The sequence below is a fragment of the Eulemur rufifrons genome, chromosome 30, assembly GCF_041146395.1.
Source record: "Eulemur rufifrons isolate Redbay chromosome 30, OSU_ERuf_1, whole genome shotgun sequence".
Classification (NCBI taxonomy): domain Eukaryota; kingdom Metazoa; phylum Chordata; class Mammalia; order Primates; family Lemuridae; genus Eulemur; species Eulemur rufifrons.
In genome coordinates this window covers 89,028,418-89,172,596 of record NC_091012.1, presented here as the reverse complement: position 1 = coordinate 89,172,596, position 144,179 = coordinate 89,028,418, and the positions used below count along the sequence as shown (strand labels likewise).

The 144,179-nt window shown below is 37.3% G+C and overlaps 1 protein-coding gene and 1 pseudogene across 3 annotated transcripts; one reads left to right on the top strand and one right to left on the bottom strand.

The window, feature by feature from the left end:
• Positions 1 to 27,125: 27,125 nt before the first annotated feature.
• CHIC1 (cysteine rich hydrophobic domain 1) lies at positions 27,126 to 119,774 on the top strand. 3 transcript variants are annotated; one of them, XM_069464475.1, is made up of 7 exons: positions 27,147 to 27,208; positions 27,344 to 27,409; positions 44,689 to 44,743; positions 51,616 to 51,771; positions 117,450 to 117,506; positions 117,772 to 117,831; positions 119,724 to 119,774. In XM_069464475.1, exons 1-7 carry the CDS (start codon positions 27,147 to 27,149, stop codon positions 119,772 to 119,774), a joined length of 507 nt encoding a protein of 168 aa, XP_069320576.1. The 3 variants fall into 3 exon arrangements, with proteins under 3 accessions (XP_069320574.1, XP_069320575.1, XP_069320576.1); XM_069464473.1 differs by having other exon boundaries at positions 27,126 to 27,409; XM_069464474.1 differs by lacking the exon at positions 117,772 to 117,831 and having other exon boundaries at positions 27,126 to 27,409.
• On the bottom strand, positions 77,475 to 78,220 carry LOC138378488 (large ribosomal subunit protein uL30 pseudogene; annotated as a pseudogene).
• Positions 119,775 to 144,179: the final 24,405 nt, after the last annotated feature.

Sequence of the window (144,179 nt, the reverse complement as noted above, 5' to 3'; positions counted from 1 at the left end):
GAAATCTGTAAAATTTTGCTGAAATAAATTAAAAATCTAAATACATGGAAAGACATCCTGTGTTTATGCATTAGAAGACAATATCATTAAGATGGCAATACTACACAAAGCAACTCAGAGGTTAAATGCAATCCCTATCACAATTCCAGTGGCCATTTTTGCAGAAATGGAAAAGCCTAACCTCAAATACACGTAAGAGTTCCCAAAGAGCCAAGACAATACTGAAAAAGAATGAAGTTGGAGGACTCACACTTTCTGATTTCAAAATTTACTACAAAGTTATGGTAATCAAAACAGTGTGGTTGTGAAATAAGGATAGACAGCTAGATCAATGAAATATAATTGAGAATCCAGAAATAATCCCATACATCTATGGCCAATTTGTTTTTGACAACAGTGCAAGACCACTCAATAGGTGAAGAATAGTCTCTTCAACAAATCGTGGTGAGCCAATTGGATATCACAGGCAACAGAATGAAATTGGATCACTGCCTCACACCATATACAAAAATTAACTAAAAATGTATCAAAGACCCAAATGTAGGAGCAAAAAATTTTAAATTCTGAAAAGAAAATGTAGGGGTAAATATTCATGACCTTGGATTTGGTAATGGATTCTTAGATATGACACTGAATCCACAAGCAATAGAAGAAATAATTAGATAAATTGGACTTTATCATAATTAAAACTTTTGTGCATCAAAAGACATTATCAAGAAAGTGAAAAGACAATCTATGGAATGTGAAAAGATATTTCAGAATCCTATATCTGTTAAGAGTCTAATATCCAGACAATATAAGGAAGTCTTACAACTCAACAACAAAAAGAACCCAGTTAAAATTTGGGCAAAGGACTGGATTAGACATTTCTCAAATGACATTACACACGGTGGATAACAGACTTAAACCTTAGGTCAGAAACTATTAGAATTCTAGAATAAAATGTGGGAAAGACTCTTAAAAACATTGGCCTAGGCAAAGAATTTATGAAGAAGACCCCAAAGGCAATCACAGCAACAACAAAAATAAATCAATGGGACCTGATTAAATTAAAAAGCTTCTGCACAGCCAAAGAAACTGTCATGAGAGTAAATAGACAACCTACAGAATGGGAAAAAATTTTTGCATGCTACACATCCGATAAAGGACTGATAACTAGAATCTATTTAGAACTCAGGAAAATCATCAAGAAAAAAATCAAATAACCCTATCAAAAAGTGGGCAAAGGACATGAACAGAAATTTTTCAAAAGAAGACAGAAGAATGGCCAACAAACATATGAAAAAATGCTCAACATCTCTAATCATCAGGGAAATGCAAATCAAAATCACAATGAGATATCACTTAACTCCAGTGAGAATGGCCTTTATCAAAAAGTCCCACAACAACAAATGCTGGCGTGGATGCGAAGAGACAGGAACACTCATACACTGCTGGTGGGACTGCAAACTAGTGCAACCTCTGTGGAAAGCAATATGGAGATACCTTAAACAGATACAAGTAGACCTACCATTTGACCCAGCAATCCCATTATTGGGCATCTACCCAAAAGAACAAAAGACATTTTATAACAAAGACACCTGCACCCGAATGTTTATAGCAGCACAATTCACAATTGCGAAGACGTGGAAACAACCCAAGTGCCCATCCATACATGAGTGGATTAATAAAATGTGCTATATGTATACCATGGAGTACTACTCAGCTATAAGAAACAATGGTGATATAGCACCTCTTGTATTTTCCTGGATAGAGTTGGAACCCATTCTACTAAGTGAAGTATCCCAAGAATGGAAAAATAAGCACCACATGTACTCACCATCAAATTGGTTTCACTGAACATCACCTAAGAGCACATTTTGGAATAACATTGATCAGGTGTTGGGCAGATGTCGGTGGAGGGGGATGGGTGTATACATACATAATGAGTGCAATGCGCACTGTCTCGGGGATGGACACATTTGAAGCTCTGACTTGGGGGGTGGGGGGACAAGGGCAATATTTGTAACCTAAACTTTTGTACCCTCACAATATGCTGAAATAAGAATTTTAAAAAATGACATTATACAAATGTCAAAAAACCACACAAAAAGATGCTCAACATATTAGACATTAAGAAAAATGCAAATCAAAACCAAACTGAGGTACCATTTCACACCCACTACGATGGAAAATATCGAGTCTTGGCAAGAATGTGGAGAAACTAGAACCCTGGTACATTGCTGGTGGGAATGTAAAATGATTCAGCCACTGTAGAAAACAGAAAAAGTTAAACAGAATTATTATATTATCCAGCAATTCTACTCCTAGGTATATACCCAAAAGTATTGAAAACAGGAACTCAAATACTTATACATGCATGTTCACATAACATCACTATTGACAATAGCCAAAAGGAGGAAACAACCCAAATGTCTACCAATGAATGAATAGATAAAATTGTGGCATATACATATAATAGAATATTATTCAGCCATAGAAAGAAATGAAGTAGTGATACATGCTTCAGAGTAGATAAACCTCAAAGAAAATGCTAAGTAAAATAAGCCAGATAAAAATCACATATGATTATATTAATATAAAATATCCAGAATTGGTAAATCTATACAGATTGAATGTAGATCAGTGTTTACCAGAGGTAGGGGTACTGGAAAATGGGGAGCAACTGATTAATGCATATGGGGTTTCCTTTTTGAGGTGATAAAAATATTTGGGAACTAGATAGAGGTGATAGTTGCACATTATCAATGCACTAAATGCCACTAAATTGTGCATTTTAGAGTTGTTTATGTTGTATGAAATTCACTTTAATATTTGTTAAAGTAAAGGATCACTCTTGAATCTGCTATTCCTCACATTCTTTACGTAGTAAGTAAACTGACATTATTTATTTCTTTTTGCCATTAAAACTGACATTTAGAATGAAGAAAAAAGTATTAATATATGATCATTTCAATTGATGCAGAAAAACCAATTGACAAAAATCCAATACACTTTTAATATTATAAATACACTCAAACTAGGAATAGAAGGTTATACATTAAGATATTAATTGAAAGAAATTGGCTTATGCAATTGTGTGAGCTGGTTAGGCAAGTATGAAATCCCAAGTATGGGAACTCTTGAGCAGGAGTTAAAGTTGTAGTCCACAGGCTGAATTTCTCCCTTGTCAGGGAAACTTCAGATTTGCTTTTCAGGCCTTTCATCTGACTGGATCAGGCATACTCAGATTATCAAAGAAAATGTTTTTAAAATCAATGGATTGTAGATGTTAATCAAATCTACAAAATACCTTCAATGCAACACCAAGATAGCATTTGATTGAATAATTGGGTACTACTGCATAGACAAATTGACACATAAATCCAGCCATCATAGTCTACCCCTTGTCAAATGGGCACCAATACTCATCTTCTTAAACCATATTTACTTTCCAAATAAAGATAAGAAAACACTTCCACCTAACAAGATACAACAATTATACAAACAACCCCAAACACACTAGCCTTTCTCCCAGAAGAGGATACAAATCTCTCGAGTGATGTTCACTCTTCCTCCAATATTCTGTAATTTAAATACTGTGATATGCAGTTAACTATTATTAATATATATTTTGTTAAATGATGAGGGTATAGTGGAAGAAAAAACTACATATATATAAATATGTACACATATGCATATATATACAAGAATATTCATAACAAAATAAGGATAAAATACTTATAACTATTACACTCCACCTCTCTGCAGTTGGTCACATGGTTATAGCTGCTTTTTTAATGTTATAGATTTTTTATTTTTAATTTTAATTTTTTAATAGGAGGTAGAGAGAGATTGGGGTAGAAAGTTTATTCAAACAAATAAAAACATAGAACTTTACAAACCTAAAGAAAGATATTAATATTCAGGCATGAGTAGGTCACAGAACACCAAGCAGATTTAATCCAAATGAGACTACCTCAAGGCATTTAATAGTGAAGCTTCCAAAGGTCATGGATAAAGAAAATTTCCTAAGGGAAGCAAAAATTTTAAAAAAAAAATTATAAAAAGAGAGCTTTAGTATGTCTGGCAGCAGACTTCTCAGCAGAAACCTTACAGGCCAGGAAAGAATGATATGATATTTAGTATGTTCAAAGGGTTGAAGGAAAAACCTTAAGTCTAGAATATTATATCCTATAAAAATATCCTTCATACATGAAGGAGAAATAAAGACATTCCCAGACAAACTAAAGATGAGGGATTTCATCAACACCAGACCTATGCTACAAAAATGCTAAAAAGAGTTCCTCAATCTGGATGAAAAGGAAGTTAATATACAATAAGAAATCATCTGATGATATATAACATACTGGGACCAGTAAGTACACAAATACAGAATACTCTATTGCAGTAACTGTAGTCCATAAACCACTTATATCTTGTGTAAAAAGCCTAAAAGAGAAATCTATCAAAAATAACCAAAACAACTTTTTGAAAGATAGATAGATAAAAAGTTATGGATGGAAACTACAAAAAGATAAAAAGTAGAGATGGGCATAGAGTTAAAAGGTAGAATTTCTGTTAGATTTCTCCTTGCTTGTTTATTTGTTTGTATGTAAGCAGAGTTGCCATACATTTAAGATAATTGGTTTAAAAATGTTTTTTGCAAGCCTCATGGTAACCTCAAATTTAAAAATCTACAATGGATATACAAAAAATAAAAAGTAAGAGATGAAACACACTACCTGATCAAATGACTTTTAATAAAGAAAGACAAGAAGGAAGTAAGAAAGAGAGGACCACAAAACAACCAGAAATCATATAATAACATGGCAGTAGTAAGTTCTTACCTGTCAACAATAACATTGAATGTAAATAGACAAAACTCTCTAATCAAAAGTCATAGAGTATCTGAATAGATAAGTAAACAAGAGCCAACCATATGTTGTATGCAAAAGACATATTTCACCTATAAAGACACACACAGACTGAAAATAAAGAGATAGAAGATGTTCCATGAAAATGGAAACCAAAAAAGGCAGAAGTAGCTATACTTCTACCAGATAAAATGGATTTCATGGAAAAAACTGTAAAAAGAAACAAAAAAGGTAGTTATATAATGATAAAGGGGTCAATTCAGCAAGAGGCTATAACAATTCTAAATATATATGTACCGAACACTGGAGTACCCAGATATATAAAGCAAATATTATCAGAGATAAAGTGAGAGATACATTCCAATACAATAATTGTCGAGGACCTCAATACTCCACCTTCAGGATTGAACAAATCATCCAGACAGAAAATCAACAAAGAAACATTGAACTTAATCTGTATTATAGACCAAATGAACCTAATAGATATTTACAGAATGTTTTATCCAATAGCTACAGAATACATATTCTTCTCCTCAGCTCACGGATTACTCTCAAGGATAGACCATATGTTAGGCCACAAAAGGAGTATTAAAAAATTCAAAAAATTGAAATCATATCAAATATTTTCTCTGATCACAATGGAATAAAACTAGAAATGAATAACAAAGGAACATTGGAAATTATACAAACACACAGAAATTAAACAATATGCTCCTGAATGACCAGTGGGTCAAAGAAGAGATTAAGAAGAAAATTAAAAAATTTCTTGAAACAAATGAAAATAAAAACACAATATATCAAAACCTATAAAATATAGCAAAAGCAGCACTAAGAGGAATGTTTACAGCAATGAGTACCTACATCAAAAAAGTAAAATATCTTCCAATAAACAACCTAATGGTACATATCAAAAAACTAAAAAAACAAGAGCCAAGAAAAACCAAAATTAGAAGACAAAAAATAATAAAGAACAGAAATAAATAATTGAAACAAAAAAATACAAAGATCGATGAAACAAAATATTGGTTTTTTTCAAAAAGGTAAACAAAATTGACACACAATTAGGCAGACTAACTGAAAAAGATAAAGAATACCCAAATAAATAAAATGAAAGACAAAAGGAGGCATTACAATTGATACTGCAGAAATTCAAAGGATGTTTAGAGACTACTATAAGCAACTCTGTGCCAATGAATTGGAAAACATAAAAAATTGGATAAATTCCTGGACACATACGACCTACCAAGATTGAACCAGAAAGAAATCTAAAACCTAAATAAACCAATAACAAGTAAGGGAATAGAAAGAGTAATAACAAGTCTCTCATCAAAGAGAAGCCCAGGATTTGATGGCTTCACTGCTCGATTCTACAGAGCATTCAAAGAAGAACTAATACCAATCCTACTTAAATTATTCAAACAAATTAAGGAAGAGAGAATGCTCCCAAACTCATTATATGAGGCCTGTATCATCCTGATACCAAAACTAAACAAAGACATAACAAATGAAGAAAACTATAGGCCAATATCTCCAATGAACATAGATGCAAAAACACTCAACAAAATACTAGCAAACTGAATTCAACAACACAGTAAAAAGATTATTCATCATGAGCAAGTGGGATTCATCCTAGGGATGTAAGGATGGTTCAACATATGCAAATCAATCAATATGATACATCATATTCACAGAATGAAAGACAAACACCATATGATCATTTCAATTGATTCTGATAAAACATTCAATAAAAATATTCAACAACCATTTATGATAAAAACACTCAAAAAACTGGGTATAGAAGGACTACAGTCAACACAGTATTGGGAGTTCTAGCCAGAGTAATCAGACAAGAAAAGAAATAAAGGACATCCAAATTGGAAAGGAAGAAGGCAAATAATGCTTGTTTGCAGATGATATGATTTGATATTTAGAGAAACCTAAAAAACATTTAAAAAATTATTAGAATTAAAGAACCATTTCAGTAGTTACAGGATGCAAAATCAACATATAAAAATTGGTAGCATTTCTATACACCAACAGTTAAACAATGAGAAAAAGAAACCAAGAAAGTAATCACATTTACTATAGCTACAAATAAAACAAAATACTTAGCAATAAACTGAACCAAAGAAGTGAAAGATCTCTATAAGGAAAACTATAAAACAGTGATGAAAGAAATTAAAGAGGACACACAAAAAATGGAAAGATATTCCATTTTCATGGATTAGAAGAATCATTATTGTTAAAATGTCCATCATACCCAAAGCAATATACAGATTCAATGCAATCACCATCAAAATACCAATAACATTCTTCAAAGAAATAGAAAAATAACGCAAAAAATTATACAGAACTACAAAAGACCCAGAAAGACTGAGAAAAAAATAAAACAAAACAAAAAAATCAGAGGAATCACATTACCTGACGTCAACTTAAACTACAGAGCTGAGTAACAAAAAACAGCATAGTATTGGCATAAAAACAGACACATAGACCAATGGAATAGAATAGAGAACCCCAAAATAAATTTGCACGGCTATAGTGAACTTATCTTTGACAATGTTACCATGAACATATAGTGGGGAAGCGACAGTCTCTTCAATAAATGGTGCTGGTCTCTCCAGGTGGTATGATCCTGGATAGAGCTGGAACCCATTCTACTAAGTGAAGTATCCGAAGAATGGAAAAACAAGCACCACATGTACTCACCATCAAATTGGTATTAACTGATCAACACTTAAGTGCATATATAGTAATAATATTCATCAGCTGTCGGGCAGATGGGAGGGGGAAGGAGGGGATGGGTATGTACACATGTGATGGGTGCAGTGTGCACCATCTGGGGGATAGACATGCTTGAAGCTCCGACTCGGGTGGGGCAAGGGCAATATCGTAACCTAAACATTTGTACCCCCATAATATGCTGAAATAAAATAAATAAATAAATAAGTAAACAGTGCTGGGAAAACTGGATATCCATATGCAGAAGAATGAAACTAGACCATCATCTCTCACCATATATAAAATCAAATCAAAATGGATTAAAGCCTTAAATTTAAGGCCTGAAACTAAAATCTACTAAAAGGAAAAATTGGGGAAATTCTTTAGGCCATTGGACTGGGCAAGGACTTTTTCCCAAAGCACACATAACCAAAGCAAAATTGGACAAATGGGATCACATCAAGCTAAAAAGCTTCTGCACAGCAAAGGAAATAATCAAGAAAGTAGAGAGATAACCCACAAAATGGGAGAAAATATTTGCAAGCTACTCATCTGACAAGGAATTAATAACTAGAATATATAACAAGCTCCAACAACTCAACAGAAAAAAATTAAATAATCCAAGTAAAAAATGGGCATAGGATCTCAATAGACATTTCTCAAAAAAAAACATACAAGTGGCCAACAGGTATGTGAAAAAATGTCCAACATCATTAGTCATCAGAGAGATGCAAATCAAAAATACAATTTTATATCATATCAGCCCAGTTAAAATGGCTTTTATCAAAAGACAGGCAATAACGAATGCTGGCAAGGATGTGGAAAATAGGGAACCCTCATACACTACTGGTGGGAATGTAAATTAGTACAACCACTATGGAGGACAGTATATGACCCAGCAGTACCATTGCTAGGCATATATCCAAAAAAAGGGAATTCAGCATATCAGAAATATATCTGCATTCTCATGCTTATTGCAACACTATTAGTAATAGCCAACATTGGAATCAACCTAAGTATCCATCAACGGATGAATGGATAAAAAAATCATGGTAAGTATACACAATGGAGTATTTTATGGCCATAAAAAAATGAAACACCACCATTTGCAACAACATGGGTGGAAGTGGATAATATTATGTTCAGTAAAATAAGCACAGAAAGACAAATCTTACATGTTCTCATTTGTGGGAGCTAAATATTAAAATCAATTGATCTCATTGAGACAGACAGTAGAATGATGGTTACCAGAGGCTGGGAAAGGCAGTGGGATGGGAGGGATAAATTGGGAATGGTTAGATGGATAGAATGAACAATATTTGATAGCACAACAAAGTGACTATAATCAATAATAAGTTAGGGTATACTTTAAAATAACTAAAAGAGTGAAATTAGAATGTTCCTAACACAAGGAAATGATAAATGCCTGAGGTGATGGACAACCCAATAAGTCTGATTTGATTAATTCACACTGTATGCCTTTATCAGATATCACATGTACCCTATAAACATATGAAACTATTATGTGCCCATAATAATTAAAAAGAAAAAAATTAATTGACCAAATATGTGTGGGTTTATTTATGGGTTTTATTTTGTTCCATTGGTTTATGTGTTTGTTTTTATGCCAGTATTCTACTCTTTTGATTACTATAGCTTTGTAATATAGTTTGAAATCAGAAAGAACAAAGCCTTCAACTTTGTTCTCTTTGCTCGAGATTGCTTTGGCTATTCAGGGTGTTTTGTGGTTCTATACAAATTTTAGCATTCATTTTTTCTATTTCTGTGAATAAATGTCATTGGAATTTTGATAGAGATTGTATGAAATCTGTAGATTGCTTTGGATATTTTGGACATTTTAACATTATTAATTCTTCCAACACATGGGCATGAGATATTTTCCATTTATTTGTGTCTTCTTCAATTTTTCATCAATGTTTCATAGTTTTCAGTATACAAAACCACATTGAATTTATTTTTAAGTATTTTAATTTTTTAATGATATTGTAAATGGGGTTCTTTTCTTGATTTTCATTTTGTATAGTTCATCACAGTTGATATTTATAGCCACGGTGAATTCTAGGGAGGGGCAAGATGGTGGACAAGAAAAACCTCCACCCAGAATGTCTCTGCAAGAAAGACAGATTTTAGAAGAAAGTGAAAAAAATATAAACAGGCAGACAAACATAGATCAGAGGACGTTCGGTAGGAAGGGTGCCAGAAACTACAGGAGACTCCATGGGTAGAAGTTGCTGAGGAAAACTGGAAAGAGAAAGGCCCCTACAAGGCTTGGAGACCAGTGACAAGGGTAGGTGGAGTGGTTCAATTTCCCCTCCCTTGCATCTCGGACTGCTGGTGGGCTCCTGAGCGGTTGGAGAGACCTGCTAATGCCAGCCCAGAGATGGCTGCCACCAGTGAGCAGTGACCCTCTTGCGGACAGGGCACCAGGCCCTCAGCTCCCTCGGGGCAGTTCCCACCTCGCAGACCAGAGCCAATCAGCAGGCGCCACATTGCTTTATTCTCCCCTTCCCTTTCCCTACATGCAGCTTCCCAGAGAGACAATTTAGCCACCACCCAGAAGCATCTGCAGGGAATGGGATTTTTCCTTTTGGGGCCCTACAGCGGACTGAGGGGTACTCAGACTGTGACCTCCCTACCTGCCAGCCCTCCCAGGTGCTGCTTGCCTGGTGACTCCAGGAGAGCGGGGAAAAATCCCAAGGTGGAAAGACATTGGTGACTTAAGACCAGCACTACTCTCCCTGGCAGGGTTAGAGATTGATCTCCTAGGCTTAAGGGACAGGCCTGCAGGCCAGATCCCATACACCCAGGTTTCGATTGCATTTCCCTGGGGGCACAGAAGGGATATTTGTGAACTAGCCTACTGAGCTGTGTGTGCCTTCAGGGGCAGATCAGCGTGCTTGAGGGGCAACCCTCCTCCCACAGGAGGGGCGTGCTCCCAGCTTAGGCTGCAATCCTGGGCAGGTAACTTCCCGGCCTGCATCACACCAGGGGAGATCTGCTGCCTTGAGGTTCTGCCTGCTGAGAGAGACCCAGGATAAACTACGGAACAGACGAGGGTGGAAAGGAGTGAGGCCTGTTCCAGACTGTAGGTCTCAGACAGCCCCACCCCAACACACAGATTTTTCAGCTTAGTGGGGCCATTTCAGCCCCTCCCTGGCAGCTTTGCCCAGGAGCAGAAAACAGACCTTTGACCCCTGCTAACAGCATTCCTGGAGCCTGAGGGAAGGCTCACCCAATCTAGATCTGCCCAACCTTACTCCCCCACCTACCCCCACTGAGGTGGAGAATAAGGGCACACCTGGAAGTCCCACAGCCCCACCCATCACCCCAAACACCAAACAAGGCACTAGAGTGCCTCTCCATAGGAACAAGAGCTAGTTACAGGACCCAAAAACAACACTTCAGCCCACTCCTCCTAGAAAGCACCACCTACTGACAGGGAGGTCATTCTGCACACCCTTATACTGTACCTAGTGACTCATCATATAGGGTGTGGTCAAATCTTACCCACAAATACCACCTACTGGCTCAGAGACTAAACAGGGCATATCACTATCCAAACAAAAATCTAAAGGTAAGAAGCAACAGCTGATCCAGATGGGAAGTAATCAGGGAAAGAACTCTGGAAGTATGAAGAATCAAACAGAAAGCACACCACCAAAAGGGGACATGAGCTCTCTAGTAATGGATATCAACCAAATTCAGAACACTAAAATGACAGAAGAAATATTTTGAACATGGATTATAAGCAAATTCAATGATATGCAAGAGATAATGGATAACCAACACAAAGAAACCACAAAAAAAAAATCCAGGACTTGGAAGAAAAATTCACTAAAGAAATCGAAATATTAAAGGAAAATCAAACAGAACTTCTGGAAATGAAGAATTTATTCAAGGAATTACAAAACACAGTGGAAAGCCTCAAGAACAGGGTAGATAAAACAGAAGAAAGAATCTCTGGGATTGAAGATAACACCTTTCAATTAAATAAGTCAGTCACAGCGACAGAGCAGAGAAATAAGAGAAAAGAGTATAGCCTACAAGAAATGTGGGATTATGTGAAGAGGCCTAACATGAGAATCATAGGCATCCCTGAGGGTGAAGAATAAAATACACAAGGGCTGGATAAGCTATTTGAGGATATAATAGAGGAAAATTTCCCAGGCCTTGCTAAAAATCTAGATATCCAGGTACAAGAAGCTCAAAGGACTCCTGGGAAATTCATCACAAACAGGAGGACACCAGGACACACAGTCATCAGACTGAACAAAATAACCACCAAAGAGGCCCTCCTACGAGCCATAAGGCAAAAGAAGCAGGTAACCTACAATGGAAAACCCATCAGAATAACAGCAGTTTTCTCACCTGAGATCTTATAAGTCAGAAGAGACTGGGGCCCCATTCTGGAATGGATGCAGAGAGATAGAAACACTCATACACTGCTGGTGGGACTGCAAACTAGTACAACCTCTGTGGAAAGTTATATGGAGATACCTAAAAGAGATACAAGTAGAACTACCATTTGATCCAGCTATCCCATTACTGGGCATCTACCCAAAAGAACAAAAGACATTCTATAAAAAAGACATCTGCACTCGATTGTTTACAGCAGCACAATTCACAATTGCAAAGATGTGGAAACAACTTAAGTGCCCATCAATACATGAGTGGATTAATAAAATGTGGTATATGTATACCATGGAGTACTACTCAGCTATAAGAAACAATGGTTTCAGTTGGTGATTCCTAGGGAAAAAAAAAAAAAGAAACAGTGGTGATATAGCACCTCTTGTATTTTCCTGGATAGAGCTGGAACCCATTCTACTAAGTGAAGTATCCCAAGAATGGAAAAATAAGCACCACATGTACTCATCATCAAATTAAGAGCACATATAGAAATAACATTAATTGGGTGTCAGGCAGATGGGGGGAGGGGATGGGTGTATACATTCATAATAAGTGCAATGCGCACCATCTGGGGGATGGACATGCTTGAAGCTCTGACTTGGGGTGGGGGGCGGGTAGGGGCAAGGCCAATATATGTAACCTAAACTTTTGTAGCCCCATAATATGCTGAAATAAAAAAAAAACAATGGTGATATAGCACCTCTTGTATTATCCGGAAATAGAGCTGGAACCCATTCTACTAAGTATCTCAAGAATGGAAAAACAAGCACCACATGTACTCACCATCAAATTGGTTTTAACTGATCAACACTTAAGTGCACATATAGTAATAACATTCATTGGGTGTTAGGCAGATAGGAGGGGCAGGAGGGGATCAGTATATTCACACCTAGTGGGTGCAGTGCACACCATCTGGGGGATGTACATCCTTGAATCTCTGACTCAGGTGGGGCAAAGGCAATATATGTAATCTAAACTTTTGTACCCCTGTAATATGCTGAAATAAAAATAAATAAATAATAAAGTAAAATTATACAAAGTATCTTTTCCAATCACAGTAGAATAAAGTCAGAAATCAACAGCAGAAGAAAATTAGAAAATTCTTAAATATGTGGAAATTAAACAGCACACTTTTAAACACTAGGCCAAAGAAGAAGTCACATGAAAAATCAGAAAATATCTTGAAACAAATGAAAACAATAACAGAACATATCAAAACTTATTAGATGCAGTAAAGGAAGTGCTAAGAAGGAAATTTATAGCTGTAAACACATTAAAAAGAAGTAATATTTCCAACCAACAACCTAATTTTATACCATAAGAAACTAGAAAAAGGAAAACTAAACTCAAAGCTCTTGAAAGGAAAGAAATATTTAAAATTAGTGTGTAGATAAATAAAATAGAGAATACTAAAAACAAAAGAGAAAATCAACAAAACCAAAATTTGGTTCTTTAAGATGATCAATGAAAAAAAAAGAAATACCTAGAGACCAGATATAAATGAAATAGGCATAAATAATTAGAATTCAGTTTTAAAAGTCAGCAACATTGACTAGTGCATTTTTATAAACTGAGAAAAAATATGCACACCCTAACACTTGTTTTGCTACCTTGCAACTCAGTAATGTATACATACTAAAGAAGTTTTTCTACTTCTGTGATTTACTTGAAAAACCTATTAAATATATATTTAAGAAAAAAAAGATGATCAATGAATTTAGTAAACTTTTAGCTTGATTGCCTAAAAAAAGCAAAGACTTTTACTAAAATCAGCAATGAAAGTGGAAACATAAATATCAATTTTGCAAAAATAGAAAGGACTGTAAAATGTACTATGAACAATTGTACAACATCAAATTTTGTAACATAGATGATAAGGTCAAATTTCTAAAAACCTTCCAAGACTGAATTTCACCAAAGACAGCCAAACATTACAAGAAAAGAAAAACATTGAGCTATATCTCCTTTGAATATTGATGCAAAAATCCTCACCAAAATACTAGCAAACCTAATTCAGTAGCACAGTAACATGAGTATACACAATAACCAAGTGGGATTTATTCCTGGAACGTAAACTTGGTTAAACATATGAAAATCTATCAATTTTCATTTTTTTTAGAAACAGTATCCTGCTCTGTAGTTCAGGCTGGAGTGCAGTGGGACAATTTAAAAATCTATCAATTTTATACACCACATTAAAATAATAAAGGGAAAAATCATATGATTACCTCAACTGCTGTTGAAAAAGCATTACATAAAATTGAACACTATTTCATTAAAAAACACTTAAACTAGGAATAAAGAGAAACTTTACTCAATATAATAATGCCCATTTATATTAAACACATAGCTAACATCATACTTAATGATAAAAATTTGGAAGCTTTTCCTCTATGACCAGGAACAAGACAAGGATTCTCACTTTTGCAATGTCTGTTCAACATACTATTGGAAGTTCTAGCCAGAGCAATGAGCAAGAACAAGAAATAAAATCATCCAGTGGGAACAAAGGAAATTAAATTAACAATGTATGAAATGACATTATCTTATATAGAAGACTGTAAAAATTCTACACATGCACACACACACGCAAACACACAAATAGAACTAAAAAATGAATTCAGCAAATTTACAAGATACAAAATCAATACACAAAAATTGGTTACATTTCTATCAATCAACAATGCCCAACCTGAAAAGAAAATTTAAAAAATTTAATTTATATTAACATGAAAAAAAGAATAAAATATGAATAAAATTAGAATAAAAATATACTTAATGAAGGAGATAAAAGACTTGAATAGTGAAAACTAGAAAATGTTGCTGAAAGAAATTAATGAATACATAAACAAATGTGACTACATTCCCACATTCATGGATTGGATACTTAATATTGTTAAAATATCAATACTAGACAAAATGAACTACAGATTCAAAACAATCTTTATCAAAATCCCAATGAAGTATTTTATTTTATAGAAGTAGAAAAACCCATTCTAAAACTTATATGGATCCTCAAGTTAGACTGACTAGCCAAAATAATCTTGATAAAGAATAAATTTGGAGGACTCACACTTTGTGATTTCAAAAATTACTATGAAGCTACAATATTGAAGAGTGTGGTACTGTCATAAAGAAAGATAAAATTAAAAATATTCTTGCTGCAAATGATATAAAAAAATGAAAAGAATATTCCTAGGAGGAGAGAAAATATTTGCAATCATATATCTAATAAATGAGTTGTATCCAGAAAATATATATAAAATACAACTCAATAATAAAAGATAAATATCTCACTTAAAAATTAGACAAAGGATTTGAATAGATGTCAAATCAATAATCTAAGCTTCCACCTCAAGAATCTAGAGAAAGAAGAGAAATGTAAACCCACAGCACACAGGAAAAATTAAACAATAATGATAAGAGCAGACATCAGTGAAATTTAACCCAGAAAAATAGTAAATTAATAAATAAAATAAAACAAAAGGCTTACTCTTTGAAGGGTCAAAAAAACTGGCAAACCTCTAAAATGATTGGAAAAAAGAACACACAAGTTACCAGTATCAGAAAAAAAGAGGACTATCACTACAGGCCCTGCAGACATCAAAAGGATAAGGATGTAATACAAATAATTGTGCACACATGAATCTAAAAACTTAGGTGAAGTATATCAATTCCTTGAAAAACACAAAGTATAACAATTATCTCAATATCAAATACATTATTTGAATACCGCTATGGCTGTTAATATAATTGAATTTATAATTTATAATTTGAAACTCCCCCCAAAAAGTCTTCCAGCCCAGAAGGTTTCACTCTATCAAAGGTCTAAAGAATTAAAACCAATTCTACACAATCCTTTCCAGAAAATAGAAGAGGAAAGAACATTTTTCAACTCATTTTACACAGATAGAATCTTGATACTAAGATCAGACAAAAATAGAAAACTACACAACAATATCCCTACAGATGCAAAAATCTGTAGCAAACTATTAGCAAATAGAAATCAGCAATACATAAAAAGAATTATATACTATAACCCACTTGGGTTTACTCCAGGGATTCAAGGCTGGTTCAATATTCAATTAATGTAATCCATTATACAAAAGAAGAAAAACTACATGATCGTATCAATTGATACATACAAAGAATGACAAAATTAAATGCCCATTGATAATTAAAACTCTCAAAAAACTAAAAATGTAGTGGAGTTTTCTCAGCTTGATTAAGAATAAATACCAAAAAATCAACAACTAAATGTATCCTTAATGCTGAAAGACTGAATGCTTTCTCCCTAAGCTCTAGAACAAGGCAAGGATATCTGTGTTCATCAATATTATTCAACAGAGTCCTGGAAGTTCTAACCAGTGTAACAAGGCATTAAGAGGAAATAAAAGTCATAAATATGAGAAAGTAAGAAATAAAATTTTCCACATTAGCAGATTATATATAATTATATAATTGTCTATGTAGAATGCCCAAAAGAGTCTACGAAAAAATTTTAAAAATTTAGAGATATTGAGTTCAGCCAAGTTGCAGCATATAAGATCAAAACACAATAATTTATATTGCATTTTCTTAGATAAAAAATTAAAATATGAAAACCAAAATTTAAAAAGACAATACTATTTACAATTGCTCAATAAAAGAAATACTTTGCTGTAAATCTAAAATATACATACAGGATCTGCATCTCAAAACCTTCAAAATGTTGATGAAAGAAACTAAAAAAGATTGAAGTAAATGTAGAGACATACAGTGTTCATGGTTTGGAGGACAAGATAATTAATTCTCTCCAAATTTTCAAGTTTAGTGCAAATGCCACAAGATTTTAGTGCAAAGTCACAAGATTTTTTTGTACTTATACACAGGATTATTCTAAAATGTATATGAAGAGGCAAAAAAGCTAGAATAGCTAAAACAAGTTTGACAAACAAGAATAGACTGGGAGGCATTAGTGTGCCCAATTTCAAGACTTATTATATAGCTACAGCAATCAAGACTGAATGGTATAGATGAAGATATAGATGCATAAACATTGGAACAGAACAGATAACCCAGAAATAGACACAAAAAGATATGCCCCAACAACATTTACAAAGTTGCAAAAGCAGAGGAGAGCCAAGATGGCCAACTAGAGACATGGCTTCTTGGATCATCTGGCGTAAGAATAGAATGTCTGACTCAGGGGAGCAGAGAACAATTACTGCACAGATGTGGACCACTGGGAGAGACAGCAGAGGAGTCTGGGGACCCTACCAAGAGGAGCTGTGAAGCAAAGAGAGAGGAGGAGAGAAAAGAAAAATTGGCAGCGTGAACCAAATCCAGAGAGTCCTGGAGCTCAGTGAAAGGGCAGGGGTCTCTCCTCCCCCAACCTGGGTGCCTCGGGCCAGCAACAGGACACAGGGCTCTTACCCTGCAAGGGAGTGCTAGGAGGGACCAGAGAACTGACATCTCTGCATCTGGATCCCTCCTCCTCTGCAGCACGGCTGGCATCTCAGAAGGTAATTCTGATTGAGGCCGGCCTGTACCCATGGCCCCACCCTCCCCATAGTAGCTGCGAAAGTGCTTTTCACTGAGAGGCTTTGCTCCCTGCAACAGGAGCACATTCCCAGCCAGACATGCCTTGGAGAGAGTGTAGCCACAGTAGTGGCAGATCCAACACTAGAGCCGTGAGGGAGACCATGTCCCCGCCCCCCACCACAGTAGCCCGTAGAATACTCTGTGCTGAGTGACCTGCTCTTCAGTACTGAAGGTGTATTCCCACCAATCCAGTGGGACAGCCGCAGTTTGCCATATTCTTGCCCAGAGGCATTTGGTGTGTTCACCTACTGAAGACTCAGACAGCAGGATGGGGAGGGATTGCAGTTCCCTGCTTGGGTGGCAAGAGAGAGCCCTTGTGAACATATCCAACGAGAGGGTGTGGAAGAGCACAGAGGAGCAGGGGGCTGTGAGCACACCCCAACCCCCAATACCTGCTGGAGAACAGCCATACTGGAGTAGGCTGCAGCACTAGGACTGAATTTGCATAGCCCCTGGTTCCCATGGCAACTGAATGCTTCTGAGCTCAGGCTGAACTGGAGAAGTGGTGCCCCACGTCACTCACTTCAATAGGGAGTGCACCTTGATCCAAGAGTCTCTTGAGCTACAACTACTCCCCTGATGGGAATGTACCCCCAGCAGAGACCTCTGTGGATAGAGAGACCTACCTGACTTGCCTTGGGGTCTAGTAGTGGGAAAGGGGTGCACAACTGAAGCTTCCCCTATCTGCCAGCATCACATGTAGACACATGGAAGCATGCCAGACACACAAACTGTGGGTTACCTGGAGAGCCAGTGTTTCGTGGAGAGGGAATGCACATAGGCTGATCAGAGGGGAAAATACTATGAAATCACAGAGAACAAGTGGGGAGGGTGCATGCCCCACTCCACAGAAAAAAACAGGCTAGTGGACAGGGATGGAAAGAGCCTGGCTAGGGGCCTCAGCAATCTCATGATTAGGCTCCTCCCAACAGGGGCTGCTCCCCAGGTTTGGAGAGGTAGCCTTAAACTCCATATCAGCAGCTCCCCCTAACAGCTGGATAAGCAAACTCTGAGCACCATAGAGGCTCAGCAAAGCCCCACACCCAGGCTCTTCCACCCCAGCCGTGATCTATCTTGCTCCTACCCCCACGACAGGGGGACCAGGGTCCAAGCAACCCTTGGAAACCACAAGGCCCCTCCCAAAGCTAAGGGCATTCATATACCCGACCTGGGGCACCAAAGCTTACCACAGGCACAACAGAATATCTCCACAACTGGCTCCTCCATGCAAACTGTTAATATAATCAATGACAGTGGGAACAAGCCCATAGCTAAACATACTGCCTTCCATCTCAAGCTATTAGGGAATAATGGATTGGTACCCACAAGTACAATCCACCAGCTCAGATATTAAGATGGGATACCAAACTCACTAGACATTGGAAAGAGGTGAAGACAACAGGTCAGAAATCCAAGAGGTTCATCAAATCTGCTAAAACACCCCAAAGGCAACTCAGGACTAGCACTCCTCTCCCCAGCACGGTCAGGGATCGATCTTTGGGGACGCACAGACAGGGCCATGAACCAGTCCTAGCACCCCCAGTTCTCAACCCAGAGGCCAAATGAGAAGGAATCAGCAAAAGAACTCCAGAAACATGAAAACTCAGAGCAAAAAGATGCCACCAAATAAATCAATAACTTCTTACCTATGGATACCAACCTAAACAAAATGCTTAAAATGACAGATGAAGAATTTTGAATGTGGATTGTAAGAAAGCTCAATGAAATACAAGAGAAAATAGAAACCCAACACAAAGAAGCAACAAAAACAACGCAGGAAATGAATGAAAAAATCTCTAAGGAAATTGAAGTATTAAAGAAAAACCAAACAAATTCTGGAAATGAAAAATTCATCCCAGGAATTACAAAACACAGTAGAAAGCCTTAAGAATAGGCTAGATCACACAGAAGAAAGATTCTCAGAGCTTGAAGATAATATCTATGAGATAAACAAATCAGTCAAAGAGAAAAAGCAGAAAAACAAAAGGAATGAACAAAGCCTACAAGAAATGTGGGATTATATAAAGAGGCCAAACATAAGAATCCTAGGCATCCCTGAGGGCAAAGAAGAAAATACACAAGGGTTGGATAATTTACATGAGGAAATAATTGAGGAAAATTCCCCTGGCCTAGCTAGGAGTCTAGATATACAGATACAAGAAGTACACAGGACTCCTGGGAGATTCATCCTGAACAGGCAATCACCACACCACATAGTCATTAGGCTGGCCAAAGTAAATATGAGAGAGGCACTCCCATGAGTATTAAGGTGAAAACAGCAGCTAACATACAAAGGAAAATCTGTTAGACTAATTGCAGATTTCTCAACTGAAACCTTACAAGCCAGAAGGGACTGGAGATGCATCCTCAGTCTTCTAAAATAGAATAATGGCGAGCCTAGAATTTTGTACCCTGCAAAACTAAGCTTCTTATATTACAGAGAAATAAAGACTTTCCCAAACAAGCAATCACTGAGGGAATTTGTAAACACCAGACCTGCCCTGCAGGAAGGACTCAGACCTGCATTATATACTGATCAGCAAAATGGACACCCACCAGTGTAAAATTGCCAAAAAGCTTAAGTCCAGAACCCAGATGCCACCACGGCTTGAAAGGTAAAACAAAGCAATAAGGATCTACACAATAGGATGAACAGAAATCCACCCCAAATATCAATCCTCTCAATAAATGTGAATGGTTTGAACTGCCCACTGAAGAGACATAGGCTGGCTGACTGACTGGATAAAAAAAATACAAGCCAAGTATCTTCTGTCTCCAGGAAACACATCTAACCCACAAGGACTCGTTCAGATTCAATGTGAAGGAATATAAAACAATATTCCATACAAATAGAAACCAAAAGAGAGCTGGTGTAGCCATTTTCATATCAGATAACATAGACTTTAAATCAAAAAAAATAAAGAAAGCCAAAAATGGTCACTATAGAATGGTGAAGGGAACAATTCAACAAGAAGACTTAACAATCCCAAATATTTATACACCTAACACAGGAGAGCCCAGCTACATGAAGCAAATCCTACTAGATCTAAACAAAATGATAAACAGCAATGCCATAATAGCGAGAGACTTTAAAACCCCACTGACAGAACTGGAAAGGTCCTCCAAACAGAAAATAAGCAAAGAAACAATGGACTTACATAGAACTCTAGAACAAATGGACATTACAGACATCTACAGAACATTCCAACCAAAAAAACACTGAATATATGTACTTCTCTTCAGCGCATAGGACTTTCTCCAAAATTGATCACATCCTAGGCCACAAAACAGATATCGACACATTTACAAAATAGAAATTATATCATGCAACTTCTCAGACCACAGTGGAATAAAATTATAAATCAATTCCAACAGAAACACTCATCTCCACACAAAGTTGTGGAAATTAAACAACCTATTGCAGAATGATTATTAGATCAAGGAGGAGATAAAGATGAAAATCAAAAGATTCTTTGAACTAAATGATAATGGAGACACAAGTTATCAAAATCTGTGGGATACAGCAAAAGCAGTCCTGAGAGGAAAACTCATCACCTTAAAGGCTCACATCTAAAAGACAGAAAGATCACAAATCAAAAACCTAATTAATCATCTCAAGGAACTGGAAAAGGAAGAGCAAAAAAATCCTAAACCCAAGAAAAGAAAATAAATAACCAAGATAAAAGCAGAACTAAATGAAATCAATAACAAAAGATCTATATGGAAGACTAATGAAATAAAAAGTTGGTTCTTTCAAAAAATAAACAAAATTGACAGGCCTCTTGCTAGATTGCCCAGAAGCAGAAAGAAAAGGACTCTAATAAGCTCAATGAAAATGAAAAAGGAGAAGTCACTACTGATATCACAGAAATACAAAACATCATCTTTGAATACTATAAAAATCTCTATGCCCATAAATTTAAAACATGGAGGAAATGGACAAATTCTTAGAAACACACAACCTCCCTAGGGTCAATCAGGAAGAAATAGGAATCCTGAACAGACCAATATCAAGAACTAAAATTGAAGAAGCAATAAAAAATCTTCCAACAAAAAAAAGTCCCAGATCAGACAGTTTCTCACCCAAATTTTACCAAACCTACAAGGAAGAACTGGTACATATACTGCAGAAACTATTCCATAACACTGAGAAGGAAGGAATCCTCTCCAACACATTTTACAAAGCCAATATCACCTTGATACCAAGCCAGGAAGGGACACAACTGAAAAAAGAAAACTACAGACCAATATCCCTTACGAATATAGATGTAAAAATTCTCAATCAAATCTTAGCAAACCAAATTCAACTACACATCAAAAAAATAATTCACCATGACCAAGTGGGCTTCATCCCAGACATGCAAGCATGGTTCAGCATACACAAATCTATAAATGTAATTTACCATATAAACAGAAGCAAAAACAAAGACCATATGATCCTCTCAATAGATACAGAAAAAGCATTTGACAAAATTCAGCACCCCTTTATGATAAGAACTCTTAACAAAATAGGCATAGACGGGACATCCTCAAAATAATAAAAGCCATATACAACAAACCCACAGCCCACATCATACCAAACAGAGAAAAATTAAAAGCATTCCCGCTTAAAACTGGAACTAGAAAAGGCTGCCCACTATCACCACTTCTATTCAACATAGTCCTGGAAGGCCCTGCCAGAGCAATCAGACAAGAGAAGGAAATCAAGGGTATCCAAATGGGGAAAGAAGAGGTCCAACTGTCACTCTTTGCTGACAGTATGATCTTATATCTAGAAAATCCCAAAGATTTAACCAAGGGACTCCTGGAATTGTTTAATGAATTCAGCAAAGTCTCTGGCTACAAAATCAATGCACAGAAATCAGAAAACAATGCACAGAAATCAATGCACAGAAAACCTTCATATATGCCAATAACAGTCAAGTTGAGAATCAGATCAAAGGCTCAATATCTTTCACAATAGCAACAAAGAAAATCAAATACCTAGGAATATATTTAACTAAGGAGGTGAGAGACCTCTATAAGGAGAACTTCAAAACACTGAGGAAAGAAATTGCAGAGGATCGCAACAGATGGAAAAACATATCATGGCCATGGATCAGCAGAATCAACATCATAAAAATGTCTATACTACTCAAAGTGATTTACAGATTCCATGCAGTCCTTATTAAAATACTAATGTCATTTTTTGTAGACCTCAAAAAAATAGTTCTACACTTCATGTGGAATCAGAAAAGACACCGAGTAGCTAATGCAATCCTACATAATAAGAATAAATCAGGAAGCATCACTTTACCAGACTTCAAGCTATACTACAGGGTATAGTAACCAAAACAGCATGGTACTGGTACAAAAACAGAGACACAGATCTATCAATCAGAACAGAGGACACAGATCTGAATCCATCCTCATATTGCCATCTGATCTTTGACAAAGCCTATAAAACATACACTGAGGTAAAGAATCCCTATTCACACGCCTGGAGCTCTGACTTGGGGGGAAAGGCGGTACAGGAGCAACGTATGTAACCTGCAATTCTGTATCCCCCATAACAAGATGAAACAAAAAAAAAAAAAAAGAATTTTATGTTTTTTTACATTGCTGTAAATTCAAGTTTTAAAATTTAGTTATCCAATTGTTTGCCATTAATGTATAAAATACAATTAATTTTTGTATGTTGAAGTTGTAAAAAAAAAAAAGAATCCCTATTCAATAAATGGTGCTGGGAAAATTGGATAGCCACATGCAGATGGCTAAAACAGCATCCGCATCTCTCACCTCTCACAAAAATTAATTCATGCTAGATAACAGACTTAAACCTAAGTCATGAAACTATAAGAATTCTAGAAGAAAATGTTGGAAAAACTCTTATAGACATGGGCTTAGGCAAAGAATTTAAGAAGACCTCAAGAGCATTCACAACAACAACAACAACAAAAAACAAATAAATGGGACCTGATCAAATTAAATAGCTTCTGCATAGCCAAGGACACAATCAATAGAGCAAATATACAACCTACAGAATGGGAGAAAACATTTGGATGCTATATATTCAATAAAGGGCTGATAAGGAGAATCTACAAAGAACTGCAGCAAATTAGCGAGAAAAAAAACAAGCAATACCATTAAAAAGAGGGCAAAAGACATGAACAGAAACTTTTCAAAAGAAGATAAATGGTCAGCAAACACATGAAAAAATGCTCAACATCTCTAATCATCAAGGTAATGCAAATCAAAACCACAGTGAGATATCACCTAACTCCAGTGAGAATTGCTTTTATACAAAAGTCCCAAAACAACAGATGATGGTGAGGATGCAGAGAGAAATGTATACTTATACACTGTTGGTGGGACTGCAAACTACAGCAACCTCTATGGAAAGTAGTATGGAGATACCACAACAACTAAAAGTAGATGTACCATTTGATCCAGCAATCCCACTACTAGGTATTTACCCAAAGGAAAAAAGATATTTTATTAAAAAGACACTTGCAATCGAATGTTTATAGCAGCACAATTCACGATCGCAAAGATGTGGAATTGACCCAAATGCCCATCAATACTTCAGTGCATTAATAAATTGTGGTATATGTATACTATGGAGCACTACTCAGTCATAAACACAAAAAGATATGGAGACCTGGATGGAACTGGAGGCCATTCTTCTTAGTGAAGCATAGCAAGAATGGAAAAACAAACACCACATGTACTCAGTACTAACTTGAATTAATTGACCAACACTTTTGTGCACATATGGTAGTAAAATTCAAGGGAAATCAAGCGGGTGGGACGGGAAAGGAGGGGAAGGGTAAATTCATACCTAACAGGTATAATGCACAATAACTGGCTGAAGGGCACACTTATAACTTCGACTCAAACTGTACAAAAGCAAATTATGCAACCAAAATGTATGTACCCAGGTAATATTCTAAATAAATAAATAATAAATAAATAAATAAATGTTACAGCTGTTTTAAACTTGAGTCCCTCTCAGATCATAAAGCCTGTGACCTCATGCTTCAGGTCCCCATCCATTAGATGAGAGAATTAATCAAATGCTCTGCTTAGCACATGGGGCAGAATGTTATGTGGCCTGCTTTCTTTTCCATCCACTCTTTGATTTACTATTCTCAATGCTAAAGTATCATTTAGAAGTCACGGTGCTTCTCGTGTTTATTGACAATATATAAACAAAATATGTTTTTCTCAGCTTGCTCAATCCCAAATTCTCCTACAGTTCAGTAAAATAAATTACCTTTGGAATCACACATACCTTTTAAGCACAATGTATATACAAGAAAAGGGATGAGCAGTTTTGACTATACTTGTACATTTAGTCAAGTCTAGCACTTCCCTGAACTGCTTTGTCCTTTTGACATCTGACTAAATGTCAGGGGCCTCTTCCCATTTGGGGAGAATTTCCTCCTCCCTTTTCTTTCCTCCCATTCCCCACAGCCATCATTTCTTCACTTTTACGATAGTTCCAATACCTTATTTGCACTTGTCGCAAAGTCCACCCCTTGCTCCCTTCCCTTTCTCTCCTTCAAATATCCCTTCCTAACCTAATCTTGAGTGGTGAAAACAAGAAACTACCATTTAAGCAGTAATCAGCACAATGCTTTTCCCTCTAGATATTAACTTAGTGGACCACTGTAGATAATATATTTGGAAAAATTTTAGTCTCATCTATGACTTTTTTTTGCTTCTTGAAAGAGATTTGGTGCAGAATATGAAATTGATCTTAAGTCTAAGGCATTTCACTCCCATAGTTGATATATGACACATTTATTAACATCCAAGAAAAGCAAAGATATATGTGTTGCCAGAAGGCTATTACGAAATATTTTAAGGTTCCAGTTCTTATAATTTCTGGCTAATAGATGAAGTTCTCTATACTACAAAAAGCTATATTTTGTTGCTTATTGATAGTGCTACAACTTACTTTTAAAGTTCCTAAAAGATCAAACTTTTGAACGAAAAATTTTTCACTTTAATAACACAAACTCCTTGATGGTAATGATTTGATTTGTTACTCTTATAGAACTAATTTCTTCCTCCTTCATACACCCTATGTACTTTGTTTATACTGCTATACTGTTACACTGTTACTATACTGCTCATCCTGAATTAGTGTTGGCTGTCCCTCTCCAGAGTCTCACCATTTGATTGGCATGAGGCTGTACTGTAGCAGAAAGAGCAGGGAAGCTGGTATTAGAACACCTGGATTACAATATTTGTTGTGTTACTTAGCTGTGTGCCTTCATGTCTTCATGATACGGAATTTTGTGCTGCTGCCAAATACGAACTAGTTTGGTACATTGTTTGTAAACTCAAAATATATGATCTCTACAACATTTTAGTGGGTGTGGAGAAGACAGACTATTTAAAATGGAATATTTTGGACAAAACATCATCATAGACCTCAATAAATTACTTCAGATTTCTTGAGACTCGGTTTTGGCATCAAAATATATATATGATGCCTACTTTGCAGGATTGTTTAAAGGTTAACTGAAGTGTTATGTGAAAGAGCCTAGCCCAGTGTCTGGAAAATGGATGATGTTAATCCATGTTTTATTAGGTTGGCAGGCTTCCCCTCCCCCCCCAAAAAAAATCTCCAAAATTCAATATGCATATTCTGATTCGTCTTTTAAGAAAAAGCTCAAAAGGCACCACTGTACAAAACCTTTCCAAACAACTTCAGGCAGTATAGCTCTTTGGTAGGAGTAGTGGGCTTTTGGAATGAGAAGAGACCTCCAAATGTAAAACCAGGTCTACCATTTAGTAGATCCCTGACCTTGGACAAGTTAATCTCTCTGCATCTAGATTTCCTATCTGCAAAATGAGATCATCGTGGTACATACCTCATAGGATTGTAGAGGATTAAATGAGACATGTATATAGAGCATTTATTACAGTCCCTGACATTTACAAAATCCTCCATAAGTACTACATAGAAGTAGTAATAGAGTTTCCTCTTGAGTAAAATGTTAATTAAAAATGCTTACCCTGTCTTTCAGTGTTGTGGCAAAGTTCTGACGCAAAAGTCTTTTAAAGTGTAATCCTTAAACGTAAGAGATTGGTATATACCGTATATTTTGGGCAAAGAGCTAACTTTACTTTTATAGAATATGCTTTCCCTCGCCCGCCTACACTGGCGGTAATACCCAGCCTTAATTAATAGGAAATTAAATCAGAAGCTACGTCCCCCAGATAGAAGCAGCGGGCGCGGTATTAAGATCAGAACCCGCAGACCAGACCTTGGTAATTCCCCGGAGTTCACCTCTAACAGCCCCCTCCCCTCCGAGTTGCGCAAGCGTACACTGAATTTGCTCCTCTCTCTCATACCCCCGCCTCCAACAACCGTCCCCCCCGCTCCCCCCCCCACGTCTGCCCAACACGCAGGCGCGTTTCCTCAAATCCTGTCCCTACCCCTGCTCCTCTTTCTCTTCATTTCGTTCCCCCTCCTCTTCCAGCACCTCAGCAGGTTCAAACTCTTCTCCGTGAGAGTGGCGGCGATCGCTAGGTCACGTGATGAGCATCCTGCTGCCCAACATGGCGGAGTTCGACACCATCTCGGAACTGGAGGAGGAGGAGGAAGAAGCAGCAGCAACGACGTCGTCGTCGCCGTCGTCGTCGTCGGTATCTGGGCCCGACGATGACGATGATGATGAGGAGGAGGAGGAGGAAGAGGAGGGGGAAGAGGAGGAGGAGGAAGAGGAGGAGGCGCCGCCCCCGCCTCGGGTAGTGAGCGAGGAGCATCTGCGGAGATATGCCCCCGACCCTGTGTTGGTGCGGGGCGCCGGCCACATCACTGTGTAAGCGAGAAGGGGCCATGGGGTTTGAAAAGGCTGAGATTTGGCAACAGTGAAATGAGAAGGATCCAAGGGCCTGTGGAGTGGGGGAGGGCTAACTGAGGCATACAGTTAGTAAAGGACACCTGGTCTAAATTGAGAAACTGAGGGTGGATAGGTGTAAAGGAAGTGGGGAGAGTGTAAGTGTGATGCAACAACGCCAGGTAAAGAATGAGTATAGGACAGGGAAATTAGGGGGTTGGGAGCCAGAGGGATTGGAGTAGGGGCGAACCTCCTTTCTTGTATGTATGCGGGCAAGTGAATAGTCTCCTAAACTGCAAGATGTACTAGAAGATTCTTTGCTGCCCAGATTGGTATCTAGTGGAAAACAGCGACTGCTGTGACATGTGACAAGAACTAGGCTTGGCTTGTTCAAAACAGAAACATAATATATTTTGTGAATAATATTATGGAATGTCCATTCACCCACATATTCATCTGTCCATTCTTTCTGTCTAATCTTTCCTTAAATATCACACCATTGGAGGTTCAGGTTGAGAAGTAGCTATGGAAAGTAGAAAGAGCAATAGATTGAGAGGGCTCTTAGATGCTGGTCCCAGTTTTGCTTCTTATTGGCCCTGTGACCTTGCTCAGGTTGCTTCCCATTTCTGGGCCTTGATTTCTTCATCTGTAAAATAAAGAGTTTGGAGTAGTAGATGGTTTCTAAAGCTTTTCACCTGTGAGATAATTTAAGATGCTTCCAGGGGATTTTGTATGCCCAAATATTAAATATACGAACATTAAATATATATGGAAATTAGTCCTCCAGGAGCTGAGGATGATTTCTTGAAAATTTATCCAGGGTGGCCTTTTAAAATATTGAACTCTCGGATTATATTTGAGAAAATAAAATGGGGAGGGACTTCATAACATAGTAGTTGCAATGCAAAAGAAAAAATGATGGTTCTCTGGGCTTTAAAGAGTGCTTTTTCATTTTTATTTGCTTGGACTGTAAATACTTGGAAGTTTGAGTATTGTGTTCATCTTCTTAACTATGCAATCATTTACTGCATTTTCAAAATGGGCCTGTTCTTTGCTATCATGTCATACTGCCTCTGATTTTGATGATGGCTCACCTAGCCCCTTTGACTTTCAATTGAGTTCATATTGTATTATCAATCATATATTAGAATATGTACTACCTCTCCCATCATGTTAGCTTCAATTTTTAGCATGCTGAGTATTATGATTGTAATATACTTTTGTAATCTTTGCATGAAATGTATTAACAGAGATTTTGAAATTGTGGAAGGGCTTGGGGAGGGTTTTAGACCTCTTTTTGATTAGGCAATTTTAAGATAATTTTTCCTAGTCCAAGAATTCTGCAGATAGCTTACAGTGTTCAGATGCCAACTTACTGCGCTGTTTTACTTCCTTTCATTACTGGGGAGACAATTTATTACTCTAAGTATTATTCTGGCACCAAAGGTTACTTTCATGCTGATTATTTCACATGACTCTATTCCAATCCCTAATTTCATACTCCAATACTGTACCCCCACGTTATTTTCTAAAATTCTGACAATGGAGAAGGAGCAAGGAAACAGAATTTAATTTTCCTGAAACTTATTTGTAGTTCCTTTCTATCCTCCATGCAACCATGGTGAAGTACTTATCAACCTGTTTTCTTCATGAAAAGCAGAGCACTGACATTTGCCATGCCCAGGCCCTTATGATTGGTGTAATGTCCCTCCTAGCTTAAAATTTCTGGAATTAGGAGTGTTAATTAGTAGTGCTGGTAGTAACTGTTGGTATTAATTGACTGAAGCAAAACCTGAAAAGCAGCACACCAGTACTTGAATCACTAACCAATGTATAGTTTGGAAACTTTAGTTTTATTGCATGCATTCTCTCATCTAGAAATCGTATTTGATGTTAACTGTCTGGGATTTGAATAAAGATTACATGTTTAGTAGAAAGTTTTACTGGATCTGAGAAACGGGTCTTTCTATGGTAGTAAAGCCTTACTTATATCAGGTAAAGTAAAAAACTTACAAAATAGTTAATCTTATTTTGAGACATCTAAAATACCAACTTCTGTTTAATTTTTTTTCTGGCATAGGAATGTTAGAGTTGCCCTAAATTATATGCCCTATCGGAATGAAATATTTCTTATTCTCTCCCAACCTTGAATTTTTCCCATTCTTTGTGCAGTCTTCTATTGTGTAGAGGACTTCATTTCCTCTCAGAGTTTAAAATTCGAATTATCACCTCAGACTCTGTATATATTAAGCCCAACATTTCCCCCCCCCCACATTGGCTGTGCTTTCCATTTGCCCCATTTCTGACCCTGATACTACCAGTTTATCTCCCAGTATAACACTTAAAATCTTTGAGATATTTTGACTCTTCCTTCTCCTTGAATTGCCCTATGCTAGTCTGTCCCCAGAATTATGTCATGAGACCTTTTGAAATGTCTCTTAGATTTTTCATTTTCTCCATTCCTATTTGGCACTACTCTAGTTTAAGTTGCCATCATCTCCTGCTTGAATTATTGCCATAGTCTGCTGCCTCTCCCCACTCCAATCCATCGTGCATGCTTATGCCAAGCTAATTTTCTTAAAACACAATTTAATCATGTCACTTCCTGCTGCAAACCTGCACTGGATCTTAATTAGGTCTGAGTTCCTTTGCCTTCTTCCTCCAACCTTAGAGTTCAAGGAGTCCCTCCACTTGTCCAGCTCTCAGCCCTCCATTTGTACCTTCCATACCTTTCTCTTCCAACCTTCTTCCAGATCTTGCTCCATCAGGCAGCCTCCATCTCTCCAGAGGTTGCCTAGCACAGTGCCTGACATGAAGTGAGTTGAATGAATATTGATTCACTTTAGTAATGCTTGATATGCCCATTCAACAAATACTACTTAGTTGAATCTCACTGTGGAGAGTACTTATTTCTGAGCATAGATATATGTAGATACAACAGTATCACTAGTCCCAGTGATAGGGTTTATGGCATGGGCTTAGCTCTGAAAACTTTGTTAAGCTAGCCCCTATGTGTCAGAGTACCCTTTTCTCTTTGTATTATGTTAATATTTTGGGTTTCCGAGTTACTTTAACAAGATACTAATCTTCTAATCTTCTCTTTCCACCTCTCTAGTAGCTCAGCCTTTAAACATATTCAATCTAATTTTTAAAAACAAAGTAAGACAAAAGCCTTCCTATATCCATGTTCCCTTTAGTTACTATTTAATCTCTCTTCCTTCCTTCTCCTCCAAATTTCTAAAGAGTAGCTATGTTCACCTTATCTATTTTCTCTTCACCCCTCTGTGATCTACATTCTACTACCACAACCACAGAGGAGCTGTCCTCAATTACAGTCACCGTGACCTTCTTGTTGCTAAATCAGTGGACATCTTTCATTCCCTGTCCTCCTGATCCTCTCTACTGCATTTGACATTTATGATGACTCCTTTTTTCAGGAGCTTCTACTCTGGGATCACAAACACACAGGCCTGCAGAAGCAAGGCAGGTCACAGAAGATACTACAGCATTAAGTAGAGATGGGGACTTAGTTGAACTGGAAGGTACATATCTTTTCTAAAGGTGTTCAAATTCCGATTTAAGGAAAAAAAAAACATTTTTCCAGCCAAACAAACCTGAGAACTAACTCCTTGTCCACTTCACTCTTCTGGTTCTCCTTATACTTTTATGGCTGTTCCTTAACTGTCTCATTCATAAGCTTCTCCTCCTCTTTTGCCCCTTAAATATCGGTGATCTCTAGAGTTCTGTTCTCAGGCTGATACTTTTTTTATTCCCTTCTCTCCTTAGGTGGTTTCATTTTACCTCTCATGTTTTCAATTATTTGATGTCTCCCAAATATGGATTTCTGTACCAGACTCTGCTTGGGATCTTATCTGGGCTTCTTCACTCAGTGGCCCACTGTCATCTTAAATTCAACACATTCAAACAGAACTCATTCCCCCACACTCCCTCACATCTCCCATTACCCATCCTTGGTTTTCCTTCCTACTTACACTTCCAACACCTCAGCAATCACCAAACATTAACAATATATGGGCCAGGCGCAGTGGCTCATGCCTGTAATCCTAGCCTTCTGGGAGGGCGAGGCAGGAGGATTGCTTGAGCTCAGGAGTTCGAGACCAGCCTGAGCAAGAGTGAGACCCCACCTCTACTATAAATAGAAAGAAATTAGCCATACAACTAAAAATAGAAAAAATTAGCTGGGCATGGTGGCGCATGCCTGTAGTACCAGCTACCTGGAAGGCTGAGGCAGGAGGATCACTTAAGCCCAGGAGTTTGAGGTTGCTGTGAGCTAGGCTGATGCCATGGCACTCTAGCCCAGGCAACAGAGTGAGACTCTGTCTCAAAAAAAAAAAAAACAACAATATATGACTGAAAAATTTCTTCTTTTCCTCCCTACCACCGCTTCCCTGATTCAGGCCCATTTCACTACCCTAACTAGTTGTCTTGCCTTCATCCTTGTCACCCTCACATCCATCCTCTAGCCTGCTGCTACATTAAGGCACCAAAATTGTATATCTAACTAAACCACTTTTCCTGCTTAAGATTATTCTGTGGTTTCCCCTTTACCTCAGCATTTAGTCTAAGCTCCATAACATGGCATACAGAACTGGACCCTGCCTATGCATCAGCCTAATCTGCCATTTCCCTTACTGCTTGTATGTTCCTGTTCAGCTGTTTGTTATCTCATTGCCTCTGCTCAAGCTGGAGCCTCCATCTAGAATGCCAATACCTTCCCTTGCCCAGGCTCTCCATATGTCACCACCTCCTGCAAGTCTTCTCTGCCCCCAATAAATTATAAGATGCATGCAAGAACAATTTGATTCCCTCTCATTCCTCAGTGCCTAGCACAGTGCCTGACATGAAGTGAGTTGAATGAATATTGGTTCACTTTAGTAATGCTCGATATGCCCATTCAACAAATACTACTTAGTTGAATCTCACTGTGGAGAGTACTTATTTCTGAGCATAGATATATGTAGATACAACAGTATCACTAGTCCCAGTGATAGGGTTTATGGCATGGGCTTAGCTCTGAAAACTTTGTTAAGCTAGCCCCTATGTGTCAGAATACCCTTTTCTCTTTGTATTATGTTAATATTTTGGGTTTCCGAGTTACTTTAACAAGATACTAATCTTCTAACATGCAATTAATTATAATTTCCATAAGTGGAATGACCTAACCACATAAATTGTAATTCCAGTTCTGAGATGATGACCATAAACGGATATTTGGAGATCTTTTTCCAATTTAAAAAAATATATATGGCTAAATTAACTCCCACAGATCTGAGATTATAGAAACAGAAATAATGAAATGTCTCTTAAAAGTATTAAGTGTTTCAGAAATACTATACATCTCAGTGATATAACAGTATCACTTTTTTCTTGATATTTTTTAGGATAAATATTTGGGTCCAATGTATTAAAATACAGAAAAAAATATATCACGTGAGATGTTTTTCCCTTATTTATTAGACATTACCACACTCTTTATATTACTTAAAATATATATTTACCCTTGATATTACACCTGTGTAGAAGTTAGTAGAGATGACAGATTACCAATTCTCAGAGACTCATAAAATTCTCTCATTAAAATTAATCTGAAAAAGCTGGAGTTACCAGATTATAGAATTGAAAAAGATGGCCAAATGTGCTAAACAATGCACTTCTGCAAGTCTTAGCACTATAAATATTGATACTTCACAAATTAGAGAATAGAATGCCTTTTCTGTAAACAGATGTCTTTCAGGAATTGCAGTGATACATTGTTAATTTGTGTTTATACAAGGTGAATATTTTATAAGGTTTTAGGCTTTGAGAATGCTGAAGCTGTGATAACTTGCCATTGTACAGTGTGGTAAGACATAATTATTTCCATATGAAAGATTAAAGAGATTTAACTAGAATCTTTAAAAAATCTCTTTGTATTTTATGGCATAGCCTTTCCTTTTCCTTGGTATAGTAGAGTTCAGTCCACATGCTTAAGAATCAGTATTACTACAAGTGCATAGTTTTCTAGTGAAATCGTGTTTCTTGTTGCCAGAATTTTACTACACTGTTTTCTTAAACAAACTGAGCATGTGAATTTTGATTTGTGCAAGATTTTAAAAGGCTGATGTATAGCCACTTTCAAAAAGCTGAAAAACAGTAAGGGATGTAGGGAGGGAGAGAAGAGAGGCAATCAACTAGAGGACCCATCCTTCTTTGCCTCAGTTTCGTTTACTTCAAAGAATTGTTCAAGAAATTCAAAATTTGAGCATTAAGACACTTGACAAAAAAATACAATCATTAAGAACCACCAACTGGGTCGTCTTCAAACACAAAATACATTCTATATTTAAAGAAGTCAATAAAGTGGTAGTGTGAGCAGTTCCCAAGTAAGTGCCTGCTTGTCCAATGCTTAAGAGCCCCACATCTTGGCTAATGTCTATCACTGATCAGTAATGAGCAGATGAGTTTGTCTAGCCTCTGTGGACTCATAGTTCTTTAATGGTTGGTTTATGAAACAGAGCTGTTTATAAACCAACAGCCATTTCAACATTTTCCTAGTACCTACTAAGTCAAATGTTGGGCCTAAGGTTATTTAAGTTTTTTTTTTTAATGTACTAGGTCTCTAAAGGGGAAAGTTAAGGAAAGAAATCCCTGGTAGGTAAGAACAAGACTGCTACTGCCTATTAGCCAAAATTATGAGGAGAGTAGGGGACCTAGTCTGCCTTACCTCATACTTCTTGATGTGGATATATGTAGGTCATAGGGGAGTATATTAAGAAGTAAAATGATACTTTCTTTACCATTTCTAATATACTTTTTATAGTTTAGAAAATGTAATCCCTTTTTACATTAGATAAGAAAATTAGTAATGTGAATATAGCCAGTGTTTCTTCAGAACTTGAGCACTGGGCTAAGCTGTGTGCTAACAGGTAAATTGCCTTTAAGATATTGACATGGAACAGCAAATAATAAAAGACAACATTTTATAACTGTTGAATTGTATAGAGAAGATTAAAACTGGCAGTGAATGTTCAGAGAAGGGAAGTCCATAATAGGCTTGAGCATTCAAGGTATTACAGCAGGGGTTGGAACTTGAGCCTCGAAGCCTATGTAGGGCTTAAATTAGGGAGAGGAAACGAGAGGAACCACGTGAGCAAAGACAGGAGCCAGTGTGGCAGTGGCAGTGGAAAGGAAGGAATCATTATGAGAATGATTTCAACGGAGCAAGTAACAGGACTTAGGGACCACCTGGTTATAAGCAAGGTGCAAAAACAGGAGAAGGAAGGTGCGAATATGATCCCAAGGTCTTGGTTAAAGGAAGAGAGTAATGTGTCACTGACATAGATGAAGAATTTGTAAAGGGGAACACATTTCCAAGAAAAGATAACATTTAATTTTATACGTTTCACATAAGATGGTATTATTTTGTGGCAAGATATCCAAATGGAAATTTTCATTATACAATTAGAGATGAGGGACTAGAGCATATTTGAAAATATATTACTAGAGAAATAGATTTGGTGGTCATCAGCATAGAAGTGATTGTCAAAGCTATCAAAAACAGCTGAAGTGTTATAATTCCCTTAGAAAGAAAAGCAGACGACTACAAGCTAAATTTTGGAAGAAGGCAAGAGTATTAGGGAAGAATGAGAGAATGAGAGTAGTTAGGAAGGGAGTGATCAACAGTGTCACAGCTGCAGACAAAGTCAAGAGAAAAAGTTCTGAGAAGAGGACATTGAATTTGGCAGTAAAGGAGAGAAGATGAATTTGTCTTTTTGCATAAATTTACTGAATAATAAATTATTTTCAGCAAAATAACATCATCAAAAATCAGGTTTCAAAATTTCTTAAGAAAGGAGGGGATATTAGGAAAATGAAAACTGGAAAATCCATTTACTGGTGATAAGTGAAAAGCAAATAGCAAAGGTAAGAATTTTTAAAATAATAAAAATATTCTATGCATTTTGAGGGATACATGTCTGTATCAACTACATATTTGATATCTAGTAGAGGAATGGTAGCTGGCAAAAGCTAAAATGGCAGCAGTCTCTAATTGATGTAGGAACATATTATTAACATTGCATCTAAAAGGCATTTAGACAAGATGTGGAAATAGAGCTCTAGTTTATGTCATGTCTACTTTCTAAAAATGAAAACTGCATCTATTTCTTTGTCACAATAAGAATTTACTCTTTGTGTAATAATGAATTAAATACATCTTTTGACTAGTGATAGTCACTATTGACTAGCTAAATGATTTAAATGAAATGTTTCTTGCACTATTGAATATTTGTCATGTCATTGATTGCTGAGTTAGCACATAATTACAAATATATTTTTAATACTAGAGTGCCAGTTTTTCAAGCAGCAGATGAAAGTTGCCATAAATATTCATGCACAGGGGTGTCTCATCTTGTTTTAAGTTTGGCTATACTTTAAATATATAGATTTAAAGGGAAAGTGTTTGCATATTATGTTCTCCTTACATGTTGTACTGACACCTGAACAGAAGTAATAAAGGATTTTTTAATGTAGTTAAGGTCTTTTTATACTTGCTAATTAATTTTCTCAACTATTTTAAAATATGGAATTTAAAATACATTTTTAACATACATAGTATAGTATATTTAGGCACGTGTATGTGTCTTGCCACTAGCTGCTAAGTATAGAGAGTTTTTGTGCTTAAGACTGACTTGTGTCTTTGAAAATGGTCTATTAGCATAAATGATGCAAGAACAATATGATATTCCTGCATAGAGTTGTAATTGTACATTGTATTCCTACCATTTCTTTAATGTGACCCTAAGACCAAAGTGCTGTAAATCAGTAGAATCAAACAGTACAGTAGCTTATTATTCAACAAGGTTTTATTAGACACCTGTTAGGGCAGAAAGAACTTAGGGGTAAACATTTGAATGTTGGTTCCCCTCCACTTACTAACTGCATTTAATTAATTTAATTTTTTTCTGAGTGTCAGCTTCCTTATCTATAAAATGGAGATGACAATACCTCTCTTGAAGGCTTTTAAAGTATAGAAGTAATATATAGTCATGGATCACTTTAACTACAGGGATACATTCTGAGAAATGTGTCATTATGTGATTTCATTGTGCAAACATCATAGAGTGTACTTATACAAACCTACATTGTATAATAGCCTACTACACGCCTGGGCTATATGGTATAGCCTATTACTCCTAAGCTACAAACCTGCACAGCGTGTTACTGTACTGAATACTGTACGCAGTTGTAACACAATGGTAAGTATTTATGTATCTTAACATATCTAAACATAGAAAAAGTACAGTAAAAATACAGTATAAAAGATAAGAAATGGTATACCCATATAGGGCACGTACCTTGAATGGAACTTGCAAAAATTAGAAGTTGTTCTGGGTGAGTCAGTGAGTGAGTTGTGAGTGAATGTGAAGGCCTAAGACATTACTGTACACTACTGCAGACTTTATGAATACTGTATGCTTAGCCTACACTAAATTTATTTAAAATTTTTTCTTTTCTCAATAATAAATTAACCTTAGCTTACTGTAACTTTTTCGCTTTATAAACTTTTTAAAATTTTTTTTTGACTTTTGTAAAACACAAATACATTGTACAGCTCTATAAAAATATTCCTATCCTTAGTCTATAAACTTTTTTCTATTTTTAATTTTTTTTAGACTTTTTTGTTAAAAACTAAGACATACACATGTTAGCCTAAGCCTACATAGGACCAGAATCATCAATATCACTGTCTTCCACCTCCACATTTTGTCCCGCTGGCAGGTCTTCAGGGACAATACACCTGGAGCTGTCATCTCCTATGACAATAGTCCCTTCTTCTGGAATACTTCCTGAAGGACCTGCCTGAAGCTGTTTTACAGTCAATTTGTTTTTTTAATTTTTTTTATTTCAGCTTATTATGGGGATACAAAAGTTTAGGTCATGTATACTGCCCATGCACCCCCCCCCAGTCAGAGCTTCAAACGTGTCCATTCCCCAGACAGTGCGCATCACACTCATTATGTAGGTATACACCCATCCCCTCCCCCCACACACATCTGCCCGACACCCAGTTGGTGTTATTCCCAAATGTGCACTTAGGTGATAATCAGGGAAACCAATTTGCTGGTGAGTACATGTGCTGCTTATTTTTCCATTCTTGGGATACTTCACTTTGTAGAATGGATTCCAACTCTTTCAAGGAAAACATAAGAGATTCTATATCACCGTTAGTTCTTATAGCTGAGTAATACTCCATGGTATACATATATCACATTTTACTAATCCACTTATGAATTGATGGGCATTTGGGTTTTTTTCCACATCTTTGCAATTGTGAATTGGTCTGCTATAAACATTCAGGTGCAGATGCTTTTTTATAGAATGTCTTTTGTTCTTTTGGGTAGATGCCCAATAATGGGATTGCTGGATCAAATGGTAGGTCTTCTTGTATCTGTTTAAGGTATCTCCATATTGCTTTCCACAGGAGTTGCACTAGTTTGCAGTCCCACCAGCAGTGTATGAGTGTTCCTGTCTCTCTGCATCCACGCCAACATGTATTCTTTTGGGACGTTTTGATAAAGGCCATTCTCACTGGAGTTAAGTGATATCTCATTGTGGTTTTGATTTGCATTTCCCTGATGATTAGAGATGTTCAGCATTTTTTCATATGTTTGTTGGCCATTCTTATATCTTCTTTTGAAAAATTTCTGTTCATGTCCTTTGCCCACTTTTTGATAAGTTTGTTTGATTTTTTCTTGCTAATTTTCCTGAGTTCTAAATAGATTCTAGTTATCAGTCCTTTATTGGATGTGTACCATGCAAAAAATTTTTTCCCATTCTGTAGGTTGTCTGTTTTCTCTCATGACTGTTTCTTTGGCTGTACAGAAGCTTTTTAATTTAATCAGGACCCATTTATTTATTTTTGTTGTTGCTGTGATTGCCTTTGGGGTCTTCTTCATAAATTCTTTGCCTAGGCCAATGTCTATAAGAGTCTTTCCCATATTTTCTTCCAGTATTCTAATAGTTTCACACCTAAGGTTTAAGTCTGTTATCCACTGTGATTTGATTTTTGTGAGAGGTGAAAGGTGTGGATCCTGTTTCAGTCTTCTACATGTGGCTATCCAGTTTTCCCAGCACCATTTATTGAATAAGGATTCTTTTCCCCAGTGTATGTGTTTGTCTGCTTTGTCAAAGATCAGATGGCTATCTGAGGATGGTTTTATATTTGGATTTTCTGTTCTGTTCCACTGGTCTGTGTCCCTGCACTTGTGCCAATACCATGCAGTTTTAATAACCACAGCCTTGCAGTATAGTTTGAAGTCTGGTAAATTACTACCTCCCATTTTGTTCTTATTGCCTAAAATTGCTTTTGCTAAACGGGGTCTTCTCTGGTTCCATACAAAGTGTAAAATTATTTTTTCTATATCTGTGAAAAATGATGTTGGTAATTTAATAGGGATTGCATTGAATCTGTAGATCGCTTTGGGTAGTATAGACATTTTAACAATGTTGATTCTTCCGATCCACGAGCATGGTATGGTTTTCCACCTGTTTACATGCTCTGTGATTTCCTTGCTCAGTGTTTCATAGTTCTCCCTGTAGATGTCCTTTACCTCCTTAGTTAAATATATTCCTAGGTATTTTATTTTCTTTGTTGCTATTGTGAAGGGTATTGAGTCCTTAATTTGGTTCTCCGTTTGACTGTTATTGGCATATATGAATGCCTCTGATTTGTGTGTATTGATTTTGTATCCTGAGACTTTACTGAATTCATTGATCAATTCCAGGAGTCTCTTGGTTGAATCCTTGGGATTTTCTAGATATAATATCATATCATCAGCAAATAGTGAGAGTTTGATCTCTTCTGTCCCCATTTGGACACACTTGATTCTGCTCTCTTGGCTGATAGCTCTCGCAAGGACTTCCAGTACTATGTTGAAAAGTAATGGGGATAGTGGGCAGCCTTGTCTGGTTCCAGTTCTAAGTGGGAAGGCTTACAATTTTTCCCCATTCAGTATGATGTTGGCTGTGGGTTTGTCATATATGGCTTGTATCATTTTTAGGTAGGCCCTATATATGCCTATTTTGTTAAGCGTTCTTATCATAAAAGGGTGTTAAATTTTGTCAAAAGCTTTTTCTGCATCAATTGAGAGGATCATATGGTATTTATTTTTGTTTCTATTTATGTGGTGAATTACATTTATAGATTTGCATATGTTGAACCATCCCTGCATCTCTGGGACGAAGCCCACTTGGTCGTGACTTATTATTTTTTTGATAAGCACTTGGATTTGGTTTGCTAGGATTTTATTGAGAATTTTTGCATCTATATTCATACGGGATATTGGTCTGTAGTTTTCTTTTTTTTGTTGCATCTTTTCTTGGTTTCGGTATCAAAGTTATGTTGGCTTGATAAAATGTGTTGGGGAGAATTCTGTCCTTCTCGGTGTTGGAGAATAATTTTTGTAGGATGGGCACCAGTTCTTGTTTGTAGGTGTGGTAAAATTCAGGTGTGAACCCATCTGGTCCAGGGCTTTTCTTTTGGGGAAGGTTTTTTATTGCTGTTTCGATTTCAGTTCTTGATATTGGTCTATTCAGGAATTCTATTTCTTCCTGGTTGAGCCTAGGGAGACTGTGTTTCTAAAAATTTGTCCATTTCCTCCACATTTTCCAGTTTGTATGCATAAAGGTTTTTGTAGAATTCATAGGTGCTATCTTGTATTTCTGTAGCATCGGTTGTGATTTCTCCTTTCATGTCCCTGATGGAGGTTATTAGAGATTTTTCTTTTCTGCTCTTGGTTAGTCTAGCTAGAGGTGTTTCTATTTGTTTATCTTTTCAAAGAACCAACTTTTTGTTTTATTAATCTACCATATGAGGCTGTGTGGTGGCTCACGCCTGTAATCCTAGCACTCTGGGAGGCCAAGGCGGGTGGATCATTTGAGCTCAGCAGTTCGAGACCAGCCTGAGCAAGAGCAAGACCCTATCTCTACTAAAAATAGAAAGAAATTATATGGACAGCTAAAAATATATAGAGAAAAAATTAGCCAGGCATGGTGGTGCATGCCTGTAGTCCCAGCTACTCGGGAGGCTGAGGCAGGAGGATTGCTTGAGCCCAGGAGTTTGAGGTTGCTGTGAGAGAGGCTGATGCCATGGCACTCTAGCCTGGGCAACAGAGTGATACTCTGTCTCAAAAAAACAAAAAATCTCCTGTAGGGTTTTTTTTTTGTCCATTTCATTTAGTCTGATTTGATCTTATGAATTTCACTTCCTCTGCTAGGTTTGGGGTCGGTCTCTTCTTCTTTCTCCAGCTCTTTGAGTCTATTCATTAGGTTGTCTATTTGTAAGTTTTCTGTCTTTTTGATATAGACATTTATGGAAATAAATTTTCCTCTCAGGACTGCTTTAGCTGTGTCCCACAGATTTTGATAACTTGTGTCTCCTTTGTCGTTTAATTCAGAGAATCTTTTGATTTCTGTCTTGATTTCTTCATGTATAAAATAATCATTTAGGAGAAGGTTTGTTTAGCTTCCATGACTTTGAGTAGGAATGAGAATTTCTGTTAGGGTTAATTTCTACTTTTATTCTGCTGTGATCTGAGAAGATGCATGGTATAATTTCTATTTTTTTTAATTTTTTAAGACATACTTTGTGTCCTAGGGTATGGTCAATCTTAGAGAATGTCCCATGAGCTGATAAGAAGAGCGTATATTCAGTGGATTTTGGGTAGAATGTCCTGTAAATGTCAGCCAGGCCCATTTGTTCTGGCATTCTGTTTAAGTCCATTATTTCTTTGTTTTTTTATGTTTGGAGGATCTGTCCTGTGCTGTCAGCAGGGTGTTGAAGTCTCCAGCTATTATAGTGTTGCTGTTTATCATTTGGTTTAGATCAAGTATGGTTTGCTTTATGAATCTGGGTTCACCTAAGTTGGGTGCATGTATAGTAAGTATAGTTATGTCTTCTTGTTCAATTGTACCCTTCACCAGTATATAGTAACCATCTCTGTCTTTCGTTACTTTTGTTGATTTAAAAACTAGGTTATCAGAGATTAAAACCACCATGCCAGCTTTCTTTTGGCTTCCGTTTGTTTGAAATGTTGATTTCCACCCTTTTATTTTCAGTCTAAATGGATGTTTGCAGGTTAGATGAGTTTCCTGAATTCAGCAGATACTTGGCTTGTATTTTTTTATCCATTGGGCCAGCCTATGTCTCTTGAGTGGGGAATTCAAGCCATTCACATTTATTGAGAAAACTTATAAGTGGGGCAGATTTCTGTTCATCCAGTTGGGTAGAACTTCATTGCTATGTTTTCTCTCTTGAGCCATTGTATCTGGGTTTTGATCTTTAGCTCTTGAGTAGTTTTATATTTGTGGGTCTTTCTTGTGCTGGTCCGCATGTAATTCTGTTTTGAGTACTTCTTGGAGGTCTGGTCTTGGTGAATTCCCTCAGTCTTTGTTTGTCTGAGAATGTCTTAATTTCTCCTTTGCATACAAAACTTAGCTTAGCTGGGTACAAGATTCTAGGCTGGGCGTTATTCTATTTTAGAAGAGTGAGAATGGGGCCCCAGTCTCTTCTTGCTTGTAAGGTTTCAGTTGAGAAATCCGGTATTACTCGGATAGGCTTTCCTTTGTATGTTAGTTGTTTCTTTCTCCTTACAGCTTGAAGAAGGGCCTCTTTAGTGGATATTTTGGTCAGTCTGATGACTGCGTGATGTGGTGTCTTCCTATTTGCAATGAATCTCCCAGGGGTCCTTTGAGCTTCTTGAACCTGTATATCTAGAGTTTTAGCAAGGCCTGGGAAATTTTCCTCAATTATATCTTCAAATAGCTTATCCAACCCTTGCTTATTATCTTCTTCACCCTCAGGAATGCCCATAACTCTCACGTTAGGCTTCTTCACATAATCCCACATTTCTTGCATACTCTGGTCTTTCCTCTTATTTCTTTGCTCTATCTCTGTGACTTATTTAATTGGAAAGTGTTATCTTTGATCTCTGAGATTCTTTCTTCTGTTTGATCTACCCTGTTCTTGAGACTTTCCACTGTGTTTTGTAGCTCCCTGAATAAACTTTTCATTTCCAGGAGTTCAGTTTGATTTTTCTTCAATATTTCGATTTCTTTAGTGAATTTTTCTTCTAAGTCCTGGATTTTTTTTTTTTTTGTGGTTTCTTTGTGTTGGTTATCCATTTTTTTCTTGCATATGATTCAGCTTTCTTACAATCCATGTTTGAAATTCTTCCTGTGACATTTTACTGTTCTGAATCTGGTTTGTGTCCATTGCTAGAGAGCTGGTATTCCTCTTTGGGGGCGTGATTTCTGTTTGATTCTTTATACTCCCAGAGTTCCTTCGCTGATTCCTTCCCATCTGGATCAATGGTTAGTTCTCTTCTTTCAGCTTTCATCTGGATAGTAACATGCCTTTTGCTCTGTTCCTAGGCTGTATAACAGCCTAAGTGTGTTGCTTCCTTTGTCACTAGGGGGAGCTACTTATGTGTTGTTCAGGATTCTTCTACCACAAGTGGGGGCTTGTTTCTGGTGGTTCCAGCCCCAGGGTATTGTTTGGCCTACAACCGGTTTGACCAGTTAAGTCACTGGGCTGGTGACTTTTGATCTGCAGCCAAGATTCACACTGGTTGCAGACAGAAAGTGTCTTTTTCTTGGCTCTCCCTCTCCAGAGGTGGTTTCTACCTCTTTCTGTGGGAAAGATACTGGCTAGGGGAAGGGGGTGGTGCCTCCATTCTCCCAGCGCCCCAGCTGCTGCAGATCCCACAGGCAGATGGTCTGCCCCACCCCAGTGTCTGCAAGGTCCACGCTCTAATCTCTATTGTTTGTCTCTCACTCCCCAGATTTTTGCCATCTTCTCTCCCATTCACCTTATCTTTTTCTTGCTTTTTGTGTCTTATGCTGATTCTCCATGGATTTACACCACTGTTCTTGCTGGGGAGTGATCCACTTGTGTTGTGGCAGGCCGAGATCTATGCCTTCCTCTCTGGGAGCATGAATCCAGGAGGTTACCTCCACTCTGCCATCTTTTCTCTTTCTACAGTTAACCTTTTTTTATATAAGTAGAAAGAATACACTCTAAAATAATGATTAAAAAGTATAGTATAGAAAATACATAAGCCAGTAACATAGTCATCTATTATCAATATCAAGTATTGTATACTGTACATAATTGTATGTGCTATACTTTTATGTGACTGGCAGTGACATAGGTTTATTTACACTAGCATTACCACAAACACGTGAGTAGTGCATTGCACTATGACATTACAAGCAGTACATCAGTAGGTGATAGAAATTTTTGAGCACTATTACAATCTTATGGTTCTACAGTCATATTTGTAGTCTGTCGTTGACCAAAATATCAGTTATTATGCAGCACATGGCTGTATTTATTTAGCACAGTGTTGAGCCCATGGTAAGTTAGTTATTGGTAACATAGTTATTGGTAACTCTTATTGTTATTGCCTACTTCATGTGGCGTTCTCAATAAATATTAGTGTCTTTTTCTTTTTGTTAACAACCTATTCTCCACTAACATAAAATTGTAGTCACTATGATATGATATCTAACATTCAGGAAGTGACCTTTGTTATCCCTATTGAAATCAACCAGCAGGTGAGTAAAGGCTTGTAAAACTGATTTTTACTTCTTAATAAAGATTTCAGTGAGTGTACTAAAAGAGAGATCTTTCAAGGCTAGGATCTGTTTTCTCAAAATTGGTTGAGTTCACACATGAAAGCCATTTGTAAGGATCAACCTTTGAGTGAACAGTAACTGGTCACAAGTTGTCAAACTGTATAATTCCAAAGGCTCTATTAGTTGAAAAGGAGGTACTTTTTATTAGGAACATTTGCATACACATACATGAAAGTATGAAGAATAGTCTGATGCACTCCCATCATCCAGCTCCAACAATTATCAACTAAAGTGGGTTTTGATAGAAACAATTAAATCAAAAATTGACATTTCCACCTATATAAATATAAGTATTTCTCTATTTTTAATCCCACATCATGGGTCTGGTTAGAATCCCACTTTAACATTTGTTCCTTGTTAAGCTTCTTTGACTATTAATTTGGATTAATAAAGATTTATTTTCTATAAGTATCATATAAAAATTTTTTTCAGTTCACTTTTTAAATCAAAAGACCAAAAGAAAAATGTATGAGCTTGTAACTGTTTTTTTTTTTAAAAAAAAAAAAAGGGAAAGAGTTAAGTGTGCTGGGTAGAATATATTTTGTTTTGTCTTTGTTTTTAAGGTTTGGCTTGAGCAACAAGTTTGATACTGAATTTCCCTCAGTTCTAACAGGGAAGGTAAGTGAGAACCTGCTTTGAATTTTTCAATTCTAAAGCATTGTTTTATGGCTTATTCAGTGTTAGGACAAATGCTTTGAATCACTGGCAATAAAGTTAAATAACAAGAGGTCTTCATACTTGGAAGCTGTGTTGGTAGTGACTGAAAGCTGTCTCCATGACTACCAGCCTCTGACCAATTATTTTGTCCATTGTCCGTTAATGCCAGCTATTATTTATTTATCTGCTCAGCTTTTCCACTTTTTCATTTTTTCCTCAGCACAGGAAGCAATAATCATTTTCATCTAGGTCAGTAATTTCCTATGTTTTTAGAGTTAAAGGTATTTTTAACTGTATCACTCTATTAATTTTTAAAGTGCCATATACTATGATTTTATTATACATGAAAAAAATCAACTTTTGGTAGATATTTTTCTGACTTTTGGATAGTTTTGAGTTCCTAAAATTGGACTCACTGTAATAAATTACCTTTCTGTTCCCTGGTTCCTCTACATTCAGTAGTATCCTCTAGCAAATTCAGAGACTTCCTAGAATTTAATACTATAAGTCTAGAGACCTAATGTACAGCATGATCACTATAGTTAATATTTTATTGTATACTGGAACTCTGTAAAGGGAGTAGATTTCAGGTGCTCTTACCATGCACACACACAAAGATAACTATGTGAGGAGATGAATATGTTAATTTGCTTGACTGTAGTAATTTCACTGTGTGTGTGTATATATATAAATATCATGTTGTGTGCTTCAAATACATACAATTTTTAAAAAGAAACTAGATTTGGAAAATCTTCTTATAACTGTAATGCTAACTTTCTAGACCCAAAAGGAGAAGACTCTGCCTGGGGCAAAATGTTATTTACATTCCTTTGTTACTGGAGGAAATGTAGAAGAAGAGAGAAAAGCCATTAGATTACAGAATGGTCAGTGATTTCCAAATGGTTAATAGCTGAATGCTAGGGTAGCTAAAATGATGATTTGGGGTTAAATTTGTATTTTGGAGCCTGTAATTTAATTTCATTCTGTTTAATTTTAGTACTAGAATAATGTTATTTGTTAGTATAGATTTTGGGTGTATTTTCAAATTATTCCATTTTGAAAGGGCTTTTGTACTATTTTAGTGTGAATTTTTCTCATATTGTTAGTGAGAAAAGCCAGGTACAAATCAGTACATATAGTATTATAAGAAATGGGAGAAATAAGCACATTAATAATTGTATTTTTGAATAAAGGAATTCTAGAAAGATATACATGAAACTAATAAATGATTACCTTTGACGGGAGAAGGGGAATGAGATGGATGGAGGCAAGGGTGAGGATGAGGCATTTGTCTGAATATCTTTTAGTATTGTTTTCATTTTTGAACCTTCATTTAGTTTTAACTTGTTCTCTCTTGTTCTAAACTCTTTGAGAATGGGATAAGATGTTTCTACTGATACTGGCTTCTTTTTGTCATGATGCATTTTCCAGCTGTTTACTTTCCTCACTTTTGGCCTAATTACAATCTTCTTCACAGCCTCCTGCAGTAGGTAGAAAAAGACAGCAGACCTGTTTCTTTTTTCAAAGGAGTATCTGTGAAATCATAAGAAATTCTATCTACTTTAACCTTCAAAGTTATGTTGTGCATTATTTGCTTCATTCCCCCCTGAAAAATCAGAGCTAGCTTGAGACAGAATAGTTAAACAAGCTTTACAGTCAGATCTGGGTTGAAATCCAGGTTGTGTCACTTACTGGCTGTGTGGCCTTGGGCATGTCACTTTTCTGAGCCTCAGTTCTTATGTAAAAAATAGAGATGATGCTGATAGTTACCTCACTTCTTATTTTAAGGATTAAATGAGAGAGCATATATAAAATTGCTAGTATATTGTTAGGTACTTATTAGCTTCCCAGTGTTAATTTGTGGTTGTTATTGACCATTCTTCACCAGTGTATCCCAGTTTCACCCTGATTGTTTTTCCAATTTACTCACTGGCTTTCAATTTTTAATTGCTTTCACTACTTTATCTAAATAATGGTGTTTTCTTTGATCCCACCACTAATTTGTCCTTATTGACTGTTGACCTTTTCTATCTCTCCTGAGGTATAATAGCAAATCCTTCCATAGATTAAAAAAAAAGCAGATGATCATAGTCCCTGGCTAAGTTAACCCTTGAAAATTTGTGGCCATTTAACTTTTTAGGACACAGAGAACCCTTTGGTGTGATGTTTTGGCCTCACTCTTTAGTGTGTTATGCTTTCCTATCCTAATCATTTAGAATAATTCATCAATTGAAGCAGCAGCCTAGACTTAGATTTCTTTTATATACATTAAGCATTCATTTGTTTTCTCCAAATGAATAAAATAGCTGTGGTAATATCTCTTGAGTAATAACATATTTGTAGAAAGATTATAAATTCAATGGTAAAATTAAAAAGAATGTGAATTACCAGAGCTACAATGGAAAACTTATTCTTCATGTTTCCCTTGATGCTGCTGCATGTGTTGTCTGGGCAGTTATATCCAGCTTTAATATTGACTTAGTTTTTAAAAAGTTTGAATTACGGGTCCAAGAAATTCTAGAAAATGCACATCCTAAAATGTATGTCAGTGAATGGAGCTTCCAGGTATAAGAATTAACCATTTTTGAAACTGGACAATTTTATGTGCTCAAGGAATCTTCAGAATATCTTTTCACACCTCATTTATTTCCAAGCCATCTGAAACTAAAAATTCCACTGGCCCAAAATATAGTATACTTTTTTAAACTAGAGGAGTAAGAATGGTAAGCGACTTCTGATTTGCATTCACACAACCTAAGTGATATGGATATGAGCTGTTCTTGAAGATATCTGTTCTTTCCAAGTGACTGTTTTTGTAGCACGTATCATAATGATGCATGGATATCTATTCAATGTACATTATCTATAGTATACAAAATGTCTTGTGTGTTAGATGAGACATAAATGATACTGTGATTTTTTTTTTTTTTAGTATGTGTTTGGTGATGAGAAAAACTCGAAAAGTAATATTCTGAAGGTCTGATTTTTGAAAGTCACATGATGGTAACATTAGTTTTATTCATTTTCTCTTTAATGAGATAATTTTTCTCCAGTAGGCATTTTCATTTGTGTAGGTTCCTTTGGATTACCAAAATGCTTCTCTGATAACTGGGAGAAAGAGGCAAAAAGAATTTACAGAATCTGAAAAAGAATTAAAAGGAAAAAAGGTCTGAATTCCAGACTTTAACAGCCCTTGTGTTAAAATGTTTAAAAATAAATAAATGTAATTGCTAAAGTAGAAAAAATATGCCTTTTACAAAACTAGTTATCCAGTATGAATGAGATCCTAAGTAGCTTTTATGCCTGCCTGAGCTGAACAAAATTGCAGAGTAAAGTCTGTAAACCCAAAAAGCCATTTTGACAGGCACAATATTAATTTTTTTGCTTCTTACATTTAGAAAAGATTGTTTTCTCTGTTTCACTAAAGATAAGTCCTCCTGTCATGACAGGACATATCAAGCGGGTGTAGACACACATATGCTGGTGACTAGAAAATGAAAGAACCACAGAACTTTAGAAATGAAATTAAAGCTTCCAGCCTTCAGCCCTCAGCCCTCAGCTTGAAACAATTAAGTGGTGTTAAGGGGAGATTAGTGTGCAGTGTTGGGAATCGTAAGCTATAAAAATTGATCTTCACTATTGTGATCCAGTATGACAAGTGATTGAAAGGGTTATGTTCCCCACTATTGAAGGAGGGAAATCAGTCCAGCTGGGGTTTGCTTAGATTTTCTTCTGTTTGCAAAGTTTCTTGCATCCTGTTATAAAATATTATGACCCTTTCCCCCACCTTTATGATGTGGTTTTCTTTTTTCTTTCCAAACGAGTAAAAGAGAATGAAATGTTTCTTTACAACCTACCGTTCGGCTAGAAAGTAAGGGGCAGGGGCTTCCATCTAACCTTCATTACTAGAGATACTCAATTATATGTAAGTAAATGAGTAAACTGTTATTAACTCTGCTTCTACACAGTTAGCTAAGCATTTCTTTCACATTGTTTAAAATTGGGAGTTAACCAATTCTCATTTCCTATGTTTTTATCACTGTTTTATGACTTTTACTATTATTCAAATACAGATTTCTTTAACAGTCAATCCTGACCTCCTTTTAAAGTCAAAATGCAGATTTTAGTTTGTTGTTTGAAATTCTAGTAAAAGTTTTTCTTTTCAATATGTTGTCTTATAACTTAAAAAATTTGAATTCTTATTTTTAATAACTTGAATATTTTAATTTTTAATTTGAGGTAAGAGAGTGCAAACTAAGACTTATGTATTAAAAGTGAAAAGTGTTGGTAGAGAAAGAAAATTGTCACATTTTAGTAATGTTTTTGTTTTCATTTCCAGAAGTGTATAATAAAAGACAAATTTTATAAACAATTTTATGTACCTTAGTATACAATTTATTTTATTCAGCATGTTTTAAATAAAAAGCCAGTTTTCATTTCCCCTCTTTCCTTTTATTCTCTAGATTTAGTCTCCCTCAGACTTCCAACTCTATTCATGCCTAATAGAAGTGGAGCTTTCTTTTCTGAGGCTCCTTATAAACATATTTTTTTCTTTTGAACTGACTCATTTCTGCATTTAGCCTCACCCTTTACTTTTATTTTTACATCTGTGATGTGCTTACTTTTATTTTTTGTGCTTACTTTTAAATAAAAAATTTAAATTAAAATTACAAGCAGTTAAAATTATAAATGGACAGATTTGACAATTTTATGATATGCATGAGTTTATATAAAAATTTTCCGTATTTTTAAAATGTGTTAATGATTCTGGGTATACAATTTAAAGAGAGGTGATAGTAATGTAATATTACAGATTAGAGCTAAATGTATACTTTTTTCCTTATTTTAATTTCTGTTTGGTTGCTCAGTGATTCCCTGGGAAAAAAGAAGTTGAATATTACAGTAAATCTTAAGATAGTAACTTTCTACCTTGTTTTTAGAAAGAACATCTTGGTTTTTTTCACTGAAGAATTGAAGAACTGAAGAGTGTTGAATCTGCATTCAAAATGTAGCAGATTATCGTTTTGTTTATAATATAATATAATGTATAGCCAAACTGTGGAGTAGTATTAAGTGTTACCTGATTAAACCCCTTGCCTTCAGCTGAGACTCCATGCAAAAGAGCTTTTCTTTTCTTTCTCCAAATCTTAGAGACATAATTCATAGACTTCCTTTTTCAAAGCATTCCAGTCAGGAGGTTCTTTCCAAGGTTTAATTTCCATTCCCTGTGAGGTATATAAAACAAAGATTATTATCCTCATTTTATAGATGGGAAACTTACACTCAGAAAAATTAAATGATTTTGCCTGGGATTTTTCATAGCTAATAAATAACTATAATCTAGATCTCTTGATTTATTGTCTAATGTCCTTAGCTTGTTGATGTTTTCTGTATTTAATGATAAGGCATGATTCTCTGAATTTATTTTCATACTTACCTCAGAAATTTTGTCATTTAATTGGAATTCTTTGTACACAGTGATTGTCTTTACATCATATTGCTGACAATCTAGATGGAGAATGAAATTAGTTTACTTGCCCCATGTAAACAAATTTTCGAACCTTATAATTTCACAGCTCTTGTTGGTTAACGTATTAGGAAAAAAATCCAGTTCCTGGGCTAAGCAATTAACCTTATTGGGGACATGAGCAATTCTAATAAAGCTTATTTATTCAATGTTTTAATCATGATTGGGCTGAATTCTGTGGTCCTGTATCTTTATAACATCTGCTAATAGGTATATGTTTTGTAGTTTTGATTATAAGACATCCCTATTAAAAGACAATAATGTAATAAATTGATTAGTACAATTTTTATTTGGAAGAGTAGTAAGGCTCTATATTTTTGATCTCTAATGTACTAACAAGGTTTTCATGTTACAGCAGCTTACTTTTCCTAACAATTTCATAATTTTTCCTTTTACAGCCAGATGCTGAATTTTTCCCATAAATTTTACATTCTGGTGACCTTGTAAATGAAAGGGAATCATTTTTGTGATCCAGAAATGTGATTTCACTGAAAGCAAACTATTTTTAGTATACCTTTGAATTGTATAACCTTCAAGCAAATTTTGGTGTAAATCTAATTGTGCCAGTCATGCTCATGCCTTTGAACTGACTTTGTCATTGTTTACAGAGAGGCAAAAGCAGCCACTTCCAGGAATGGAAGTAGTAACTAGAAATATTAAATCTGTGTATTTAGAGCTTTCAACTTTCAAACTTTACAGCAATTATGAGTCTACTTTATACTGAATATTAACAAGCCATTTTGAGTGTAATCACTAGGCATTGTCTTTTGTTAGTGTAACTTTTTGCTGCAAATAATGCCAAGCGTTAAAATTGTTATGTTGCAGATTTGCCAAGGAAAAAAGATTTGAGAGTTGCCTTTTAAAAAGTAGTCTAGGAATATTGCCAAGATCTAATTTTAATTTCATATCCTCTAGTAGTATTTGGGTTTTTATTATATTATGCTTCTAGTTTTACTCAACTTTTAGAGTGACTGGAGACTATAAATAATATTGCTTTGATAATGAGAATATTTGATAAGAAAACTACTAGACAAGTATCCTTTACCATCAGTTTTATTGCTGCTATTTTATTGTTGGTCATTTCAGAAGTTTTTGAACATCTGACTAAGTTCTGTGAACATGAAATTATATGGTTTTGCTTTGCAGTGTCATCCAAGAATATGTGATATATATTTATGAGGAGTATATATATAAAGACATTTGTAATTCCTTAAAGTGTTTGAAATAAAACTAACATTTTTCTTAGGTTTAGAGATAAACAGTGGAAAGCTGTCCACAAACTGTTAAAGATTATGGCCTGTTGTAGGTGGCTCCAGAAGAATTTAAGACCAGCATGGGCCGTGTGAATGCATGTTTGAAAAAGTCTCTCCCAGTCAATGTGAAATGGCTGCTGTGTGGTTGTCTCTGCTGCTGTTGCACACTGGGTTGCAGCCTGTGGCCTGTTATTTGTCTCAACAAAAGAGTGAGTAATCATTTTATTGTATAATAATAATAAGAGCTAACATTTGTGGAACACTTACTATGCACCAAAGACTCTTTCCAAGTACTTTACATGGTTTATTTAATTCTCATAACAATGTTATCCTTTTTGTAGAGTTAAGGAAACTCGGGGACAGAGATCAAGTTATTTGTCCAACCTTTATCAATACTTTATCACTTACTGTGGGTTCCCATCATTTTAAATAAATGCAATGTAAGTGAAGTACTTAAGTAATTATAAATGTAGGTAGGCTACTTACTCTTTTTATAAAACCTGAAGCCATGACTTAAGTTATTTCCAAGTTATAGGTATATGGGAGAGCTTCTTCTGATCTGAAGAAAGGCAGAAGTGAAAATAACCTACAAATTTGGGGGGAAAATCCTTAGTTTTGAACATGTTACAGTAACATTCTAACATAACATTACTAGTTATGTCATGGATTTAAGACTATTATCTTAATCTTGTCTTCTTTAAAACTTCATTTTAGATTTTGAAATTCTTTTCCCCAGTGGGAAGATATCTTTTGAAACTTTTAATTAAAGCCAATGAGGAAAATTAATTCATTTTTCCTGAAATTTTTTCCTAGTACCATGTTAATGATTTCATTTAAATTTTTAAGTAATATTTAGCCCACTAAATCAGATTGAAAATTATAGCACCTTGTGGAGGAATAATTGGTGGCACAGTAGTTTCTTTAAGGCCAGAAATATTCCCAAAAAGTACTCATTATTATTTTTCCTCTCCATCTTTTTCCTATCTTCTTTAATGTCTATTTGAAAAAGACTAATAATAAAATAGTGCCTATGACTTTTTAATGGAAAAGTTAAGCATTTTCTTGATTCCCTTGATAACCACTAGTTGGTTAGAGCTTTACTTCAAATACAGCTTAGTTTATTGTTTGTCAAAGCATGTACAATATTTTCATATGGCTTTCTATTAGTAAAAAAGAAAGCTGACAGCATAAGTTCCTTTTCTTAACTGTTATATCTTACTTTTAAAAGTTATAATCTATAACTCCTACCTGTCTCCATTATTTTAAAAGCTTCGATGTGAATTAATCATGATTTGGATTTCCCATCATATAAATATACCCAATCTCAATTACTTAAGAAGAGATTTTTTGGTTTTAATGTTATCCATTATCTATCTTTTTTTCTGATGTCCTATTTATGTTTTGCCTATTTGTAAATACTTCCACAAGAGGGCCTGAAATAAAGAAACCATTTTTTTTTTTGATCATTTGATTTCACTATGAACGCTTCTAATAGAACATTCAGTGGAAGGTAGGATAACATGGATGCTGTGATCTCTCCCTGTTCTTCATTACTTTTGATAATTAAGAGTTCATACTGAAGTTGAGTTATCTGTGTATTCAAATTCCCTAATCTGTCAATTTAAAAAGCTTAATTAATATAAATTTGCAAACTGTCATCCATGAGCCAAATCCAGCCCACTCTGTTGTTAAACATTTGAATCAATTACCAACATTTAAAAATCGGAATATTTAAGATAAAATTTGGCATATCTGGCCTCGTAAAATCTAAAGATCTGGCCATACTAGACTTACATGCCTATATTTCAGCAGTCGGCTCTAGCTGAGTGGCGGCTGCTCCTTTTAAATAGGACAGTCTCTGGTTCACCACAGAACCTGCCTTGCTCTATTAGGCATCGTAGTTCACAGCCTCTGATTTTGTATATGCCATGTTGTCACACTCTACTAGACAATGAAACATTAAGTACATGCTGATTATCTTGTTCAAAACACTGTCCTTTCTAGAGCTTCAGTCTCCTCACCTAGAAAATTGGGGTAATATTACTTACTTTTAAAGAGGTTTTGATGATGAATAAATTTAAGTACCTCATAGCTTTTTTGTCTACATGGAGAAATAGAAAATAAAATAAAATAATTTAAGAATTTTATGCCTTCACTACTGCTTCCTAATTTGTAAAATAAGTTGTATAGACTATAATAGTTTAATTGGAAGGATGATTAACATTCATAAAGCCTAAATCCCTTATTTTACAGATGTAGAAACTGAGATCCAGAGAGGTGAAGTAACTTTCTTAGGGTCACACAGCAAATAGCACAAGCAGAAAAATAATCCTTGCTTTGTTTTGTTTCGTTTTTGTCTCTAACACTGTATTCCCTTGACTATATCATATTTCTTTCATCAAATTTCCTGAGATAAGAAACATTAGGATAAGTGATATGATAAATTGTTGGCCCACTGGGTTTTAATTCTCTAGCAGTGTTTGGAAAACTTTTTCATAGAGAACCAGATAGTAAATATTTTAGGCTTTACGGGCCAGAGGTCTCTGTTGCAACTACGTACCTGTGCCATTATAGCATGTAAACAGCTATAAATAATACATGAGTGAGCATTCCTGTGTCCTCATAAAACTTTATTTACAAAAAAAGATAGTAGGCCAGATGTGGCCTGTGGGATATGGTTTGCCATCCTTCTCTAGCCATCTCTAATTGAGTACCTAGCTTTATAGAAGTCATATCTCTGTTTAGCCACAAAATACAATGGAAATAATAGAATTACTCTGTCCTACGTCAAAAAGTTGCTATGTGAACCAATGATTGTAAAATGTTTCTAAGGAAAGAACTTCTATGTAAACCATCTGCCTTATGAACTATATTATTAACCAGTACAATTCATGGACTTTTTCTTTTTTAATTTCAAAATATTAAGGGAGTACAAATGTTTTTGCTTACATGGATCACTTTTGTAACGTTTGAGTCATGGCTGTAAGTGTGCCTGTCAACCAAATAGTGTTCATTATACCTGTTAGGTAGGTTCTTACCCGTCCCCCTTCCCCCCTCCCCCTGCATGATTTCCACTGAATTTTACTTCCCTCTTTGCACATGTGTGCTCATTGATTGGTTCCAATTTAATAGTAAGTACATATGGTATTTGTTTTTCCATTCACTAGATACTGTGATTATTATAATGGTTTCTACTTCCATCCAAACTATTGCAAAAGACATTAATTTGTCCTTTTTATGGCTGAGTAGTACTCCTTGGTGTACATATACCACATTTTATTAATCCACTTATGAATTGATGAGCACTTAGGTTGATTCCTCATCTTTGCAATTGTGAATTATGCTGCAATAAACATTTGAATGCAGGTGTCTTTTTGATAAAAAGATTTCTTTTCTTTTGGGTAGATACCCAGTAGTGGGATTGCTGAATTGAATGATAGTTCTACTTTTAGTTCTTTGAGGAATCTCCATACTGTTTTCCATAAAGGTTATACTAATTTGCAGTCCCACCAACAGTGTAGAAGCATTCCTTTCTCTCTGCATCCATGCCAGCATATATTTTCAAAATTTTTAATAAAAGCCATTCTAACTGGGGTAAGGTGATAGCTAGCTAATTGTCGTTTTAATTTGCATTTCCCTGATGATTAGTGACATTGAACATTTTTTCATGTTTGCTGGCCATTTGTCTATCTTCTTTTGAAAAGTTTCTGTTCATGTCTTTTGCCCACTTGTTAATGGGGTAGTTTGGTTTTTTTTCTTGCTGACTTGCTTGAGTTCTTTGTAGATTAGGCATATTGGCCCTTTATCAGATATATAGTCTGTGAATATTTTCTCCCATTCTGTAGATTGTCTATTTGCTCTGTTGATTATTTCCTTAGCTGTGCAGAAGCTTTTTAGTTTAATCAAATCCCATTTATTTTTGTTGTTGCTGTAATTGCCATTGGGGTCTTCGTCATAAATTCTTTCCCTAGGCTGATACCTACAAGAGTTTTCCCTACATTTTCTTCTAGAATTCTAATGGTTTCATGTCTTACATCTAAGTCTTTTATCCATCTTGAATTAATTTTTGTAAGTGGTAAGAGATAGGGGTCCTATTTCATTCTTCTGCATGTGGCTATCCAATTTTCCCTGCACCATTTATTGAATGGGGCTTCTCTTCCTCAGTGTGTTGTCTGCTTTGTCAAAGATCAGTTGGTTGTAAGTACATGGTTTTATATCTGGGTTCTCCCTTCTGTTCCATTGCTCTATGTCTTTATTTTTGTACCAATACCATGCTGTTTTGGTTACTATAGCCTTGTATAGTTTGAAGTCTTGTAATGTGATGCCTCCAAATTTGTTCTTTTTGCTTAAGATTGCTTTGGCTATTCAGGATCTCTTCTGGTTCCAAATGAAGTGTAGAATTATTTTTTCTAGACCTCTGAAGTATGATGTTGGTATTTTGATATTGAATGCATTGAATCTGTAGATTACATTAGGTAGTATGGACAGTTTAACAATATTGATTCTACCAATTCATGAGCATGGTATGTTTTTCCATGTGTTTGTGTCCTCTGCAATTTCTTTCCAAAGCATTTCATAGTTCTCCTTTAGAGATCTTTCACCTTCATGGTTAAGTATATTCCTAGATACTTTATTTTCTTTGTAAGTGTTGTGAATAGTATTGAATCTTTGGTTTGACTTTCAGTTTGACTGTTATTGGTACATAGAAATACTACTGATTTATGTACATTGATTTTGTAACCTGAGACTTTGATGAATTTATTTATCAATTCCAGGAGTTTCTTGGTGGAGTCTTTAGGATTTTCTAAATACAAGATCATATTGTCAGTGAAAAGCAATAGCTTGACCTCCTTTTTCCCTATTTGGATACTCTTTATTTCTTTCTCTTGCTTGATCACTCTGGCTAGGAGTTCCAGCACTCTATTGAATAGAAGTGGTGACAGTGGGCATGCTTATCTTGTCCCAGTTTTAAGGGGAATGTTTTCAACTTTTCCCCATTCAGCATGATGTTGGCTGTGGGTTTGTCATACATGACTTGTTTAATTTTGAGATATGTTCCTTCTATGCCTAGTTTGTTGAGGGTTTTTATCATGAAAGGGTGCTGGATTTTGTGGAATGCTTTTTCTGCAGCTATTGAAATGATCATGTGGTCTTTTGCTTCTGTTTATGTGGTGAATCACATTTATTGATTTCCGTATGTTGAACCATACTTGTATCTGAGGTATGAAGCCTGCTTAGTCATGGTGGATTATTTTTTTTTATATGCTGTTGAATTCAGTTTGCTAGTATTTTATTGAGGATTTTTGCATCTGTATACATAAGGGATATTGCTCTGTAGTTTTCTTTTTTTGTTCTTGTTGTGTCTTTTCTTGGCTTTGGTATCAAGGTGATACTGGCTTTGTAGAATGAGTTGGAGAGAATTCTCTCCTTCTTAATTTTATGGAATAATTTCTGTAGCATGGGTACCAGCTCTTCTTTGTAGGTCTGGTAAAATTTGGCTGTGAATCCATCTGATCAGGGGCTTTTTTGTTGTTGTGGGAGGTTTTTTATTACTGCCTTCATCTCACTGCTCATCATTCATCTATTCAGGAATTCTATTTCTTCCTGACTGAGGTTTGGGAGGTTGTATGTTTCCAGAAATTTGTCCATTTCCTTTACATTTTAAAGTTTATGTGTGTAGAGATTTTCATAGTTTCATGAATGATATTTTGTATTTCTGTGGTATCAGTTATAATGTCTTTTTCATTCCTGATTGCAGTTATTTGGGTCCTTTCTCTTCTATTCCTGCTTAATCTGGCAAGAGGTCTGTCAATTGTGTTTACCTTTTCAAAGAACCAACTTTTTGTTTCATTGATCCTTTGTATTATTTTTTTGTCTTCCATTTCATTTAGTTTGGTCTGACCTTAGTTCGTTCTTTTCTTCTGCTGGCTTTGGGTTGGGGTTGCTCTTCCTTTTCTAGTTACTTGAGATGTGACATTAGATTGTTAATTTGTGGTCTTTCTGTCTTTTTGATGTAGGCATTTAAAGCTATGAATTTTGCCCTGAGGAATGCTTTTGCTGAGTCCCATAGATTTTGATAGCTTGTATCCCCTTTGTCTCTCAACTCAGAGAATCTTTTTATTTCCATCTTAATTTCATTCTTGACCCAATAATCCTTCAGCAGCAGGTTGTTTAACATCTACAACTTTGTGTAGACTTCAGTGTTTCTCTTTTGGTTGATTTCTAGTTTTATTTCAATGAGGTCTGAGAAGATACATGGTATGATTTCGATTTTTTGAATTGGTGAGATCAGATTTTTTTTGCCTAAGATATGATCAGTCTTGAAGAATATCGCATGTGCTGCTGAGAAGAATATATATTCAGTAGTTTGGGGATAAAATGTTCTGTAAATGTCTGTTAGGTCCATTTGATTTAGAGTCTGGTTTAAGTTCATTGCTTCATTATTTATTTTCTGCTTTGATGATTTGTCCAGCTCTGACAGTGGAGTGTTGAGGTCCTTGGCAATTACAATGGTGCTATTTTTGAGGTTTATATTTATTTATTTATTTATTTTTGCTTAGCTCTAGTAAAATTTGCTTTATGTATCTGGGAGCCTCTGTGTTAGGTGTGCATATATTCTGGATTGTTATGTCTTCTTGTTGAATTTCTCCCTTTACCATTATATAATGACCCTCTGACTTTCTTTACCTTTGTTGGTTTAAAGTCAATTTTATCTGATATGAGAATGGCTACACCTGCTCTCTTTTGATTTCCATTTGTGTGGAATATTTTTCCATCATTTCATATTGAGTCTGTGTCATCAACATTTTCTTTAGCAAATTAGGTGATAGAGAAAAGCAATGTAGATGTGGATACCTCATCTCTCTTGGCTCTGGCACAATTTCACAGTTATATGATACATGAAATGAGGCTTTTCATTTAACTATTCTTACATCTATATCTACCACTGAAACAAACTGTGATATCATATCAGTTTTCAGGCCCCATGACACCACCTTTATTTTTATTATTATTATTTTGTTGTTGTTGTTGTTGTTGTTGAGACAAAGTCTCACTTTGTTGCCCAGGCTAGAGTGAGTGCCGTGGCGTCAGCTTAGCTCACAGCAACCTCAGACTCCTCGGCTTAAGCGATCCTACTGCCTCAGCCTCCCGAGTAGCTGGGACTACAGGCATGCGCCACCATGCCTGGCTAATTTTTTCTATATAGATCTTTTTTTTTTTTTTTTTTTTTTTTTTTGAGAGAGAGTCTTGCTCTGTTGCCTGGGCTAGAGTGCTGTGGTGTCAAGTTCATAGCAACCTCAAACTCCTGGGCTCAAGTAATCTTCCTGCCTCAGCCTCCCGAGTAGCTGGGACTACAGGCATGTGCCACCATATCTGGCTAATTTTTTTCTATATATATTTTTAGCTGTCCAGATCATTTCTTTCTATTTTTAGTAGAGATGGAGGTGTCGCTCTTGCTCAGGCTGGTCTCGAACTCCTGACCTTCGAGCAATCCTCCCACCTCGGCCTCCCAGAGTGCTAGGATTACAGGCGTGAGCCACCACACTCGGCCAACCACCTTTAAATTTGAATTTACTTTTAACGTTTCCCTTTTTTTTTTTTTTTTTGGTTTAGTACTCACTAATTTTGGAGGACTGTTGAGAGGGAAGGGACTATTTTAGGAGATAGAGGTTATAATTCACCATCTTGTTTGATTCTGTGTTTTTGTATACAGTTATAAAAAGAAGAAAAACATATGATAGAAACAAAAGCCCGTGGCCAGGCGCGGTGGCTCATTCCTGTAATCCTAGCACTCTGGGAGGCCGAGGCAGGTGGATCGTTTAAACTCAGGAGTTTGAGACCAGCCTGAGCAAGAGCAAGACCCCATCTCTCCTAAACATAGAAAGAAATTATATTGACAACTAAAAATATATACAGAAAAAATTAACCAGGCGTGGTGGTGCATGCCTCTGGTCCCAGCTACCCGGGAGGCTGAGGCAGGAGGATTGCTTGAGCCCAGGAGTTTGAGGTTGCTATGAGCTAGGCTGACGCCATGGCACTCGTTTAACCTGGGCAACAGAGTAAGACTCTGTCTCAAAAAATAAATAAATAAATAAATAATAAGAAATTTTTTTTTTAAGTTTAAAAAAATTAAAAAAAAAAAGAAACAAAAGCCCTATCCATACATTATGCCATATGGAAAAGAAAGTTAGTTTATGCAGTGAGAGATAAATAGTCCTGCCAAGAGTTAAACAAATTACCTGTAATCTCTGTATAATTTAGGCCTTTCATTCATGCTTTTCACAAAATGCATTTTGTGCTCTTAGCAAATACAGCATGCAGAAAGCTAGTGCAGAGTTTATTATAATTTGGTCATAGCATATTTTTTCTTTATCATCTTTGAACCTTTTAATATTTGTATTGAACTTGAGTCATTTGGTTACAGCTATATATGAGAAAATGATGATGTTTATGACATATAAGTACTAAAAGCTGATAAACTTGCTTCCTTTGTTTTTTTGTATTTGTGGTAAGTTTTACTGTCTTACATGTAGGCTTTTATCTGCTTTGCAAAAGTACAATGGTTGGTATTGAGACAACCTTGATACTTTTCTCAGTTTGATAGTTATACATCTAGTTTTTTGAAATACATTATTGAGAAATTAGATACCATAGTTTACTCATATTAAGAGGATAATTTATTAAATTTTAATATACTTATAGAGTCATACAACCATCACTGTGATCTAATTTTAGAACATTTTCTTCATTCTAAAAGGAAACTTTATGACCATTTGTAGTCACTCCCCATTTCATCCTAATCTTCCCAGCCCAAAGAAACCACTAATCTACTTTCTCTCTTATAGTTGCATTTTTTATTATTATGGGTACAAAATAGTTATATATCTTTATAGAGTACATGTGAAATTTTGAAACAGGCATATAATGTGACTTAATCAAATTAGGGTAGTTGGGGTATCCATCACATCAGGCATTTATCATTTCTTTGTGTTAAGAACATTCCAGTTCTACTGTTTTAGTTATTTTAAAGTATACCCTAACTTATTCTTGATTATAGTCACTTTGTTGTACTATCAAATATTTTTCATTCTATCTGACTATATTTTCGTACCCATTAACCACCCTCACTTTATCTCCCCCTACCCGATACACTTCCCAGCCTCTGGTAACCATCATCCTACTGTTTGTCTCCAGGAAACCAGTTGTTTTTAATACTTAGCTCACACATGTGAGTGAGAACATGCAAGGTTTGTCTTTCTATGCTTGGCTTATTTCGCTTAATGTAATGTTCTCAAGTTCCATCCATGTTGTTGCACAGGGCAGGATTTCATTCTTTTATGTGGCTATATAATATTCCGTTCTGTATATGTACCACAGTTTCTTTGTCCATTCATCCGGAGATGAACAATTAGGTCGATTCCAAATATTGGCTATTGTGAATAGTGCTGCAATAAGCATGGAGGTGTGGATATCTTTTCAATATACTGAATTCCCTTCTTTTGGATATATACGTAGTGGTGGAATTACTAGGTCATACGGTAGTTCTATTTTTAGTTTTTTGAGGAACTTCCATATTGTTCTCCATAGTGTGTACTATTTTACATTCCCACCAACAGTGTACAAGGGGTCTCCCTTTCTCCACATCCTCATCGGCATTCATTATTGCCTGGTGTTTTTTATAAAAAGCCATTTTAACTGTGGTGAGATGGTATCTCATTGCAGTTTTAATTTGCATTTCTCTGACGACTAACGATGTTGAGCATTTTTATGTACCTGGGCATCCAAATTGGAAAGGAAGAAGTCAAATTATCCTTGTTTGTAGATGATATGATCTTATATCTGAAGAAACCTAAAAACTCCACCAAAAAAGCTATTAGAACTGATAAACAATTTCAATAAAGTTGTAGGATACAAAATCAGCAGACAAAAATGAGTAGCATTTCTATATGCCAACATTAAACAATCTGTAAAAGGAACCAAGAAAATAATCCCATTTATAATACCTACAAATAAAAAAAAATACCTAGGAATAAACTTAACCAAAAAAGTGAAGGATCTCTATAAGGAAAACTGTAAAACATTGATGAAAGAAATTGAAAAGGACACCAAGAAATGGAAAGAAATTCCATGCTCATAGATTGGAAAAATCAATATTGTTAAAATATACCTACTACCCAAAGCAGTCTGCAGGTTCAGTACAATCGCCATCAAAATACCAATGGCATTCTTCACCGAAATTGAAAAAATAACCCTAAAATTTCTATGGAACCACAAAAGACACAGAATATCCAAAGCTATCTTGACCAAAAGAACAAAACTGGAGGAATCACATTATCTGACTTCAAATTGTACTATAGACCTATAGTAGCAAAAACAGCATGGTACTGGCATAAAAGAGACACATAGACCAATGGGACAGAATAGAAAACCCAGAAATAAATCCACACATCTGTAGTGAACTTATCTTCAACAAAGGTACCAAGAACATATAGTGGGGAAAGGACAGTCTCTTCAATAAATGGTGCTGGGAAAACTGGATATCAATATATAGAAAAATGAAACTAGCCACTTATCTCTCACCATATACAAAAATCAAATCAAAATGGATTAAAGACTTAAATCTAAAACCTGAAACTATGAAACTGCTAAAAGAAAACATTGGGGAAAGGCTTCAAGACATTGGTGGGGCACCAAAGCAAGATTAGACAAATGGGATCACATTAAGCTAAAAAGCTTCTGTACAGCAAAGGAAATAATCAACAAAGTAAAGAGACAACCCATACAATAGGAGAAAATATTTGAAAACTACCCATCTGACAAGGGCTTAATAGTAGAGTATATGAAGAACTCAATAGGAAAAAATTAAATAATCCATTTAAAAATGGGCAAAAGACTGAATAGAGATTTCTCAAAAGAAGACATTCAAATGGTGAACAGATTTATTTGCATTTCGGGGCATTTCATGTATAGCATCCATACAATATGTATATTTATGGCTAGCTTTTGAGACTGAGCATAAAGATTTTTATTGTAGAAAAACGTACATGACATAAAATTTGCCATTTAAGCAGTTTAAAGTATATAATTCAGTGGCCTTAAGTACATTGACAGTGCTATGCTACTACCACCACTACCTAGGTTAAGAACTCTTTCATCACCTGCAAGGCATCACCTTAATACCCATGCAGCCATCACCGTGGTTCCATGTCTCTCCTCATTTCCCTTACCCTCAGTTAAGAAGTTGAGGAGCATTCTGTCCGGTTTTTTGCAGAAGAATTTAAGAAGGATATCTATTAATTCTTTTGTAAATATTTGGGAGAATTTACCAATGAAGCCATCTAGTCTTGGTAATTTTTTTTTCTTGGTGGGTTTCCAGTTACTCACTCAATCCCTTTACTTGTTTGTTACAGGTCTATTCAGATTTTCTGTTTCCTTTTTTTTCTTTTCACTATTTATGTTAACATTGGTAGGTATATCATAACAATTTTTATTTTTTATTTTTTTATTTCAGCATATTACAGGGGTACAAATATTTAGGTTATGTATATTGCCCTTGCCCTACCCAAGTCAGAGCTTCAGGAGTGTCCATCCCCCAGACAGTGCACACCACACCAATTAGGTGGGCATATACCCATCCCCTCCTCCCCCCTCCCATCTGCCTGACCCCTGATGTATGTTATTACTATATGTGCACTTAAGTTTGGAACAGTTAATACCAATTCGAAGGTGAGTACATGTGGTGCTTGTTTTTCCATTCTTGGAATACTTCACTTAGTGGAATGGGTTCCAGCTCTATCCAGGATAATACAAGAGGTGCTAGATCACCATTCTTTTTGTGGGTGAGTAGAACTTAATGGTATACATATACTACATTTTATTAACCCACTCATGTATTGATAGGTACATGGATTGTTTCCACATCTTTGCAATTGTGAATTGTGCTGCTATAAACATTTGAGTGCAGATGTCTTTTATATAGAATGTCTTTTGCTCTTTTGGGTAGATGCCCGGTAATGGGATTGCTGGATCAAATGGTAGTTCTACTTGTATCTCTTTCAGGTATCTGCATATTGCTTTCCACAGAGGTTGCACTAGTTTGCAGTCCCACCAGCAGTGTATGAGTGTCCTTATCTTTCCGCATCCACACCAACATTTATTGTTTTGGGACTTTTTGATAAAGGTCATTCTCACTGGAGATAAGTGATATCTCACTGTGGTTTTGATTTGCATTTCCCTGATGATTAGAGATACTGAGCATTTTTTCATATGTGCGATACCCATTAGTCTATCTTCTTTTGAAAAGTTTCTGTTTATGTCCTTTGCCCACTTTTTGATGGGGTTATTTGACTTTTTTCTTGCTGATCTTCATGAGTTCTATATAGATTCTAGTTATCAGCCCTTTATTGGATGTGTAACTTGTGAATATTTTCCCACATTCTGTAGGTTGTCTGTTTGCTCTTGTGATGGTTCCCTTGGCTCTGCAGAAGCTTTTTGATTTGATCTGGTCCCATTTATTTATTTTTGTTGTTGCTGTGATAGTCTTTGGGGTCTCTTTCATAGATTCTTTGCCTAGGCCAATGTCTATAAGAGTTTTTCCAATATTTTCTTCTAGAATTCTTATAGTTTCATGCCTTAGGTTTAAACCTGTTATCCACTGTGAGTTGATTTTTGTGAGAGGTGAAAGATGTGGATCCTATTTTAGTCTTCTACATGTGGCTATCCAATTTTCCCAGCACCATTTATTGAATAAGGATTCTTTTCCCCAGTGTATGTTTTTGTCTGCTTTGTCAAAGATTAGATGGCTATACGAGGATGGTTTTATATATGGGTTCTCAGTTCTGTTCCTTTGGTCTATGTCTCTGTTCTTGTGCCAGTACCATGCTGTTTTAGTTACAATAGCCTTATAGTATAGCTAGAAGTCTAGTAAATTGATGTCTCCCAGTTTATTCTTTTTTGCTTAAGATGGTTTTGCTATACGGGATCTTCTCTGGTTCCATAAGAATCATAGAATTATTTTTTCTGTATCTGTGAAAAATGATATTGATGTTTTAATAGTGATTGCATTAAATCTGTAGATCACATTGGGTAGTATAGACATTTTAACAATGTTGATTCTACCGACCCATGAGCATGGTATGGTTTTCAACCTGTTTACATCCTCTGTTATTTCCTTCCTCGTTGTTTCATGGTTCTGCCTGTACAGGTCTTTTACCTCCTTGGTTAAATATATTCCTAGGTATTTTACTTTCTTTGTTGCTATTCTGAAGGGTATTGAGTCTTTGATTTGGTTCTCAGTTTGACTGTTATTGGCGTATAAGAATGCTGCTGATTTCTGTACATTGATTTTGTAAAACCTGATACTTTGCTGAATTTGTTTATCAATTCCAGTAGTCTCATGGCAGAATCTTTGGGGTTTTCTAGATATAAGATCATATCATCAGCAAAGAACGATAGTTTTTCCTCTTCTGCCCCTGTTTGGATGCCCTTGATTTGCTTCTCTTGTCTGTTTTCTCTGGCTAGGACTTCCAGCACCATGTTGAATAGAAGCAGTGATAAGGGGCAGCTTTGTCTGGTTCCAGTTCTAAGTGGGAATGCTTTCAGTTTTTCCCATTTAGTATGATGTTGGCCGTGGGTTTGTCATGTATGGCTTGTATCATTTTTAGGTATGTCCCATCTATGCCTATTTTTTTAAGCATTCTTGTCATACAAGAGTGTTGAATTTTGTCAAATGCTTTTTCTCCATCTATTGAGAGGATCATATGGTCTTTACTTTTGCTTCTGTTTATGCAGTGAATTACATTTATAGATTTCTGTATGTTGAACCATCCCTGCATCTCTGGGATGAAGCCCACTTGGTCATGATGGATTAATTTTTGATAAGCACCTGAATTCGGTTTGCTCGGATTTTGTTGAGATTTTTTGCATCTCCATTTGTAAGGGATATTGGTTTGTAGTTTTCTGTTTTTGTTGTGTCCTTTCCCGGTTTTGGTATCAGGGTTATGTTGGCTTCACAAAATGTTTTGGGGAGGATTCCTTCCTTCTTGATGTTGTGGAATAATTTCTGCAGGATAGGCACCAGTTCTTTGTAGGTGTGGTAAAATTCGGGTGAGATTCCATCTGGTCCAGGACTTTTCTTTTTAGGAAGGTTTTTAGCACTGTTTCAATTTCAGTATTTGATATTGGTCTGTTCAGTAATTCTGTTTCTTCCTGATTGAGCCTAGGGAGGCTATGTCTTTCTAAGAATTTGTCCATTTCCTCCACATTTTCTAGTTTATGTGCATAGAGGTTTTTATAGTATTCATGGATGATATTTGCAGAGAGTTAGCTACACTCTCTGCAAAATCGGGTCCCTTTGGCCAAAATCATCATAAGTGATATGGAAATAATAGAAAATAGAGAATATAGAAATAAAAGAAGACACAGAGACGAAAGTGTAGTTTAAAATATGGGGGAGTCGGGGGTTCTCCAGCAGTCCTGTGAGCTGTGAGGCCATGAGTGAAGTACCACATTAGTATTTATTGGTGCAGCAATCAGTTGCCAGTGGTAACAGATTTACATAATAACAGGTAGTTCATTTAGGTTTAAAGTCTCCCCAAAAGCTTCTAAAGATCCCTTAATTAACTCTATCTACGTGAGCAAATGGTTACAGAATTTTTCTAAGATAAACTTCTAAGGCCTAAGATAAAACTATCACTTACCAAAAAGCCTAAATAGAAACATAGGCCTCTATATTTCTTTATCTGGCTTCTTGTTGATTAAGACAAGTAGTCAGGAGTGAAGCAGAAACTGTCCCTTAGGCCAGTGGTCTCTAGCTGCAGGTGTCTGTCAGGCGGACATTCTTTGATCAGTTCCCAACCTGTGACCACACACTGAGCCTTGTCCTACAGAGGCGTCAGGCACAAGCAGCCTTCAGGTCTGAGATAGTGTCACCATTGAAATGCTCCTGACCAGTGAGATGCCCTCCTGAGGTGAGGCAGCTTTTGATCTATGAACTAACACGTTCATATATTCCTTCAAGTCAAAGTCCTGCAAAACTCTTGAAATCTTTTATGTCTCTTATAGGCCAACAGATATTTTGTATTTCTGTGGCATCAGTTGTAATTTCTCCTTTTTCATTCCTGATGGAGCTTATTAGAGTTCTTTTCTGTTTCTCGTTAATCTAGGTAGAGGCATGTCAATTTTGTTTATTTTTTCAAAGAACCAACTTTTTGTTTTATTTATCTTCTGTATAGTTTTTTTGTTATCAATTTCATTTAGTTCTACTCTGATCTTTGTTTTTTATTTTCTTCTGCTGAGTTTGAGGTCGGTTTTCTCATCCATTTCCAGTTCTTTGAGACAATTCATTAGGTTCTGTATTTGTGATCTTTCTGTCTTTTGGATGTAGGCATTTATTGATATAAATTTTCCTCTCAGGACTGCTTTAGCTGTGTCCCACAGATTTTGATCAGTTGTGTCTCCTTTATCATTTATTTAAAGAATCTTTTGATTTCCATCTTGATTTCCTCCTTAAGGCAATAATCGTTCAACAGAAGGTTGTTTAGATTCCATGACTTTGTGTAGAGATGAGAGTTTCTGTTGCAGTTGATTTCTAATTTTATTCCACTGTGGTCTGAGAAGATGCATGGTATAATTTCTATTTTTTTTTTTTATTTTTTGAGATATGCTTTGTGGCCTAGGATATGATCACTCTTAGAGAATATCCCATGAGCTGATGAGAAAAACGTATATTCAGTGGTTTGGGCATAGAATGTTCTGTAAATGTCAGTCAGGCCCATTTTTCTAGAGTTCTGTTTAAGTCCATTGTTTCTTTGTTTATTTTCTGTTTGGAGGATCTGTCCTGTTCCGTCAGATGAATGTTGAAGTCTCCGGCTATTCAGGTGTTGCTGTTTATCATTTTGTTTAGATCAAGTAGGATTTGCTTTATGAATCTGGGTGCACCTGATTTAAGTACATAAATATTTAGAATTGTTATGTCTTCTTGTTGAATTGTACCCTTCACCATTATATAGTGACCCTCTTTGTCTTTGATCACTTTTGTTGATTTGAAGACTAAGTTATCTCAGATCAGAACTGCCATGCCAGCTTTCTTTTGGCTTCCCTTTGCTTGAAATACTGTTTTCCATCCCTTCACCTTGAGTCTGAATGCATCCTTGTGGGTTAGATGTGTTTCCTGATGACAGCAGATACTTGGCTTGTGTATATTTATCCATTCCTCCAGGCTATGTCTCTTTAGTGGGAAGTTCAAGCCACTCACATTTATTGAGATAATTGGTAAGTGGGGCAGATTTCTGTTCCTCCTGTTGAGTTGAACTTTGTTCCTTTGTTTTCTGTCTTGACCCATTGTGGTATCTGGCCTTTGACTTTTAGCGTTTCTATGATTTTACATTTGTGAGTGTTTATTGTGCTGATCCGTGTGTAACACTGTTTTGAGTACTTCCTGGAGGGCAGTTCTTGGTCCTCTAGTCTTTGCTTATCTGAGTAGGTCTTTATTTCTCCTTCATATATGAAACTTAATTTTTCAGGGTACAAGATTCTAGGCTGGGCATTATTCTGTTTGAGAAAAGTAAGAATGGGGCCCCAGTCTCTTCTTGCTTGTAAGGTCTCAGTTGAGAAATCTGCCATTATTCTGTTGGGTTTTCCTTTGTAGCTTACCTGCTTCTTTTGCCTTACAGCTTGTAGGAGGACCTCTCTGGTGGTTATTTTGGACAGTCTGATGGCTGTGTGTCGTGGTCTCTTCCTGTTTGCATTGAATCTCCCAGGAGTCCTTTGAGCTTCTTGTACCTGGATATCTAGATTTTTTACCAAAGCCTGGGAAATTTTCCTCTATTATATCCTCAAATAGCTTATCCAGCCCTTGAGTATTTTTTTCTTCACCTTCAGGGATGCCTATGATTCTGACGTTAGGCCTCTTCACATAATCCCACATTTCTTGCAGGCTTTGATCCTTTCTCTAATTTCTCTGCTCTATCTCTGTGACTGACTTATTTAATTGAAAGGTGTTATCTTCAATCCCTGAGATTCTTTCTTCTGTTTGATCCACCCTGTTCTTGAGGCTTTCCACTGTGTTTTGTAATTCCTTGAATAAATTCTTCATTTCCAAAAGTTCAGTGTGATTTTTCTTTAATATTTCAATTTCTTTATTGAATTTTTCTTCCAAGTCCTGGATTTTCTTTCTTCTTGTGTGTGTGTGTGTGTGTGTGTGTGTGTGGTTTCTTTGTGTTGGTTATCCATCTTTTCTTGCATATATTGAGTTTTCTTACAATCCATGTTCAAAATTATTCTTCTGTCATTTTAGTGTTCTGAATTTGGTTGATGTCAATTCCTAGAGATCTGGTGTTCCCCTTTGGGTGTGTGCTTTCCATTTGATTCTTCATACTTCCAGAGTTTTTTCGCTGATTCCTTCCCATCTGGATTGCTTGTTGCTTCTTACCTTTAGATTTTCATTTGGAGAATAGCCAAGACTTTCTGTTTCTATTTGAGGCAATTCTGGGAATTCGTTTCATCTGGTTCATCTAATTCATTGGATATAATTGTTTTTAGTATTCTAATCTTTCTTTTTCTGTGAGATTGTTAGCAATGTCCCCAGTTTAATTTCTGATTCTAGTAATTTGAATCTTGTATTCTTTCTCTTTTTTTCTTAATTCTTTTGGATAGCTGAAGGTTTATCAAATCTGTTATTCTTTTCAAAGAACTAACTTTTGGTGTTGTTCATTTTTTATATTGTTTTTATATTCTCTATTTCATTTGTCTCCATTCTACTCTTTATTTTTTTCCTTTTTTCTGCTATGTTTGAATTTAATTTGCTCTATTTATTCTAGTTCTGTAAGGTCTAAAATTCGGTATTGGTTCAAGATCTTTCTTCTGTCTTAAGGTAGGCATTTTCAGCTTGCAGTTTCCTTCTAAGCACTGCTTTATTACATTCTATAAGCTTTTGTATGTTGTATTTTTGTTTTCATTTGTTAAAGTATTTTCTAATTTCCATTGTGAGCTTATTGGCCTATTACTTGTTTCAGAATATGGTGTTTAATTTTCATATTTGTGAATTTTCCAGTTCTCTTATGATTTCTAGTGTCATTCCTTTGTTATTGGAGAAAACACTTTGTATGAATTTAATTGTTTTAAATTTAATGAGACTTGTTTTGTGACATAGCTTATGGGCTCTCCTGAGAAATGCTCCATCTACACTTGAGAAGAATTTATGTTATATTGTTGTGAGTGGAGTGTTCTGTATGTCTGTTTGGTCTAGTTGGTTGATGATATTGTTCAATATTAGTCAAGTCTTATATTTATTGATCTTCTGCATAGTTTTATCCCTTATTGAAAGTGGGGTATCAAAGTCTCTGTGATTGTGGAACTATCTATTTCTCCCTTCAGTTTTGTCAATTTTTTTTCACATATTTTATGTGTCTGTTGTTAGTTGTAACTAGCAGGTAACATGTGTGTTTATAATTGTTGTTTCTTGATGGATATATCCTTTTATCAGTATATACTGTTATGGACTGAATTTCTCCCTCTCTCCTCTCCCTTTCCTCTCTCCCCTTTCTTTTCTCCCCTGCCCCCATTCCCCTTCCCTCCTCCTCTCCCTATCCCCACTATGTGAAGGTACAGCAAGAAGGCAGGTGTCTACAAGCCAGGAAGAGGGCCCTCACCAGATCCTGACCATGCTGGAACCGTGATCTTGGATTTCCCAGCCTCCAGAACTGTGAGAAATAATGTGTTTTTTAAGCCACCTAGTCTATGGTATTTTGTTATAGCAGCCTGAGCAAACTAAGATGGATACACACACACACACACATACACACACACACTCTCACACACACACTGATTCTCTTTTTATTTTGTACCTTTGTAAAATTTAAAGTCTATTTTGTCTGACGATATGGCCACCTCAGCTCTTTTTTGGTTACTATTTACATAGAATATCTTATTCCATCTTTTCACTTTTCAGCCTATTAATATCTGTGTCTTTGAATCTAAATGAGTTTCATGTGGACAACATATAAGTGGATCATGTTTTTTTTTTTTTTTTTTTGAGACAGAGTCTCACTCTGTTGCCCAGGCTAGAGTGAGTGCCGTGGCGTCAGCCTAGCTCACAGCAACCTCAAACTCCTGAGCTCAGGCGATCCTCCTGTCTCAGCCTCCCGAGTAGCTGGGACTACAGGCATGCGCCACCATGCCCGGCTAATTTTTTCTATATATATTTTTTAGCTGTCCATATAATTTCTTTCTATTTTTAGTAGAGATGGGGTCTCGCTCTTGCTCAGGCTGGTCTCGAACTCCTGAGCTCAAACGATCCGCCCACCTCGGCCTCCCAGAGTGCTAGGATTACAGGCGTGAGCCACCACGCCCGGCCTGGATCATGTTTTTTAATCCATTTGCATATCTCTACCTTTAATCTATTTACATTTATAAAATCATTAATGATCATTTATTAGCTTGCTAGAGCTGCTATCACAAAGTACCATGGACTAGGTGGCTTAACCAACAGAAATGTATTTCCCTACAGTTCTAGAAGCTAGAAATCTGAGATCAAGATGTCAGGAGGGTTGTTTTTTCCTGAGGCCTCTCTCCTTAGCTTGTAGGTGTCTTCTCCCTGTGTCTTCAAATGGTCTTCTCTCTCTTCGTGGCTGTATCTTAATCTTCCCCTCTTATAAGAACACTGGTCGTATGGAATTAGTACATTCCCTAAATACCTCATTTTAACTTAATTACCTCTTTAAATATCTTATCTCCAAATATAGTCACATTCTGAGGTACTAGGGATTGTTATTTCAACATACCAATTTTGAGGGAGTATAATTTTGCCCATAACACCTAAGGAAGACTAACTTTTACTATTCTGATATTTTTTTTCATGTGTCATATCTTTTTTCATTCCTCAATTCCTCCATTATGTTTAATTGAGTTTTGTAGTGTACTGTATACCTTCTTATTTCCTTTTCTGTGTATTTTTTAGTTATGTTCTTAGTTGTTACAATTAACATTTTAACACATTGCCACACTAGAAAATAAAAATTTCTTTAGGGCCATGGTGTTTTATTAGGAAAATAGAATAAAAGCTTCAAAAACAAAATGATCCTTTCTAATTTAATAAAAAATGTGTTCCTTTTTATTATTTTCTGTGCATGAGTTATGTACAACTTGAAACATAGTACTCACAGCTCCCAAGGTGAAGAGACATGTGAGTTACATATGCTTCATGAAACCCCAGGCTCAAAACTAGCATGAATTAAATACAACTCACATGGCAGTTAATGTGTTAAACTTATAGCACACTAGTTTAAATTAATACCACCTTAGCTTCAGTAGTATACAAACACTACTATATAGCTCCATACTTCTCTCTTTATGTTGTTATTATCACAAATTGCATCTTATATGTTGTGACCCCATTAACATAGATTTATAATTATCATTTTGTGCATTTGTCTTTTAAATCATATAGAGTAAAATAGGAGTTCCAAACCAAAAATATAACAATATTGGCTTTTTCATATATTAATGTAGTTTTACCATTGTTCTTTATTTCATCATATGACTTGAATTATTGTTTAGTGTCCTTTCATTTCAATCTGAAGGTCTCTCTTTAGAATTTCTCACAGACGGTTCTAATAATCATGTACTCTCTCAGCCCTTGGTTGTCTGGGAATTTCTTAATTTTTACTTTTTTTAAAGGACAATTTTGTTAGGTATAAAATTTTTGGTTTACAGTTATTCTTTCAGCACTTTAAATATTGAATGTCATCCCACTGTTTCTGACCTTCATGGTCTCTGATGTGAAATTAGCTGTTAATTTCATTGAGTATCCCTTGTACTTAACAAATCATTTCTCTCTTAACTGCTTTTAAGATTTTTACTTTCAACAGTTTGATTATAATTTGTCTTGGTATGACTCAGTGTGAGTTTATCCTACTTCGAACTTATTTGGCTTCTTGGAATTTTTTTTTTTATCTGTGTATGGATTCAAATAAATGTCTATTTCACTTGGTTTCATCCTGAAGAACTTTCTTTAGTATTTATCGTAAGGTGGGTCTGCAGGCAACAGATGCTCTCAGTTTTTATCTAGGAAAGTCTTTATTTTGTTTTTAGTTTTTTATATGTAATTTTTTAATTAGTAGATTTTTTTGAACAATTTTAGGTTTAGGTTTACAGAAAAATATGAGCAAAAAGTACAGAGTTTCCATAAACTCCCTCATTCAATGCCAATCTCCCCTACTATTAACATCTTGCATTAGTGTGGTACAATTGTTATAATTGATGAGCCAGTGTTTATACATTAGAGTTAACTAAAGTCCATGGTTGGTATTAGGGTTCTACATTCTATCAGTTTTGGCAAATGGATAATGACATGTATCCATCATTGCAATATCATACAGAATAGTAGTTTCTTGGCCCTAAAAATCCACTATGCTACACCTATTCATCCTACCCTCCCACCCTCACCCTTGTCTGGGAATTTCTTAATTTTTACTTTTTTTAAAGGATAATTTTGCTAGGTATAAAAGTTTTGGTTGACAATTATTCTTTCAGCACTTTAAATACAGTATGTCATCCCACTGTCTCTGATCTTCATGGTCTGAACTTCATGTCTTTTTGTGGCTTGATATTTTATTTCTTTTTATCACTGAATAATATTTAATTGTTGGGATATACTGAAGTTTGTTTATTCACATATTGAAGGGAATCTTGGTTGCTTCTAAGGTTTGGCAATCATAAATAAGACTTTTGTAAATATTCAAGTACAAGATTTTGAGTGGGCAGTTTTTGATGATTGGATCATATGGTAAGAGTACGTTTAGTTTTATAAGAAACTGCCAAACTGTCTCCCAAAGTGGCTGTACCATTTTGCATTCCTACTGGCAATGAATAAGACTTTTTGTTGCTCCACATCCTCACCAACATTTGGTGTTTTCAATGTTTTGGATTTTGACCATTCTAAGACGTGTGTAGTGATGTCTCACTATTGTTTTAATTTTCAGTTGTGCAAAGTCATGATATTGAGTAGATTTTATAAGCTTATTTGCCATCTGTATATCTTCTTTGAAGAGGTTTCTGTTCAAGCCCATGCCCACTATGCCTATTTTTTTGTGGAATGGGTACAGGATGGTTCCTGAAGGAAAAGAGGTCTGAGTGCCCTCCAGGTCACCCTTTTTCACCCATTGCTCGAGGAACCGTAGCAGGGTGGGGTCTGAGGTTCCTATGCCCACTTTTTAATTGGATTTTTTGTGTTTTTATTGTTGAGTTTTTTTAAGAGTTATTTGTATACTTTGGATACCAATCTTCTATAAGATATATGTTTTGCAAATATTTTCTCACAGTCTGTGGTTTGTCTTTTTATTTTCTTGAGAGTGTCTTTTGTAGAACAGAAAATTTTAATTTTAATGAATTCCAGCTTACCAATTTTTTCTCTTATGCAGTGTGTTTTCTGGTGTTATATTTAAGAATCCATTGCCAAACCCAAGGTCTCCTAGATTTTGTTATGGCATATTCTAGGAGTTTTATAATTTTGCATTTTATATTTAGGTCTGTGATCTGTATTGAATATTGTTTTTGTGAAAGGTCTAGGGTTTGTGAATAGATTCATTTTTTTCATGTGGATGTCTAGTTGTACCAGCACCATTTGTTGAAAAGACTGTCCTTTTTCCATTGACTTGACTTTAATCATTTGTCAAAGATCAGATGACCATATTTGTGTGGATCTACTTCTGGCCTCTCTATTCTGTTCCATTGATTAATTAATCAGTTCTTTTAACAGTACCACACTATCTTGATTACTGTAGTTTTGTAGTAAGTCTTGAAACCAGGTAGTATTGTTAGAGTAGGAGACTAGGAGACAGGTCTGAGACCGTATGCATATGCTTGGAGATCAGGTGCAGGTATTAAACAGCTCTTAAGCAGAAGCTAACTAGAAGGGATGACAACCACAGACAAGAACTGGCCCCAACTGGCTTGTCAGTTATCTCTGCCACCTTATGTGAATTTTGGCTAATTACAGTATCATTCACATTGTGGTTTTAAAATTTCTTTGCTTTTGAAGTCACCATGATAGTTCCAATACAACCATATAAAGTATGAAAATGGGAGGAAACTCAATTCTAGGAATTACTACTCAAAGTTTTAGTAAAAAGCGAACCCATTAGCTGTGAATATTCCTCCCCTCAATTAGTAAGACTAGGAAAGATCTAATACCACTTCCTCTCAGTGCAGCTGTTCTTTTCAAGCCTGTCTGTTCTCTTTTCTGAGAGTGTACTTTTGCTTTTAAAAGCTTTTGCTTGCTTGGCTAATGGGGCATGTCCTGAAATTCTTTTCTGCAACATACACCAAGAACTTGGAACAGCCTCCTCTTGGAGGCCAGTGACAATATCAGTCCTCTGACTTTGTTCTCCTTAAATGTTGTATTGACTGTTCTGAATCTTTTGCCTTTGCCTATAAACATTATAATTAGTTTGTTAATATTCACAAAACAACTTGCTGGGATTTTGATTGAGCTTGCATGTAATCTATAGACTAAGTTGGGAAGAACAGACATCTTGACAATATTGAGTCATCTTATTCGTGTTCATGAAATATCTCTTCATTTTTTAGGTCTTCTTTTATTTCTTTCATCAGACCTTGGTACTTTTCCTCATGTAGATCTTGTACATATTTTGTGAGATTTATACCTTATTTTGGGAGTGCTAATTATGTTATCATTTTTTAATTTTAAATTCCATTTGAATTGATACTAGAATGAGTTAACATTTTAGGTGCTGTTGGGATGGAATGAATGTATTCTGCATGTGAGAAGGACATAAATTTGAGGGGTCAAGGGTTTATATCTATCCAAAATTCGTATGTTGAAACTTAATCAGGAGGTGGAACTTTTGGGTGGTGATTAGATCATGAGGGCAGAATCCTTGAGAGTGGGATTAGTGCCCTTTCAAAAGAGACCCTAGACAGCTCCCTTGCTCTTCTACCACGTGAGGACACAGCAAAATGGCCCTCATATGACACTAAATCTGCCACCAACATGATCTTGGACTTCCAGCCTCCAGAACTGTGAGAAATAAATTTCTGTTCTTTACAAACCACCCACTCTGCGATATTCTCTTATATTATAGCAGCTTGAACAGACTAAGACAATACCCAATCTGTATACTTTCTTTTCTTTCTTATCTTGTTGAGTTACCTATGACAACCACTATGGTTCTGAATAGGAGTGGTAAAAGTGGACCTCCTTGCCTTATAACTGATCTTAGCAGGAAATAATCTAGTATCTCACCATTAAGTATGATATTATCTGAAGATTTTTTTATAGATGCTCTTTATCAAGTTGAGGAAATTCATCTATATTCTTAGTTTTCTGAGAGTTTTTATCATGGATGAGTGTTAACTATTTCTCCCATGGGTTTTTTTGCATCTTATTGATGTGATCATCTGATTTTTCTTCAAGCCCATTGATGTGATGGATTACATTAATTGATTTGCAAATGTTGAAGCATCCTTGGATACTTGGAATAAATCACACATGATTATGGTAAATATTAATATTAATATTTGATTTGCTAATGTTTTGTTCAGTGTTACTGCATCTTTGGTCATGAGATATTGGTCTGCAGTTTTCTTTTGTGTAATATCTTTGTCTGGTCTTAGTATTAGGGAAATACTGGCCTCACAGAATGAGTTAGGAAGTATTCACTCTGCTTCTATTTTTGGATATCATTAAGAATTCATACAATTTCTTCCTCAAATGTTTGATAGAATTTACCAGTGAATCCATCTGGGTCAGGTGCTTTCTGTTTAGGAGGTTGTTAATTATTGATTCAGTTTCCTTAATAGATATAGGCCTATCTAAGTTATCTTTCTCCTTGTGTGAGTGTTAATAGGTTGGCGTTCTCAAGTATTATTTTTATATAAACTATCAAATTCATGGGCATGAAGTTTTTAATAATATTCTTTCTTCATCCTTTTCATGTCCCTGGAATCAGAAGTTATGTTCCCTATTTCATTTCATTTCTATTAGTAACTTCTATCTTCTTTCCTTAGTTCTTATTTAATCTGGCTAATGGTGTATTAAATGTACTGATTTTTTTTCAAAGAATGAGCTTTTCATTTTGTTGATTGTCTCTATTGATGTCTTGTTTTCAATTTCATTGATTTCTGCTCTTAATTTGTATTAACTATTTTCTTCTACTGTGTCTTTTATATCAAAATATTACATGGGTATAAAAGTTTTGCTACATGGATACCTCATATAAGGCTTAAGTTGGGGCTTTAAGTGTGCCCATCACCAGAGTAGTGTTCGTTTTAACTGATAAGTACATCTTTAGCCCTCACCCCCTCCCATCTTCTTACTTTCTAGTGTCCTTGACATCTCTTTGAGCCTGTGTGTGCCCATCATTTAGCTCCCAATATTAAAGAGAACATGTGGTGTTTGTTTTTCCATTCCTGAAATACCTTACTTAGGATAATGGTCTCCAGTCCCATTGAAGTTGCTACAAAAGACATTATTTCATTCCTTTTTAGAACTGAGTAGTACTCCATGGTATATCTATAACACATTTTCGTTATCCACTCGTAAATCGACAGGCATTTAGGTGTTTTCCACATCTTTGCAATTGTGACTTATGCTGCAATAAACATTTGGGTGCAGGTGTCTTTTTGATAAAATGACTTCTTTTCCTTTGTGTAAATACCCAGTAGTGGGATTGCTGGATCAAATGGTAACTCTACATTTCTTTCTTTAAGAAATCTGCATACTGTTTTCCATAGAAGTTGTACTAATTTGCAGTCCTACCAAGTGTATAAGTGTTTCTTTCTCTCAGCATCCATTGTTTTTCAACTTTTTGGTTTTTTTATTTTGTTTTTATTTGTTGAAAGCAGTCAGTGGTTACTAACTGAGCAGATTAGAAAAATAATCATGGTAGATACCTTAGTTCATTCCTCTAATAAGCCTATTGACCTGGTCTTTGCTGTTGCCAGTATCTCTACCTTCTACAAAATGGATTATCTTTTTCTTCATTCCACCCTGTAGAGATGATAACTTGAAGGGCCACAGGAAGTTATTTGCTTCTTTGAAGCATTTTCTAACAGTATAAATCACATGAATCAGGTCCTCCATGCAGATGATGCCATATTTACCAAGCGATTGAGCAATCAAAGCATTATCTGTCAATACAATTTGCTTCTTACTGATTTTGCCATAACCACGCTTGTAGATTAGTTCATTTACTGACTTCAGGTTTGAGTGCCCCCATGCAATGGATGGTTCTACAATCCTCAGCATGTTAATTGAAGCCTTGTTGAGCTTAACAAAAGTTCCATTGAAGATCTGGCGAAGGCAAAGAAACTGCAACACCTTTTGGACCTTTGGGCTCACACCATTGATATCTCTGATTCTGATGACAAACGCCAATTTGGATTCTGCAGGTACATAGAAGTTGCCAGCATTCATTGCCATCCTAGCCATTCGAATCTCAGTTCTGTACATCTGACTATATTCCTTGTGATAATGCTTAGCTTTTTCATAGATACGCTTCCTCCTTGCTTTTTGAAGCATCTTTTGGGCAAACTTTATCTCGGGCATTTGATCTTCAGCTTTTTGAAATTCCTTCACTTTCTCTTAAGGGTTTCTGACACAGCAAGAACCTTCTTTTTCTTCTCTTTGACACCCTCCATGGTTCCAGCCGGAAAAGAGCTCAACTTTTAATAGCGGCCATTCTGACAGGGGTAAGGTGGCATCTCATTGTGGTTTTAATTTGCATTTCCCTGATGATTAGTGATGTTGAGCATTTTTTCCTATGTTTTTTGGCCATTTATCTAACTTCTTTTGAAAAACTTCTGTTCATGTCTATGTCCTCTCATTAATGGGATTGTTTGTGGGGTTGTTTGCTGATTTGTTTTGAGTTCTTTGTGTATTCTAGGTGTTAGTCCTTTGTTGGAAGTATAATTTGCAAATGTTTTCTTCCATTCTGTATGTTGTCTATTAATTCTATTCATAATTTCCTTTGCTGTGCAGAGACTTTTTGACTTAATTAAATCCCATTTATTTATTTTTGTTGTTGCTGTATTTGTTTTTGGGGTCTTCATCATAAATTCTTTGCCTAGGCCAATGTCTACAAGAATTTTTCCTATGTTTTCTTCAAGAATTTTTATGGTTTATAGGTGTTACATTGAAATCTATTATCCATCTCAAATTAACTTTTGTATATGGTGAGAAATAGGGGGTCCTGTTTCATTCTTCTGCATGTGGCTATCCAATTTTCCCGGCATCATTTATTGAATAGGGCTTCCTTTCAACAGAGGATGTTGTTGTCTGCTTTGTTAAAGATCAATTCATTGTAGGTAGATGGTTTTATTTATGGATTCTCTATTCTGTTCCATTAGTCTGTATCTGTACTTTTAAACTAGTACCATGGTATTTTGGTTACTATAGCCCTGTAGTATAATTGAAGTCAGGTAATGAGATGCCTCCAGATTTGTTATTTTGCTTAAGGTTGCTTTGGCTACTTGGGCTTATTTTGGTTCTAAATGACGCATAGAATTATTTTTTCCAGATCTGTGAAATATGACATTGGTATATTGATGGAAATTACATTGAATCTGTAAATCACTTTGGGCAGTGTGGACATTTTAATGATGTTGATTCTACCAACACGAGCATGGAATGTTTTTCCATTTATTTGTGTCATCGATGATTTCTTTCATCAGCGTTTTGTAGTGCTCCTCATAGAAATCTTTCACCTCCTTGGTTAAGTATATGCCCCGGTATTTTATTTTCTGAGCAGAAATTGTTAATGGAGTTGAGTCCTTGATTTGACTCCCAGCTTGATTATTATTAGTATATAGAGGTGCTACTGACTTTTGTACATTGATACTGTAATCTGAGAAATTGCTGAATTTATTTATTAGTTCTAGGAGTCTTTTGGTGGAGACTTTAGGGTTTTCCTCTTTCCCAGTTTGGATACCCTTTATTTCTTTCTCTTGCCTGATTGCTCTGGCTAGGACTTCCAGCACTATGTTGAATAGAAGTGGTGACAGTGGGCACGCTTGTCTTGTTCCAGTTCTTAGTGGGAATGTTTTCAACTTTTCCCCATTCAGCCTGATGACTGTGGGTTTGTCATGTATGGCTTTTATAATTTTGAGATATGTTCCTTCTATGCTGAGTTTGTTGATGGCTTTTGTCATGAAAGGGTGTTGAATTTTGTTGAATGCTTTTTCTGCAACTAATTATATGATCTTTGCTTTTGCTTCTATGTGATAAATCACATTTATTGATTTCTGTATGTTGAACTGTCCTTGAATCCTGGGGATGAAGCCCACTTGGTCATGGTGGATTATTTATTTGATGTGCTGTTGAATGGGGTTTGCTAGTATTTTATTGTGGGTGTTTGCATCTATATTCATAAGGGATATTGGTCTGTAGTTTTCTTTTTTGTTGTGTCCTTTCCTGACTTTGGAATCAAGGTGATACTGGCTTCATAGAATGATTTGGGAGGATTCCCTCCTTCTCAATGTTAAGGAATAATTTCTGCAGTATGAGTACTAGCTCTTTGTAGGTCCGGTAGAATTCGGCTGTGAATCTATGTGGTCTGGGCCCTTTTTTTCTTGGAAGGTTTTTTATTACAGCTTCAGTCACATAGCTTGTTATTCGTCTGTTCAAGAGTTCTCTTTCTTCCTGACTGAGACTTGGGAAGGTGTGTGTTTCCAGGAATTTGTCCATTGATGTGCATACATGTTTTCATAGTATTCACAGATGATGTTGTGTATTTCTGTTGTAATATATCCTTTTTCATTTCTGATTGAGATTATTTGGGTCCTTTCTCTTCTATTCCTGGTTCATCTAGCAAGAGGTCCATCAGTTTTGTTTATCTTTTCAAAGAACCAAATTTTTGTTTCATTGATCCTTGGTATTATATTTTTCTGTCCATTTCATTTAGTTCTGCTCTGACTTTAGTTATTTCTTTTTTTCTGCTGGCTTTGGATTTGGATTGCTTTTCCTTTTCTAGTTCCTTGAGATGTGACATTACATTGTTGATTTCTGATCTTTCTGTCTTTTTAATGTAGGCATTTAAGGCTATGAATTTTCCTTTTAAGACTGCTTTTGCTGAGTCTCATAGATTTTGATAGCTTGTGTCCCTTTGTCATTCAGTTCAAGGAATCTTTTTATTTCCATCGTAATTTTATCATTGACCCCATTGTTCAGCAGCAGGTTGTTTAATTTCCATGACTTTGTGTAGAATTGAGTATTTATTTTGGAGTTGATTTCTAGTTTTATTCAAATGAGGCCTGAGAAGATACGTGGTATGATTTCTATTTTTTTGAATTTGTTGAGAAATGTTTTATGGCATAAGACATAATCAGTCTTAGAGAATATTCCATGTGCTAATGAGAAGAATGTATATTCATTAGTTTTGGCATAAAATTTTCCATAAATGTCTGTAGGCCCATTTGTTCTAGAGTCTCATTTAAGTCTAGTGTTTATTTTCTGCTTAGATTATCTGTCCAGTTCTGTCAGTCAGTGGACTGGTTGAGGTCCCTGGCAGTTATGATGCTATGTTTATCTCTTTGCTTAGATCTAGTAGGGTTTGCTTTATAAATCTGGGTGTTCCTGTGTTAAGTGTATAAATATTTAGGATTGGTATATCTTCTTGTTGAATTGCTCCCTTTACCATTATATAATGACCATCTTTGTCTTTCTTTATTTTGTTGATTTAAAGTCAATTTTGTGGATATGAGAATGGCTACACCTGCTTTCTTTTGGTTTCCATTTGCATGGAGTATTTTTTTTCCATCCCTTCTTCTTGAGTCTGTATCAGTCCTTGTGGGTTAGATATGTTTCCTGGAGACAGCAGACTATTGGGTTGTATTTTTTCTTCCATTCAGACAGCCTATGTCTCTTGAGTGGGCATTCAAACCATTCACATTGATTGATATATGGGATGCTGTTCTGTTCATCCTGTTGGGTAGTACCTTATTGCTTAGTTTTACTTCTTGTGATGTTGTTTTTGGGTGGTTTTACACCGGTAGGTGTCTATTGTACTGACATAATGTATAATGCAGTTCTGAGTATTTCCTGAAGGGCAGGTATGGTCTTGACAAATTCCATCAATGTTTGCTTGTCTGGAAAAGTCTTTATTTCTCCTTCATATATGAAACTTTGATTTGCAGGATACAATATTCTAGCCTGGCAGCTCTGTATAAGAAGACTGAAGATGGGGCCCCAATCCCTTCTAGTTTGTAAGGTCTCACTTGAGACATCTGCAGTTAGCCTGATGGGTTTTACTTTGTAAGTTATTTGATGTTTTCACCTCACAGCTCTCAGGAGTTCCTCCTTCATGTTGATTTTGGCCAGTATTGGTGATTGTCTCTTTGCAATGAATCTCCCAGGTGTTCATTGAGCTTCTTGTACCTGGATGTCTAAATCTCTGTCAAGACCAGGGAAGTTTTCCTCAATTATTCCCTCAAATAGGTTTTCCAGCCCTTGTGCATTTTGATCTTCACTGTCAGGGATGCCTATGATTCTTATATTTGGCCTTTTTACATAATCCCACATTTCTTGTAGACTTTGTTCATTCCTTTTAATTCTCCGTTTTTTATTTTCGACTGATTTAATTGGAGAGAGTTGTCTTCAAGCTTTGAAATTCTTCCTTCTGTGTGGTCTAGTCTCTTGTTAAAACTTTTTACTGTATTTACTATTTTCTTAAATGAGTTTTCAATTTCCAGAAATTCTATTTTTTTTTAATATGTTGATATCCTTAGTAAATTTTCTATTCATTCCTAAATTGTTTTTCTGGTTTCTTTGAATTAGGCTTCCATTTTCTCTTAGAGTTCATTGAGCTTCCTTACAATCCATATTTGGAATTCTTTATCTGTCATTGCAATATTTTCATTTTGGTTGGTACCCATTGCTAGAGACTGGGTGTTCCCTTTTGGAGGCGTCATTTGGCTCTGATTTTTTCATACTTCCCAAGTTCTTTCACTGATTCCTTCTCATCTAGGGCAACTGTCATTTATTTTGGGTTTTTCTTTTATTTAGATGGGGCTTTTTTTCCCTCACTCACTTGTAAAGTAGTGTGTGTAGCATATGTTGGGTAAGAACCTTTGGCTTTGCTTGTGGGTGCTTTGATGACGATCTAGGTTCTGGATGGATGCCTTGGTTATAGATATCCTTAGTGTGTTTGATTTTCTCAGTTGCTAGTTGTTTGTAGGCTGTAGCAGTGGTGAGCTATGTGTGTGGGCAGATTCCCTGTCTCTCTTTGATGAGGGAGGATGGAGGTCTTTGAAGTCCTTTCTCTTTCCCCAGCCCTGTGGTCTTCTTAACAGTATGAATTGTACTGGCACATCCAGTTTAATCTCTGAGACAGTAGGTGGTCCTTGTGGGTAAGAATCAACTCCACCCTCTATGATTAAGTCAATAAATGTTATACAGGGCTGTGCAAATTGACTTCCCTGTCAGAAGGTGGTGTTTGCTGGAAGGAACAAGCTGCAGTTTATTCTTTTTGGGTGGGAGGGGGGAACCTGTGACCAGCTCTAGCCCTTCAGTAGAAGCACTTGAATGCCCCAGTTGGTAGGTGGGGCCCTGGAACTTCCAGGTGAGTCCCTATTCTCCACCACAGCAGAAACTGGTGTGGGTGTGAGGCTGGGCAGGGCTGGGTTGGGTGAGCTTGTTGGTCAGGCTCCACAAAGGCTGCTAAGGTAGCCGTTTTGGCGGGGGTCAAAGGTCTGCTCCCCGCTCCTGGGGAAAGCCAACAGAGAGTGGCTGAAGTGGCCCATTCAGCCAGAAAGTGTGCTTGTGGAGGCAGGGCCATCTGAGATTCACAATCTGGCTGTCAAGAGCGGGTTTTGCTCTTTTCTCTGCTCCTGTGCTCCGTGTGTTTTCAGTGGCCTCTGCCGGCAGGCAGGGGCTCAAACTAGCTGAGCTCCCCAGCAGTGGCACTGCAGGCTGGTAGCTTACCTGTTCAGGAGCCTGCCCTGGGCTGAGAGTACAGCATTCCTGTGGAAGGAGGGGTGCTCCACATGTGCACCGTGGGTGGGAACCACACTGCACTCTCCTTTCAGTTCTGCCCACGTGGGCTTCCTCACCTCCCAAGATTAGTTCACAAATCTCCTCTTCATGCCCCAGAGCAATACAACAAGTCATGGGAGTACTGGATCTGGCTTACAGGCCTCTCTCCAGGTCCCTGAAGATCAGTCCCTGCCCTGGCCAGGGACAAGTGTGCTGGTCTCAAGTTGCCTATGTGCTGCTCAAGCAGGTTTGATGTCCCTCCACTTTGGGGTGTGCCCTGCTCTGGTGGAGCAGCTGGGCAAGCATCACCAAGGAGGGCCAGTAAGCAAGGAGCTCACAGTCCAGTTGTCCTTTAGTCCTCTGCAGGTTTTTAGGAGGAAATGTTTGAGCCCCTCTCTCTGTGGAAGTCCTAGTTTATTATATTTACCAACAGTGGGGAAAGAGCAGCTTCTAAGAGCCCTGGCTCAATCATTTCTCTCAGCAGCTGCAGGTGGGGGAAGGCAAGGGGAGGAAAAGAGTCTGGATAGAGGAAAGTTAGCACCCTGGTCATCTCTCTCCCTCTCTCCAGAAAGCAGCCCACCCGGAATGTCCAGGCTCTGGGGTCACACAGATCCCCCAGGACCCATTGGCCCCCTATGGCTCCCGCAGTCTGGGCTGGAGTTGGGAAATGTTTCTGTAAGAACAAGCAAGATGAAAACTGAGGGGCTGAAGCCCCCTAGGGAGGACAAAGGCTCATGGTGGGTGGAGAAGCAGTGTGGTCCCTGCCATCTCAGCTCAGGTCTGTGGTGACAGGAAGTGCCCCAGGGGGGTGGCGAGCAGGTGCTTTGCCCTCAGGAAGCTCGCAGTTCTCTGGCAGTAGCAGCTTTTGGGTTTATGAAGGTAGAAAGGTTCTCTAGCAGCTCGGGACCCTGCTGACTGCCAGAGATGTGAGGGAAGGAGAAAAAAACTGTTCCACCTACCCTTTTCACTGGACTTCAAGCCTCTCAGGGGTTATCTTCTGCCAATATCTTTCTCCTTCGTGTTCTGCTCCACAATTTCTTCCCATGGAATTTCTCATAGGTTCTGCACTTTTCTCTCAGAAGTACACCCAATCTATGGTTGGTGGGTTTTTTTTTTTTTTTCCTTTTCATCTAAAACGTTTCCTTCTTTCTGAGATGATCTGGCAGCACGTGTCTCTGGTCAGCCATTTTGGCTAGTGTCTTTTTCCATATTGTCTGAGTTCTTTTGCTGGTTCCTTCTCCTCTGAAATTTATTCTCTCAGCACAAGACAGATAAACATGCAGTGTACCTATTCTCCTCTGCTGAGAACTCTCCTACTTAGTGCAGTGAGGGAGTGGTCCCTGGATGGTACAGTTGTGGCCTACCCCAGAGGATTGACCCAGCCCAAGATAATTAGCTGCACTGTGAGTGTTTAACACTGTTTCTTTCCTGCATCTCCTGCCTCACCTTTTACCTGTGGTTGTCACTGTTGCTCCCCACATTACAGAGTGAGTGAATGTCCTACCTAGTTCTGTCAACAGTGGTGATTGTCAGCCTGTGCCAGCTTGAGCACATCCCTACCTGTGCCTGTGCATGTGGTGGCAGTTTTCTGTCCTGGCTGGCTTAGGAGCTGCCCCACTCAGATCCACAGGTGGTGGTGATTGTTGCCCCAAGTGGCTTAAGTGTAGTTCTCACACCTTCCAGTGATAGTGGCAATTGATGGCTATGCCAGCATGAGTGCAACTTCACCCACACCTTAGGGCAGTAGTGATTGTCAGCATGCTTCAGCTTGAGAACTGCCCCATTCAGATCCTTGGATGACTGAGTTTGTCAGCTGGGTCCTAGCTTGAGTGGAACACTGCCCACATCCCCGTACAGTGGTGATTGTCAGCCTGCACCAGCTTGAGCACAGCCCCACCTGTGTCGACAGGCAGCAGCAATTGTCAGCCCATCCAGGACCCCCAGTGGCAGTAGGGGCATGTGGCTCCTACCCGTGAGACTCACAAGAGTGTCCAACCTCCCCACTCCCTCCCTGCTTCTGGACTGGTAGGGGCAATGGGAAAGTAGCAGCAATGGATCTGCCCTCTGGGTAGAGACAGCACTCTGGGTCTAGGATTTTGAAATGATGCCAGCTGCACTGCCCAGGGTTTGCAAGCCACTTGGTCACTACTGTGCCCTCTCTCCAGAGTAATATCGCTGTACAGTCTCCAGATGCCTCCCTGTGTCAGTCCTGTGGCCTACTGTAGTGGAGCATCCCTCCTGCAAGTGTGGAGTCCCAGGATTCTCCCCTCTTTGTTTTCCCCATATGTGCCCTCATCTTCTCAGTGTACCTCCAAACCACAGAACAGAACAGGTCACCTCACTTCCTTCTCCTATACTTTGAGTGTCTCCTGTCACCTCTCTTTTGATTCACAATGCTCTCTCTTAAACAGTCAATCTGAAGGTGGATATCCACTCACCACTTTCAGTCCTTTCAGTAAGAGAAACGTGTGCAGGCTGCTTCTAGTCTGCCATCTTGGTCCCCCTCCTTTGTTTTTAATTCGTTCTTCTTTTTCTAGATTCCTAAAGCACAGATTATATATTTTAAATCTTTCTCCCTTTTCATTATATGCATTCAGTGCTGTAAATTTCTCTCTAAACACTGCTTTAACTGTATCCCACAAATTTCAATGAGTTGTATTTTCATTTTCGTTCAGTTGAAAATATTTTTAATGTGTTTTTAGACTCCTTTGACTCGTGTTGTTTAGAAGTGTGTTGTTCAGAAGTGTGTTTTATAATCACCAAGTATTTTGGAGTTTTCCAGCTACTTTTTTATTATCAATTTCTAGGTTAATTCATTGGGATCTGAGAGTATATTTTTATTATTTCTATTCAAAATTTGGTAAAGTGTATTTTATAACCTAGAATATAGTCTGTCTTCATGAGCATTCCATGTGAGCTTGAGTAGTATTCAGCTGTTAAAGGAAATATCCTATAGATGCCATTTAGATCCAGATGATTAGGTGTGCTGTTTAGTTCACCTATGTATTTATTGATTTTGTGTGTTGGTTCTGTCAGTAACTGATACAGGGGTGCTGACATCTCCAGCTATAATAGTCAACCTCAATTTCTCCTTGTAGTTCTACCCGTTTTAGCCTCATGTATTTTGACAGTCTCTTATTAGGCGTGTACACAATAAGGATTGTTATGTCTTCTTGGCTAATTGACACTTTTTATTGTTATGTAATGACCCTCTTTATCACTGATAATTTCCATTACTCTGAAGTCTGAAATTGCCTAAAATGACACTAGTTTTCCCGTAATTACTTCTAGCATCATACGTCCTTCTCCATCTCTTTACATTTAGTCTGTCTTTATATTTAAAGTGGGTTTCTTTAGAGAACTCAGAAATAAAATTATATATCTACAACCAACTGATCTTTGACAAAGCAGACAAAAGCATACAATGGGGAAAGGACACCCTATTCAATAAATGGTGCTGAGAAAATTAAAGAGCCACATGCAGAAGAATGAAACTGGATCCCTATCTTTTACCATATACAAAAATTAACTCAAGTTGGATTAAAGACTTTGTAAGAACTGACACCATAAAAATGCTAGAGGAAACCTCAGAAAACACTCTTGTGGACATTGACCTAGGCAAAGAATTTATGACCAAGACCCCAAAAGCAAATATTAATACAACAAAAACAAAAATGAATAAATGGGACTTAATTAAGCTAAAAAGTTTCTGCACAGCAAAAGAAATAACCAACAGAATAAATAGACAACCTACAGAATGGGAGAGAACATTCACTAACTATACATCCAATAAAGGGCTAATATCCAGAATCTACTAGAAGCTCAAACTAATCAGCAAGAAAAAACAAATAATTCCATTAAAAAGTAGGCAGAAGACATGAACAAACATTTTTCAAAAGATAGACAAATGGCCAACAAACAGGAAAAAATGCTCAACATCACTAATCATCAGGGAAATGCAAATTAAAACCACATTGCGATACCACCTTACCCCTGTCAGAATGGCCATTATTAAAAAGTCAAAAAATAAAAAGTGAATGTTGGCATGGATGTGGTAAAAAGGAATTGCTTTTACACTGTTGGTAGGAATGTGAGTTAGTACAACCTCTATGGAAAACAGTACAGAGATTCCTCAAAGAACTAAAAGTAGAGCTACCATTCAATCCAGCAATCCCACTACTGGGTATCTACCCAAAGGAATAGAAGTCATTTTACAAAAAAAAAGACTGCTGCCCCCAAATGTTTATTGCAGCACAATTCACAATAGCAAAGACATGGAATCAACCTAAGTGCCCATTAACTGATACGTGTATAAAGAAAATATGGGAGATATATACACCATGGAATACTACTCAGCTATAAAATGGGATGAGTGTCTTTTGCATCAACTTGGATTGATCTGGAAGCCATTATCCTAAGTGAAGTATTTTAGGAATAGAAAACCAAATACCACATGTACTCACTTATAAGTGGGAACTAAGCAATGGGTATACATGGTCACACAGAGTGGTATAATAGACCTTGTAGTCTTAGAAGGAAGGAGGATAAGTAGGGATGAAGGATCAAAAATTACCTACTGGGTACAGCATATACTATTCGGGTGACAGATACACTAAAAGCCCTAACTTCATCACTGTGCAGTTCATACATGTATTAAAACACCACTTGTGCCCCCTAAATCTATTGAAATTTTTTAAAAAATTAAGTGGGTTTCTTGTAGACAACGTATATTTGAGTCTTGTTTGTTCATCCAATCTGACAATCTTTTTAATTGATGTATTTAGGCCATTGATGTGTTAAGTGAAAATTGATATGATATATTTATATCTACTGTATTTATTATTTTCTATTCATTGCCCTTGTTCATTCTTTCTTCATCTTTGACTCTTTTTCTGCCTTCTTCTGTTTTAATTGAGTATTGTGTATGATACCACTTTTAATCCTCCCTTATCAGTTACATTTCTTTTTTAACTTTTTTGTAGTTACCTTTGAATTCACAATATACATTTACAACCAATCCAAGTCCACTTTTCAAATCACAATTTGCCACTTCCCAGGTAGTGCAAGTACCTTATAACACAGTATTCCCAATTCTTCCCTCCCACCCATTATAACATTGTTGTCATTTGTTTTGCTTATTCATAAGCTATAATCACTGAATTGTTGCTATTATTATTTTGAACAAACTGTTACCTTTTAGATCAACTAAGAATAAGAGAAAATAAAAGACATTATGTTATCTTTATTTATTCCTTTTCTAATGCTCATCCTTTGTTTCTATAGATATGAGTCTCTGACCTGTATCATTTTCCTGCTCTTTGAAGAACAACTTTTAACATGTCTTTCAAGGCAGGTCTACTGAGTCGTAAATTCCCTTAATTTTTGTTTGTCTGAGAAAGTCTTTATTTCTCCTTCATCACTGAAGAATAATTTGTATGGAATGGAAATTCCATCCCATCCCATTCCCATCCCAATTGTATGGGATGGGAATTCCAGGTTGGTGGTACTTTTAACACTTTAAGTATTCTACTTCACTCTCTTCTTGCTTGCATGGTTTCCAAAGAGACATCCAATGTAACTCTTCTCCTTGCTTTTTTAATCTGTAAGGATTTTTTTCCCCTTTGGTTTCTTTCAAGATTTTTCCTATGTCTATGATTTCCTGCAGTTTCAACGTAATAGGCATTGGTGTAGATTTTTGGATATTTAACCAAGGTTAGTGTTCTTTGAGCTTTCTGGATTTGAAGTTTTGTGCCTATCACTGCTTTGGGGAAATTCTGTCACTATTGCTTTAAATATTTCCTCTGTCCCTTTTGCTCTTCTCCTTCTGGTTTTTCCATTACATGTCTATTACACATTTTGTACGCGTCTATTAGACATTTTGTAATTGTCCCACAATTCTTGGATGTTCTCTTTCATTTTTTGCTTTCTTTTGAAAGTTTCTATTGACACCTTCAAGCTTCACTGATTTCTTTTTTGGTCATATTCAATGTATTCATTAGCCTATGAAAATACTGCACATTTCTGTTATGGTGGTTTTGCTTTCTATGATTTGTTTTGATTCTTCCTTAGTTTCCCTCTCTGCTATTATAATATTACCCATCATTTCTTGCATGTTGTCTACTTTTTCCATTAGCACTTACAGCATATTAATCTTAGTTGATTTAAATTCCTAGTCTGATAATTTCAACATTACTGCCATTTCTGAGCCCGGTTCTTTTGCTTACTCTGTCTATTCAAATAGTTTTTTTGTCTTTTGCTGTGGAAGGCTAGACGTGATACACTGAGTAAAAGGAACTGAGGTAAATAGACCTTTAAAGTGAGATTTTTATGTTTATCTGGCTAGGAATTAGGCTCTGTTTACTGTTTGCTGTAACCGTAAATGTTGGAGGCTAAACTTTCTCCCATTGTTGATGCTTTTTCTGGCCTATTTTCTTTGCGTTTTCCTAGAGACTTCTTAAATATCACTGAGATGCACAGTTCTTTTTGTTGTATTCTCCCTTTCAGGTGCTGTTCACTTTCTTTCATTCTTTTTTCTTCAGATTGCATAATTGCTTTTACTCTATCTTCAAGTCCACCGGTCCTTCTACCAATTCAAATCTACTATTTTGCCCTTATACTGAATTATTAATTTCATTTATTGTACTCCTCAGCTCCAGAATTCTATTTGGTTCTGTTTAATAATTTTTCTCTTCTTATTGATATTCCCTACTTAATGAGACAGTGACATCATAATTTCCTTCAATTATTTTTTTCTGGTCATAATACAGGAGGCCCGTTGGTATAATGGTAAGATGTGGGGTAAAGGGAAGCATTGTATAGTCCTGTCATTAGACCTCAGTTTTTTAGTGAGCCTGTGCCCCTGGGCTGTAACTTTTACAAGTGCTTCTCAATTTTATTTTGTCTTATTTTTCTCCCTTATGTGAGATAGGAAGACTAGAGGATGCTGGAGTCGTATATTTCCCCTTCCCCAGGTTGATAAGGCTCTGGTGAAACCACAGTAGTTAGGCTGTGATATACAATAGTTTCTCTTCATGGTAGCCTTTGTTGAGAAGAACAAAATGCTCTGGATAGATTTTTATTTTTTTATTTTTTGAGATAGGGTCTGGCTCTGTTGCCCAGGCTAGTGTGCAGTGGGGCAATCATGGCTCACTGTAACCTTGAACTCCTGGGCTCAAGTGATCCTCCTGCCTCAGCCTCCCAAAATAGCTAGGACTATGGGTACACACCACCATGCCTGGCTAATTTTTTAAAAAAATTTTGTAGAGGTGAGGTCTCATTATATTGCTCTGGCTGGTCTCAAACTCCTGGCCTCAAAGCTATCCTCCCCCCTTGGCCTCCCAAAGTGGTAAGTTATAGGCATAAACCAACACACCTAGGCTTGGGTATATTTGTAGATGGCTACCTTTTCTCTTCCCCTTTCAGAAGCATGAGGAGATTTATCTCTGATCATTGTGAGAACCTCATAGAGCTCCTGGTAGTAAAATTCACAAAATTGTGGACCTCCCCACCCCAAAGTGGAGTGCCCCTGGAGTTTTCAACTCTCAAACTTGTCCCCAGTGTGCTTCCAGCAATTCTTCAATTAAAGTTCAGGCTTTGCAATTCTAGTCCTGGTTCATGCAGAGTTTTCCTCTGGTAAGTTGTGTTTCTCTGTATCTGCCTGTCTTCTCTTCAATATTTGGTGCACTTACATGCATTATGATCTCACTTCTTTGACAAATCTTAGAGAAGTTGTTGATTTTCAGTTTGTCCAGTTTTTTTTTTTTTTTCCTTGTGGGGCGAGGAGAGATGACTTCCAAGCTCCTTACATACCTAAACAGATCACCTTGATTTTTTATTTATTTATTTATTTTGAGACAGAGTCTCACTCTGTTGCCCAGGCTAGAGTGAGTGCCGTGGCGTCAGCCTAGCTCACAGCAACCTCAAACTCCTGAGCTCAAGGGATCCTCCTGTCTCAGCCTCCTGAGTAGCTGGGACTACAGGCATGCACCACCATACCCGGCTAATTTTTTCTATATATATTTTTAGCTGCCCATATAATTTCTTTCCATTTTTAGTAGAGATGGGGTCTTGCTCTTGCTCAGGCTGGTCTCGAACTCCTGAGCTCAAACGATCCACCCACCTTGGCCTCCCAGAGTGCTAGGATTACAGGCGTGAGCCACCGTGCCTGGCCTTGATTTTTTTAAAGTTAATATTGCCACATATACAATACTTGGTTGACATGTTTTGGTCACTTTCAATTTCTTATCCCACTATCTCTTTCCTCCCTTGTTTCTCATGAGAAGTCAGTTGTTAATCTTATTGCAGTTCCCTTGTAAATTATGAGTTGTTTTCATCTTACTGCTTTCAACATTTTTACTGTGATATATCTCTAATTGTTCTCATTGGGTTTATTCTACTTAGAGCTCATTGAATTTCTGGGATGTGTAGGTAAAAATATATAATTAAATTAGAGATTATTTCAGCTATAATTTTATTGAATATTTCTTCTGTTTTATTCTTGCTCTTTTTCTGGTACTCCCACTGCATGTGTGTTGGTGAACTTAATGATTTAAACATTTCTTTCGGGGGCTGTTCATTTTCTTTCATTCTTTTTTTCTTCAGATTGCATAATTGCTTTTACTCTGTCTTCAAGTCCACTGATTCTTCTACCAATTCAAATCTACTATTTTGCCCTTATACTGAATTATTAATTTCATTTATTGTACTCCTCAGCTCCAGAATTCTATTTGGTTCTGTTTAATAATTTTTCTCTTCTTATTGATATTCCCTACTTAATGAGACATTGACATCATAATTTCCTTCAATTATTTTTTTTGTGGTCATAGCATGACATATTCTATTCTTTTATTGTGAGAAACTGAACTCTTTCGTCTGGCACCTATGTTCCTCTGGCTGTGGTCATTTTTAAAGTTACTTCAGATTGATCTTTGCTTCTTTTTCAGGCTGCTAAACCTCCATAACAACTTGCCTACAATCAGCTTTTAATTTTTTGGAGCTCAGTGCTTTCATTTGAGAGTGGGATCACCTTTCAGAAATTCCTTACATGTTTTTGTCAGCTGATGACATCCTTTCTTAGTTTCTTAGTTTCTAATTTAAAAATCACTTGATTTTTTTAAAAGAATTTTTATTGTGACAGAATATACGTAACATAAAATTTAACAGTTTAATCATGTTTAAGTATATAATTCATTGTCCTTGATTGCATTCAGTGTTGTGCAACCATTACTATACCTATTTTTAAAACTTCTCACTACCCCAAACGGAAACTCTATAGCCAATAAGTAATAACTCTTCATTCTCCCTTTTTATCAGACCCTGGAAACCTCTAATCTACCTTGTGTCTCTACAAATCTGTCTATTCTATATACCTCATATAAGTGAAATAATGCCACATTTTTTCTTTCATATTTGGCTTATTTCACTTACCATAAAGTCTTCAAAGTTCATATCATATCATGTTTCAGAATTTCATACCCTTTTATGGCTGAGTACCCTTCCATTATATGTATATACCATATTTTGTTTATCCATTCATCTTTTGGTAGATACTTGGATTGTTTCCTTCTTTTGGCTATTTTGAGTAATGGTGCACTTGTACCTTGCTGTACAAGTGTCTGCTTGAGTCACTGCTTTAAATTCCTTTGAGTGTATACCTAGGAGTGTAATTGTTGGATCATATGATAATTGTTTAGTTTTTTGAGGAACCAACAAAATGTTTTCCATGGTAGCTATACCATTTTACACTCCCACCAGCAATGCACAAGTTCCAATTTATCCATATAGACCCTCACTAGCATTTGTTATTTTCCATTTTCATTGATAATAGCCATTCCAATGAGTGTGAATTGGTATCTCATTGTGTTTTTTTTTTTTATTTCTCTAATGACTAGTGATATTCAGCATCTTTTCATTTGCTTATTGGCCATTTGAATATCTTTTTTGAAGAAATCTCTGTTCACATCCTTTGTCCATTTTGTATCTAGGTTGTTTATTCTTTAGTTGTGGATGTTTTCATATATTCTGGTTTTTAATCACTTATCAAATGTATGATTTGCAAATATTTACTCCTTTTCTGTAATTTGTCTTTCATTTTCTTATGTCATTTGATGCACAAAAGTTGTTACTTTTGATGAAGTCCAATTAATCTATTTTTTTTTCTTGCCTGTGCATTAGGCATCATACCCAAGAAATAATTGTAAAATCCAATGTCATTAAGATTGTCTGTGTTTTCTTCTAAGATTTTTATTTTTAGCTCTTACACTTAGTTCTTTGATGCATTTTGAGTTAATCTTTGTATATGGTATAAGGTCAACATCCAACTTTATTCTTTTGCATATGGATACTCAATTTTCCCTGTAGCATTTCTTGAGAAGACTATACTTTCCCATTTTAATATTTGACACCCTCATTGAAAATCAATTGACCATATATTTGAGAGTTTATTTTGGGGCACTCTGTTCTATTCCATTGGTTTACATGTCTGTCTGTATGCTATTGATTTATATGTCTGTCTTTTTTGATCTCTATAGCTTTGTAGTAAGTTGTTAAATCAGATGTGAGTCCTCCAACTTTCTTCCTCATTTGTAAGATTGTGTGGCTAATAGGGGTGTCTTAAGATTCCATGTGAATTTTAGGATGGGTTTTTTCTATTTCTACAAAATAAAGTCATTGGGATGCTTATAGGAATTGCATTGAATCTGGAGACTGAGGTAGTATTGTAATCTTAACAGTATGAAGTTTTCCAATTCATAAGGACAGGATTTTGTTTTGTTTTGTTTTTTGTTTTTGTTTTTATTTTTTTGGGACAGAGCCTTGCTCTGTTGCCCAGGCTAGAGTGCTATGGCATCAGCCTAGCTCACAGCAACCTCAGACTCCTGGGCTCAAGCAATCCTCCTGCCTCAGCTTCCTGAGTAGCTGGGACTACTGGCATGTGCCACCACACCTGGCTAATTTTTCTATTTTTTTGTAGAGATGGGGTCTCGCTCTTGCTCAGGCTGGTCTTGAACTCCTGAGTTCAAGCGATCCTCCTGCCTTGGCTTCCCAGAGTGCTAGGATTACAGGAGTGAGCCACCATGCCCAGTCCCAAACACGAGATGTTTTTGCATGTATTTAAGTCTTCTGTAATTTATTTCAACGGTGTTTTATAATTTTCTCTGTACTAGTGTTTTGCCTCCTTGATTAAACTTAATCCTAAGTATTTTATTTGTTTTGACGCTATTGTAAATGTAATTTTTTCTTAATTTCCATCAGATTGTTTTTTTGATATTGTATAGAAACACAAAATTTTTGTGTATTGAATTTCTGTCCTTCAACATTGCTAAATTCATTTGTTGCATCTAACAGTTTCTGCAGATTTTTAGGGTTTTCTACATCAAAGATCACATCATCTGTGAACAGAGGTAATTTTACTTCTTCCTTGCCAACTTGGATTCTGTTTAATTGCTTTTCTTTTCTAATTGCTATGGCTGGAATTTCCAATACTAACTTGAATATAAGTGGTGAAAGTGGGCATTGTTATCTTGTTAGACAAAACCTTGTTAGACCTAACCTCTCTGACAAAAACATTTTAGTCTTTCACCATTTATTATGATGTTAACTGTGTGTTTTTCATAATGGCCTTTATAATGTTGAGTAAGTTTCCTTCCATTCCTAATGTGTTCAGTTATTTTTTTGTTTCTTCGTGATGCATAATATATGTACATATTTATGAGGTGCATGTGATATTTTCTTAAATGCATAGATTGTGTAATGATCAAGTCAAGGTATTTGGGGTATCCTTCATGTTGAGTATATATCATTTATATGTGTTGGGAACATTTTGAGTTTGCTTCTAGCTATTTTGAAATGTACAATACATTATTGTTAACTATAGTCATCCTACTCTACTATTGAACAGTAGAACTTATTCCTTCTATCCAACTCTATGTTTGTACCCATTAACCAACCTCTTTTTATTCCCCCACCTAAACCAAACACCCTTCCCAGCCTCTGCTATCTATCATTCTACACTCTACTCCATGAGATCAACTCTTAGCTCACACATAAGAGTGAGAACATGTGGTATTTGTCTTTCTGTGCCTGGCTTATTTCACTTAACATAAGTGATCTCCAGTTCCATACATGTTGCTGCACATTACATTATTTCATTCTTTTCATGGCTGAATAGTATTCTATCATGTAAATATACTACATTTTCTTTATTGATTCATGCATTGATAGACACTTAGGTTAATTCCATATATTTACTGTTGTGAATAGTGCTACAATAAACATGCCAGGGCAGGTATCCCTTTGATAACCCTGATTTCTTTTCCTTTGGTAAATACCCAATAGTGGGATTTCTGGTTCATATGGCAGTTCTATTTTTAGTTTTCTGAGAAATCTGTACGTTGTTTTCCATAGTGGCTATACTAATTTACATTCCCACCAACGCTGTATAAGACTTCTCTTTTCTCCACATCCTTGCCAGCATCTGTTTTGTTGTTATTGTTGTTGTTGTTGTTGTTATTTTGGTCTTTTTTTTATTTCAGCTTATTATGAGGGTACAAAAGTTCAGGTTATATATATTTCCCATGCCCCCCATCTCCCCTGAGTCAGAGCTTCAAGCGTGTCCATTCCCCAGGCAGTGCGCATCGCACTCATCATGTAGGTATACACCCATCCCCTCCCCCCACCCCCCACCTCTGTCCGATACCCAATTGGTGTTATTCCCAAATGTGCACTTAGGTGATGATCAGGGAAACCAATTTGATGGTGAGTACATGTGGTGCTTATTTTTCCACTCTTGGGATACTTCACTTAATAGAATGGGTTCCAACTCTCTCCAGGAGAACAAAAGAGATTCTATATCACCATTATTTCTTATAGCTGAGTAATACTCCATGGTATACATATACCACATTTTACTAATCCACTCATGAATTGATGGGCATTTGGGTTGTTTCCACATCTTTGCAATTGTGAATTGTGCTGCTATAAACATTCGGGTGCAGGTGTCTTTTTTATAGAATGACTTTTATTCTTTTGGGTAGTTGCCCTATAATGGGATTGCTGGATCGAATGGTAGGTCTACTTGAATCTGTTTAAGGTATCTCCATAATGCTTTCCACAGGGGTTACCCTAGTTTGCAGTCCCACCAGCAGTGTATGAGTGTTCCTGTCTCTCCGCATCCAGGCCAACATGTATTGTTTTGGGACTTTTTGATAAAGGCCATTCTCACTGGAGTTAAGTGATATCTCATTGTGGTTTTGATTTGCATTTCCCTGATGATTAGAGATGTTGAGCATTTTTTCATATGTTTGTTAGCCATTCTTATATCTTCTTTTGAAAAATTTCTATTCATCTTTTTAATATAGCCATCCTGAGGTAAGGTGAAATGTTGTGGTTATGATTGCATTTTCCTGATGATCAGTGATATTGAGTATTTTTTCATTTACCTATTGGCCATTTGTATGTCTTCTTTTGAGAAATGTCTGTTCGTATTCTTTGTCTACTTTTTAATGGTATTATTTGTTTTTATACTGATGGTTGAGTTCCTTATATATTCTGCATATTAGTCCCTTGTCAGATGAATAGTCTACAGATATTATCTCCTATTCATCAGGTTGTCTCTTCACTCTGTTGATTGTTTCCTTTGCTGTGCAGAAGCTTTTTAGTTTAATATAATCCTATTTGTCTATTTTTGTTTTTGTTGCCTGTACTTTTCGGGTCTTAGCCATAAAATCTTTGTCTACACCAATGTCCTGAAGTGTTGCCCCTGTTTGCTTTTAGTAGCATTATAGTTTTGGGTCTAATGTTTAAGCCTTATTCCACCTTGAGTTGATTTTTGTAGATGGTGAGAGATAAGGGTGCAGTTTCATTCTTCTGCATATGGATATGTAATTTTCTCAGCACCATTTATTGAAGAGGGGGTCCTTTCCCTAATTTATGTTCTTAGCAGCTTTGTCAAAAATCAGTTGGCTATAAATATGTGGATTTATTTCTGGGTTCTCTGTTCTATTGCACTGGTCTGTGTTTTCATTTTTATTCCAATATCATGCTGTTTGGGTTATACTATAGCCTTTTAATATATTTTGAAATTAGGTAGTATGATGCCTCCAGTTTTGTTATTTTTTCTTAGGACTGCTTTGGCTCTTTGTGCTCTTTTTTAGTTCCATATGAATTTTGATATTTTTTTCTGTTTTTGTGAAAAATGAAATTGGTATTTTAATAGGGGTTACATTGAATATGTTGATTGCTTTGGATAGTGTGGTCATTTTAATAATAGTGATTATTCTGATTCATGATCATGGATGTCTTTCCATTTGTTTCTGTCCTTTTCGATTTCTTTCATTAGTGATTAGTAGTTTTCCTTATAGAGAGAGGTCTTCTACCTCCTTGGTTGAATTTATTCTTATGTATTTTTTTAAGCTATTGTAAATGGTATTGACTTCTTGATTTCATTCTCACCTAGTTCATTATTGGTGTATAAAAATGCTACTGAGTTTTGTATATTGATTTTGCATCCTACAACTTCACTCAATTTATTTATAAGATATAAGTGTATTTTGGTGGAATCTTTAGAGTTTTCTAGATATAAGATCGTATCATCTGCAAAGAGGGACAAATTGACTTCTTTTCTGATTTGAATGCCTTTTAGTTCTTTCTCTTGTGTGATTGCTTTGGCTAGGACTTCCAATACTATGTTGAATAGGAGTGGTGAAAATGGGCATCCTTGTCTTACTCCACTTCTTAGAGGAAAGGCTTTTTAGCTTTTCCCCAATCAATATGATGTTACCTGTGGGTTTGCCATATATGGCCTTTATTATATTGAGTTATCATTCTTCTGTGCTTAGTTTGTTGAGAGTTTTTGTCTTAACAGGATGTTGAATTTTATCAAATGCTTTTTCTTTGTCTATTGAAATGATCATATGGTTTTTGTCCTTCATTTTGTTGATGTGATGTATCATGTTTATTGATTTGTATATGTTGAACCATCTTTGCATCCCTGGGATAAATCCCAGTTGATCATAGTATATTATCTTTTTGATGTGCTGTTGGATTTGGTGTTAGTTCTTTGAAAGTATAGTAGAATTTGGCCATGAAGCCCTCCAGTGCTGGAATTTTCTTTGTTTGGAGACTTTTTATTACTGATTCAATCTTATTACTCATTACTGGTTTGTTCAAGTTCTTGGTAAATTGTATGTGTCCACAAAGTTATCTTTTAGGTTTTCCAGTTTGTTAGCGTATAGTTATTAATAGGAGTCTCTGGTGATATTTTTTTATTTCTGTGTTATTGGTTATATCATCTCCTTTTTCATTTCTGATATTATTTGGGTCTTCTCTCTTTTTCTCTTGGTTAGTCTTGCTACCAAGTTATTAGTTTTGTTTATCTTTTCAAAAATCCATCTTTTCATTTCATTGATGTTTTGTACTGTTGGTTTTTTTTTGCCTCTTTTTGTTTAATTCTGCTTTGATCTTTATTTTTTCTTTCCTTCTACTAATTTTGGGTTTGGTTTTTTTTTTCTTGCTTCTCTAATTCCTTGAGGTACATCCTTATATTGTTTATTTGAAGTCTTGCTACTTTTTGTTACAGGCATTTATTGCTATAAACTTCCCTTTTAGCATTGCTTGCTATATCCCACAGGTTTTGGTATGTTGTGTTTCAATTTTCATTTGTTTCAAGAAATTTTTTTATTTCTTCCTTCAGGATCATGTTATTTAATTTCCATGTATTTGTACAGTTTCCAAAGTTCCTTTTGTTATTGTTTTCTAGTTTTATTCTACTTTTATTCTGAGAAGATACTTGGTATGATTTTGATTTTCGAAACTGTCTTGAAACTTGTTTTGTGTCCTAACATATCGTCTACCCTGGAAAATGTTCCATGTACTGAGAGAAGAATGTGTATTTTGTATCTGTTCAAGGAAACCTATAAATGTCTGTTAGGTCCAGTTGGTCTAATGTATAGTTTAAACCCCGTGTTTCTTTGTTAACTTTCTGTCTAAGGAGGCTTTTTCGGGAAAATACCTTAGAACCTGCGGGCTCTCAGCTGAGACAGCGCTTGGCAAGGAGGGACGGACCTGCACCAGGACGGAAAAACACAAAAGATTCCCAGACAGCGAATAGCGTTGTACCCCATGCTGCCTTTTTTGGCAGTTCTCCAGCCGGTCACCCCCGGTGGGCGTCCTTGCTGGCCAGCCCCCGGGCAGTGGCGGTCTCTGCCTGCCGGGGAGCCGGTCCCCTCCAGCCCCGGAGCTCTGCAGGCACCATCTTGAAAGCGAGGGCGAAACCGCTCGGGAGCCATAAAGTGCCGAGCGGCTCTCTCTGCCCAGCGCCCTCCGCTGGTCCCTGAACCAACGCCAGGAGGGTGGGATATGCATGAGCATGCTGGATAGCAATAAAGGCTGAACAGATTGGACCCTGGGGGAATCTCCACTGGGGCCTTGCTCGGCGTGAAGGGGCAGAGCGGTGCTAAGGCGTAAAAAAAAAAAAAAAAGAAGAATAGGCTCGCCGAACTATATATTTTATTCTTGGTGAATTTTTTCTGGGTTTTTTTTTTTTTTGCGGCGGCTCACGAGCCGGACAGCCTCGGCGGGCATCTTTGCCCTCCGGGCCTCTGGCTGCCGCGCCTTTTTGAACACGGAGGCTGGATCCCCACCACTCCAGGAGCTCTGCGGGCACGCAGACGCCATCTTGAAATCGACTGTGAAACCGATGGGTCCAGGCCAGACGGGCGTGAAGGGGCGGAGCTGCACTAAGGCGTAAAAAAAAAAAAAACATTGAGTCGCCGAACTATATACTTCAGATTTGTGTATCTTTCCGCTTTGCGGTGCGGTGTGGTGCTGTGCAGTTTGTTTTTGTTCGGTTTTTTTGGTGTTTCTGGTGTTTTTGGTTTGGTTTTTTGTGTTTCTTTTCTTTTTTTTTTTTCTTTTTCTTCTTTTTTTTCTTTTTCTTCTTTTTTTTTCTTTTCTCTTTCTTTTCTTTCTTTCCTCTTCTTTTCTTTTCTTTTCTTTTTTTTTCTTTCTTCTCTCTTTTCACCTTCTAACTGGGCACCTACGGTGAGCTTCAGAATGGGCCAGGCCCCTGGCTCTGGTACATACCGGATCCTGAGCAGTCACCCCCAGCGCCGGCGATCTACAGGCACACAATCGCCATCTTAGGGCCCACAGCCAAGTCACTGCGGAGCAATAGGGTACCAAGAACCTCCCTGGACGGCCCCCTCCCATGGTCCACGGACCTTATGTAGGGGCCCCACCAATGTATAAACACTGAATACTACTCCAGAAGTGAGAGTGTGGAACCTGATCCCTGGGGACATTGGGCCAAGGCAGACTTTTGCCCATGGGAGCTGCAGCAACTGGGGCGCTGAGCGAGCGAGGGCACCGTCCTCTCCCCATTGCTAGTATCTTTCCTGCGGATAGAGACAGAAACCACCCCTGTAGAGGAAGAACCAAAGGGAAACAAACAAACAAACAAAGAGAATTTCGGTCCACTACTAGTGTGGACCCTGCCTGCCTTCTGAAAGACCACAACACAGTGTCCTAACTCGCCAAAGTGGTCTTGGATCACTCCAATCCTCTAGGATTGGACCCATCAGAAGCAGTCCCCCAACGGAAACAGAAAAAATCTCTAAACAATACACAACAGTCTCCCCCTCTTGCCAAAAGAAGCAACATACCTAGACTGCTTCACAGCCTAAGAATAGAGCACAAAGAGTGCTGTTAACCAGACTAAATCTATAAGAAAAGATCCAACGATAAATCTAGATGGGAAGGGCCCAGCGAAAAAACACAGAGAGCACAAAGAATCAAACGGAAAGCTCACCCCCAAAGAGAAATACCAGCTCCCAACTATTTGACACAAACCAGACTCAAAACACCAACATGTCACAGGAAGAATTCCAATTATGGATCATAAACAAGCTGAATAATATACAAGAATCAATGGATAAACAACACAAGGAAACCACAAAAAAAATACAGGTTTTGGAAGAAAAATTCACTAAAGAAATTGAAATATTGAAGAAAAACCAAACTGAACTCCTAGAAATGAAGAGTTCACTCAGAGAGCTACAAAACACTGTGGAAAGTCTCGAGAGCAGGGTAGATCAAACAGAGGAAAGAATCTCAGAAATTGAAGATAACTCTTTCCAACTAAATAAGTCAGTCACAGAGATAGATCAAAGAAATAAGAGAAATGATCAGAGTCTTCAAGAAATGTGGGATTATGTGAAGAAACCTAACTTGAGAGTTATTGGCATTCCTGAGGGTGAAGAAGATAATAATCAAGGGTTGGACAAGCTATTTGAAGACATCATCGAGGAAAATTGTCCAGGCCTTGCCAATACTCTAGACATACAGATTCAAGAAGCTCAAAGGACCCCTGGGAGAGTCATAGCAAATAGGAAAACACCACGCCACGTAGTCATCAGGCTGACCAAAATATCCACTAAAGAGTCCCTTCTCCGAGCTGTAAGGAGAAAGAAACAAGTAACTTACAAAGGAAAACCCATCAGAATTATGCCAGATTTCTCAGCTAAAACCTTACAAGCAAGAAGAGGTTGGGGCCCCATTTTCACACTTCTGAAACAGAACAATGCCCAGCCTAGAATCTTGTACCCAGCTAAGCTAAGTTTTCTATACGAAGGAGAAATTAAAACATTCTCAGATAAACAAAGGTTGAGGGAATTCACCAAGACAAGACCAGCCTTCCAAGAAGTACTCAAGAGAGAATTACACACGGATCAGCACAAGAAAGATCCACGAATGTAAAAGTACTCAAGAGCTAAAGATCAAATTCCAGATACCACAATGGCTCAGGAGAGAAAACGTCGCAATGAAGTTCTACCCAACAAGCTGAACAAAAAACTGTCTCACTTATCAGTTTTCTCAATAAATGTGAATGGCTTGAATTCCCCGCTCAAGAGACATAGACTGGCCCAATGGATAAAAAACCACAATCCAAGTATCTGCTGTCTTCAAGAAACTCACCTAACCTGCAAAGATGCATTTAGACTGAAAATAAAAGGATGGAAATCGATATTTCAAGCAAATGGTAACCAAAAGAAAGCTGGTGTGGCAATCTTAATTTCCAATAACTTAGCTTTCAAACCAACAAAACTAATAAAAGACAAAGATGGCTACTACATACTGGTTAAAGGCACAATTCAACAAGAAGCCATCACTATACTCAATATATATGCACCCAACCTAGGTGCACCTAGATTCCTAAAGTAAACCCTACTAGATCTGAACCAAATGATAGATAACAATACTGTAATAGCTGGAGACTTCAACACCCCACTGACAGTACAGGACAGATCCTCTAAACAGAAAATGAACAAAGACATAATGGACCTAAATAGAATGCTGGAACAAATGGGCATGGCTGACATCTATAGGACATTCTACCCAAAGTCCACAGAATATACATTCTTCTCATCAGCTCACGGGACATTCTCTAAGATTGACTATGTCCTAGGACATAAAGCATGTCTTAAAAAATTCAAAAAAATAGAAATTGTACCATGCATCTTCTCAGATCACAGCGGAATAAAAGTAACAATGAACACAAGCAGAAACCCTCACTCTTACTCAAACTCATGGAAGCTAAATAACTTTCTCCTGAATAATTATACTATAAAGGAAGAAATCAAGATGGAAATCAAAAGTTTCTTTGAATTAAATGACAATGGAGATACAACTTATCAAAATCTATGGGACGCAGCTAAAGCAGTCCTGAGAGGAAAATTCATATCCATAAATGCCTATAGCAAAAAGACAGAAAACATGCAAATAGACAACCTAACGAATAGACTCAAAGAGCTGGAGAAAGAAGAACAGAACCACCCCAAACCCAGCAGAAGGTGAGAAATAACTAAGATCAAATCAGAATTAAATGAAAAGGACAACAAAGAAACTATAAGGGAAATTAATAAAACAAAAAGTTGGTTCTTTGAAAAGATAAACAAAATAGACACACCTCTGGCTAGACTAACCAACAGCACAAAACTAAAATCTCTAATAACCTCCATTAGGAACATGAAAGGAGAAATCACAACCGATGCTACAGAGATACAAGATATCATCTATGAATTCTACAAAAATCTTTATGCACACAAACTGGAGAATGTGGACGAAATGGACAAATTTTTAGAAACACATAGTCTTCCCAGGCTCAACCAGGAAGAAATAGAGTACCTGAACAGACCAATATCAAGAACTGAAATCGAAACAACAATAAAAAACCTTCCCAAAAAGAAAAGCCCTGGTCCAGATGGGTCCACACCTGAATTTTACCATACATACAAAGAAGAACTGGTGCCCATCCTACATAAACTATTCTCCAAGATTGAGAAGGATGGAATTCTCCCCAACACATTCTACCAAGCGAATATAACATTGATACCAAAACCAGGAAAGGACGCAACAAAAATAGAGAACTACAGACCAGTTTCTCTCATGAATATAGATGCAAAAATTTTCAATAAAATACTAGCAAATCGAATCGAAGTACTTATCAAAAAAATAATCCACCACGACCAAGTGGGCTTCATCCCAGAGATGCAGGGGTGGTTCAACATACGTAAATCTATAAATGTAATTCACCACATAAATAGAAGCAAAAACAAAAACCATATGATACTCTCACTAGATGCAGAAAAAGCATTGGACAAAATTCAACACCCTTTTATGATAAAAACGCTTAACAAAATAGGCATTGATGGAACCTACCTAAAAATGATACAAGCCATATATGACAAACCCACAGCCAACATCATACTGAATGGGGAAAAACTGAAAGCACTCCCACTTAGAACTGGAACCAGACAGGGCTGCCCATTGTCTCCATTACTTTTCAACATAGTATTGGAAGTCCTTGCGAGAGCTATCAGGCAAGAGAGCAGAATCAAGGGAGTCCAAATAGGGAAGGAAGAGATCAAACTCTCACTTTTTGCTGATGATATGATGTTATATCTGGAAAACCCCGCAGGATTCAACCGTGAGACTCCTGCAATTGATTAACGAATATAGCAAAGTCTCAGGCTACAAAATTAATATACACAAATCAGAGGCATTTGTATATGCCAATAACAGTCAATCGGAAAACCAAATTAAAGACTCAATACCCTTCAAAATAGCAACAAAGAATATAAAATATCTAGGTATATATCTAACTAAAGAGGTAAAGGACCTCTATAAGGAAAACTATGAAACACTGAGAAAAGAAATAGCAGAACTTGCAAATAGATGGAAAAATATACCATGCTCGTGGATCGGAAGAATCAACATTGTGAAAATGTCTATACTACCCAAAGTGATCTACAGATTCAACGCAATCCCTATTAAACTACCAACATCATTCTTTACAGACATAGAGAAAATAATTATACACTTTGTATGGAATCAAAGAAGACCCCGTATAGCAAAAGCAATTTTAAGCAACAAAAACAAAATGGGAGGCATTAATTTGCCAGACCTCAAAGTATACTACAAGGCCGTGGTTCTTAAAACAGCCTGGTATTGGCACAAGTGCAGGGACACAGACCAGTGGAACACAACAGAAAATCCAAATATAGAACCATCCTCATATAGTCACCTAATTTTTGACAAAGCAGGAAAGAATATACTCTGGGGACAAGAATCCCTATTCAACAAATGGTGCTGGGAGAATTGGTTAGCCACTTGTAGAAGACTGAAACAGGACCCACAGCTTTCACCTCTCACAAAAATCAAATCACGGTGGATAACAGACTTAAACCTTAGGCGTGATACAATCAGAATTCTAGAAGAAAATGTAGGAAAGACTCTTACAGACATTGGCCTAGGCAAAGAATTTATGAAGAAGACCCCCAAGGCAATCACAGCACCAACAAAAATAAATGAATGGGACATGATTAAATTAAAAAGCTTCTGCACAGCCAAAGAAACAGTCCAGAGAATAAACAGACCACCTACAGAATGGGAAAACATTTTTGCATACTACACATCAGATAAAGGACTGATAACAAGAATCTATTTAGAACTCAGGAAAATCAGCAAGAAAAAATCAAGCAACCCTATCAAAAAGTGGGCAAAGGACATGAATAGAAATTTTTCAAAAGAAGATATAAAAATGGCTAACAAACATATGAAAAAGTGTTCAACATCTCTAATCATCAGGGAAATGCAAATCAAAACCACAATGAGATATCACTTAACCCCAGTGAGAATGGCCTTTATCAAAAAAACCCAAAACAACACATGTTGGCATGGGTGTGGAGAGACAGGAACACTCATACACTGCTGGTGGGACTGCAAACTAGTGCAACCCCTGTGGAAAGCATTATGGAGGTATCTTAAACAGATTCAAGTAGACCTGCCATTTGACCCGGCAATCCCATTACTGGGCATATACCCAAAGGAAAAAAGGTCATTCTGTAACAAAGGCACATGTACCCAAATGTTTATAGCAGCACAATTCACAATAGCAAAGATGTGGAAACAACCCAAATGCCCATCAATACATGATTGGATTAGTAAACTGTGGTATATGTATACTATGGAATATTACTCAGCTATAAGGAATGATGAAGATACGACATCTCTATGGTTCTCCTGGAGAGAGTTGGAACCCATTATATTAAGTGAAGTATCCCTAGAATGGAAAAACAAGCATCACATGTACTCACCAGAAAATTGGTTTCCCTGATCATCACCTAAATACAAATCTGGGAATGACACCAATTGGACATCAGACTGAGGTGGGGGGTGGGGGAGGGGATGGGGGTATGCCTACACAATGAGTGCATTGCGCACCGTTTGGGGAGTGGTAACACTTGAAGGTGCTGACTCGAGAAAGGGGGGGTGGGGAAAAAAATATGAAACTATTGTTTTTAACTTGAAAAAAAATACATTGGAATGCTGTACAATAGCAAAAAAAAAAATAAAAATAAAAAATAAAAAATAAAAAAAAATAATAAAAAAAAAAAAAAAAAAAAAAACGCTTAACAAAATAGGCATTGATGGAACCTACCTAAAAATGATACGAGCCATCTATGACAAACCCACAGCCAACATCATTTTGAACGGGGAAAAATTGAAAGCACTCCCACTTAGAATTGGAACCAGACAGGGCTGCCCATTGTCCCCATGACTTTTCAACATAGTATTGGAAGTCCTTGCGAGAGCTATCAGGCAAGAGAGCAGAAACAAGGGAGTCCAAATAGGGAAGGAAGAGATCAAACTCTCACTTTTTGCTGATGATATGATGTTATATCTGGAAAACCCCGCAGGATTCAACCGTGAGACTCCTGCAATTGATTAACGAATATAGCAAAGTCTCAGGCTACAAAATTAATATACACAAATCAGAGGCATTTATATATGCCAATAACAGTCAATCGGAAAACCAAATTAAAGACTCAATACCCTTCAAAATAGCAACAAAGAAAATAAAATATCTAGGTATATACCTAACTAAAGAGGTAAAGGACCTCTATAAGGAAAACTGTGAAACACTGAGAAAAGAAATAGCAGAACTTGCAAATAGATGGAAAAATATACCATGCTCGTGGATCGGAAGAATCAATATTGTTAAAATGTCTATACTACCCAAAGTGATCTACAGATTCAATGCAATCCCTATTAAATTATCAACATCATTCTTTACAGACGTAGAGAAAATAGTTATACACTTTGTATGGAATCAAAGAAGACCCCGTATAGCAAAAGCAATTTTAAGCAACAAAAACAAAATGGGAGGTATTAATTTGCAGACCTCAAACTATACTACAAGGCCGTGGTTCTTAAAACAGCCTGGTATTGGCACAAGTTCAGGGACACAGACCAGTGGAACACAACAGAAAATCCAAATATAGAACTATCCTCATATAGTCACCTAATTTTTGACAAAGCAGGAAAGAATATACTCTGGGGACAAGAATCCCTATTCAATAAATGGTGCTGGGAGAATTGGTTAGCCACTTGTAGAAGACTGAAACAGGACCCACAGCTTTCACCTCTCACAAAAATCAAATCACGGTGGATAACAGACTTAAACCTTAGGCGTGATACAATCAGAATTCTAGAAGAAAATGTAGGAAAGACTCTTACAGACATTGGCCTAGGCAAAGAATTTATGAAGAAGACCCCTAAGGCAATCACAGCAGCAACAAAAATAAATGAATGGGACCTGATTAAATTAAAAAGCTTCTACACAGCCAAAGAAACAGTCCAGAGAATAAACAGACCACCTACAGAATGGGAAAACATTTTTGCATACTACACATCAGATAAAGGACTGATAACAAGAATCTATTTAGAACTCAGGAAAATCAGCAAGAAAAAATCAAGCAACCCTATCAAAAAGTGGGCAAATGACATGAATAGAAACTTCTCGAAAGAAGATATAAGAATGGCTAACAAACATATGAAAAAATGCTCAACATCCCTAATCATCAGAGAAATGCAAATCAAAACCACAATGAGATATCACTTAACCCCAGTGAGAATGGCCTTTATCAAAAAAATCCAAAACAACACATGTTGGCGTGGGTGTGGAGATACAGGAACACTAATACACTGCTGGTGGGACTGTAAACTAGTGCAACCCCTGTGGAAAGCATTATGGAGGTATCTTAAACAGATTCAAGTAGACCTGCCATTTGGCCCAGCAATCCCATTACTGGGCATATACCCAAAGAAAAAAAGGTCATTCTGTAACAAAGACACATGTACCCGAATGTTTATAGCAGCACAATTCACAATAGCAAAGATGTGGAAACAACCCAAATGCCCATCAATTCATGAATGGATTAGCAAAATGTGGTATATGTATACCATGGAATATTATTCAGCTATAAGGAATAATGAAGATACGACATCTCTATGGTTCTCCTGGAGAGAGTTGGAACCCATTATATTAAGTGAAGTATCTCAAGAATGGAAAAACAAGCATCACATGTACTCACCAGAAAATTGGTTTCCCTGAACATCACCTAAATACACATCTGGGAACGACACCAATCGGGTATCAGACTGAGGTGGGGGGTGGGGGAGGGGATGGGGGAATGCCTACACAATGAGTGCATTGCGCACCGTTTGGGGAATGGTCGCGCTTGAAGGTGCTGACTCGGGAAGGGGGGGTGGGGAAGGGAGGGATATATACCTACATGATGGGTGCAACGCGCACTACCTGGGGAACAGACACGCCTGGAGCTCTGACTTGGGGAGAAAGGTGGTACATGGGCAACGTATGTAACCTGCAATTCTGTATCCCCCATAACAATAAGATGAAATAAAGAAAAAAAAAATTTCTGTCTAGAGGATCTAGCTAATGTGGAGAGTAGGGTATTGAAGCCCCCAACTGTTATTGTATTGGGGTCTATTTGTCCCATTAGATTTAATATTTGCTTCATATATTTAGGTGCTCCAATGTTGGGTACACATATGTTTAGAATTATTATATCTTCTTGCGGAATTAATTCCTTTATCATTATCTAATGACCTTCATTTTCTCTTTTTACTGTTTTTAACTTAAACTCTGTTTATCTGATATAAATATAGCTACTCCTGCTTGTCTTGGTTTCCATTTGCATGGAATATCTTTTTTCATTCCTTACTTTCATTCTATATGTGTCTTTACAGGTAAGATGACTTTCTTCTAGACAGCATATTTTTGGGGCTCTACTTTCATTTCTTTTACTCCTCCAAATCTCATGTTGACATTTTATCCCCAATGTTGGAGGTGGGGCCCAAAGGGAGGTATTTGGGTCATGGAGGTAGAGTCTTCATGAATGGCTTGTTTCATCCTTATGGTAATGAGTGACTTCTCACTCTATTAGTGCCAGTGAAAGTTGGTTTTTAAAAAGAACCTGGCACCTGCCCCCTTTCTCTCTTGCTTCCTCTCTTGCCATGTGATCTCTGCACACACTGCCTCCCCTTCACCTTCTGCCGTGAGTGGAGGCAGCCTGAAGCCCTCACCAGCAGCAGACGACACCATGATTTTTGTATAGCCTGTACAACTATGAGCCAAATAAACCTGTTTTCTGCATAAATTATCCAGCCTCAGGTATTCCTTTACAGCAACACAAGTGGTCTAAGATAATTGGGTCATGTTTTTTTAATCCATCCAGCCATTCTATATCTTTTGAGTGGAAAGTTTAATTTCTGTGTGTTCAATATAATTATTTATATGTGAGGACTTATTCCTTCCATTTTATTACTTTATTTATGGATGTTTTTATATCCTTTGTTCTTTCCTTTCTCTCATTGTTTCTGATTGAGGTTTGGTGATTTTCCTATCGTGGTAACATTTGATTTCTTTTTCTTCCTTATTTGTGTGTTTGCTTTACCAGTGAGTTTTATATCTTTGTGTATTTTTATGATGGTAGATACTGCCCTTTCACTTCCAGATGTAGAACTCCTTTAAGCACTTTGTAGGACCAGTTTAGTGGTGATGAATTCCCTCAGCTTTTGCTTGTCTGCAAAAGACTTTATTTGTCCTTCATTTTTATGAAGGATAACTTTGCTTGATATAGTATCCTTGGCTGGCAGTATTTTCTTTCACCACTTTGAATATTATAATCCCATTATCTCCAGGCCTGTAAGGTTTCTGCTGTGAAATACAGTGTTAGTCAGATCAGGGTTCCTTTATAATTGGCTAGACTCTTCTCTCATTCTGTTTTTGTTTTTGACTTTTGATAGTTTAAGTACAATATGCCATGGAGAAGACATTTTTGAATTGTATCTATTTGGGGATCTCTGTGCTTCCTGTATCTGAATGTTTAATTTGCATGCTAGACCTCGAAAGTTTTCAGATATCATTTTATTAAATAGGTTTTCTATCCCTTTTATTTCCTCTTCACCTTCTGGGACACCAAAAATGTAAATATTTGGTCACTTTTTGGTGTCCCACATGTCACTGAGGCTTTGCTGTTTCCTTTTTTTTTTTTTTTTTTTTTTGTCTGACTGAGTCATTTCAAAAGACCTGTCTTCAAGTTCTGAAATTCTTTCTTCTTCTTGATCTAGTCTATTGTTGAAGCTTTCAAATGTATTTTGGATTTCATTTAGTTAATTCTTCAGTTACATAATTTCTGTTTGATTATTTTTTGTGATATCTATCTCTTTGGTAAATTCCTCATTCATATCCTGAATTGTGTTTCTGATTTCTTTGTGTTGTTTTCCTGTATTTTCTATATCTCACTGAGCTTCTTTGATATTCTTTTTAATTCTTTTTCTGGGATTTCATAAATTTCTTTTTGCAATGGTTTGCTGGAGAATTATTGTGTTTCTTCATAGCTGTCATATTTCCTTGCTTTTTGTTGTTCTTTATGTCTTTATGTTGATATCTGTGCATCTTGTGTAACAGTCACTTCTCCGAGTTTTTTTAATTTGCTTTCATTGGGAGGACTTTGTCCTGAAGATGTATTAATATTGTTAATTGGATAGGGCACTTTGATTCTGGGTGCATGCAGTAGTATATTCTTTATATGATTTTTTGGCTCTAAACAATATCAGTGGTGTCTGTGATTTCCTCAGTAGCTAAGGGTGCAGTTTTTAATGGGGACTGTTGTGAAGTTTTGCTGGGGACACCGGATAGGCCAGTCTTTAGGTTCCAGTGGTGTTAACAGTGGGCTGAATGTGGCTGTTCTTGTACCCCATGGTGGCATACACTGGCACTAGTGTTAGCTGCTACACTGGTCCAAGTGGGCTGATTCTTGGGACTCCACGTGGCCTACTTGGATGCTGCTAATGGCAGTGGTAGGCCAGGTAGGTGAACATGTTCTCAGGTCCCTGGGCAGCAGGCATGGCATGGGCAATGACAATAGTAGTGACACAGCAACCTTCTGGCTCCCAAGAAGTCTGTGCTGGTGATGGTGGTAGCAGCAGTGGGCAGGCGAGTCTGCAGGCCTTTAGGCCCCTGGGAGTAGTACTCAGATGCCAACAGTGGTGGACAGGACTGGGCAGTCCCCAGGCCCCCAGATGGCATACTCAGGAACTGTGGTGGTGTGGAGCCAGGATGGGCAGACCTGTCCTTAGGTCCCCTGCTGGTGCATACAGTTGCCAGCTGTTGTAGGCAGGGTTAGGGTGATCCCCAGGCCCCCTGCAGAATACTTAGGTGATGGGAGCAGCAGCTGTGCTGCAGCCCTTCTACTGTGGAGGGCAAGGTTGCTTTCAGTGGCAGTAGCTGCATGTAGGTGACTGGGTAGCATGTGTTTCATTTGCACTTTGGCACTAGGCACCAGCCTGCTATGGTGGTGACTGATGGTGGGGAATATCAGTGGGGTTCCAGTGATGTGGAAGTGCAGGGGCTATTGAACCCCCAGGCAGGATACAGTCTGGTGGGGGTTGGGCTCTCCATATGGTGGCTTGCTATAGCTGTTTAGGACTAAAGAGGTATATGGAACCCAGCGTGAGCTACCTCTCTGGAGCAATGCCTTTGTGTAGTCTCCAGGCAGCTCCCTATATTAGTCTCAGGAACTGGAATGGTCTGGGGGAATCTCCCATGGCTGGAATTTCAGGAGCCTGTGGCAGGAATATGGACCACTAGGGTTCTTTCACTCTTTCCTTGCAGTGGGGAGCCTCTCCAGGCTTTCAGCCAATTCCAGCCAAATAGATTGCCTTACTTCCCTCTCTTTTCTTGCTTTAGGTATTTCCTGTCATTTCTCTGTTGAATTCCAGTGTTCTCTCTTGGTGATCCATTCAAAGTGTGTTTATGTAACTTGCTATCTTGTTTCTTTTTTGTGGAGGAAGCAAGTACCAGATACCTCTGGTCAGCCATCTTGAAACCCCTCTGTTCAGTGCTTTTATCATGATAATGTTGAATTTTCCTTTTTTATGTGAATCACATTACCAAGCTGTGGTTGATATATGAGGGCTGCCCAGAAAATATCCAGCCATGTAATATGAAAAATAGAGACATTTATTGAAGAAGACACAAAGTAACAAGAAACTTTGTATATAGGACAATGACTCCTCAGTCCCCTTCAAAGTCGGCACCTTGGGACCTCACACAGTTCTTCCAGTGTCTCTTAACCTAACCCATACACATTCAACATTCCCAGGTGTTCTGCTTGTTGCAGGCCTTCCAGAATGTGGGTCACTTTCAACAGATTCTCGACCATCTTTGAAGTGTTTGTACACTCTTTTATTTGCACTACATTCATTGCATTGTCCCTGAAAGACTTCTAAATCTTCCAAATAGTTTCTGCAGAGGAATGTTCAAACTTGATGCAAAATTTGATACAGATTCGTTGCTCTACTCATTTTAAATGTGGTGGTCACACAGTACACATGCTCACTCAATGGCATCTAGTAGTACAGTGAAGTCGTCATTGTTCACGCATGCGCATTGCAGTCCCCTCTGCTTGGCTGCCAGGTTACATTGATGTCATGCAAACAATTCTTGTTAGTTTAACAATGGCTGGATACTTTCTGGGCAGCCCTAGTATAAAAAGCTGTATATCTTAGTTTGTTAACGTTTCTATAACAATATACCATAAACTGGGTTGCTTAAAACCAACAGAAATTTATTTCTTTTTTTTTCTTTTTTTCTGAGACAGAGTCTCACTCTGTTGCCCGGGCTAGAGTGCCGTGGCGTCAGCCTAGCTCACAGCAACCTCAAACTCTTGGGCTCAAGCAATCCTACTGCCTCAGCCTCATGAGTAGCTGGGACTACAGGCATGCGCCACCATGCCCTGCTAATTTTTTCTGTATATTTTTTAGTTGTCCGGTTAATTTCTTTCTATGTTTTAGTAGAGACGGGGTCTTGCTCTTGCTCAGGCTGGTCTTGAACTCCTAACCTCGAGCAATCCTCCTGCCTCGGCCTCCCAGAGTGCTAGGATTACAGGCGTGAGCCACCGCGCCTGGCCAGAAATTTATTTCTTACAGTTCAGTTCCATGATCAAGGTGCCAACAGATTTGTTGTCTGGTGAGGGCCCACTCCCTGGTTCATACGTGGAGCCTACTCACTGTACCCTCACATGGTAGAAGGGGCTAGCTAGCTATCTGGGTTATCTTTTATAACTAATCCCATGATCTAATCATCTCACAACAGCCTCACATCCTAATACCATCACCTTGAGAATTAGGATTTCAATTATGAATTTGGGGGGAACATAAGCATTCAGTCTATTCCACTGTATGTATTTAATGTATACATCTCAATGAATTTTGGAATCAATATACACCCTGAAAAACTATCACTATCATCAAGGTCATAAACATATCCATCAACTCCCAAAGATTCTTCTTACCACCTTTGTTATTAATATCATTATTGTTATTGGTATTTTCTTGGTAAGAATACTTAATATAAGATGTACACTTTTAGCAATTTTAAATATTCAATACAGTATTGTCACCTGTAGGCACTATGCTGCATAATAGAGCTGTAGAATTTATTTATCTTGCATAACTAAAATTTTGTAGTCTTTAACCATCAACTACTGATATTCCCCTCTCCCCAGCTCCTGGCAACCACATTATATAGTACTCTCTGCTTCTATAAGTTTGACTATTTTAGATTCTACCTGTGGTATCATATATTATGTGTTTTTTTATGTCTGGCTTACGTTACTTAACATAACACCCTCCAGGTCCTTATATGTTATCATAAATAGCATACTCTTATTTTTTCTGCTGAATAATATACCATTCTATGTATGTATCACTATTTCTCTATCCATTTGTGTGTTGGTGGACATTTAGGTTATTTCTATATCTTGGTTATCGTGAATAATGCTGTGAACATGTGAGTACAGATAGATCTTCAAGATCATGATATTAATTCCTTTGAATATATAACCAGAAGTGGGTTTGCTGGATCATGTTATAATTCTATTTTTAATTTTTGAGGAACCTCCATACTATTCTACCAAATAAACCTACCAGTTTATGTTCCTACCAACAGAATACAAGGGTTCATTTTTCTCTACATGCTCGCCAACACTAGATTTCTTTTTTTAATAATGAGCATCCTAAGAGGTGTCAGGTGTTGTTATATCATTGTAGTTTTGATTTGCATTACCCTGATGAATAGTGATGTTTTATACACCTGTTGTCTATTTGTATGTCTTCTCTGAAAAAAATGTCTTATTCAGATCTTTGCTCATTTTTAATTGGTTTTGTTGTTGTTGTTGCTATTCAGTTGTAAAAGTTTTTTATACATTTTGAATATTAACCTCATACAGTTATAAGGTTTACATATACATTCTCACATTCCATAAGTTTGCCATTTTTATTTTGCTGATTGTCTCCTTGGCTGTGCAGAAGCTTTGTTACTTCTATGTTATCTGAGTTATTTTTGCTTTTTTTGCCTCTGCTTTTGATGCCATATCCACAAAATCATTGCTAAGAGCAATGTCCATGAGTTTATTCCCTATGTTTTCATTTAGGAGTTTTACTGTTTCAGGTTTTATGTTTAAGTCTTTAAGCCATTCTCAGTTAATTTCTGTGTAGTGTAAGATAAGGGTCCACTTTCATTCATTCTTTTACAAGTAGATATCCGGTGTCCCAAGACCATTTATTGAAAATATTGTCCTTTCTCCATTGTGTATACTTGGTGCCCTTTTCAAAAATTAGTTGATCATATATGCATGGATTTCTGGACTCTTCTGTTGATCTATTTGTTTTTATGTCCACACCATACTGTTTTGAATATTATAGCTTTGAAATATAGTTTGAAATCAGAAAGTGTGAGGCCTCTAGCTTTGTTTCTTTTTTTAATTTTTCATTTTAGCATATTACAGGGATACAAATGTTTAGGTTACATATATTGCCTTTGCTACGCCCAAGTCAGAGCTTCAAGCGTGTCCATCCCCTAGATGGCGTGCACCGCACCCATTAGGTATGAATATACCCATCCTCTCCTCCCCTACACCTACCCGACACCTGATGAATATTACTACTATATGTACACATAAGTGTTGATCAATTAATACCAATTTGATGATGAGTACATGCGATGTTTGTTTTTCCATTCTTGTGATACTTCACTTAGTAGAATGGGCTCCAGCACTATCCAAGATAATACAAGAGGTGCTAGATCACCATTGTTTTTGTAGCTGAGTAGTGGTACACATATACCACATTTTATTAATCCACTCATGTATTGATGGGCGCTTGTGTTGTTTACACATCTTTGCGATTGTGAATTGTGCTGCTGTAAACATTCAAGTGCAGACTTTTTTTTTATAGAATGTCTTTTTTTTTTTTTTGCCTTTGGATAGATGCTCAGTGATGGGATTGCAGGATCAAATGGTAATTCTACTTGTATCTCTTTGAAGTATCTCCATATTGTTTTCCATAGAGGTTGTACTAGCTGGCAGTCCCACCAGCAGTGTATGAGTGTTCCTATCTCTCCGTATCCACACCAACATTTATTGTTTTAGGACTTTTTGATAAAAGCCATTGTCACTGGAGTTAAGTGATATCTCACTCTGGTTTTGATTTGCATTTCCCCGACGATTAAAGATGTTGAGCATTTTTTCATAAGTTTTTTGGCCATTGGTCAGTCTTTTGAAAAGTTTCTGTTCATGTCCTTTGCCCACTTTTTAATGGGGTTGTTTGATTTTTTCTTGCTGATTTTCCTGAGTTCTATATAGATTCTAATTATCAGCCCTTTATCAGATGTGTAGTATGTGAATATTTTCTCCCATTCTGTAAGTTGTCTGTTTGCTCTCATGATAGTTTCCTTAGTTGTGCGTAAGCTTTTTAATTTGGTCAGATCCCATTTATTTACTTTTGTTGTTATTGTGATTGCCTTGGGAGTCTTCTTCATAAATTCTTTCCCTAGGCCCATGTTTATAAGAGTTTTTCCAACATTTTCTTCTAGAATTCTTATAGTTTCATGCCTTAGGTGTAAGTCTGTTATCCATCGTGAGTTGATTTTTGTGAGAGGTGAGAGGTGCGGATCCTGTTTCAGTCTTCTACATGTGGCTATCCAATTTTCCCAGCACTATTTATTAAATAAGGATTCTTTTCCCCAGTGTATGTTTTTGTCTGCTTTGTCAAAGATCAGGTGGAAATATGAGGATGGTTTTACATCTGGGTTCTCATTGTTTCATTGGTCTATGTCTCTGTTCTTGTGCCAGTACCATGCTGTTTCAGTTACTATAGCCTTGTAGTATAGCTTGAAGTCTGGTAAATTATTTCCTCCCAATTTATTTCTAAATGTAATCTTGTCAAAATTTGCTTTTGCTATATCGGGTCTTCTCTGGTTCCATACAAAGCATAGAATTACTTTTTCTAGATCTGCAAAAAATGATGTTGGCATTTTGATAGGGGTTGCATTGAATCTGTAGATCACTTTGGGTAGTATAGACATTTTAACAATGTTAATTCTGCCGATCAATGAGCATGGAGTGGTTTTCCATCTGTTTACATCCTACTGGCTTTTTTAACATGTTATTTTCAGTGTAAATTCTGATATGTGTTGGCTTGCTTTATGCAGCATATAGACCTTGACTGACCGCTATATGTCAGGTGTTGTGCTAGGAGCTATGGTAGGAAACTTTCTATGAGGAATCATATTAGCTTGGCATTTAGCGGTTATTTAAAATAATCCTGTGTACATGAAAACCTAGATTATATCCATAAATAGACTACTATTTCAAGTTAACAGTATTGGTAAGATTTTCACAATAGTCCAGAGAATGGCCTCACAATACAGAGCAATTCATACATATTTCATTTTGGAAAGCATACATAGAAATCCGATTGATAGATAAATAATCTTATTGTAGCTGTGTAATAATCACCCAAAATCTTACTCCTCTTTTGACAGTTTCTGTCAATTATATTGCTTTTTTTCTGATTTCTAGTAGAAAAACAAGAGGAGAAACTAATGGGATTTTACAAGTAAGCAGAAAAATACAGATACACATAGTTTACAAAGCTCTTCAGTTCATGTTGTAACAAAGTCTTGGTCCTTTTTCTTAGACCAGAAGATCAATTCAGAAGTTACTAGAATGGGAAAATAACAGATTATATCACAAGGTAAGAAATTTTAAGCAAATTACTGCTATGTTCATATATTTGTATTGTTACATAGAAAAAATAAATACTACATGTGAATTTTTTAGGCCACAAAGGAATGGATTAGGGAACTAGTATTCAATTTTTAATATCTATTTCTGTGACATATTTTTAAGTTCTATGTTTTGTATCATATACTTCTGGACTTTTGGTGATTTATTCAAATGTATAGTTGTGATTAGTTTAAATTGATATAAAAATTCTTAACAAAACTATACTTTCTTAGCTTGCTTTGCACTGGAAGTTGACTAAAAGGAAATGCGAAACTAGCAATATGATGGAGTATGTAAGTATGAAGTTGTTTTTTATTACATTTTTGGGACTAATCCTAAATGTAACATTTTACTGTTTATCATTTATCAGCTATTCTTTCTGCCTTTTTTTCTCCTCATCCTGAACTTTTGTCAATTAAAACATAGAAGTTTCCTTCCATCTTCTTTATTTGGATCTTAGAAAAGTTTCAGCTAGCATATGTAAATGAAAACATTGTACAATCTTAGTCTTCTTTTAACATAGGTATAAACCATAGCATGTGGTGGGGACAGCTGCTGTTGAACAAAATATTTCTAAATACAATCTTGTCAAAACTTGCATAAAATATGAATTGACTTCTGAATTCCAAATTCATATTTCTGGCTTTTTTTGGCTGACATTTAACTTTTAGTGACAAAACTATATGTTTGAATATTTGTTTTACTGAAAGCTATTACAATCATAGTCATAAAACATAATTCACATATAGCCCTTGTGATCAATTGTGTAACATTGACATCCAAAAGAATATTAAATTTATCCAAGCTTCAAGTTGTTGACGTGTAGTATATATTTAACAGTAAACATTCCATTTGCATTTCGTAAATGAGCATTATTATGATATTTATCTCCACTTTGCATAGTTTTGGGGAAAATATTCAAATGACCAGAAATCTAAAATCTACTGTAGATAAAACATTCAAAAACATCTTAGGTTTTTATTATATTTCCAAATATTTCTGTAATTAAAATGTTTTAATCAGCCGAGTGCGGTGGCTCACGCCTGTAATCCTAGCACTCTGGGAGGCCGAGGTGGGCTGATCGTTTGAGCTCAGGAGTTCGAGACCAGCCTGAGCAAGAGCGAGACCCCACCTCTACTAAAAATAGAAAGAAATTATATGGACAGCTAAAAATATATATAGAAAAAATTAGCCGGGCATGGTGGTGCATGCCTGTAGTCCCAGCTACTCGGGAGGCTGAGACAGGAGGATCCCTTGAGCTCAGGAGTTTGAGGTTGCTGTGAGCTAGGCTGATGCCACGGCACTCACTCTAGCCTGGGCAACAGAGAGAGACTCTGTCTCAAAAAAAAAAAAATGTTTTAATCAATCTATTTGGTACTTTGTTACTTTTCACAAACAACTTGTAAAAGATAGTAATCCTCAACTAATATCAGCTTTAATTGAAAAAATATATAGATATAATGTAAGAGTATTTTTAAAATCTATATAGCATACTTTTAATCTCTTCAACTTTGGGGGGAGTAGGGGAAGGAGATAATAATATAATAGGGTTTGCAGAAAATTGGTTTCCCTGAACATCACCTAAATACACATCTGGGAATGACACCGATGGATATCGGACTGAGGTGGGGGGTGGGGGAGGGGATGGGTGTATGCCTACCAATGAGTGCGTTGCGCACCCTTTGGGGAATGGTAACGCTTGAAGGTGCTGACTCGGGAAGGGGGGGTGGGGAAGGGAGGGATATATACCTACATGATGGGTGCAACGCGCACTGTCTGGGGAACGGACACGCCTGGAGCTCTGACTTGGGGAGAAAGGCGGTACATGGGCAACATATGTAACCTGCAATTCTGTATCCCCCATAACAATAAGATGAAAAAAAAACCAAAAACAAATAAAAAAAATAGGGTTTGCTTCTCTGAACCTAAACAAATAGTTATTGTAAATTAAGTAATAAAAATTATTAGCTACAGTAAGTAGCTTTGTTTGCCAGCTTAATTTTTAAATTGCTGATCTAACAACAACTTGTGTTTTAAGTTCTTTACATTACTCTGTTTCATGTATTTCACTTTTTATAGTGCAGGATCAAAATATAGTCCTGTGAAAGTGATTACAGACTTCCTGGGTTATATATGTTACAAATGAAAAATATCTTGTCAATATATTCTTATTTTTATTTTACAGGTAATAATAATAGAATTCTTACCAAAATATCCCATATTCCGACCTGACTGAAGAGTTTTATCCAGTCACTTCTGTGTTATCTGTCATTTCCTACCCTTAGTGCCTTGTAGATGATTTTGGAATGAAGACGGTCTCCTTTGCTGTGTTCAATTTACTGTTTATAATGGTAGAATATTCTCCTTGCTCTTTTATTTGTGTTGGTGTATGAAGAAAATTTGCACATCTTTTTTTGTTGTTAAATGAGGCTTGTGTTTTGCACTCTCAAATTTTAAATACACACACACGTGTGCATATACATATATAGATAGTTGCCATGAAAGATAAAACATCAGTGCTGGTGTTTAAAAACAAAAACTTGTTCTGAGCATGCTGCCTTAGAATTTTCATACGCACTGTTTCTAAATATGCATCATTTTTCTAGGCTACTTGATGCTCTGTAATCCCTTACTGGACACACTTAAATAAGCTTTTGGTAGCTTTTAGAAATGGTTTTACTCTGCTTTAAAGGACATGCAATTAATAGCACTGTTTTTGTCCTGCACTTTGCTAAATTATCACTTATGTTAGTGGATAAAATATTTAACTCCTAAAGACTTGTAAATAGTGTCTCTTTACATAATGTAAAATGTGGTATGCCATGGTTTACGGAATGTAATATTCCTTTTACTGTATTGCCAACAATTCTGCATAGATTTGAATATGAATGAATTTTGCAAGTATCCTTTTGAATGTAGAGACTGTTAACATGCTGTTGTATGGCAAAGCCATAATAAGTATGTTAAGAATTTCAGGTGTAGGGCAGGGTTGCCCTTTGTAACAAGTGGATTAACATTGAAATCATTCTCAGATATTCTACATTGCACCTGAAACCAAGAACCTTATTATTTCCATTTAATTTAATTCTCCACTCCCACTGCTAAAAGAATTTATTTGACATCTGACACATTTCACAGCCTCACCATTCTTCATTTATTTCCCTTTATGTAGCCTTTCCCTCATTTGAAAATACTCACAATTATGACCTTAAAGTATTTTGAGATTTCAGACATCTTGGGAGGTATCCATGAAAGCCACTACTAACTGCTTTCTGGAGTTCTGATATTCTACTTTGGGAAAGAGGGAGAACTAATTGAGAAGTTGTACCTAAAGAATATATAGTAACTGATTCATAATTGATAAAATATTCTCAATCCTCTTCTTGAGGATCTTTTAAAAACATTTGGATATTATTAATGAGAAAAGACCAAGTGTTTAGACAAAAGTATTTTAGTTCATAAATCCACCACACACGTAGCCATTTCATTGGTGCCTATTTCTCTGTTTCTCTTCACAACTAAGACGAGTGAAAAAGCACTACACTCTAAGTCTACTAGAATTTGAAATTTTAGTATAATAAAAGCTTTATATCACATTAATTCAACTGCAAACGTATGCCTCTGTAGGCATTATTTGTAATTCATAGTGCTAAAAATAAATTAAAACTGTCTGGGACTGAATATTTTATTTGTCATCTTACTCTTAATTGCTTTTAGTAAACTTTTTAGGCAAGCATTCATCCCAGTAAAGAAAACAATCATTTCTTCATACAAGGTCTAGCCTTTTTATACCACTTTTAAAATTCATGCCTAATTTGCAACCCACAATCTTTGACCAGTTAATAAAAAGAGGAGAAGAGGAGACGCTATTTGATATGTGATTGTAATTGTTTGCACACTTTTCCCCCTCCCTCTAAAGAGCCCCATTACCTCTATGCCATTCAGCTACCCCAAATCTCTAACTTTTAATGTATTGTATATGCCTACAAATACCATGTGTCTGCCTGCTGCAAAATTGAAGGTGTATTTTTATAGACAAGGTGAAAACCTCTGAAAATGCATACCAAATGTCTTGTTTTATAGCTAAGGTCAGGGAAAAATTGTATCTGTGGTTTATATTCCAACTAATGTCATCAAATTTATGCTTCAAACTGTGACATTTTAATACCAAAATTGATTTCCAGCATAATTCAAAATATCTAATTATTATTTATAGAATAATTGCTTTCAAGTGTCACCCCTTAAAAATCTTTTTCTATAACTTTCAAATTTGACCATATGGTGGTCACAGTAGCTTTTTCTGCCATGTATAAATCATACTTGATTTTGCTCAAAGAGTAATAGGAAGTGATAAATCATTTCCATGAAACAAATACTGAGATGGGAATAGAGTGTATATGGAGGTGACAGAGTATAATTCAAGTCACAGTAGTATTTGTCATAAAAACCATTGCCAGCATGTGTAAACTTACTTTTAAAGCCTAATCACTCTTAAATTTATCATTTTATTGTTTATTATGCTGGTTGACTCATTGTAGTTTCTTGAACTACCTAGAAAACACCCAATTTTCTTTTTTTCTCTCTTATGTGACTGCTTTTTCAAACTGTTTTTCCTTACAGGGGTCTGATTCACAATTGGGTATTTTGGAGCCTTTTAGGGGGGTTGTTTTCAATGAAATTGGCTACAGTGAATGCTGAAATGACAGGGCACACCTTGGTGATTAATTCCTCCCCTATCAAGCCTTTTTTCTTTTATCCTTAGGATAAAACATACTTGTGTTTTTCCATTGGGTAGTATTTTTCTGAAAGTTGGTTTTAGATTGAAGAAAGTATTTTTGAATTTCTTTATTACATTATATTCCTTTATGAAACCTGTCATGGTAGTTTCCAGAGAAAAATAACATGTATTTGCCAAAGTATATAAATCTCACAATGCTTTGAGGTTACAAGTTAAAACTGTTTTTTTTTTAATTAATATTCCAGTGCTTCTCATTTGGCCCAAGATTCTTGCTTAGTAAATTAGTCCAACTGGTAATTTTTAAGCTTGTCCAAAAGACCAGTAGCATGTGTATTATTAACAACAAATATGGGCAAGTATCATTTACAGAGTTATCAACTCCATCCCAGATATGTCTCTACTTTTTGTTCTCTCCTAACTCCTATGTTATTTAGAAAAGAGACCATTATAGCGAAACTTTAGAAGAAGATGGAGAAGTGCCTTGTCTTTTTTGAACAAAGATAGCATATTATGCTGAAGGAAGCAGAATAAATGAATTGGTCAATCATTAAATTAGGAATCATCCTTTTCAACTAGGTAAAAGAATATTTTACTAATGTATTATTTTTCTTTTATTATACAAGTCCTGTTTCCTTGTTTTCCCCTAATCATGTGATATATTAGTGACAAAATATTACAAAACAGGATGATTAGTCACTTAAAATTAATATAATTCTGATGCTAGTAAACATGTAATTTTATGTGGTTCTGGAAGAACAGTAGTCTTTGATTGAAGCCCTACCAAAACCCACTTAAGTATTTAATGCACATGAAATTCATATTATGATGTGTAAACACTGAGCAGTTAAACTGTGTTAATATTTATCACTTTGCCATTTTTAATGAAATTTGTTCTTGTTTTTTGATAAGTTGAGTAAAGTTTCATAACATTTGTAAGCCTTTGAACAAATAGGGGTTTTTTCCAAATGTATGAGAGCTTTAAAAAATAATTAGCATTTTTATTTTGTTTACAAATAAGCTGCCACTTAAAAAAATAAAACCCTACTACTTGAATATAAAGCCCATAACAATATTTCATTAGAATTTACTATATTGACCTAGGAGGATATAGAAATTATATTCACCTGATTAACTGGAGCACTTTCACATAGTGAAAATATTTTTTGCTAATTTGATTATAAGTGTTCAAATTCATTGAAATTAGGTCCTCTTATGCCTATAAAAGTCTGCTTTTTAGAAAAATCTATTTTGCAGCAATTCTCAGATTATTCAGATTCCTTTAAATGGTGAATTGTTGGGAAATTTTCCACAGAAAAGGAATAGGTTTTATTAATACCTATTCATGTAATATGAGGACTAAAAACAGTTGAAAGGTGTGTATATATGAATGACCTTATCTTGCCCCAAATTTCCCTTACCTGATTCTGAGCCAGGCTTTTTATTTTGTTGATGGCAACCTGAGAATATGTTCCGCTTTCTGTGGACTTTGTCAAAGTCATACTATATGAGGAAATGATCTAATATTGTGGGTCCCAGGTAAGTCACCTGAATTGCATGTCAGTATCTTCATCTGTAAAATTATAGAGTTGAAACTAGGGCTGAACAGAAAATTAGAGATCACATAACATTCTGTGATTCTAGGAATCCTTAGGAAAGTTTTACTCTACTGAATCCCAGAATGATTATTCTCAGATCTACCACCCTCGGTGGAAACTCCTACAGTGCCTTGCACATAGTAAAATTTCAATTTGCTGACTGGCTGCTAGCTGATGTGTGTTAATACCACACAGACTCAAAGGACCCAATACCTGATAGACCTTAGTCCTTCCATGATAAGAGTGAATATAATTTCCCTGGGAACTGAGGACTGAAGTCTATGTGCTTTGCCTATGTGGAATCTGACTATACAGTTGGCATTCAGGCAAGAGTTATAGTTGTGACAATAATGGAAATATGGGAGAACCCACTTTGACATTTATATGAAGAGTTTCATATCCTATCCAACATCTGCTTTAGCACCTTATCAAGTTCCATACCCTCAAAAAGACCTATTGGAACAAATTGATAAAATTAGGTGGGAAGGAAAGTGGTATGGAATTCAAACCCAAGCCACTTCTGGTTTAATTCTTAGCTCTGCTGCTTAATTCCTCTGTACCTCATGTCCTCATTGTTGAAGTGGGGACAATAATCTGGACCTACCTCACAGGGGAATTGAGGATTATTTTTCAAATATTAGTGTGCTTTGAAGATGACTGAAAGATATACTGGATATCATAATTATATGATTTCTAAATAGAGTTCTTTAAATCCATGTTATGTTTTCTTTCTCAGTCAGATCTTACAGAATGATGTTGCAGTTGATCTGTTTTTTTCAGTAGTAAATTTCATTATTAATCCCCTGTGTGTTAAACATGGGTGTTTGTGTTATGTTAATACTTTAGGGAGGAAAAGCAGGTGGATGTAAACCAGTGGTTCCCAACTTGGGGCAAATGAAGATAGTGGGGAGGGTATCCTTGAGCCTTTTGCAATATTTCAAAAAATATACTAGAAATCATACACTTATCCGTAATCCTGTTGCACAAGCCAACTAAGACATGTATTTTGCCTGTATTTCCATGCATTTTGCCTATATTCTTTCAATTCTCTCTGTTAACCCTGCTTATCAGCACTGATCAGAAGTTGTGAATGACAGTATTCTTTTGATTAATAAAAAAATGAGAAAGCCTATTATATGCAACTTAGTAAATATCTGAAAACATGGGAAAGGAATAATGAAGGAATTCTTATGGTGAAAATACTGGAAGCCACTTTTATAAAGGAACTAAGATTATTTGACCCTCTCCACAGATTGCTTACCTAGTCCTTAAATAATGAAATGCCAGAGAGAGAGAGAGAGAGAGAGGAATGTATGTATGTATGTGTGTTGGCTATATTGGGCTATATAATGTCAGGTTAGAATTTGCCTTCAGTTTTTTTTTTCTGTTTCAGGGTGATATAACTGAACTAATTTATTTAGGTGTGTACATGTAACTCAAACATATACGCACATACAGGATTACAAATGTGGAAAGTGTTATAATGTCGTGTTCTAGCATTGGACTAAATTTCTGAGTCTCTTAAAGTATTTCTGTGTATAAACTCAACATGATGAATCAAGGCAATAATTTCTCAAATGTTCCTTTTATTCTTACTTATTTTGTTTGCTTTTATCTTGGCTTGATTTTTAAAATCTTTCATTTTTCTAGTACACAAATGTTTTAACGCCTGGACTTTGAAACAAGTAACAACTGTTTGAAATTATGTAATCTACAAGCTAGTTTGTCATTCTTGGACTAACCACATACAAATATGAGTCTGACTGCAAGAACAGGATATCCAGATAGCTAGAAAGTGAGCACTGATAAAATATCTGGTTGAAGAGCCTAGTATTTCTACTTTTTGGCAGAGGATTCCTGTTGGGACAGCTTTACCAGAAAAGAATAATAGTGGATATGTCCATCCTAATCAAGAACTTTCATGCATCTTGTATTTGTTACATAGCCCGTGGAATGAATTCATTTTTCTCCCTTGAGTCCAGGAATGACTCCCCTAGAAGAACTCAACCTATATACAGCTGTGCCAAAATGAAGGATACCTGCCTCTCTGAAACTTCCACTGCTGCTTCTGTCGTCGTTCACTTGTCAGATAAAATTTTATTATCTCAGGATGCAAAATTAAAGTGTAAATCTATGTTACTGAATTGAATTGTGTGTTTTTGGTGCATCTTCCTTTCTCTCTTCCCTTCCCTATGTTTTCACCATTATAAGGTAATTATATGAGAATTCCTTTTAAGAAGAGTATTTTGTATATTGTCCATTTCTACCTTTGGTAGTGTTATGTCTGATCCCGTAAGTAATTTATGCTATACAAGCATGACTTAGTGATACTGTGAATTCAGTTCCAGACCACCACAATAAAGCAAATATCACAATAAAGTAAGTCACACGTTTTAGGTTTCCCAATGCATATAAAAGTTATGTTTATACTATAGTCTGTTAAGTATGCAATAACATTATGTCAAAAAAGTATACCCCTTAATTCAAAAATACTCTATTGCTAAAAAATGCCAGTGATCATCTGAGCCTTCAGTGAGTTGTAATCCTTTTCTTTGTGAAGGATCTTGCCTTGATATTGATGGCTGCTGGCTAATGGTGGGGGGTAGTTACTGAAGGTTGGAGTAGCTGTGGCAATTTATTAAAATAAGACAACAATAAAGTTTACCACATTGACTCTTCCTTTCATGAAAGATTTCTCTGTAGCTTGTGATGCTATTTTATAGCATTTTACCCACAGTAGTATCAAAGTTGAAGTCAGTCCTTTCAAATCTGCCACTACTTTATCAACTAAGTTTATGTAATATTCTAAATCCTTTGTTGTAATTTCAACAATGTTCACAGCATTTTCACCAATAGATTCCAATCTCAAGAAACCACCTTTTTTTGCTCATCCATAAGAAGCAACTCTTCACTCATTCAAGTTTTATCATGGGATTGCAGCAATTCAATCACAACTTCAAGGTCCACTTCTGAAATTCTAGTTTTCTTGCTATTTTCACCACATTTGCAGTTACTTCCTCCACTAAAGTCTTGAACCTCTCAACTTCATCCATGAGGGTTTGAATCAACTTCTTCCAAACTCCTGTTAATGTTGATATTTTGACCTCCTCCCATGAATCACAAACGTTCTGAATGACATTTCAAATGGGGAATCATTTCCAGGAGGTTTTCAATGTACTTTGCCAGATCCATCAGAGGAATCACTGTCTATGGCAGCTATATCCTTACAAAATGTATTTCTTATATAATACGACTTGAAAGTCAAAATTACTCCATGATCCATAGGTTGAAAAATGGATGTTGTGTTAGGAAGCATGAAAACATCATTAACCTTATGCATCTCCACCAGAGCACTTGGATGACCAGGTGCATTGTCAATGAGGAGTAATACTTTGAAAGAAATCTTTTTTTCTGAGCAGTAGGTCTCAACAGTGGGCTTAAAATATTTAGTAAACCTTGTCATAAACATATGTGCTGTCATCCAGACTTAATTTTTCCATGTATAGGGCACAGGCAGAGTAGATTTAGCATAATTCTTAAGGGTGTTAGGATTTTTGGATTGGTAAATGAACATTGGCTTCAACTTAAAGTCACCAGTTGCATTATCCCCTAACGAGAGTCAGCCTGTCCTTTGAAGCTTTGAAGCCAGGCATTGACTTTTCCTCTCCTGCTATGAAAGTCCTAGATGGCATCTTCTTCCAATAGAAGGCTGTTTCATCAACACTGAAAATCTATAGTGTAGACACCTTCATCAATTATCTAGATCTTCTAAATAACTTGCTGCTTCACCCTGTACTTTTATGTAATAGAGACGTCTTCTTTCCTTAAACCTCATGAACCAACCTGTGCTAACTTCAAACTTTGCTTCTGCAGCTTCCTCACCTCTCTGCACCTTGACAGAATTAAAGAAAGTTGGGCCTTTCTCTGGATTAGGCTTTGGCTTAAGACAATGTTGTGGTTAATTTGAGCTTCTATCCAGACCACTAAAACTTTCTCCACATCAGTAATAAGATTTTTTAGCTTTCTTCTCATTCATGTTTTCACTGGAGTAGCACTTTTAATTGTGTTCAAGAACTTTTCCTTTGTATTCGTAACTTTGCTAACTGTTTGGTACAAGAGGCCTAACTTTTGGCCTCTCAGAGCATTCAAGATGCCTTTCTCACTAAGCTTAATCATTTGTATCTTTGGGGTTAAAATGAGATATGTGCAACTCTTCATTTCACTTGAATACTTAGAGGCCATTGTAGGGTCATCAATTTGCCTGATTACAATATAGTGTCTCAGGTATGAGAGAGGCCCAAGGAGTTGGAGAGAGATGGAGGAATGACAATTCAGCGGAGCAGTCAAAACACACACATTTAATAAGTTTTGCCATCTTACATGGGTGCAGTTTTTGATTCCCCAAATAATTACAAAAGTAACCTCAAAGATCACTGACCATAGATCACCATAGCAGATATAATAATAATGAAAAAGTTTGAAATAGTGCGAGAATTACCAAAATATAACAGAGTCATGAAGTGAGCACATGCTGTTGGAAAAAATGTCCCAATAGATTTGCTTGATACAGGGTTTCCACAGACCTTCAATTTGTAAAAAAAAAAAAAAAAAAAAATGCAATATCTACGAAGTGCAATAAAATGAGGTATGCTTGCCTGTTGGGTTTGGGGGGTCTGTGTTGTGCCCATCATTTGGCATTTGGCTAACTAGAAAGTTGTTTCTAAATGACTTTGCATTCACCCTGCATGCCTACTTGTGAACTATAAAATTAAAAGTTAAGTAGAGTCCCACTTTATTGAGCATAAATTTTTAGTGCAAGGAAATGGAAATGTGAAACTACTTAACAAAAGTTTTGACTCCTCAGCAGATTGTGGAAGAAATTCAAGCGTTAATGTCTACTTGAGTTACTCCTCAAGCTGATCAATGTGCAATAGTAGTTTTTAAACTAATGCCTAGTTTTTATGAATTCGTCAAAAACAGCAAAATATAGCATAATAAGAAAAACTTCAGTGTTTCCCAAGATCTCTGGTAATTGTAATGAATATTTGAAAAAGACTTTAAATTTCAAAATTAAAGTTCATGCAGAGATGACACACTCAAACCTATATAGAAGCTTTGTAATGTTTTAAAATTTTTTTAACTTTCTTATATGGATGGGGCAAAACTCTATAGTTTTTACTGTTGACTTCTTAGATGTAAAGTAGGATGTGCTATGTGGGAAATGCTTTTACATTTCATTTTACATTGAGGCCCACATAACTTAAGTCTACCATTAAATACTTAACACTTTGTGGGATACTTCAGTTACATAAATGTAGGAAATTTTCTGGGGGATACTAGGACTCTCCAGTTGTAATTACCAGGAAATTTGAGTTGTAATCTCTAGTCACCTGCGTGACCTCTAGGAAGAAAATCAAGACACTCATCCTGATTTTGTCTGTCATTCCCAAGGTAGGAGGTTGGGCCAGATCAAGTTTGTAAGCTTGAACCCTGAGACATGTTTTCTTGACCTGCAGATTTTTTTTTTACACATTTTGCCAGACTTAAGAGACTTCACATAGAAATCCAGAGTTCTGGCTTCTTTTGAGTAATCCCACATTTGAACAATCAGCTAGAGCTGAGTAGCAACCTGTCCCTTTTAGACGGAACATTTATTTTCTGTTTTGCCATGGTCAGCACTATTCCCTCTTATCTTTCTGAAATTCAGGTTATGTTATTTTTCTTATGGTATATTTAAAAGGAAAGAAAACTCATGTCTCTTTCAAAATTGAAGAAAAAATACAGAACACGATAGCTACATACATTCTTTACAAAAATTGGAGGGAGGGGTGAGATGGAGAAACTGTGTGTGTGCGTTGTGTGGGTGTGTGTAAGGAAAGTGTTTTACAAATGACATGCTTTATTCATTGATGTTACTTGGTGATTATGGGCACTTGATTTCATGATCCCTGAGATACCTTAGAGACAGTCTCTAATGTCTCATCTAATTCTGACATTCTGAGTGTCCATGAGATGATTCTTACAACATTGGTATATTTAGAATCGTCTTTGAAGGTCTGTGTATGATGAATGACTGGTTATGAAACCAGTCAAGCTTCCAAATAGAATAGTGGCATCACAGACTCCTCCTAGTGAAACATAGCCACAAGCAGGAAAGACCAACACATCATTTTAGAACTGGTTTTTACTTCATACCTTTAAAACAAAGGTTTGAGCCCGAGCACAGTGGTTCATGCCTGTAATCCTAGCACTCTGGGAGGCTGAGGTGGGAGGATTGCTTCAGCTCAAGAGTTCAAGACCAGCCTGAGCAAGAGTGAGACCCTGTCTCTACTAAAAATAGAAAGAAATTAGCCAAACAACTAAAAATAGAAAAAATTAACCGGGCATGGTGGTGCATGCCTCTGGTCCCAGCTACCTGGGAGGCTGAGGGAGGAGGATTGCTTGAGCCCAGGAGTTTGAGGTTGCTGTGAGCTAGGCTGATGCCACGGCACTCTAGCCCAGGCAAGAGAGTGAGACTCTTGTCAAAAAAAAAAAAAAAAAACAAAGGTTTGATCAGCCACCCAAAAGAGTGCTGGCCTTGTTATCGCCCAAGGATGATAGTGCCCCAGGTGATACCAACATGATAAGAAATCTTGGAAGGAATCTGTAAAACCTACCCTTTGTGTTGTTATTGGGATCGTACTACTGATTGTTTTTATTTTCTCTCGCTACATTAAACCAAAATGATATTAGTCTAAAATAAAAGGCCAGGTGCGGTGGCTCACGCCTGTAATCCTAGCACTCTGGGAGGCCAAGGTGGGTGGATCGCTCGAGGTCAGGAGTTCGAGACCAGCCTGAGCAAGAGCGAGACCCCATCTCTACTAAAAATAGAAAGAAATTATATGGACAACTAAAAATCTATATAGAAAAAATTAGCCGGGCATAGTGGCGCATGCCTGTAGTCCCAGCTACTCGGGAGGCTGAGGCAGTAGGATCGCTTAAGCCGAGGAGTCTGAGGTTGCTGTGAGCTAAGCTGACGCCATGGCACTCACTCTAGCCTGGACAACAAAGTGAGACTCTGTCTCAACAACAAAAATAAATAAATTAATTAAATTAAATTAAATTAAATTTAGGCTGGGCACGGTGGCTCACACCTGTAGTCCTAGCACTCTGGGAGGCCAAGGCGGGAGGATTGCTTCAGCTCAGGAGTTCGAGACCAGCCTGAGCAAGAGCAAGACCCCGTCTCTACTAAAAATAGAAAGAAATGATTTGGACAGCTAAAAATATATATAGAAAAAAAAATTAGCTAGGCATGGTGGCACATGCGTGTAGTCCCAGCTACTCAGGAGGCTGAGGCAGAAGGATTGCTTAAGCCCAGGAGTTTGAGGTTGCTGTGAGCTAGGCTGACACCATGCCACTCTAGCCCGGGCAAAAGAGTGAGACTCTGTCTCAAAATAAATAAATAAATAAATAATAATAAAAACAAAAAAAAAATAAAATAAAATTTAGAAAAACTTATTTCAAAAATAGGCTAAACTCAATACGTTAGATACTGCAACCACAACTAATTTAGTTTTTGCTTTCATAGGATGTGTATTAGGGTCTGATGGATGAAAAGTATGGCTATTAAGATAATTTTTTGTACTACAAAAGTGCTTAAATTATATTTTCTGATGGGAGCAAGTATGAAGAAAATAAAAATCTCCCATTACCTGACCATCTGTGTTGCCATTTTTTAATTTCTTTAAATTGCACTGCATTGTGTATAGTGCCTTTTTCAAAGGAAAAGTTTTAATTACACTGTCTACTGTATGCTGGTTTTACACTTTCACATTTTCCCATGTACATATTCTTCAAAACTAAATTATGGTTATATATAGCAGTATAATGTATGAATAGACCATAATTTAATCATTTCTGATTATTTGCTATTTAGTCTGTTTTCAGCATTTTGCTATTATAAATAATGACTTCATGAGCATCTTTATACATAAATCTTTACCTGAATCTGATAATTTCCTTCAGATAGATCCCTATAAATTGATTATTGGATGAATGGGTATGAAGTCTTTATGACTTGATACATATTGCAAAATTGGAGGAAAGACATGAGAGATATGACACTCAGAAACTGAGTATTTCTGTCTTCCTCTGGGTAGATGGGGAGAATTAAGAACAAGAATGAACAGACACATGACTTAGAGCTGCTAATTGGGGTGGGGTGCTGGCAAAAATTGAAGGGATAAAACTGCCATCCCCAGCAGCTAAGAACAGGAGGTCCTTTATCTTCCAATCAAGGCATGAAATACCATCAATCCTCGGCCCTGCAGAGCTGTTCAGTGAAGGAGACAACCAGCTCTCAAGCTCTATGATTTACAGAGCTCCAATGGCTTAATAGAAAGCATCAGTAAATACAGTCTTTCTATAACTATCCCCCTTCCATCTTTCCATCTTTCAACAGTCAAATGAGAAAACAAACTTCCTACTCCCCTCTCCCAAACATCAACCACAAACCTCAATGGTCATATTTTCTCACTGCTTCCCTTGACGGCTTTTTAAATTTGACTTCACCTGTAAAAAAAAAAAAACTATGAAAGAGCTCCCTCTTCACATATTACCTGTCATATTCTTGATCTCTATAGGGTTTTTTCTCACTCCCCTAATATGTCTGCCTCTTTCCTACTTAATCCATTCTGGAAGGCAGCCATGAATCAGAGAAAAGAGCACTGGATTTAGTAGAACTGGCTTTATGCTTCCTGCTTGCCATTTCCCTCTCTAAATAATCTTGGGAAGTAGTTTTAACTCTTTTATCCTTGGTTTCTTTTGTAAAATAGGAATACTTTCACCTTATAATATTAATAGAATTGTTAGGTTTATGTGAGGTAACATGTGAAAGGACTGGGATGATAACCAAGTCACAGAATTATTCTTTTTAATGAAGAGTAATTTCACAATCTATATCTTCTGATAGGTAAATAAATCCAATTCTTTTGTCGGGATTGCCTACTGCTGCATATGTTAGGTATGTTGACGATTCAAAACTCTGCCAAGATAGAAGTTGTAGATTATTCCTCAGTTATTTTTACTTAGGATAACTCCTCAGGTTGCTTTGGCATTCTTTATATACACATCAATTGCATGGTCCCCTGCCATGTCTGTACAGTATGTGATTCTTACCTTCTGGGAACTAATTTCTAATGTGGCAGAGTTCATTGATTCACTCTTTCATTTATTCAACCAATATTTAGTGAGTAGTTAATATGTGCCAGACACAGCATAAAGCATTCTTCCTACACTGTTTTGTTTCTCCAGAGACCATGTTCTTAACCACTATGCTATTCTAACATCATCATATACTGTCTATGAATATACACATATACACACACAATACAGCATATTAAATAGCAACCATATTGTTTCCTGAGATAAGCTTTGTATTTTGATTTTGGTGTGTGACATAAAAAAATGTTTTAAGCAATGTGGATTAGCAATTAATCATTTGGTAAGAGGTGAAGGACAGGAGTGATCTAATCAACCAGCCTAGAACTCTGAGTTGCCTGAAAGTCCAGTTCTCATTTCTCTTGTCTAAGATAGCATCCTGAAGTACTTACAGTTTGACAAGACGTTTCACAGATGAAAGGTGGGTAGCAATGCAGGTGTTTAGAGTGGCATAGATGATGATTAGAATGGAAGGCAGAGGGACATCAAAGGAGACCACCAAATGCTCTTAAAAAGTCTCCCATGTTAACTAAAGAAAAGATTGACACAGAGGTCAAAGACAATAGTATTTTTTGGGATTGGGCAGAAATCCTAAATTGCAAACCTATTCTGATTAGTTGGTTATTAGGGTACTCCCAGCTAAGAGACATTGAAGGCCAGAGAAGATGCTGTCTTCTGTTGTTATCCATGTCTATTGGGAGATCCTGTGGTTTGATCTGTCTTTGGCAACTGTGAGTGCAATCCTCTAGCAATCTTCTGACTCCACTCTAAAGTCTTAGTCTTAAGTACTTCCTTTTCTTTCACATTCCCTCCTTTTGATCAAGATCTGTCTCCAGAAAACATTGCAGATCAATTAGAAATTCTGATTTTTTTTCCCCTCGTCTCTGGGATGGGCATGTCCCAGAGAGTCATGTCCTTTGTTGAAAGGTCTCAAGGTCTAAGAGAGTATAAGGCTAGACTGGGCCGCATTTAAGTAAGAAAGAAGTTTTAAGAGGAGAGCTCTCAAGCCTAGGTCCCCCGAAAGTTGTCAGATCTGAAAAAGATGTCTTTTCTGAATCATAGGCTTGATTGATCATGTTGAGCTTCTAAATGACTATTGCTTTTGTTAAACTGTTATTTCTAAGAAACTTGGGTAAGGAATAACATAAGTAATTTAAATAGTGACAAAAGTTGAAGGCTGAATTTTTAGCCACTTTCTGACTTTACAGGTTAGTCAGCTGAAGAGATCAAAAAGCTAAACATTCTAACAACTCAATTTAACAGTTAGCATGTGTGCAGATTTTTCCTACTTGATCTCCACTTTGTTAGAAGTATTTACCCAAGAGTAACAGTAGGTATTGGCTACAGTGTAAACACCTCCTTGCTCAGCCATGATATAATTCGAGGTAACTCTGCTATACAAGGGAATAGAAGGCAAAAAATAGGAATATAGAGGAAGTAACATGCAACAGGCTAAATATTTAAGGGAGTTCAATCATATGCCGGCCTGTTCCAGAGGGGTCTTGGGTGAGCAGTCAACTTCAGCTGTCATCTGCTTCAATTCTGGATCAGTTCTAGCTTCAAGTCTCCAAATGCTTCTGAATTCCAACAGGGGGCAGGAACTTTCATTAAGTGAGAAACATGAATCCAAGAATCAATGCCTTTTAGTATGGCAGCGCAAGTATGAGGATTGGCAAGGAGTCCCTGATATGGACCTTTTCATCAAAGTTGAAGGAAATCCTTTTGTAAATGCCTTCTCCAATAGTCAAAAATCACCACACTGAAAGTTGTGATGTGTAGTGTCATTTGTCTCCTGGAAGCACACCATGGATATATTGGTCAAGAAAACCAGTAAAAAAGAATGACTGTCCCACAGAGAACTTAACTGAAAAATCAAGGATAAAGATTTGTAAACTGTTAAATGTGTATTAGAAACTCCAACCATTTGAATTTTTTCAGTACTCCAAGGAAGGGGCTGCTTGAGGCAGGTGGGGTTAAGCACAGAGAGGGTTGATCCAATGTCACTAAGGACAGTGAGAACCTTCTTTCTGATAATTAAAGAAATTTTGCCCAAATGATTAAGAGGCAAGATTGGAAATATCCCTGTGTTTCCTTGGAGCACCCTTACTCCATAAGAGACATAGAGGATGGCAGTTTATTAAGGGGTCATTTAGCAAGTTTTAATTGTATACAATTTTTTCCCAATGTGCAGGCTTTTTGCAGTAGTAGCAGACCTTTTTAAGATTTGGTTTTATGGCATTTGACTGCCATGTTTTATTATGAGGGGTAGAGAGTTGTTGAAGCTGTAGGTTCATTATTTTCTTTGCCCTCGCTTTATTGGTCTTAGTATTAATAATTATTTGGGTTAATTGGTTGTCCGGCTGAACTAAGTCAGAGGTGGACATTGTTTCCCGATTAAGTTGAGGCTGGTTAACTAAAATTGCAAGCTGTTCATATTAGCCATTTACAAACATAGAATTAAAAGCCATTTTGGTAGATTTGGCATCCAAGGGAGTCCAGAGTTTTCTTACAACTATTTCAAGACTATTTTAATAATCATGTACTACCTCACCCTCCTTTTGGGTGCCAGCCTGTGAGGAGGAAGCTCTGTGGCTAGTACATGCTCTGGTGCAGGCTTTGGAAATTGGAAAAAAAGGTGAGTGACAGCAGGCAGATGAGATGTGCTATTTATTGTTGGGGGCATACAGCAGTGGTGAAAAGCATGGCTGACAACATGGCAAGCATTTATATATGGCTCTGAACAATGGTGGCAACATGCCATGGGAAAGCATAATCACATGGGTTCACATAGGAGATAACGCCTTTGTTACATTAGTATGCTGACTCATGCCTCCCCAGAAGACCAGCAAGCCGAGGGGCTGGATTGTGGGAGTCATCTCTGTTTGGCCTAAGAAATTTTTTACCTATACAAATGCATTTTCCCTTACATTCCACCCCCTAGGTAATAGGTTTCGTGGCCAACACATGGGCCCATAGGGAGGCCCCTTGGGCACAAATGCCACAACAACAATACATAGTATCACCAGACCACAGCAAGCAGCTCCTAACACTGAAAGGTCCAATGCCATGGGAATGAAAGATGTTCCCACCATTGCTGTAATGGGTCTCCAGTTAACTGTTGGATGGCCTGTACCTCGCTCTCAACTTCCTTCAATGCAGAGGAAATATCCTCCTGGTGATCAGGTATATATACACAGCATTCAGTATGTATGACTGCACATGTGCCTCCTTGAGCTGCAGTGAGGAAATCAAGGGCTATGTGGTTTTGCAAAACTACCTTTCTCATCTGAGTGACCTCATCCATCAGGAGGGCCAAGGCCTGCTGGGTTTGAGTCAGGGCCCGAGCAGTATGCTACACTAGGGCATTCACTTCTATCTCTACCTTAATGGCTCCACCCCCAGGAAAAAGGATGGCTACCAAGTGAAACCACCATGGGCTCCATTTCACCCGATGCCAATGGGAGAACATGGCATCCCAGTTATGTGACTTCTCAGTAAAGGTGGGGAGGACTTTCCCTGGGATGTATGGCCATTCCCACATGTGTCTTCCCACCCAATGAGTGGGACGATAAAGCCACGTATGTCTTCTACATACCCACAAAAATTCTGGGGCACTCTGTCAGTAGGGACAGTCCCCACCAAAGGTTTTCCACTCCACCCCTGGGTGGCATTATTATTCCAAGTAATGTTTGCGCAAAACTCCTTTGGGATCCATCCCACAATGTGGTTTCTCAATCCCATTCCCTGTTCTATACATAGGGGGACCACTTGGCACAGTTCTACTTGTTCTCCTAATAGCCAACCCCAACTGTCCCAAATAGTATATCCCAAAGTGCAATGTGGGCATGGAGTCTGTCGCAGGTGTTTCTTGACTACCGTGTGAACAGGGTCATAGTCAACATCCTGGGGACCCCACATGGCCAGGAAAGTCCAGTTCTGCACAGAAGCAGGGGTGTTGCTCCAGGGCAGGTCGCTGGAGGTTTCCACCAGGAATTCCATGCAGACCCAGCAGTGAGAAATGTTTGTGACTTGAGCATAAGTGTGAACCCAGGAGGCAATGCTGTTAGCTTGGATTACCCTGGTAAGTAAGAAAGAGCAGACAGGGAGACCACTAGGGTAACTAACTCATGTCCTTCAGGCAGCACACAGACTACCTGATCACCCTGGGACAAGATTGTGGCTGGAATTGCCTTTTGTCCTGGGCAATGGTACCACATAGTCTCACCCATAATAGGTTTGGCAGTTTCAGGTGCCAAGACAAGGGGAACCCAGGGAATTACCCAAAGGGCAAGAACTAAGGTGCCTGTGAGGAGGGTGCCCTTTCCATGGTGGCCTGCTGTTACTGTCACCAATTGCTGCTCAGGGTGAGCACGGCGGGTGACACATTGAAGAGGTACTGTAACCCATCCCCCCACAGACCAATTCACTGGGGTTCAGGGCCCGTTATACTCCATGACCATGTCCAGGTTTTCGTCTCTCCTTCCTTGAGGGGAGTTGGGGCTGGAAGCAGAACAGTTCTGTCCTGAGTTACCTGGGGTTGCATCAATGGGTCCTTGATGACATCTGTCAATCAGAGGGGAGTGGTCTTCTTGTAGGTTAAATAATCTAAGGGGGCAGGCCCACCCTTTCAGGACTGCTCACTCAGCACCCGAACAACTTGATCCAACCTCTGTGTCCAGTGCTGGAGAGATGGGGGATAAGTTCCACTTTTTAGTTTCCCCTTCAACAAACCATTGTATCGCTCTATCATGCCAGCAGCCTGAGGCCAGTAAGGCACATGGGCTATCCATTCAATGTCCATTTGGCGTGCCCATTGTTGGACTTCATGTCCCATAAAATGACTACCCTGATTACTTTCTATAGTGAGGCATTGCCCATATAGAGAGGTTAAATGTTCCAATGCCATAATGGTGGATGTTTGGCCAGCCCGGGCCACTGGGCAGGCAAAAAGGAGGCCAGTAGCAGTGTCAACTGCTGTGAAGGCATACACCACCATGTTAGACCAAGGCAGGGGACTGACATAGTCAACCTGCCATCTCTCCAAAGGATGGTCTCCCCGTCAGACATGTCCAGGAACAGTGGGGAGATGCCTACACTGTGGATACTGTCAGACACATACCTCACATTGTCGACAAGCTGTCCATAAATTTGCCATAGGTATGTGTAGATTCCATCTCTGGTTCACTTGAGCCATAGTCTTTACACCAGCATGGCCCAGACAATGGTGTAACCACAGGGCTTTGTCAGCTGGCAAGGGTAAACTGATCCATCACACCCTTGCCAGGGTGTTGGCCTCATCATTGTCAGGGCTTACTAGAGGTCTATGTCCTGAAACATGATACACTCAGACCTTTTCTGATATCCTTGCAGCAAGTCTTCCCACATTGCCTGTCCCCATACTGAGTGGTGCTCTACTAGCCAACCTTGGACTTTTTATGTAGGTAACCAGACAGAGAGGCCCTTAAACATAGCCCGGCTATCAGTGCAGACACATGAAGGGGACAGCTCATGCACAATTACAATCCACACAGCACACAACTCAGCCCATTGGCTGCTCTGCCCCTGCCTCGTTCCAAACCAAATTTCATCATGATCCAACTGGACAGCTACTGCCATCCACTGGGCTAAGGGGCCATGACTGGATCCATTGGTATACCATGCCTCTGCTGGAGGAGGATCTTGTCCTTCAAGGTATGGGCTCTCTTCCCTAGGTATTAGCATGATCTGAGAGTCAGCATCAGACACAAATTCAACAGGGCCCAGTACTGTCTGCAGCTCTGCAGTCAAAAAAGGCTGGAGCTGAATTCTGCTCATTGCTCCAAGTAAGCTCCCCACTTCACCAGTGCGGGTCTCTGGTCTACCCCTGATAGTGGGCTGGTTACCTGTGTCCTCACCCATCCTACTATGGGATATGTGGCACACACTAGCACTGTAGACTGCCCAGTTATAGCTTCACAGGCCTGAGGGGTGGCATACTTAGCTGCCAGCTGCTTTTCCACCAAGGAATAGCACTCTTGGGGGCCCTTCCAAGTCTGGGACCAAAACCCAATAGGGACTCACCCCTTATGCTGGCATTGCCACAAACCCCAGCCCATGCCACTTGAGTCAACTGTCACATTGAAGTCAAACAGCTGTGAGCGGTCCACTGCTTGTAGCATCCGGGCCTGTGCAAAAGCCCTCTTGGCTGCCATAAATGAGGCCTTGGCCTCCACGGACCAGTCCCACTGTGCCCCCTTATTACACAATGAATGCAATGGCTACAACAGTTGGGCCAAGTGAGGAATGAATATACGCCAATACCCCAAAATCCCCACAAACACTTGTAACTATTTTACCATAATAGGTTGGGCGGAAGGCTTGAATCTTATCTATAACTGCCTTGGGGATTGCTTTTGTCTTGCCTGACCAGACCACACCCAAGAATTTGACTGACAAGCCAGGTCCCTGTACCTTGGAGTCGTTCACCACCCAACCCCATTGTTCCATCGAGGTTTGAAGACTGGCAGCAGCTTCTTCTAGATCTGTAAGGGAATCAGAGATTAATGTTATATCATCAATATAATGAAACAAAAACAATGAGGATGGCTGACTCCATGTGGCCAAATCCTGAGCCGCCAAACCATGACATATGGTTCGGCTGTGGAGGTAACCTTGTGGTAACACCACAAATATCCATTGTCATCCTTCCCACATGAAGGCAAACTGGTCTTGACTGTCCATAGCCATGTCTATGGAGAAAAACACATTGGCCAGGTCCACCACACAGTGATACTGCCCAAGCACCCAAGCCCATTGATCCATCAGATCCAGTATAGATGGCACTGCCCCATACAGTGGGGGAGTCACTTTGTTCAGCTCCTGGTAGTCTACTCTCATTCTCCAAGTTCCATCTGGTTTCTTAACTGGCCAAACAGGACAGTTGAATAGACTGTGAGAAGGATGCACTATGCCAGCCTTTTCCAGCTGCAAAACAGTTTGTGAAATTTCTTCATGCCCCCCGGGCAAATGATACTGTTGGATGCGTACCACATGATGAGGCTTGGGCAAAACCTGCTGTGAGTGATGGAGGTGGCCATGCACCACTGGCTTCACAACCCTAACCCAGAGGCAGAACTCAGCCTCGGAGTTGGTTAGGATTAAGCCACACAGAATGTCAACACCCAGAATATATTCCTTCATGGGGGACACATACACAGTGTAAGGCCTAGAGTCCAAACGTCCTATCCTCAATGGAATAGTAACTTGCTTAACTTCAATAGTTTGCCCACCAAAGCCATGTGTGTAGGCTGTCTGTCCAGAAAACAGCTCAGGGTTTCCACAGATTAGGGAGCAGTCAGCTCCGGTATTCACCAAGGCTAAAACCCACTGCATATTTGTAGGGATGAATGAATAGCAAGTTCCACACGAGGCCTCCAGTCATCCGGGCTCCCCTCTAACTGGATGCCTTGGCCTAACCCCTAGTCTATATCAAAGAGAGGGGTTTCAACCATAAAATCTTGCAGCCGCACATTGCAGGTCTCTCTGGCGGGCGTCTCTGTTCCCCACTTCTTGGGTGCTTTCATGAATGGCTGGTGGGGAGCCAGCTGATTCCACAAAGCCAGCAATAGCTTATTAGGCTGTTTATCTGTTTTCTCTTTATCTACTCCTGCTAGTAGGAGGTCTAGCCACATCTGTGTTCGAGACACCTTCTGGGCCCCTTGTACTGCTTTCTTCTGCAGGGGTCCCTGAGCTCGTGGGCCCTTCTTGGGTCCTTGTAGCATACACACTTGTCCCTTCCTCCCTTTCTGCCCTTTGGCATCTCCAAAAGCTGCCATAGCAGTGGTGACCTCATGCATCTGCTTCCCCACATAGGGAGTGAGCACAGCTGCCAGCCAGCCAGATGAAGCAGGAGGAGCTGTGGCTAAGATTAGGTCATGCGTGTGTGTAGTGAAGCGCTCCACAACAGGTCCCCACCAGTTATCTACTGTAAAAATGGCTTGGCACATTCCCAACTCCCAAAGAATCTGAATTAAGTCCGTGTATGAAGTCCACTTACTCACAGTTTTGGGTAGTTCTCCGGCGTCATCTCATACTATGCAGGCAGCAGCCGTAAGCCATTCAAGCAAGGAGTGGTCGCCCTCGCCACAGCAACCACTTGTCTGTAGCCTCTGCCTCAGGGAAGGATGCATAGTTATGGATGCCAATTGCTCCATCTCCCTTGGGAAGCATAGGACGCTGTCCATCCCTTCATCCCATAAATGCAACAACCGGCAGGCATGGTCTCCCCAGGGCACTACCTGCACTATTTTCCCAGCTCCCGCAGCTCTGTGGGGATGTAGGCAGAGTAAGAGTTACACTCCGTTATTGTAGGCATGCCCTGCGCCACCCCCCAGGGGCCCATAGGTTGTGCATGCTCCATTCTCTGTTTTATGACACCACAGGCTCTCAGCAGAGGAGGGGCTCCACCCTCAGTCTCATGCATACTTGCAGTTTTGTCAGCATCCAAGGTCAGACCACTCATTAACTTTTTCTCCAACTCCTGCACTCGGGCTTCTAAATCTTCCTCTGTCTCTTGTAACTCCCTTACCTGGGCTTCCTGGCACGGGGTGTGCTTATGCTGCTCCAGGAGGGCTGTAAGGAAGAGCCAGCCCACCCAAATGGCTGCTGCCCACTCCTTAGACTGCAGTGACTCCTCCAAGGCCTTCAAGGTCTTTTCCAGGGTGACAGGTGTACATTTCACCTGCTCCCACTCCGTGGCAGGGGCCCACAATATGAGAACCACTGCCACTGGCTGCCACAAGCCCACAGGAGGCCACATGTCCTCCCCTGCTGGGGTGGAGGAGACACTTACCCCTCCAAATCCTGCCAGACTATGCCAAGCGTAAGGAGGAAGCTCTGTAGCTAGCGCATGCTTCAGCACAGCCTTCAGAAATTGGAAGAAAAGGCAAGTGGCAGCAGGCAGGTGAGACATGTTCTTTATTGTCAGGGGGATACAGCAATAGTGAAAAGCATGGAGGAGAACATGGCGAGTGCTTATATATGGCTCTGAACAATAGTGGCAAAATGCCATGGGAAAGCGTGATCATGTGGGTTCACATAGGAGATAACATCTTGGTTACATATGTACGCTGACTCATGCCCCCCTAAAGGGAGAGCTAGCCAGGGTGCCAGGCTGGAAAAAATACTTTGGCAGTCATCTCAGTTTGGCCTAAGAACTCTGTTGCCTATACAAATGCATATTCCCTTACACAGCCTGAATCTTGTTCCAATCTGCTGGTTTAGGGAATGCTAAAGGAATGGCTTGATATAAATTTTTGGCTCTTTCTTGGGCTTTTTCCCTATCAGGAGGCATACTGTGTTGAAGATCCATTAGATGGTTGCTCTGATCTGCTTTTTCCATGCAATGTTGTGCCTGACCTTCTCCAATAAGTACATGCATTAATTGATAAAGGTCAGAGAAACCAGGTACATAAGTTTGGGTAACAATTTTGACATTTCCAGCAATCTTGTTAGGGTCCTCAGTAACTTTGAGGAGCTCCTTAGCTATAACCCTAAGGTCAGACTTTGTCCAGGGTGTATAAGAAATGTTTAAGAGAGTGCCCTCATTATTTGAATGGAGCTTGAAAGGGTGAAAAGGTGAATTTGAACAGGTTTAGCAGAAACAGGGGAATCAAGGGAAGCTTCAGGGACAGAAGACTAGAAGGGAAGTTCAACACCTGTAGGGTATAGAGACAGAAGCAGGAGTCGGGGAATGAAAGTTGGAGGAAGAAACCTGAGCCTTGAGGACTTTTTCTCTCTCTTTCAAATTTTTATTAACCTCTGTGATTTTAGAGACTTTGTTTTGGAGAGAGGCATTTTAATAGTCCTGAATGCATTTGGATGCTTCCAAATGCCAATTAAAACATGCACCCTATTCGGGTTGTTTTATTTTAGAGCTATGGTCTTCTGATTTAATTCAGAGAACACCTAGTTTTGATAAATCAAAGGAGCCCCAATTTGACCATTGTAATTCCAAAGTACCTTATATAGAAGGTCCACAGTCCCAGATAAATAAGGCTGAAGAGTCCATAATTTTTGAACATATAACCACCTGAAGTCCCAGAAGCGGAACAATTATTACAAGGCTTGGAACTAAAGAATTCCATATTTGGTTTTTTTTTTTATATTTTTTTTTTCATCTTATTGTTATGGGGGATACAGAATTGCAGGTTACATACGTTGCCCATGTACCACCTTTCTCCCCAAGTCAGAGCTCCAGGCGTGTCCGTTCCCCAGACAGTGCACGTTGCACCCATCATGTAGGTATATATCCCTCCCTTCCCCACCCCCCCTTCCCGAGTCAGCACCTTCAAGCGTTACCACTCCCCAAAGGGTGTGCAATGCACTCATTGTGTAGGCATACACCCATCCCCTCCCCCACCCCCCACCTCAGTCTGATACCCGATTGGTGTCGTTCCTAGATGTGTATTTAGGTGATGTTCAGGGAAACCAATTTTCTGGTGAGTACATGTGATGCTTGTTTTTCCATTCTTAATATAATGGGTTCCAACTCTCTCCAGGAGAACCATAGAGATGTCGTATCTTCATTATTCCTTACAGCTAAGTAATATTCCATGGTATACATATACCACAGCTTACTAATCCAATCATGTATTGATGGGCATTTGGGTTGTAAGAATTCCATATTTGTAATAATACTTATCAATGGGAGAACTCCTAACCAATAGACCAATAGGAAAATTCACAAACCAGGAAAACTCTTGCACAGGTTAAAAGCCTTTGTTGGCACAAATGGAACTATTCCCAAATTCCCAAATAAAGGGGTTGATCTCAACCAAAGGAATAAGATCTGAGCTCGAGGGGACTTACCAGTGAGGGTGTCAGCAATTCAAGGAAACAGAGAGCACAAGGGGCTTTTTGTTGTGGGTATCTCACTGGATTCCAGAGAACACCAGTCCACTGGAAGATAAGATCACTCTTGGATTCTACTTCTGATATCAAGCTGTTAACTAAAAAAGATTAACACAGAGGTCAAAGAAAATAGCATTTATTTGAGAAAAAATTGCAATTCAGGTACACCCAGTCAGGAAAGCCCTGAATAGCACTGTCTAAGGCAAGCACAGGAAAGATT

Bases quoted from the DNA above. Each gene is read 5' to 3' on its own strand.
- CHIC1 (XM_069464473.1), top strand. From the start codon at position 27,126: ATGAGCATCCTGCTGCCCAACATGGCGGAGTTCGACACCATCTCGGAA. The intron at 44,744-51,615 runs GTAAGTGAGAAC...GGCCTGTTGTAG, and splicing joins CCTCAGTTCTAACAGGGAAG to GTGGCTCCAGAAGAATTTAA. The intron at 117,832-119,723 runs GTAAGTATGAAG...TTTATTTTACAG, and splicing joins CTAGCAATATGATGGAGTAT to GTAATAATAATAGAATTCTT.